Below are 127,383 nucleotides of genomic sequence, written 5' to 3' on the forward strand. Positions count from 1 at the left end.
TCTGAAACATAAACACTCAATCTAGAGAACAGCTGTACAGTAGTGAACACACATCAAGGACAGGCAAATATCTGAAACATAAACACTCAATCTAGAGAACAGCTGTACAGTAGTGAACACACATCAAGGACAGGCAAATATCTGAAACGTAAACACTTAATCTAGAACACAGCTGTACAGTAATGAACACACACCGAGGACAGGCAAATATCTGAAACGTAAACACTCAATCTAGAGAGCAGCTGTACAGAAGTGAACACACACCGAGGAAAGCTGTACTGTAGTGAACACACACCGAGGACAAGCAAATATCTGAAACTTAAACACTAAATCTAGAGAACAGCTGTACAGTAGCGAACACACACCGAGGACAAGCAAATATCTGAAACGAAAACACTAAATCTAGAGGACAGCTATACAGCAGTGAACACACACTAAGGACAGCTCTACAGAAGTGAACACACACCAAGGACGGGCAAACATCTGAAACGAAAACATTAAATCTAGAGAACAGTGTACAGTGGTGAACACACACCAAGAACAAGCAAATATCTGAATCATTTCATTAAATCTAGAGAAAAGCTGTACAGTAGTGAACACACATCAAGGACAGGCAAATATCTGAAACGTAAACACTCAATCTAGAGAAATGCTGTACAGTAGTGAACACACACCAAGGACAGGCAAATATCTGATACGTAAACACTTAATCTAGAGAACAGCAGTACAGTAGTGAACACACACCAAGGACAGGCAAATATCTGAAACGTAAACACTCAATCTAGAGAACAGCTGTACAGTAGTGAACACACACCAAGGACAGGCAAATATCTGAAACATAAACACTCAATCTAGAGAACAGCTGTACAGTAGTGAACACACACCGAGGACAAGCAAATATCTGAAACATAAACACTCAATCTAGAGAACAGCTGTACAGTAGTAAACACACACCAAGAGCAGGCAAATATCTGAAACATAAACACTCAATCTAGAGAACAGCTGTACAGTAGTGAACACACATCAAGGACAGGCAAATATCTGAAACGTAAACACTCAATCTAGAGTACAGCTGTACAGTAATGAACACACACCGAGGACAGGCACATATCTGAAACGTAAACACTCAATCTAGAGAACAGCTGTACAGTAGTGAACACACACAAAGGACAAGCAAATATCTGATACGTAAACACTTATATATATAATCTAGAGAACAGCTGTAAAGTAGTGAACACACACACCAAGGACAGGCAAATATCTGATTAGTAAATACTCAATCTAGAGAACAGCTGTACAGTAGTGAACACACACCAAGGACAGGCAAATATATGAAACGTAAACACTCAATCTAGAGTACAGCTATACAGTAATGAACAAACATCGAGGACAGGCAAATATCTGAAACGTAAACACTCAATCTAGAGTACAGCTGTACAGTAGTGAACACACATCAAGGACAGGCAAATATCTGAAACGTAAACACTCAATCTAGAGTACAGCTGTACAGTAGTGAACACACATCAAGGACAGGCAAATATCTGAAACGTAAACACTCAATCTAGAGTACAGCTATACAGTAATGAACACACACCGAGGACAGGCAAATATCTGAAACATAAACACTCAATCTAGAGAACAGCTGTACAGTAGTGAACACACATCAAGGACAGGCAAATATCTGAATAGTAAACACTCAATCTAGAGTACAGCTGTACAGTAATGAACACACACCGAGGACAGGCAAATATCTGAAACGTAAACACTCAATCTAGAGAACAGCTGTACAGTAATGAACACACATCAAGGACAGCCAAATATCTGAAACGTAAACACTCAATCTAGAGTACAGCTGTACAGTAATGAACACACACCGAGGACAGGCAAATATCTGAAACGTAAACACTCAATCTAGAGAACAGCTATACAGTAGTGAACACACATCAAGGACAGGCAAATATCTGATACGTAAACACTCAATCTAGAGAACAGCTGTACAGTAGTGAACACGCACCGAGGACAGGCAAATATCTGAAACATAAACACTCAATCTAGAGAACAGCTGTACAGTAGTGAACACACATCAAGGACAGGCAAATATCTGAAACGTAAACACTCAATCTAGAGAACAACTGTACAGTAGTGAACACGCACCGAGGACAGGCAAATATCTGAAACATAAACACTCAATCTAGAGAACAGCTGTACAGTAGTGAACACACACCGAGGACAGGCAAATATCTGAAACGTAAACACTCAATCTAGAGAACAGCTGTACAGTAGTGAACACACACCAAGGACAGGCAAATATCTGATACGTAAACACTCAATCTAGAGAACAGCTGTACAGTAATGAACACACACCGAGGACAGGCAAATATCTGAAACGAAAACAGTTAATCTAGAGAACAACTGTACAGTAGTGAACACACACCGAGGACAGGCAATATCTGAAACGTAAACACTCAATCTAGAGAACAGCTGTACAGTAGTGAACACACATCAAGGACAGGCAAATATCTGAAACGTAAACACTCAATCTAGAGTACAGCTGTACAGTAGTGAACACACATCAAGGACAGGCAAATATCTGAAACGTAAACACTCAATCTAGAGTACAGCTATACAGTAATGAACACACACCGAGGACAGGCAAATATCTGAAACATAAACACTCAATCTAGAGAACAGCTGTACAGTAGTGAACACACATCAAGGACAGGCAAATATCTGAATAGTAAACACTCAATCTAGAGTACAGCTGTACAGTAATGAACACACATCGAGGACAGGCAAATATCTGAAACGTAAACACTCAATCTAGAGAACAGCTGTACAGTAGTGAACACACATCAAGGACAGGCAAATATCTGAAACGTAAACACTCAATCTAGAGTACAGCTGTACAGTAATGAACACACACCGAGGACAGGCAAATATCTGAAACGTAAACACTCAATCTAGAGAACAGCTATACAGTAGTGAACACACACCAAGGACAGGCAAATATCTGAAACATAAACACTCAATCTAGAGAACAGCTGTACAGTAGTGAACACACATCAAGGACAGGCAAATATCTGAAACGTAAACACTCAATCTAGAGAACAGCTGTACAGTAATGAACACACACCGAGGACAGGCAAATATCTGAAACGTAAACACTCAATCTAGAGAACAGCTGTACAGTAGTGAACACACACCAAGGACAAGCAAATATCTGATACGTAAACACTTAATCTAGAGAACAGCTGTAAAGTAGTGAACACACACCAAGGACAGGCAAATATCTGAAACGTAAACACTCAATCTAGAGAACAGCTGTACAGTAATGAACACACACCGAGGACAGGCAAATATCTGAAACATAAACACTCAATCTAGAGAACAGCTGTACACTAGTGAACACACACCAAGGACAAGCAAATATCTGATACGTAAACACTTAATCTAGAGAACAGCTGTAAAGTAGTGAACACACTCCAAGGACAGGCAAATATCTGATACATAAAAACTCAATCTAGAGAACAGCTGTACAGTAGTGAACACACACCGAGGACAGGCAAATATCTGAAACGTAAACACCCAATCTAGAGAACAGCTGTACAGTAGTGAACACACACCAAGGACAGGCAAATATCTAAAACGTAAACACTCAATCTAGAGAACAGCTGTACAGTAATGAACACACACCGAGGACAGGCAAATATCTGAAACGAAAACAGTTAATCTAGAGAACAACTGTACAGTAGTGAACACACACCGAGGACAGGCAAATATCTGAAACGTAAACACTCAATCTAGAGAACAGCTGTACAGTAGTGAACACACACCAAGGACAAGCAAATATCTGATACGTAAACACTTAATCTAGAGAACAGCTGTAAAGTAGTGAACACACACCAAGGACAGGCAAATATCTGATACGTAAAAACTCAATCTAGAGAACAGCTGTACAGTAGTGAACACACACCAAGGACAGGCAAATATCTGAAACATAAACACTCAATCTAGAGAACAGCTGTACAGTAGTGAACACACATCAAGGACAGGCAAATATCTGAAACGTAAACACTCAATCTAGAGTACAGCTGTACAGTAGTGAACACACACCAAGGACAGGCAAATATCTGAAACATAAACACTCAATCTAGAGAACAGCTGTACAGTAGTGAACACACATCAAGGACAGGCAAATATCTGAAACTTAACACTTAATCTAGAAAACATCTGTACAGTAGTGAACACACACCGAGGACAGGCAAATATCTGAAACGTAAACACTCAATCTAGAGAACAGCTGTACAGTAGTGAACACACATCAAGGACAGGCAAATATCTGAAACGTAAACACTCAATCTAGAGAACAGCTGTACAGTAGTGAACACACACCAAGGACAGGCAAATATCTGAATCATTTCATTAAATCTAGAGAACAGTGTACAGTGGTGAACACACACCAAGAACAAGCAAATATCTGAATCATTTCATTAAATCTAGAGAAAAGCTGTACAGTAGTGAACACACATCAAGGACAGGCAAATATATGAAACGTAAACACTCAATCTAGAGAACAGCTGTACAGTAGTGAACACACACCAAGGACAGGCAAATATCTGATACGTAAACACTTAATCTAGAGAACAGCAGTACAGTAGTGAACACACACCAAGGACAGGCAAATATCTGAAACGTAAACACTCAATCTAGAGAACAGCTGTACAGTAGTGAACACACACCAAGGACAGGCAAATATCTGATACGTAAACACTCAATCTAGAGAACAGCTGTACAGTAGTGAACACACACCAAGGACAGGCAAATATCTGATACGTAAACAGTTAATCTAGAGAACAACTGTACAGTAGTGAACACACACCGAGGACAGGCAAATATCTGAAACGTAAACACTCAATCTAGAGAACAGCTGTACAGTAGTGAACACACACCAAGGACAAGCAAATATCTGATACGTAAACACTTAATCTAGAAAACAGCTGTAAAGTAGTGAACACACACAAAGAACAGGCAAATATCTGGTACGTAAAAACTCAATCTAGAGAACAGCTGTACAGTAGTGAACACACACCAAGGACAGGCAAATATCTGAAACATAAACACTCAATCTAGAGAACAGCTGTACAGTAGTGAACACACATCAAGGACAGGCAAATATCTGAAACGTAAACACTCAATCTAGAGTACAGCTGTACAGTAGTGAACACACACCAAGGACAGGCAAATATCTGAAACATAAACACTCAATCTAGAGAACAGCTGTACAGTAGTGAACACACATCAAGGACAGGCAAATATCTGAAACTTAACACTTAATCTAGAAAACATCTGTACAGTAGTGAACACACACCGAGGACAGGCAAATATCTGAAACGTAAACACTCAATCTAGAGTACAGCTGTACAGTAGTGAACACACATCAAGGACAGGCAAATATCTGAAACGTAAACACTCAATCTAGAGTACAGCTGTACAGTAGTGAACACACATCAAGGACAGGCAAATATCTGAAACGTAAACACTCAATCTAGAGAACAGCTATACAGTAATGAACACACACCGAGGACAGGCAAATATCTGAAACATAAACACTCAATCTAGAGAACAGCTGTACAGTAGTGAACACACACCGAGGACAAGCAAATATCTGATACGTAAAAACTCAATCTAGAGTACAGCTGTACAGAAGTGAACACACACCAAGGACAGGCAAATATCTGAAACGTAAACACTCAATCTAGAGAACAGCTGTACAGTAGTGAACACACACCAAGGACAGGCAAATATCTGAAACGTAAACACTCAATCTAGAGAACAGCTGTACAGTAGTGAACACACATCAAGGACAGGCAAATATCTGAATAGTAAACACTCAATCTAGAGTACAGCTGTACAGTAATGAACACACATCGAGGACAGGCAAATATCTGAAACGTAAACACTCAATCTAGAGAACAGCTGTACAGTAGTGAACACACATCAAGGACAGGCAAATATCTGAAACGTAAACACTCAATCTAGAGTACAGCTGTACAGTAATGAACACACACCGAGGACAGGCAAATATCTGAAACGTAAACACTCAATCTAGAGAACAGCTATACAGTAGTGAACACACACCAAGGACAGGCAAATATCTGAAACGTAAACACTCAATCTAGAGAACAGCTGTACAGAAGTGAATACACACCAAGGACAGGCAAATATCTGAAACATAAACACTCAATCTAGAGAACAGCTGTACAGTAGTGAACACACATCAAGGACAGGCAAATATCTGAAACGTAAACACTCAATCTAGAGAACAGCTGTACAGTAATGAACACACACCGAGGACAGGCAAATATCTGAAACGTAAACAATCAATCTAGAGAACAGCTGTACAGTAGTGAACACACATCAAGGACAGGCAAATATCTGAAACGTAAACACTCAATCTAGAGAACAGCTGTACAGTAATGAACACACACCGAGGACAGGCAAATATCTGAAACATAAACACTCAATCTAGAGAACAGCTGTACAGTAGTGAACACACATCAAGGACAGGCAAATATCTGAAACGTAAACACTCAATCTAGAGAACAGCTGTACAGTAATGAACACACACCGAGGACAGGCAAATATCTGAAACGTAAACACTCAATCTAGAGAACAGCTGTACAGTAGTGAACACACACCAAGGACAAGCAAATATCTGATACGTAAACACTTAATCTAGAGAACAGCTGTAAAGTAGTGAACACACACCAAGGACAGGCAAATATCTGAAACGTAAACACTCAATCTAGAGAACAGGTGTACAGTAATGAACACACATCGAGGACAGGCAAATATCTGAAACATAAACACTCAATCTAGAGAACAGCTGTACAGTAGTGAACACACATCAAGGACAGGCAAATATCTGAAACGTAAACACTCAATCTAGAGAACAGCTGTACAGTAATGAACACACACCGAGGACACGCAAATATCTGAAACGTAAACACTCAATCTAGAGAACAGCTGTACACTAGTGAACACACACCAAGGACAAGCAAATATCTGATACGTAAACACTTAATCTAGAGAACAGCTGTAAAGTAGTGAACACACTCCAAGGACAGGCAAATATCTGATACATAAAAACTCAATCTAGAGAACAGCTGTACAGTAGTGAACACACACCGAGGACAGGCAAATATCTGAAACGTAAACACCCAATCTAGAGAACAGCTGTACAGTAGTGAACACACACCAAGGACAGGCAAATATCTGAAACGTAAACACTCAATCTAGAGAACAGCTGTACAGTAATGAACACACACCGAGGACAGGCAAATATCTGAAACGAAAACAGTTAATCTAGAGAACAACTGTACAGTAGTGAACACACACCGAGGACAGGCAAATATCTGAAACGTAAACACTCAATCTAGAGAACAGCTGTACAGTAGTGAACACACACCAAGGACAAGCAAATATCTGATACGTAAACACTTAATCTAGAGAACAGCTGTAAAGTAGTGAACACACACCAAGGACAGGCAAATATCTGATACGTAAAAACTCAATCTAGAGAACAGCTGTACAGTAGTGAACACACACCAAGGACAGGCAAATATCTGAAACATAAACACTCAATCTAGAGAAAAGCTGTACAGTAGTGAACACACATCAAGGACAGGCAAATATCTGAAACGTAAACACTCAATCTAGAGTACAGCTGTACAGTAGTGAACACACACCAAGGACAGGCAAATATCTGAAACATAAACACTCAATCTAGAGAACAGCTGTACAGTAGTGAACACACATCAAGGACAGGCAAATATCTGAAACGTAAACACTCAATCTAGAGTACAGCTGTACAGTAGTGAACACACACCAAGGACAGGCAAATATCTGAAACATAAACACTCAATCTAGAGAACAGCTGTACAGTAGTGAACACACATCAAGGACAGGCAAATATCTGAAACTTAACACTTAATCTAGAAAACATCTGTACAGTAGTGAACACACACCGAGGACAAGCAAATATCTGAAACGTAAACACTCAATCTAGAGAACAGCTGTACAGTAGTGAACACACACCAAGGACAGGCAAATATCTGAATCATTTCATTAAATCTAGAGAACAGTGTACAGTGGTGAACACACACCAAGAACAAGCAAATATCTGAATCATTTCATTAAATCTAGAGAAAAGCTGTACAGTAGTGAACACACATCAAGGACAGGCAAATATCTGAAACGTAAACACTCAATCTAGAGAACAGCTGTACAGTAGTGAACACACACCAAGGACAGGCAAATATCTGATACGTAAACACTTAATCTAGAGAACAGCAGTACAGTAGTGAACACACACCAAGGACAGGCAAATATCTGAAACGTAAACACTCAATCTAGAGAACAGCTGTACAGTAGTGAACACACACCAAGGACAGGCAAATATCTGATACGTAAACACTTAATCTAGAGAACAGCAGTACAGTAGTGAACACACACCAAGGACAGGCAAATATCTGAAACGTAAACACTCAATCTAGAGAACAGCTGTACAGTAGTGAACACACACCAAGGACAGGCAAATATCTGATACGTAAACACTCAATCTAGAGAACAGCTGTACAGTAGTGAACACACACCAAGGACAGGCAAATATCTGATACGTAAACACTTAATCTAGAGAACAGCTGTACAGAAGTGAATACACACCAAGGACAGGCAAATATCTGAAACGTAAACCCTTAATCTAGAGAACAGCTGTACAGTAGTAAACACACACCATGAACAAGCAATCATCTGAAACGTAAACACTCAATCTAGAGAACAGCTGTACAGGAGTGAACATTCACCATGGACAAGCAATTATCTGAAACGTAAACACTCAATCTAGAGAACAGCTGTACAGGAGTGAACACACACCAAGGACACGCAAATATCTGAAACAAAAACACTCAATCTAAAGAACAGCTGTACAGTAGTGAACACACACCAAGGACAGGCAAATATCTGAAACATAAACACTTAATCTAAAGAACAGCTGTACAGAAGTGAACACACACCAAGGACAAGCAATTATCTGAAACGTAAACACTCAATCTAAAGAACAGCTGTACAGTAGTGAACACACACCAAGGACACGCAAATATCTGAAACATAAACACTCAATCTAGAGAACAGCTGTACAGTAGTGAACACACACCATTGACAAGCAATTATCTGAAACGTAATCACTTAATCTAGAGAACAGCTGTACAGTAGTGAACACACACTGAGGACAGGCAAATATCTGAATCGTAAACACTCAATCTAGAGAACAGCTGTACAGTAGTGAACACACACCAAGGACAGGCAAATATCTGAAACGTAAACACTCAATCTACAGAACAGCTGTACAGTAGTGAACACACACCAAGAGGAGAACAGCTGTTCAGTAGTGAACACACACCACGGACAGGCCAATATCTGAAACGTAAACACTAAATCTAGAGAACAGCTATACAGAAGTGAACACACACCAAGGACAGGCAAACATCTGAAACGAAAACAGTTAATCTAGAGAACAACTGTACAGTAGTGAACACGCACCGAGGACAGGCAAATATCTGAAACGTAAACACTCAATCTAGAGAACAGCTGTACAGTAGTGAACACACACCAAGGACAGGCAAATATCTGAAACATAAACACTCAATCTAGAGAACAGCTGTACAGTAGTGAACACACACCGAGGACAGGCAAACATCTGAAACGAAAACAGTTAATCTAGAGAACAACTGTACAGTAGTGAACACACACCGAGGACAGGCAAATATATGAAACGTAAACACTCAATCTAGAGAACAGCTGTACAGTAGTGAACACACACCAAGGACAGGCAAATATCTGAAACATAAACACTCAATCTAGAGAACAGCTGTACAGAAGTGAACACACACCAAGGACAGGCAAATATCTGAAACGTAAACACTCAATCTAGAGAACAGCTGTACAGTAGTGAACAAACATCAAGGACAGGCAAATATCTGAAACGTAAACACTCAATCTAGAGAACAGCTGTACAGTAGTGAACACACACCAAGGACAGGCAAATATCTGAAACATAAACACTCAATCTAGAGAACAGCTGTACAGTAGTGAACACACACCAAGGACAGGCAAATATCTGAAACATAAACACTCAATCTAGAGAACAGCTGTACAGTAGTGAACACACACCAAGGACAGGCAAATATCTGAAACATAAACACTCAATCTAGAGAACAGCTGTACAGTAGTGAACACACACCGAGGACAAGCAAATATCTGAAACATAAACACTCAATCTAGAGAACAGCTGTACAGTAGTGAACACACACCGAGGACAAGCAAATATCTGATACGTGAACACTCAATCTAGAGAACAGCTGTACAGTAGTGAACACACACCAAGGACAGGCAAATATCTGATACGTAAACACTTAATCTAGAGAACAGCTGTACAGAAGTGAATACACACCAAGGACAGGCAAATATCTGAAACGTAAACCCTTAATCTAGAGAACAGCTGTACAGTAGTAAACACACACCATGAACAAGCAATCATCTGAAACGTAAACACTCAATCTAGAGAACAGCTGTACAGGAGTGAACATTCACCATGGACAAGCAATTATCTGAAACGTAAACACTCAATCTAGAGAACAGCTGTACAGGAGTGAACACACACCAAGGACACGCAAATATCTGAAACAAAAACACTCAATCTAAAGAACAGCTGTACAGTAGTGAACACACACCAAGGACAGGCAAATATCTGAAACATAAACACTTAATCTAAAGAACAGCTGTACAGAAGTGAACACACACCAAGGACAAGCAATTATCTGAAACGTAAACACTCAATCTAAAGAACAGCTGTACAGTAGTGAACACACACCAAGGACACGCAAATATCTGAAACATAAACACTCAATCTAGAGAACAGCTGTACAGTAGTGAACACACACCATTGACAAGCAATTATCTGAAACGTAATCACTTAATCTAGAGAACAGCTGTACAGTAGTGAACACACACTGAGGACAGGCAAATATCTGAATCGTAAACACTCAATCTAGAGAACAGCTGTACAGTAGTGAACACACACCAAGGACAGGCAAATATCTGAAACGTAAACACTCAATCTACAGAACAGCTGTACAGTAGTGAACACACACCAAGAGGAGAACAGCTGTTCAGTAGTGAACACACACCACGGACAGGCCAATATCTGAAACGTAAACACTAAATCTAGAGAACAGCTATACAGAAGTGAACACACACCAAGGACAGGCAAACATCTGAAACGAAAACAGTTAATCTAGAGAACAACTGTACAGTAGTGAACACGCACCGAGGACAGGCAAATATCTGAAACGTACACACTCAATCTAGAGAACAGCTGTACAGTAGTGAACACACACCAAGGACAGGCAAATATCTGAAACATAAACACTCAATCTAGAGAACAGCTGTACAGTAGTGAACACACACCGAGGACAGGCAAACATCTGAAACGAAAACAGTTAATCTAGAGAACAACTGTACAGTAGTGAACACACACCGAGGACAGGCAAATATCTGAAACGTAAACACTCAATCTAGAGAACAGCTGTACAGTAGTGAACACACACCAAGGACAGGCAAATATCTGAAACATAAACACTCAATCTAGAGAACAGCTGTACAGAAGTGAACACACACCAAGGACAGGCAAATATCTGAAACGTAAACACTCAATCTAGAGAACAGCTGTACAGTAGTGAACAAACATCAAGGACAGGCAAATATCTGAAACGTAAACACTCAATCTAGAGAACAGCTGTACAGTAGTGAACACACACCAAGGACAGGCAAATATCTGAAACATAAACACTCAATCTAGAGAACAGCTGTACAGAAGTGAACACACACCAAGGACAGGCAAATATCTGAAACGTAAACACTCAATCTAGAGAACAGCTGTACAGTAGTGAACAAACATCAAGGACAGGCAAATATCTGAAACGTAAACACTCAATCTAGAGAACAGCTGTACAGTAGTGAACACACACCAAGGACAGGCAAATATCTGAAACATAAACACTTAATCTAAAGAACAGCTGTACAGAAGTGAACACACACCAAGGACAAGCAATTATCTGAAACGTAAACACTCAATCTAAAGAACAGCTGTACAGTAGTGAACACACACCAAGGACACGCAAATATCTGAAACATAAACACTCAATCTAGAGAACAGCTGTACAGTAGTGAACACACACCATTGACAAGCAATTATCTGAAACGTAATCACTTAATCTAGAGAACAGCTGTACAGTAGTGAACACACACTGAGGACAGGCAAATATCTGAATCGTAAACACTCAATCTAGAGAACAGCTGTACAGTAGTGAACACACACCAAGGACAGGCAAATATCTGAAACGTAAACACTCAATCTACAGAACAGCTGTACAGTAGTGAACACACACCAAGAGGAGAACAGCTGTTCAGTAGTGAACACACACCACGGACAGGCCAATATCTGAAACGTAAACACTAAATCTAGAGAACAGCTATACAGAAGTGAACACACACCAAGGACAGGCAAACATCTGAAACGAAAACAGTTAATCTAGAGAACAACTGTACAGTAGTGAACACGCACCGAGGACAGGCAAATATCTGAAACGTAAACACTCAATCTAGAGAACAGCTGTACAGTAGTGAACACACACCAAGGACAGGCAAACATCTGAAACGAAAACAGTTAATCTAGAGTACAGCTGTACAGTAGTAAACACACACCATGAACAAGCAATCATCTGAAACGTAAACACTCAATCTAGAGAACAGCTGTACAGGAGTGAACATTCACCATGGACAAGCAATTATCTGAAACGTAAACACTCAATCTAGAGAACAGCTGTACAGGAGTGAACACACACCAAGGACACGCAAATATCTGAAACAAAAACACTCAATCTAAAGAACAGCTGTACAGTAGTGAACACACACCAAGGACAGGCAAATATCTGAAACATAAACACTTAATCTAAAGAACAGCTGTACAGAAGTGAACACACACCAAGGACAAGCAATTATCTGAAACGTAAACACTCAATCTAAAGAACAGCTGTACAGTAGTGAACACACACCAAGGACACGCAAATATCTGAAACATAAACACTCAATCTAGAGAACAGCTGTACAGTAGTGAACACACACCATTGACAAGCAATTATCTGAAACGTAATCACTTAATCTAGAGAACAGCTGTACAGTAGTGAACACACACTGAGGACAGGCAAATATCTGAATCGTAAACACTCAATCTAGAGAACAGCTGTACAGTAGTGAACACACACCAAGGACAGGCAAATATCTGAAACGTAAACACTCAATCTACAGAACAGCTGTACAGTAGTGAACACACACCAAGAGGAGAACAGCTGTTCAGTAGTGAACACACACCACGGACAGGCCAATATCTGAAACGTAAACACTAAATCTAGAGAACAGCTATACAGAAGTGAACACACACCAAGGACAGGCAAACATCTGAAACGAAAACAGTTAATCTAGAGAACAACTGTACAGTAGTGAACACGCACCGAGGACAGGCAAATATCTGAAACGTAAACACTCAATCTAGAGAACAGCTGTACAGTAGTGAACACACACCAAGGACAGGCAAATATCTGAAACATAAACACTCAATCTAGAGAACAGCTGTACAGTAGTGAACACACACCGAGGACAGGCAAACATCTGAAACGAAAACAGTTAATCTAGAGAACAACTGTACAGTAGTGAACACACACCGAGGACAGGCAAATATCTGAAACGTAAACACTCAATCTAGAGAACAGCTGTACAGTAGTGAACACACACCAAGGACAGGCAAATATCTGAAACATAAACACTCAATCTAGAGAACAGCTGTACAGAAGTGAACACACACCAAGGACAGGCAAATATCTGAAACGTAAACACTCAATCTAGAGAACAGCTGTACAGTAGTGAACAAACATCAAGGACAGGCAAATATCTGAAACGTAAACACTCAATCTAGAGAACAGCTGTACAGTAGTGAACACACACCAAGGACAGGCAAATATCTGAAACATAAACACTCAATCTAGAGAACAGCTGTACAGTAGTGAACACACACCGAGGACAAGCAAATATCTGAAACATAAACACTCAATCTAGAGAACAGCTGTACAGTAGTAAACACACACCAAGAGCAGGCAAATATCTGAAACATAAACACTCAATCTAGAGAACAGCTGTACAGTAGTAAACACACATCAAGGACAGGCAAATATCTGAAACGTAAACACTCAATCTAGAGTACAGCTGTACAGTAATGAACACACACCGAGGACAGGCAAATATCTGAAACGTAAACACTCAATCTAGAGAACAGCTGTTCAGTAGTGAACACACACAAAGGACAAGCAAATATCTGATACGTAAACACTTAATCTAGAGAACAGCTGTAAAGTAGTGAACACACACACCAAGGACAGGCAAATATCTGATTAGTAAATACTCAATCTAGAGAACAGCTGTACAGTAGTGAACACACACCAAGGACAGGCAAATATATGAAACGTAAACACTCAATCTAGAGTACAGCTATACAGTAATGAACACACACCGAGGACAGGCAAATATCTGAAACGTAAACACTCAATCTAGAGTACAGCTGTACAGTAGTGAACACACATCAAGGACAGGCAAATATCTGAAACGTAAACACTCAATCTAGAGAACAGCTGTACAGTAGTGAACACACATCAAGGACAGGCAAATATCTGAAACGTAAACACTCAATCTAGAGTACAGCTGTACAGTAATGAACACACACCGAGGACAGGCAAATATCTGAAACGTAAACTCTCAATCTAGAGAACAGCTATACAGTAGTGAACACACACCAAGGACAGGCAAATATCTGAAACATAAACACTCAATCTAGAGAACAGCTGTACAGTAGTGAACACACACCAAGGACAAGCAAATATCTGATACGTAAACACTTAATCTACAGAACAGCTGTAAAGTAGTGAACACACACCAAGGACAGGCAAATATCTGAAACGTAAACACTCAATCTAGAGAACAGCTGTACAGTAATGAACACACACCGAGGACAGGCAAATATCTGAAACATAAACACTCAATCTAGAGAACAGCTGTACAGTAGTGAACACACATCAAGGACAGGCAAATATCTGAAACGTAAACACTCAATCTAGAGAACAGCTGTACAGTAATGAACACACACCGAGGACACGCAAATATCTGAAACGTAAACACTCAATCTAGAGAACAGCTGTACAGTAGTGAACACACACCAAGGACAAGCAAATATCTGATACGTAAACACTTAATCTAGAGAACAGCTGTAAAGTAGTGAACACACTCCAAGGACAGGCAAATATCTGATACATAAAAACTCAATCTAGAGAACAGCTGTTCAGTAGTGAACACACACCGAGGACAGGCAAATATCTGAAACATAAACACTCAATCTAGAGAACAGCTGTACAGTAGTGAACACACACCGAGGACAGGCAAATATCTGAAACGTAAACACTCAATCTAGAGAACAGCTGTACAGTAATGAACACACACCGAGGACAAGCAAATATCTGATACGTAAACACTTAATCTAGAGAACAGCTGTACAGTAGTGAACACACACTAAGGACAGGCAAATATCTGAAACGTAAACACTCAATCTAGAGAACAGCTGTACAGTAATGAACACACACCGAGGACAGGCAAATATCTGAAACGAAAACAGTTAATCTAGAGAACAACTGTACAGTAGTGAACACACACCGAGGACAGGCAAATATCTGAAACGTAAAACACTCAATCTAGAGAACAGCTGTACAGTAGTGAACACACACCAAGGACAAGCAAATATCTGATACGTAAACACTTAATCTAGAGAACAGCTGTAAAGTAGTGAACACACACCAAGGACAGGCAAATATCTGATACGTAAAAACTCAATCTAGAGAACAGCTGTACAGTAGTGAACACACACCAAGGACAGGCAAATATCTGAAACATAAACACTCAATCTAGAGAACAGCTGTACAGTAGTGAACACACACCGAGGACAAGCAAATATCTGAAACATAAACACTCAATCTAGAGAACAGCTGTACAGTAGTAAACACACACCAAGAGCAGGCAAATATCTGAAACATAAACACTCAATCTAGAGAACAGCTGTACAGTAGTGAACACACATCAAGGACAGGCAAATATCTGAAACATAAACACTTAATCTAGAGAACAGCTGTACAGAAGTGAACACACACCAAGGACAAGCAATTATCTGAAACGTAAACACTCAATCTAAAGAACAGCTGTACAGTAGTGAACACACACCAAGGACACGCAAATATCTGAAACATAAACACTCAATCTAGAGAACAGCTGTACAGTAGTGAACACACACCATTGACAAGCAATTATCTGAAACGTAATCACTTAATCTAGAGAACAGCTGTACAGTAGTGAACACACACTGAGGACAGGCAAATATCTGAATCGTAAACACTCAATCTAGAGAACAGCTGTACAGTAGTGAACACACACCAAGGACAGGCAAATATCTGAAACGTAAACACTCAATCTACAGAACAGCTGTACAGTAGTGAACACACACCAAGAGGAGAACAGCTGTTCAGTAGTGAACACACACCACGGACAGGCCAATATCTGAAACGTAAACACTAAATCTAGAGAACAGCTATACAGAAGTGAACACACACCAAGGACAGGCAAACATCTGAAACGAAAACAGTTAATCTAGAGAACAACTGTACAGTAGTGAACACGCACCGAGGACAGGCAAATATCTGAAACGTAAACACTCAATCTAGAGAACAGCTGTACAGTAGTGAACACACACCAAGGACAGGCAAATATCTGAAACATAAACACTCAATCTAGAGAACAGCTGTACAGTAGTGAACACACATCAAGGACAGGCAAATATCTGAAACATAAACACTCAATCTAGAGTACAGCTGTACAGTAGTGAACACACACCGAGGACAGGCAAACATCTGAAACGAAAACAGTTAATCTAGAGAACAACTGTACAGTAGTGAACACACACCGAGGACAGGCAAATATCTGAAACGTAAACACTCAATCTAGAGAACAGCTGTACAGTAGTGAACACACACCAAGGACAGGCAAATATCTGAAACATAAACACTCAATCTAGAGAACAGCTGTACAGAAGTGAACACACACCAAGGACAGGCAAATATCTGAAACGTAAACACTCAATCTAGAGAACAGCTGTACAGTAGTGAACAAACATCAAGGACAGGCAAATATCTGAAACGTAAACACTCAATCTAGAGAACAGCTGTACAGTAGTGAACACACACCAAGGACAGGCAAATATCTGAAACATAAACACTCAATCTAGAGAACAGCTGTACAGTAGTGAACACACACCAAGGACAGGCAAATATCTGAAACATAAACACTCAATCTAGAGAACAGCTGTACAGTAGTGAACACACACCAAGGACAGGCAAATATCTGAAACATAAACACTCAATCTAGAGAACAGCTGTACAGTAGTGAACACACACCGAGGACAAGCAAATATCTGATACATAAACACTCAATCTAGAGAACAGCTGTACAGTAGTGAACACACACCGAGGACAAGCAAATATCTGATACGTAAACACTCAATCTAGAGAACAGCTGTACAGTAGTGAACACACACCAAGGACAGGCAAATATCTGATACGTAAACACTTAATCTAGAGAACAGCTGTACAGAAGTGAATACACACCAAGGACAGGCAAATATCTGAAACGTAAACCCTTAATCTAGAGAACAGCTGTACAGTAGTAAACACACACCATGAACAAGCAATCATCTGAAACGTAAACACTCAATCTAGAGAACAGCTGTACAGGAGTGAACATTCACCATGGACAAGCAATTATCTGAAACGTAAACACTCAATCTAGAGAACAGCTGTACAGGAGTGAACACACACCAAGGACACGCAAATATCTGAAACAAAAACACTCAATCTAAAGAACAGCTGTACAGTAGTGAACACACACCAAGGACAGGCAAATATCTGAAACATAAACACTTAATCTAAAGAACAGCTGTACAGAAGTGAACACACACCAAGGACAAGCAATTATCTGAAACGTAAACACTCAATCTAAAGAACAGCTGTACAGTAGTGAACACACACCAAGGACACGCAAATATCTGAAACATAAACACTCAATCTAGAGAACAGCTGTACAGTAGTGAACACACACCATTGACAAGCAATTATCTGAAACGTAATCACTTAATCTAGAGAACAGCTGTACAGTAGTGAACACACACTGAGGACAGGCAAATATCTGAATCGTAAACACTCAATCTAGAGAACAGCTGTACAGTAGTGAACACACACCAAGGACAGGCAAATATCTGAAACGTAAACACTCAATCTACAGAACAGCTGTACAGTAGTGAACACACACCAAGAGGAGAACAGCTGTTCAGTAGTGAACACACACCACGGACAGGCCAATATCTGAAACGTAAACACTAAATCTAGAGAACAGCTATACAGAAGTGAACACACACCAAGGACAGGCAAACATCTGAAACGAAAACAGTTAATCTAGAGAACAACTGTACAGTAGTGAACACGCACCGAGGACAGGCAAATATCTGAAACGTAAACACTCAATCTAGAGAACAGCTGTACAGTAGTGAACACACACCAAGGACAGGCAAATATCTGAAACATAAACACTCAATCTAGAGAACAGCTGTACAGTAGTGAACACACACCGAGGACAGGCAAACATCTGAAACGAAAACAGTTAATCTAGAGAACAACTGTACAGTAGTGAACACACACCGAGGACAGGCAAATATCTGAAACGTAAACACTCAATCTAGAGAACAGCTGTACAGTAGTGAACACACACCAAGGACAGGCAAATATCTGAAACATAAACACTCAATCTAGAGAACAGCTGTACAGTAGTGAACACACACCAAGGACAAGCAAATATCTGATACGTAAACACTTAATCTAGAGAACAGCTGTACTGTAGTGAACACACACCAAGGACAGGCAAATATCTGAAACATAAACACTCAATCTAGAGAACAGCTGTACAGAAGTGAACACACACCAAGGACAGGCAAATATCTGAAACGTAAACACTCAATCTAGAGAACAGCTGTACAGTAGTGAACAAACATCAAGGACAGGCAAATATCTGAAACGTAAACACTCAATCTAGAGAACAGCTGTACAGTAGTGAACACACACCAAGGACAGGCAAATATCTGAAACATAAACACTCAATCTAGAGAACAGCTGTACAGTAGTGAACACACACCGAGGACAAGCAAATATCTGAAACATAAACACTCAATCTAGAGAACAGCTGTACAGTAGTGAACACACATCAAGGACAGGCAAATATCTGAAACGTAAACACTCAATCTAGAGTACAGCTGTACAGTAATGAACACACACCGAGGACAGGCAAATATCTGAAACGTAAACACTCAATCTAGAGAACAGCTGTTCAGTAGTGAACACACACAAAGGACAAGCAAATATCTGATACGTAAACACTTAATCTAGAGAACAGCTGTAAAGTAGTGAACACACACACCAAGGACAGGCAAATATCTGATTAGTAAATACTCAATCTAGAGAACAGCTGTACAGTAGTGAACACACACCAAGGACAGGCAAATATATGAAACGTAAACACTCAATCTAGAGTACAGCTATACAGTAATGAACACACACCGAGGACAGGCAAATATCTGAAACGTAAACACTCAATCTAGAGTACAGCTGTACAGTAGTGAACACACATCAAGGACAGGCAAATATCTGAAACGTAAACACTCAATCTAGAGTACAGCTGTACAGTAGTGAACACACATCAAGGACAGGCAAATATCTGAAACGTAAACAATCAATCTAGAGTACAGCTATACAGTAATGAACACACACCGAGGACAGACAAATATCTGAAACATAAACACTCAATCTAGAGAACAGCTGTACAGTAGTGAACACACATCAAGGACAGGCAAATATCTGAAACGTAAACACTCAATCTAGAGTACAGCTGTACAGTAATGAACACACACCGAGGACAGGCAAATATCTGAAACGTAAACACTCAATCTAGAGAACAGCTGTACAGTAGTGAACACACATCAAGGACAGGCAAATATCTGAAACGTAAACACTCAATCTAGAGTACAGCTGTACAGTAATGAACACACACCGAGGACAGGCAAATATCTGAAACGTAAACTCTCAATCTAGAGAACAGCTATACAGTAGTGAACACACACCAAGGACAGGCAAATATCTGAAACATAAACACTCAATCTAGAGAACAGCTGTACAGTAGTGAACACACATCAAGGACAGGCAAATATCTGAAACGTAAACACTCAATCTAGAGAACAGCTGTACAGTAATGAACACACACCGAGGACAGGCAAATATCTGAAACGTAAACACTCAATCTAGAGAACAGCTGTACAGTAGTGAACACACACCAAGGACAAGCAAATATCTGATACGTAAACACTTAATCTACAGAACAGCTGTAAAGTAGTGAACACACACCAAGGACAGGCAAATATCTGAAACGTAAACACTCAATCTAGAGAACAGCTGTACAGTAATGAACACACACCGAGGACAGGCAAACATCTGAAACGTAAACACTCAATCTAGAGAACAGCTGTACAGTAATGAACACACACCAAGGACAGGCAAATATCTGAAACGAAAACATTCAATCTAGAGAACAGCTGTACAGTAATGAACACACACCGAGGACAAGCAAATATCTGAAACGTAAACACTCAATCTAGAGAACAGCTGTACAGTAGTGAACACACACCAAGGACAAGCAAATATCTGATACGTAAACACTTAATCTACAGAACAGCTGTAAAGTAGTGAACACACTCCAAGGACAGGCAAATATCTGATACATAAAAACTCAATCTAGAGAACAGCTGTTCAGTAGTGAACACACACCGAGGACAGGCAAATATCTGAAACATAAACACTCAATCTAGAGAACAGCTGTACAGTAGTGAACACACACCGAGGACAGGCAAATATCTGAAACGTAAACACTCAATCTAGAGAACAGCTGTACAGTAATGAACACACACCGAGGACAAGCAAATATCTGATACGTAAACACTTAATCTAGAGAACAGCTGTACAGTAGTGAACACACACTAAGGACAGGCAAATATCTGAAACGTAAACACTCAATCTAGAGAACAGCTGTACAGTAATGAACACACACCGAGGACAGGCAAATATCTGAAACGAAAACAGTTAATCTAGAGAACAACTGTACAGTAGTGAACACACACCGAGGACAGGCAAATATCTGAAACGTAAAACACTCAATCTAGAGAACAGCTGTACAGTAGTGAACACACACCAAGGACAAGCAAATATCTGATACGTAAACACTTAATCTAGAGAACAGCTGTAAAGTAGTGAACACACACCAAGGACAGGCAAATATCTGATACGTAAAAACTCAATCTAGAGAACAGCTGTACAGTAGTGAACACACACCAAGGACAGGCAAATATCTGAAACATAAACACTCAATCTAGAGAACAGCTATACAGTAGTAAACACACATCAAGGACAGGCAAATATCTGATACGTAAACACTTAATCTAGAGAACAGCTGTAAAGTAGTGAACACACACCAAGGACAGGCAAATATCTGAAACGTAAACACTCAATCTAGAGAACAGCTGTAAAGTAGTGAACACACACCAAGGACAGGCAAATATCTGAAACATAAACACTCAATCTAGAGAACAGCTGTACAGTAGTGAACACACACCGAGGACAAGCAAATATCTGAAACATAAACACTCAATCTAGAGAACAGCTGTACAGTAGTGAACACACACCGAGGACAGGCAAATATCTGAAACATAAACACTCAATCTAGAGAACAGCTGTACAGTAGTGAACACACACCGAGGACAAGCAAATATCTGATACATAAACACTCAATCTAGAGAACAGCTGTACAGTAGTGAACACACACCAAGGACAGGCAAATATCTGAAACGTAAACACTCAATCTAGAGTACAGCTGTACAGTAATGAACACACACCGAGGACAGGCAAATATCTGAAACGTAAACACTCAATCTAGAGAACAGCTGTACAGTAGTGAACACACACAAAGGACAAGCAAATATCTGATACGTAAACACTTAATCTAGAGAACAACTGTACAGTAGTGAACACACACCGAGGACAGGCAAACATCTGATACGTAAACACTTAATCTAGAGAACAGCTGTAAAGTAGTGAACACACACACCAAGGACAGGCAAATATCTGATTAGTAAATACTCAATCTAGAGAACAGCTGTACAGTAATGAACACACACCGAGGACAGGCAAATATCTGAAACGTAAACACTCAATCTAGAGAACAGCTGTACAGTAGTGAACACACACCAAGGACAGGCAAATATCTGAAACGTAAACACTCAATCTAGAGAACAGCTGTACAGTAGTGAACACACACCAAGGACAGGCAAATATCTGAAACATAAACACTCAATCTAGAGAACAGCTGTACAGAAGTGAACACACACCAAGGACAGGCAAATATCTGAAACGTAAACACTCAATCTAGAGAACAGCTGTACAGTAGTGAACACACACCAAGGACAGGCAAATATCTGAAACATAAACACTCAATCTAGAGAACAGCTGTACAGTAGTGAACACACATCAAGGACAGGCAAATATCTGATACGTAAAAACTCAATCTAGAGAACAGCTGTACAGTAATGAACACACACCGAGGACAGGCAAATATCTGAAACGTAAACACTCAATCTAGAGTACAGCTGTACAGTAGTGAACACACACCAAGGACAGGCAAATATCTGAAACGTAAACACTCAATCTAGAGAACAGCTGTACAGTAGTGAACACACACCAAGGACAGGCAAATATCTGAAAAGTAAACACTCAATCTAAAGAACAGCTGTACAGTAGTACACTATATCAACAGTTGTACCATCATGGTATTTAAATTATGGCAAGTCAAACAAATGTATACCCAATATTATGTCCTTTAGAATTTGTGACCAGACACATTCATTCTGACTCTAAACGGTACACCACCTGCAGTTTCTCTCAAATCGATGATCCAGTTGGATGCTGGACCCACAATGTTATAACCAACAGTATGCTGTAAAAGTTATAAGGGGGCCACCAATGATTGGCAATCCACACGTTTTATTTTCATTGCTCTATAGAAAATGTGGACCAATCTGACTTCTCTTTGGTTTTGTTTTCATTCATTCTGAACCAATGTAACAACTAACAACTAATAAGTACCTTTCAAACAACATTTCTGCATTGCTTTGTTTCATATAACATTATTAACTAGTAAACTTTAACAAAATATCATGGTCTATTAGTCCTTAATCTACCATTTTTAATTTGTAGTTAGTACCAAAAGAAGGCAGAAGGACCTGCTAAACAACACATTTGTCACGTCTAGCTTGTTGGACCAATCTTGTCTCTATTAGATTTTCATCAGACCATTATACAGTTACAAAACATGTTTAGTACAATCTAAAACATTTCTGCATGGGTTCATTTTAATTCACTAAAGCTGCTTTTGAAATTACTAAAAATCTGATTTCCCAAAAAATCATGTGTCAATTTTGTTCCAATTGACTCACTGGTTCTTTAGAAGTTTTTCTTTGTACTTAACACTTGGAAACCATAAAAACTTAACATTTTCGAAATTCCAATGAAACATGAAAATGAGATCAAGGTCAGATGAAACCTGCCAGTTCGACATGAACACCTCACAATCTTTCCATACACCTAATATGGTATCTGTATAGTTGGTATGAAGCACTCAGATCTTATTCCTGCGGAAATATAAATCTTTACACAAACAGCTGCAGGATTGCAATCCCTGTCTCACATTTTGCAACAATTGTCACAGGCGAGAACAAAAATGACAAATATACTTGAATGAATTGCTAGGATATAACCCAATTTTTCAGTTTATACAGTTCTTATCTGTATATATACAGAAGACATGAATGAGAATGATTGGAAACTATATTGTAGATCAAACAGCTACTCTGCTTATTTCATGATTGGTTGGCCATTAATTCAGGAAAGAATTGGTACAATAGATCATGTTGATTTAAATGGCATAAATTCAAGATAATGGAAATAAAACAACTGTCAGTAACTAAAATTTATTTGTGGACGGTTTAAAAATTTATAAATCACAGATCATTAAAAATAAATAAAATATTTGTTTAATATATACAACAATATCACAAGAGAAATTTGTATAACAACAAGGAATGTTTAACATACCAGAAAGATGGCAAATATTTTCATTTGTCCCTCTCTGAGATGACAAAACTCACACTTAAAGCTAACTTGTATTAAAAATTTAAGCCTTAAAGTGACCTAAATGGTATTTTTTTGATTTAATGAGTATATTTTTATCAAATATCTTGTTTGGGTTGGTGGATATGGTTATCATCTGAAGCACCCACACCAGTAACAATCGTTTTACTCAAAGGGGATGTATGTACCTAATGCAGTCATATTTGCTTCGCATGTTCTTGTGAAAAACATTTAGCATTACTACTGATCAAAAATTAATTAAATGTCAAATAAGAGTACAATTCTAGTCATTTTTTCACAATTTTACTGAGATTTTTTCACCTTCATATCTACAGGAAAAACAATTTGATAGCAAATTATTAATTTCAAATTAATTTAAATATCTAACATTGACTTATACCAGAAGATAACCTCTTCCCAGCAGTATCTAAAAGCCCATCAACTTGACAGATCCTTTTATAATTTTCGCCAATTTTATGACTTATTTATTGGCTCATTTTTTTATTTTTTTTTTAATCATATAATCAATCTGCTTAAATTAGGATTATCTTCCCTTGCCCTGTAGTATCATATGATATCATAGTTATCTCCCTTTAAGCTGGTTTTAAACTACTTCACATGTAGTACCTATTTAGAAATACTGTTAACTACTAAACAAGACTAAATTTCCTTAATGTTGTTTAACAATAATATACAAGATTCAGATCACAGATTTGTTCAAGTAACACACTATAATAAACATAATATAAGAGCGAGACTCTTTTTTCTTAAAATGATATTCCATTTAGCATTCAAAGAAATATTGGAATTCATGTTTAATCAAATATAGAACATAAGGTTCATGATCAATTTCTACATTATCAGTTTATTACAATGTTGAGTCTAAATTGTGGAAATAAGAATTCTGAAATGCTGTAACAGAAATGCTATACATCTTTTCTTGAACAAAAGTTTGAAATTACAATAAAATATCCTAATATGGCTGTTTCCCCATTTCCATTCTCAATTTTATTTAATTATCTTCAATGGTGTATTTTATTTATGAGACATTGTCAACTAAATTCAATCCTGAATAAAAGTAGTTATGGGTATACACTTGTTTCTACTTTGTCAGAATATAGTTTGCATCTTGCTATTTTAAAAAATATAATAAAAGTTGTTAGGCTACCCATTGCATTCAAGCTGCAGATTTTGCAAAATTGAGACATTTTGTAAAGATTGTGAAAGTAAAATGCATTATCATGTGAATAAAAGGAAAACTAAGATGACAACTTTTTGAAATAAACTATGAGAAGCTACCTCATACAAAATGCTTACAAAAAAATAGCTGGACAATTAAAATGCCCATGTATGCATGAAAAAAGTCCAACAAACATTAGATTAAGAAACCAGTGATGTTAAAATACAACTTGAAATGGTTGTGTATGTACATCAGGGCAAAAGTTAGATTTATTTTGTGATGTGGGACAATCCTTTGTTGTAGTTGTTGTTTATTTTATACTGGTATAAATGACATGGATTCAACATCCTATTCTTTATGAAAAATTGAAAGAAATACAAAATCCTGACAAACTGCACACACACTTAGTGTATGTACTTAAGACCCTGCATATCAAAAAAATTAAAGCTTGAAAATTGTAGAAGTAAATCAGACAAACCATGTAACCTGCATCCATAATTTCCTGAACACATAACAATCTTTAAACATCCTGTCATTTGTAGAAAAGTAAAAATTCTGACAATACACACATCTTTAGTATATATATAGATATTTGAAGTTTAATATCTGGAAAATTGGTGAAAGGAAAGAGAGAAGAGCACATTATAAATGATCAGTGAAAGTGAGTATTAGTTGTACAGCTTGTTCAACACTAATATCAGTATCATTGGAAAGTACATTACATTTTATAAAATAACTTCAATCACAAACAAAGGTGAGTCTGTAGTACGGTAGAGTCCATAAAGTGGATTTATAAAATAACATACAATATGTAAGAAGGAATAGTTATAAAAACATTTTTTTTTTAATTTGAAAAAGGGAAATCATGCACATACATAAAATTATGCAATTGAAATATTTGTTTACATATGAACTGAGTCTGATAGATTTGGACAGTATGTAAGTGTAAGTATACAGGTACATAAATAAGACTTTGATACAGGTACATGAATAAGTATACAGGTACATGAATAAGACTTTGATACAGGTACATGAATAAGTATACAGGTACATGAATAAGACTTTGATACAGGTACATGAACAAGTATACAGGTACATAAATAAGACTTTGATACAGGTACATGAATAAGACTTTGATACAGGTACATGAATAAGACTTTGATACAGGTACATGAATAAGACTTTGATACAGGTACATGAATAAGTATACAGGTACATGAATAAGACTTTGATACAGGTACATGAACAAGTATACAGGTACATAAATAAGACTTTGATACAGGTACATGAATAAGACTTTGATACAGGTACATGAATAAGACTTTGATACAGGTACATGAATAAGACTTTGATACAGGTACATGAATAAGACTTTGATACAGGTACATGAATAAGTATACAGGTACATGAATAAGACTTTGATACAGGTACATGAACAAGTATACAGGTACATAAATAAGACTTTGATACAGGTACATGAATAAGACTTTGATACAGGTACATGAATAAGACTTTGATACAGGTACATGAATAAGTATACAGGTACATGAATAAGACTTTGATACAGGTACATGAATAAGTATACAGGTACATGAATAAGTATACAGGTACATGAATAAGACTTTGATTGAGTTTTTTAGATATTCATTTACATAAGGTCTATTTCTATCTGACACAGATTAAGAACATATCCAGCTAAATTTGGAAAAACAGAAAAATCATTTTCCATTTTTTTATGAAGGAAATGCTGAATTTCTTAATTTCAACTAAAGAACAGACTGATTTCTTAAAAATACCATTAATTTGTAATTTCTATGGAATTTCATTATCATTATCATCTAAAATATCTAATTAAATCAGTATCTTCTTTCCCGGTCTCTGAACTGTAAACGTATTGATGTGTCACCATAAGAACTTGTATTGTTGATATGGTAATCTAGTCTGTTGTTTCTAGGTCTTTCATCAAAACTGAAATAATACAATGCAAACTTCAGAAAATGTACAGATAAATACTAAATATTGGTAAATCTTGTTGTTTTTTGTTTTTGAAATACATATGTACAATCTGAATAATTTCCTTTTTTAATCATATGTGATCACACAGCAAAGGTGATGGTTTTTTTTCATTTCATTATGATCTAAAAAAATTATTATTTATACTTTATTTATTTTGATACTTTAAATTAGATTCAGTTGTTTCCCTTTGATATAATTTTCAGTTTTGAAATAGTAATATCTCTTTTTTTTAACTTAAAAAAAGCAAATAAAAAACTGAAAGCATCAGTTTTTCTTTACAAAATTACAGCACTGAAAATTTCTGCAAAATAAAATAAAAATACTGACGACAGTTATCTGCAATAAGGAACCTGAATATTTATGTGATTTTCTGTGCAAGTTAGATTTCTCAAAACATGATGAAAACAGATTTAAAACATGCAGTGAATAGATTTAACAAAATAAATTGATAAGTGCTCTCATGCAATCTCTTTAGTTTTCATTATACCTTGTATGACCAATATGGTAAGCATACAATAGTATTAAATAAAGACTATTTAAGGGAGATAACTTTCTTTATTTAAGGGAGATAACTTTCTTTGTTTAAGGGAGATAACTATTTTTATAAGAAATATTTTTTTAAAAGCATTAAGAATTCTATTGAATCTGCCTTAGTTTTATAATCATTTCTTTCAAAGCAAGAACATTCAAAATTTTTGTCATCAAATTTCTTAAAACTGAATTATCAATAAATTGATTGAATAATGAAGCCAGGAAACTTTTCCTCAAATTATGTAAAAAAAAAAAAAGATAATTCAAACCTAGATTAATCCAGATGAATAGCAAATATAAAATTCTAACTTTTAAAATTATAAAATAGTTGTTGGTTGTTTTAACAAACTGCAAACATTTTTTTTACATTTCTTTTATTTTTTTCTTCTAAATTTAAAACTAAGGCATTGATTGTTACGTTTACAGTTCTACAGAGGGAGGGAGAAGTGCTTTGAGTGACATGTTGATTCCATTTACAGTTCTACAGAGGGAGGGAGAAGTGCTTTGAGTGACAGTCTTACCAATTCTTATTTCATCACCTGTACCTGAAGTAAATACAATTAAAATGAGGAAAACAGAAAAAGAATTTATGTAGACTATAATGTCTACAGATACCTTGATACAATCTCAAGATTTCTGCCAAAACACTTAAATCAAAATGTGTCATGTTTCTAATGAGCACAAATGTCTGTCAATCAATTCCTCTAATATATGTAGCATATCTCCTTTTGAATGGATCACACCTACTATGAGATTTATTCAACATAAATAAAAGTGGGTATAGGTATATAGGGTATATGAGACAGAAATCCAATGACAAAAATAAACCAAAATATAACTAAAGGGCAACTCAGTTTTCAACAAAATACAGGTGTATTAAATTATTAACCATGTTTACAACATGTCAAACTATAAAGGGCACACTACCTAATACAAGTTGTGTATACAAATTTAACAGAAACAATCAAAGATCTGCCATTACCTCAAAATTCTAAGACAAGACTAGAACTGGGATATTTCATTCTTAAAAGAGACCTAATTTATCGTTAAAACAGTTTATTCTCTATTAAAAAATGTTAAGTGGTTAAAATGGTGAGAGAAAGTATTCAAGGAAGAAAAACCAAAATGCTTCAATTTAGAAGATCTGAATATCAGTAAGCGCAGCAAGCTAATAAAGAAAACTGTTGAGAAAATTACTGAAAACATGCTGGTAGATAATGTTTATTCAAAGTAAAATTTTTCAAAGATTCTTCTATTTCAGATTTAAAAATATTTAAAATTTACGGAATATACCAAAAGTGCAAGTCAGAAAAAGACATACCATACTATTGCCAAAAGAAAAAAAGACATACAAAACAGACAGAAAGACAAAGGAACAGATGCACAGACCAAAAAACATAATGCCCCTAGGTATTTGAACTCTATATACTTTTTAGTGTCATCAACATTCCTGAAAAGTTCACCATAACAAGAAGGATTATTGAAACCTGCAAGATCTTATACCTAATGGAAAATAGAGCAATAATAAAGGACTGTACAATGTGAAAAATCTCACTGTTTGATGTCCCCATCACCGAAACATACACCATAGGAGTGTGAAATTTCTTGAAAGTGAGAAAAATTCCCATTATGAAAGAGAGAATAAGTCATATGGCTACCAATGCCAAAGACAAGCTAGTAGATATGTAGATGAAAACCTTCACCCTGTATTTACCTCTTGATAGCTATATCTTAATGATGAAGACCTGTGACTGTTCACATAATGTTTACTATAGAAAATATAATATATGTATAATGCATTTTGTTGACCTAAAAATTGTTGACAAATAGTTATGTTAAACACTACACACCATTTGGTTATACTTTTAATTTAGATAAGTTAATTTAAATAAATGTAATTAATATTGAATATTTGTTTGGTCAGCTTTTTTCCCAGGTAAGACATTGATACCATAAATAATTAATATATATAGATGATATATATATGTATATATATATATTCTTTTAAGACTACGTATATAAAAACAGCTGACTCACATCATTTGTCCTGTCAATAATTAGTAAAAGAACATTTATGCCTATCCTTATCATTTTTATATTAGAATAGACCTTGCCTTTCTGATAGAGTAAGAAAATCAAATACTTATTGGGCTTTTCAAAAACTAGTTAATTAAGCTTTGCTATAAGTATAAGCACATATTTTCAATCATCAAATTTAAGTGCTATAGTTGTTTTAAATTATTTTATTTTTTTTATTACTGCTTTGGCAACATCACAATTTAGAGAAAATTGTAAATGTATTGCATTTTAAATATCAGCTCCTTAACATTATGAGAACAAACAAGTTTATGTTTTAGTTAACATGTATTTGTACATACTCTGATGGAGGATCTGTATTAGCTCGTTCTCTGTCTCTGATGTTATATCTTCCTGGTTTCGGTACTATACTACTACTAGGCTTAGCACTTATCAGTCCTGTCATTTTGTAATAATCTAAAAAGGTCCTTGCTAAATTTCTACCTAATTTCATATCTAAGAGAAAAAGTTAAAGAAAATATGACCAAAACTATTAAATGTCTTTTGAATGAGATAAGCCATTTCAATTGATATTTTATAGTGTCTCTTTCTACGTTATGATGTGGAAAGGTTGAAGGTTGGTACCTATTAAAACGTTTAAACCAGTTTTATTTTTTTGTCTTAAGTCAGAACCTGATGTTCATTGGTTGTGGTTTGTTAATATGGTTCATAAGTGTTCTTGTTACCCCTTTTTTTTTATATAGATTGGACTGTTTGTTAACTAGTAATTTTTGGGGCCCTTTATAGCTTGCTGTTTAGTGTGAGCCAAGGCTCCATGTTTAAGACATACTTTGACCGATAATGGTTTACTTGGATGGAGTGTTGTCTCATTTGCACTCATACCATATCTCCGTATACATTTTTGTATCTGTAAACATCAGTTGAAGTGTTTATTGTTTTGGTTTTTTTTAAATCTGAAAATGAAATATCTTTCTTGAATTGATATAAGTTCAATCTACAAGACAATTGAAAATGTAATTCTTACTTTTAACATAACCTTAAAATAAATATTAATCTAACTGTGAATATAAAGGGACTGTAATTCTGTTGTTGTTTGTTGTTGTATATCATGCTTGTTTTTATTAATTGCCAATTGGTAAAAGTCGTTTTAAATATCTAAATCCAGTAAGTTTTATTGTTTTACACTTGCTGGGAGAACTAATTAAGGGGAATTAACTATCATGAGGACTTGTTATGTGTTAAACATTATAATGATCTTTCACTTGTTGTCATTCGTATGTAGCTGTCAAGTTTACTGTATCTTAAAAGATTGAATAAATTTTTAAACAAAATAATGTTATTATAAAAGGATACATCCTTCTTCTGTATATGGCATTGCAGTACTTGATGAACTAGTCTGGTAACTAAAGAACGATACTTCTAATGTATAACAATGGGAACTGTCATCTAGACAGCCTCCTAAAGTTCTGAAGAAAATAACATCAACATCACAATAAATATATTGTCTGGTAACTAAAGAACGATACTTCTAATGTATAACAATGGGAATTGTCATCTAGACAGTCTCCTAAAGTTCTAAAGAAAATAACATCAACATCACAATAAATATATTGTCTGGTAACTAAAGAACGATACTTCTAATGTATAACAATGGGAATTGTCATCTAGACAGCCTCCTAAAGTTCTGAAGAAAATAACATCAACATCACAAATATATTGTCTAGTAACTAAAGAACAATACTTCTAATGTATAACAATGGGAATTGTCATCTAGACAGCCTCCTAAAGTTCTGTAGAAAATAACATCAACATCACAAATATATTGTCTAGTAACTAAAGAACGATACTTCTAATGTATAACAATGGGAACTATCATCTAGACAGCCTCCTAAAGTTCTAAAGAAAATAACATCAACATCACAATAAATATATTGTCTGGTAACTAAAGAACGATACTTCTAATGTATAACAATGGGAACTATCATCTAGACAGCCTCCTAAAGTTCTGAAGAAAATAACATCAACATCACAATAAATATATTGTCTGGTAACTAAAGAACGATACTTCTAATGTATAACAATGGGAACTATCATCTAGACAGCCTCCTAAAGTTCTAAAGAAAATAACATCAACATCACAATAAATATATTGTCTAGTAACTAAAGAACGATACTTCTAATGTATAACAATGGGAACTATCATCTAGACAGCCTCCTAAAGTTCTGAAGAAAATAACATCAACATCACAATAAATATATTGTCTAGTAACTAAAGAACAATACTTCTAATGTATAACAATGGGAACTATCATCTAGACAGCCTCCTAAAGTTCTGAAGAAAATAACATCAACATCACAAATATATTGTCTAGTAACTAAAGAACGATACTTCTAATGTATAACAATGGGAACTATCATCTAGACAGCCTCCTAAAGTTCTGAAGAAAATAACATCAACATCACAATAAATATATTGTCTAGTAACTAAAGAATGATACTTCTAATGTATAACAATGGGAATTGTCATCTAGACAGCCTCCTAAAGTTCTGAAGAAAATAACATCAACATCACAATAAATATATTGTCTGGTAACTAAAGAACGATACTTCTAATGTATAACAATGGGAATCGTCATCTAGACAGCCTCCTAAAGTTCTGAAGAAAATAACATCAACATCACAATAAATATATTGTCTGGTAACTAAAGAACGATACTTCTAATGTATAACAATGGGAATTGTCATCTAGACAGCCTCCTAAAGTTCTGAAGAAAATAACATCAACATCACAATAAATATATTGTCTGGTAACTAAAGAACGATACTTCTAATGTATAACAATGGGAACTGTCATCTAGACAGCCTCCTAAAGTTCTGAAGAAAATAACATCAACATCACAATAAATATATTGTCTGGTAACTAAAGAACGATACTTCTAATGTATAACAATGGGAACTATCATCTAGACAGCCTCCTAAAGTTCTAAAGAAAATAACATCAACATCACAATAAATATATTGTCTAGTAACTAAAGAACGATACTTCTAATGTATAACAATGGGAATCGTCATCTAGACAGCCTCCTAAAGTTCTGAAGAAAATAACATCAACATCACAATAAATATATTGTCTAGTAACTAAAGAACGATACTTCTAATGTATAACAATGGGAACTATCATCTAGACAGCCTCCTAAAGTTCTGAAGAAAATAACATCAACATCACAATAAATATATTGTCTGGTAACTAAAGAAAGATACTTCTAATGTATAACAATGGGAACTATCATCTAGACAGCCTCCTAAAGTTCTGTAGAAAATAACATCAACATCACAATAAATATATTGTCTAGTAACTAAAGAACAATACTTCTAATGTATAACAATGGGAACTATCATCTAGACAGCCTCCTAAAGTTCTGAAGAAAATAACATCAACATCACAAATATATTGTCTGGTAACTAAAGAACGATACTTCTAATGTATAACAATGGGAACTATCATCTAGACAGCCTCCTAAAGTTCTGTAGAAAATAACATCAACATCACAAATATATTGTCTGGTAACTAAAGAACGATACTTCTAATGTATAACAATGGGAATTGTCATCTAGACAGCCTCCTAAAGTTCTGAAGAAAATAACATCAACATCACAAATATATTGTCTAGTAACTACAGAACAATACTTCTAATGTATAACAATGGGAACTATCATCTAGACAGCCTCCTAAAGTTCTGAAGAAAATAACATCAACATCACAATAAATATATTGTCTAGTAACTAAAGAACAATACTTCTAATGTATAACAATGGGAATTGTCATCTAGACAGCCTCCTAAAGTTCTGAAGAAAATAACATCAACATCACAATAAATATATTGTCTGGTAACTAAAGAACGATACTTCTAATGTATAACAATGGGAACTATCATCTAGACAGCCTCCTAAAGTTCTGAAGAAAATAACATCAACATCACAATAAATATATTGTCTAGTAACTAAAGAACGATACTTCTAATGTATAACAATGGGAATTGTCATCTAGACAGCCTCCTAAAGTTCTGAAGAAAATAACATCAACATCACAATAAATATATTGTCTGGTAACTAAAGAACGATACTTCTAATGTATAACAATGGGAATCGTCATCTAGACAGCCTCCTAAAGTTCTGAAGAAAATAACATCAACATCACAATAAATATATTGTCTGGTAACTAAAGAACGATACTTCTAATGTATAACAATGGGAATTGTCATCTAGACAGCCTCCTAAAGTTCTGAAGAAAATAACATCAACATCACAATAAATATATTGTCTAGTAACTAAAGAACGATACTTCTAATGTATAACAATGGGAACTATCATCTAGACAGCCTCCTAAAGTTCTAAAGAAAATAACATCAACATCACAAATATATTGTCTAGTAACTACAGAATAATACTTCTAATGTATAACAATGGGAACTATCATCTAGACAGCCTCCTAAAGTTCTGAAGAAAATAACATCAACATCACAATAAATATATTGTCTAGTAACTAAAGAACGATACTTCTAATGTATAACAATGGGAACTATCATCTAGACAGCCTCCTAAAGTTCTGAAGAAAATAACATCAACATCACAATAAATATATTAATTGGATAGAAATATTTTTGTTTATATTAGATCAAACTTTTTTAATAATCTGAAAACTACCCAACAAATGGTTGTCAACTGACGAGCATATCTTTGATTTTTGTCGAGCCTTTGACTTGAGTCGAAAAAGCGAGACTAAGCGATCCTACATTCCATCGTCGTTGGTGTCGGTGTCCACAAATATTCACTCTGTGGTTAATGTTTTTAAACTTTTATTAACCGTCTTAAACTATCCTGGATTTCTACCAAAGCTTTTTTATCATCATAAGATAGTATCCATAAGTAAATTTTGTAAAAAAAAAAATCCATTTTCCCGTATTTTACTTTTAAATGGACTTAGTTTTTCTGCCAGGAAATATTACATTCACTCTGTGGTTAAAGTTTTTAAAATTTTAATATTTTTTTTAAACTATCCTGGGTTGGTACCAAACTTGGACAGAAGCTTGTTTATGATCATAAGAGTATTCAGAAGAAAACTTAGATTTTCTGCCAGGAAACAACACATTCACTCTGTGGTTAAACTTTTTAAAATTTTAATAACTATCTTTTACTAATTTGGATTTGTACCAAACTTGGACAGAATAAAATTGAGAAAGTAAATGGGGAATGTGTCAAAGCAACAACAACCTGACCATAGAGCAGACAACAGCCGAAGGTCACCAATGGGTCTTCAATGTAGCGAGAAACTCCCGCACCTGGAGGCGTCCTACAGCTTGCCCCTTAAAAAATAGGTATACTAGTACAGTGATAATGGACGTCATACTAAACTCTGAATTATACACAAGAAACTAAAATTAATCAAAGAGCAGATTGCTCTGAGGGATACGATTGCCGTTGTTTCATTGACACATGTATACATGTAGCTGGATAATATTATTTTCAAAACTAATTCAACTGCATATTTAAAATAGTTACAAAATAGCCAATCACGGATAAAAGTGTATGAACAATGTAATCAGACCTATGTTTTATTTTTGTACTATCAATTCCAAGTTTACTTTCCACAGCAGTCACTGAGACTCAGACTGAGAGAAGGTATTTCACTTCGCATCTTATCACCTATATTCCGACGTTAATTCTAGGAGGAACCCCATTCCTAACTCTTTAAATATTTAATTTCCTTTGAGTCAGTGATCATGACTCCTTTCCGTACACATTTATCGATTTAAAATGCGATTGTTTTTAATATAATACGACGTTTATCATGTTTATTGACAGAACAAGCTTATACTAGACGTGTTGTTTTGATTCAGAATTCACGGAAGTTACTTCAGAAACTATAATATGGAAGACTCCATTTCGCCTGAAGGGGTGTTCTACGATACAACAACAATAACCTTCAATAGCAAACATACATAGAAAAGATCCCATGAGTTATAAATTAATAAATTTAGTGGAGAATCCAGAGCAACCATTCAATCTAAAACCCCTTGAAGTCAAGAAAACTATACGCATGCGCATAATTTCCAAAACAAACCCTGGAGCAAGAACGTATATTAAATGTTTATTAAACGACCTAGATGGTTCTCTATTTCTTTATGGAAGTACAATCTCAATTATCAGTTTCATAACGGTAACATATAAGAAAAACTCCACTTCAGTTCTTAAATGACAGAAATAGATTTATCGCAATTCAGAGAACTCTTGCATTTTATCAAAACTGGGAATTCCCTCTGACGCGTTTCTAAATTTATAAAAATACTAAATATAAATACTGCTCAATTTTGATTTTCCGTGTTGTTTAAACATGCATATAAGTCAAGGGAATTATCAAACATGAAGATTATGAAAAGAACATTAAAGGAAAGTTGTTTAAGTTCAATCCCTTTGTTTGATTTTACCTTTTAAAGCAAGACAATCATAAGAATCTGAGATGTTCCTTAATGTTTAGAATAAAATGATTGACATGAGGGCAATGCTCTGAGCCACTGGTATAAGTCTACAGATTGCTTGAAAGCAATCGTATCCCAAAAACCATACAAGACTAACAAAGGCCAGAGGCTCCTGACTTGGGACAGGCGCAAAATTGCGGCGGTGTTAAACATGTTTATGAGATCTCAACCCTCCCCCTATACCTCTAGCCAAAGTATTCAGTTTAAGAGAAGTCCGAGTCCGATGTCAGAAGATGTAACAAAAGAAAATAATCATATGAATATCAGGCACAATCCCTCCCATTAGCGGTTTAGTATCATACTATCATAAAATATATGAGAAAAACATAACCCGTGTCATGCTTGTTATGATCAAAAGCTAGTATTTAGAAGGAAATTTTTTTCTCTTCCAGTTAACTTTACTTTCACTCTGCAGTTAAAGTTTTAAACATTTATTAGATTCATAAACTATCCTGGATTTTTACCAAACTTGGACAGAAACTTCTTACAATCAAAAGATAGTATCAACAGGAATATTTTATTGATTTATTTCCTCATTTTTGTTGAGCCTGCGATTAACAGAAAGAGAAGGCAAGACACTGGGTTCCGCAGAACCCTTACGATTTTTTTTTTACATTGGATGGAATTGATCTTCATTGATTTATTTGTTTGGGAGAAATCAAATTTAAATACAGTATGAAATACAAATTATTAGTTACTTTGAGAGAAGTTAATGATGAATTAACAAAATACCCTGGAAATAATGAATCTTTCTCCAACTACAAAAACAGGTACAAATATAAAATTCAGTAGTAAATGAGGAAAATACAAACCTTCTACCTGTACCAGCCTTTACAGCATCCCTATTGAAGTTTGTATTGTTAAGTGAGAAATCCTCAGCATTAGCACACAATAACTTAGGGAAGACTGATTGTCTCTCATAGCGTTCCATATCTTCATACGTGTTACCATACATAAATCCGTTCATTAGCGTAGAATGTGCATGAATATCAATGAAAAAGTCAAGGACACATTTCTGAAAATATTTTAACCATTAAATTATGTATATTGAGGTCAATTCATCAAATATGACATACAAGAAAATTCTAAAAAAAAGTTCACACTCATTAAATTGATTTCAAGTCATGTGAAACGAGTGACTGGTGAAAAATAATGTTTGTCCAATTCTTGAACCAATGCATGTATATATCATAAACTAAGCCTTCTGTGCACGATCATATTTACGCAAATATATCGTATAAGGGTCATTATAAAACAAGAGTACACACGCTGAAATGTCTCGCCTTCTATACTAATCATTGATATTATGTTGATAGTCCTAAGTATAAAGCTAAGCTTTAATACAACTGTCACATAAACTTAACATTAACCAAGATAACTAAACAAAGACCAAGGAACCTTGAAAATGAGGTCAAGGTCAGATGAACCATGCCAGGCAGACATGTACAGCTAACAATGCTTCTATACAACATATATAGTTGACTTACTACTTATGATTTAAGAAAAATAGACCAAAACACAAAAACTTAACACTGTGCAATGAACCGTGAAAATGAGGTCACGGTCAAATAAAACTTGCGCGACTGACCTAAAGGTCATAAAATATTTCCATACACCAAATATAGATGACCTATGGCATATAGTATTAGATAAAAAGACCAAAACTCAAAAACTTAACTTTGACCACTGAACCATGAAAATGAGGTCAAGGTCAGATGACATCTGCCCGCTAGATAGGTACACCTTACAATCATTCCATACAACAAATATAGTAGACCTATTGCATATAGTATGAGAAAAACAGACCAAAACACAAAAATTTAACTATAACCACTGAACCATAAAAATGAGGTCAAGGTCAGATGACACCTGCCAGTTGGACATGTACACCTTACAGTCCTTCCATACACCGAATATACTAGCCCTATAGCTTGTAGTATCTGAGATATGGACTTGACCACCAAAACTTAACCTTGTTCACTGATCCATGAAATGTGGTCGAGGTCAAGTGAAAACTGTCTGACAGACATGAGGACCTTTCAAGGTACGCACATATCAAATATAGTTATCCTATTACTTATAATAAGAGAGAATTCAACATTACAAAAAATCTGAACTTTTTTTTCAAGTGGTCACTGAACCATGAAAATGAGGTCAAGGACATTGGACATGTGACTGACGGAAACTTCGTAACATGAGGCATCTATATACAAAGTATGAAGCATCCAGGTCTTCCACCTTCTAAAATATAAAGCTTTTAAGAAGTTAGCTAACACCGCCGCCGTAGCCGCCGCCGGATCACTATCCCTATGTCGAGCTTTCTGCAACAAAAGTTGCAGGCTCGACAAAAAACATGTAAAACTATGTTATTGGGTCTTTTTAAGTCACAGACATGAAAATTTTCACCAAAAGGAAATGTAACATTTTTGAAGTCAACGGTGTAACCAAAGGACAAATTAGTAGGACAAAAGTTATCTTTCGCAAGATTTGGGCATTTACAAGTTTCTCCCTTAGCAATGTTACCTGTAAGCATGTTATGCAAAAGAAAACAAACAATTATGTTGAAAATTTAGTGAAAAAATCGTAAAAGTAAGTAAAAACTATATCATAAATGAAAATAGTGTCCATGGTGTACCCTTGTAAAAATCATTTTTTGAAAACATTTCCTTAATTTGAGTTATGAAATATATTGATTATAGAAACATGCACCAGTAACAACATATAGAATAGGGGAATGGACTCAATGGAGCACTTATTTCGTAACTGAATCTTAAAATACACCTTAAATCATTGATGTTACTGTCAATGGTGATACCATTTTGATAAAATAACACCATTGACCAGTTTAGTAACACCACTGAATATATCATGACAATCAGCATTGTTTTGTGTTTAACAAGCGAAACATCATATTATTTATGAAAAACAATACTTATTTAACAATGTTTTAACAATATCATGTATTACTGTACATATACAAAGTTTTCACAAACTGATGTATGCTGGTAACACCAATGACACTATTTAGTAGCACTATTGACATTTTTAGTAATGGATGTTATGTTATACAATTTGAGATTTTTTAGCCTAAGAAGTATTTTTTCATCTTTTTCTTTTGCTCTGTGTTCTTGGCTTCGTGTTCAGTACTTAATAAAAGTAAAATTTGAAATGTGATGTCAATAGTGATACTTTTGTGTCATTGGAGTTATTGAAGGGTCAGTGGTGTTACTATACAGAAATGTGACATTTAAATTTTTTTTTATTCATAAATGAAAGTGTTTTAGGTTGTATACGAAGGATTAGGTATATCATTATCATTTAATCTTATACCTTTTACATATATTCAGTTTAAGTGTATTTTTTAGTATTTACAACGGTCATAATTAGGACAGCCAACTTTTTTACGACAATGTATTCTGAAATTTATGTTTGAATAGAATGCACAGCTATATGAATAACGTCAATAAGTCGTAATTTAAACCTAAACAACAAATTGGAACAGTTGTTTGATGTTTAAAAATAATATTTAGTACCTAAATGTATGTTTTAAATTGGTAACACCATTGACATGATTATAACAAAGGATGACCTAAAATTGTTAAAATTGAAGGAACTCTTCATTTTCCCCATTGCATACTTCTGAATATCGTTGCTACCATACTATAGAATAGAGGGCCACATTCAAATATTTTAAACAATGACATCATTTTTCAAAATATTACCTCGTCGAAATTTGCACTTTTTTTTATATAATGACCCATAATCGTCAATATTTTTCTCTCTGACTGTTATGATTTAACAAATATGGCAGCTCATTAAATGCCGTGTTTTGACTCCAAAGTTTACCAATTGTCACCTTATAGTAAACAATCAACGAAAAGCATGCATATTGAGCACATGTTTTACATGTACAATCAGATAATAGTTAATTTCAGTGACAGATCTATGCGTATTGCGACCATCAGATTTTTACGAAAAGGTTCATGCTAAGGTCACTTTCTGCATACGGAAACTATGTCGGCGAATTGCAAGCAATTAAAAAAGGTATAAACTTCTTCTAAATGTGGACAAATTATAGAATTTTCTTCAGAAAAAAGTGTATGTACATAAGTTTAATAATGAAAAGTATCCATTTTGTTATAAAAAAAAAAACATATGCATCTTTTTTTTTTAATTTGAGGTTTCATATGACTTTAACATACTATTAAAACAAGAATGTGTCCATAGTACACATTGCCCCACTCGCACTATCATTTTCTATGTTCAGTGGACCGTGAAAATTGGGGTTAAACCTTTAATTTGGAATTAAAATTAGAAAAATCATATCATAGGGAACATGTGTATTAAGTTTCAAGTTGATGTAACTTTAACTTCATCAAAAACTACCTTGACCAAAAACTTTACCCTGAACTTCGCACTATCATTTTCTATGTTCAGTGGACCACGAAATTGGGGTCAAAACTATAATTTGGCATTAAAATTAGAAAGACCATATCATGGGGAACATGTGTACTAAGTTTCAAGTTGATTGGACTTCAACTTCTTCAAAAACTACCTTGACCAAAAACTTTAACCTGAAGCGAACGGACGAACGAACGAACAGAGGCACAGACCAGAAAACATAATGCCCCTCTACTATCGTAGGTGGGTAGGTGGGGCATAAATTTTTTTTTTTTTTTTTAAATATGGCGAGAAAGTAGTTATTGGATAATATTACTAAAGAATATCTAATAATCAAATTTCTCCAGGAAAAAGGAAACAGTAAAGAATGACAAAGCTTCAAAAATATCAAATGTTTTTAGTTGGCAAGAGGTCATAATTGTTATTTTTTTTTAATTCATTCAAATGCAGGAAATTATTTCAATGTGACTGTCTTTAAATAGAAAACTAAAAATTGGACAGTGGTTATGTAATAAGCATTTGTGCCGAATATATTTACATCACTACGATCTAATTCCATCAGATTATTTTTTGTAGCATACAAAGTAGGATGTGCCCATGGTGATGGTTCTAACCAATGTCTGTTGAGATCAAAACCCATCAATGAACATCTGCAATCATAGAAATTAGAGTCAGTAAATAACAGTGCCATTACATTAATGTGAAACACAATACATTTCAGCAAAATATCAAATTCTAAACATATCATATCTAGGTTTTTTTATGTGTGAAATGTTGAGACTTTTAAATGTCATATTTTACTTGTAAACTTTAAAATCATGGCAATGATACATTCATGTATAATAAGAATTCTACTTCCAGAGTCCAACAAAGGAGACACAGGCCACTAATACTTTTAGTACATTGTATATTAAATTTAGCAAATTTGATTATATCTACTTGAACATCAGATGTGGAACAATATTGCCTTATGCACATCTGGCTGTGTAAAGTTTAATTAATGCCCATCCACCCAGTAATGGGGAGTGTCCTTTACTAGGCACAAGGGCAATCAGACAGATTGATGGGTGGACAGGTCATTCCTATATACCTTTAAATATGTAAAACAAACTTCTTTGGAGGGGGTATAAAAGTTAAAAGCTCGGTTTTTACTGTAAAAAGTAAATGCCTCTTTACTTCCTATGTACCATTATAATAAGTTATCACATGCAATACTAAGTTGAAGCTAGATATTGATTCTACAATATAAAGTATTAGAAAATAAAATTATGTTTATTGAAACCAATAGATTCTATATGAAACATTTATTCAATTTGTAAATACATTACAGTGGCTTATAGAACATACTGTCTCTTACCTATAGTTTCCTAAATAAACACCATCAGGATTTAACATTGGGACTATTTTAAATACTATGTGTTCCCTGAGTACTTTTGCTATAGGATGATTGCTGATTAAAAAGTCTATCACTCCTGAAAAGATAAAATGAACATTTTCCTTAATATTATTGATATACTGCTAAAAGCAGTTTACAAATGTGAATACATGTATAACACAATTACCACTAAATAAAAGCATAAGCTAATACAAAACCTTATAGACAACAAATAAACTGAAGGACAGAGAAATCCTTGATTCTGCAGTATTTCTAAACAAGAATGTGTCCCAAGTACACGAATGCCCCACTCGCACTATCATTTTCTATGTTCAGTGGACCGTGAAATTAGGGTCAAAACTTTAATTTGGAATTAAAATTAGAAAAATCATATCATAGGGAACATGTGTACCAAGTTTCAAGTTGATTAGACTTCAACTTCTTCAAAAACTACCTCGACCAAAAACTTCAACCTGAAGCGAACCGACGGACGCACAGACCAGAAAACATAATGCCCCTCTACTATCGTAGGTGGGGCATAAAAACTAAACATATCATATAAACTTTATTATACCATAAGCTAAAATCTTGTTTGTGTTAATAAGGAGAAGATTTTTCATGTTTCAATGACTTATCTCTCTTGGGTCTCATCCATAAAAACTATATTAACATATAAAATAGTAATGGTTACCTTTGATGTTGTATTTACTGAACCAGTAATTTGTAGAAGTGATTCTTATTATAATATTTACATACCCTGACATACATAAGATGCAGGCGTTTCTCCAGGGTGAACCCTGGCTGTTAAATACACAACTCTCTTCGTTTCTTCAGGATCTAAATTATCTGGATTTGTGATTGTGATCATATCTAATCTTCTCTGTTGCTGCAATACAATATTTTTTAACATCTTAATTTTCAAATCCAAACCATTTGCTAGTTTTTCTCTAAATTTTACCTTTTATGGAACCTCAACATTTATTATATGTGTATCACTCATGAATATAGCATATTAAAATTGACAAACTGTTCATATTGGTCCAGAAAAAATCTTTCTGGCAGTATGATTTACCAAAGTGTTAACAAAGGAAAGGAGGACCAACCATAGTCAAGTATTTGTAGATATGCAAATCATATAAGGAATATAATGCTATTTTTTCAAATTTTATACTGACATAATCCTATATTGAATGCTATTCTATTTTAACTGTTATTCCCTAATGATGCTGTCATGATGACTTGTTTCGATTGATCAGAAAAGAAGATAATCAAATCAAATATCGTAAAGAACCTTTTTTTAAGAGAAACACAACTATTGGCTACATCAAATTATATACATATTTCTTCTGCTCTATAGTTCAAATGACTATAAATGGTTTAATTGCTTGAGTCATTTATTTCTATCACATGATGCATAAGCAATATTTTTCTTTTCATGTGAATAAAATCTATGAACTGTGCAATGCATTCAAATTATATAGTCGCTTAATAAGTCATGCAGGATAGCAAAAATAAATGAAATCATCAATTAAAAATTATACATGGCAGGTTTAAATAAAAAGTGTCTTGAGACACGACCACTTCTTTGCAAAAAGTGATAACAACATTTTGACATTTACATTGCTTTTGTGCCCTCTTTATCCTTTATCCATACACACTCTGACAATTAAAATTATACAAACCACTGTTAGGCATAATAATTCTCTAGAGAAAAAATCCATATTCTTTTTTTCTAAATTGTCCAGATAATTTTGTAGTCGAGTATAAGAGTAGGGATAGCAATAAGCAAACTGGTAAATATCATCTTCTTTGTCAAAACAAAATGAAAATGACATGACATAATTCTTTCTGTGGTCTGGACATCTGTAGTAATAGACATGCTTGGCAGGTATCCTCACCCTGGAAATAATACAAGATCTCATTTACAGAAAATCACTTATAGTGCACAGAAATCTATGTTTCATATAATTTCTACCCATGCAAAATAAAATCAAGAGAAAAGCGTATTAATATGTCTTTTCGCCAGTCCGTAACTAAGAGTGGTGCCTTCTCAAATTAAGTTTCAACAGTTAAAGATGAATCATCTCTTCTGAAGTTTGCAATATGGAGGGTTGTTTATTTAGTTTAAGTGACAAGTTATGTATTCTTCATTAAATGTCTCATTTCAAATAAAAAAAATGCATCTAATATAGAGATGTGGCTTTACTCAATCATTTTTCAGATTGATGGACCAAGCAGAAGCACTTTTTTGACTTAAACATTTCAGTGTTCTAGAAAAAAAACTTGGAAAAGGTGCAGCCCCTGTCATTCTTGGTGAGGCCTGTGCCTTTTTAGTGCTGTTTTTTGGGTGCCCTGCCATTTTTATTGATAAATTTGCTTTTTCTCAGCACTTTTTTTCCTTTGAAATAACAACAAATTTTTCATTCTTCCATGAACAGGAAGTTGAGCTAGCTGTGTAAATTGTCTAATAAAGTGACCAATTAAATGCATGGCTTCACTTGACAGCTTTGGTGTCAAACACACTGTTACCTTAGCTTAAGGTTATAATTTAATTTGTGTATTCTATAAAATGTTTGGGAAAAAAAAAATGAGTTACTTCCCCTTTTTTATCACTTTTTACAATATACTCCTTTTAATTTATGTTCTTTTTTGTAAAAAGATTAAATCTAATTCAAATTGAATGCAAATGCATATTTTTTTAATCTCTTTACAAACTTTTTATAGTGTTTATAGTGTATAAATATTCTCAGTTGATACGTGTGTTCTTCTAAATTATGTAGAGACATGGTAGTCTTTTACTTTTTCTTTGTATTTATCTGAACTCACCATTTTGGTCTACTTGTAGACTTGACTAGTGGTGACATACCTTCTCTGTATAAAGATTTTGTTTTGCTGAAGTTAACAATATTAAATATTGCTCTCTGAAAATAGAAAACTTTTTTTTTTATGGAATTGGGTTATCTCCCTTATCACAATTTGTATTCAATAAGTTCAAAACAATAGTTTGTATCACATTTTTGTAATGGAATTTTCCCTTAAATGAATCATGTTTGATTTCTCTCTCTCATTAAAAGCAAATTTTATATCTATAAAGAATGATGATGTACATATTCACATAGATCACTCTATAATGCCCTTATATTTATGATTTTTTTTTTCCCCAATTGACCGTCACCCTTAGCAAAGATGTTGGGAAACCTAATCCAACAATTTAGAACAGAACTAGTTTAAATGCACTAGGAATAAGAAAAACATGAATAAACCCTACAATATCCATATCTGCTCAAATTCATAGAGCAGGGCTGCGTTCAATATCGTAGCAGCTACGTAGTGCTACGTAGATTTTGACTATTGAACGTGTAGTTAAGACTAATTGTAACATAAATATTGTTAGCAGCTACGTAGCTGCTACGATATTGAACTCGACCCAGCACTTTTAGAGAAAATGAAAACATATTAATATTACCAACTGTTAATATCCTGTTTCCATAACATTTAATCCTGGGAAATAATTAAAAAAGAAATACATATCCATATATAATGAATTTATCAATTATACATAAAATCTGATAACCGGACCACTAGTGGAGCAGGATCTAGTTATCCTTACAGAACACATGAGATCACCACAAGATTTTGGTGGGGTTCAGGTTTCTGTTTATTGTTATGTACACTTGTTTTTTTACATTTTGTGTTTTGCCATGGCATTGTCAATTTCCTGACTTGTGAGTTTGGAATGTCCCTTTTGTATCTTCTTGCTCATTTTTAACTGTTTGTCAAACTGAAAAAGCACATTCAAAATAAATATATACAAAAATTTTAAACAGTTCATAATTTACCTGATCTGCTTTGACATTCTCCACTGTGAAATTAAACCAGACTCTAAATCTTGGGTTACAAGTATCTGGTCTAATAAACAAATCATACTCATACTCTGTGATGTAATCTACTCTTCCTAAGTTACCTGCAAATTTAAGAATTGATTGTGTATGAAAATGAGCAAGTTGAACTATGAGCTTTTTGAAAAATTTTAGAATTTTATGAATGATGCTTCAAGAATTTGGTACACTTAAATTTGATGAGTTGTGGATGAGAAAATGCAACACTCAGTATACCAAATATCCCAGAGGTAAGAAAAAAATTCAGAAATGATAATGTCACCATGGCAAATTGTGCCAGGATTTTCAAAGATTGAACAATATGTGTGCCACTAGTAAATTAACATATTTAAACCTTAAAAGCACACATGTTGAACATTGGTCATCATTTATTCTTTAACATTCATTGCCACTTAATATTACAGCTAATATATAATCAATGCATCGGATCAGCAGTGATGGTGATACAAGACTGAAAAAACATTCTGTATATACATGCATTACATTTACTTCATCTAAATAACAGCCAAACAATGTTAGATCTGTATATTTAACTTAGGAATCAATTGTTGTTCCCTGGACGGGATTTGAACATATAAATTGTAAAATGTAAGCACTACTTAACCAAATTCAAGTCATTATATAACATGACAGTAAATCACAAAACTCCCTCTTCACATCTGAACTGTAATCTTACCACATTCAAAACAGGCATCAAATATCATATGCCCTTTCTTTGGCCGACCATTATAACCAGGTGGGACAACGGCAAACTTGTTAACATTTCCAACCACTGGTTCTTCTGTACTGTCAGATTCACTTCCTGCAACAAAAAAGTTCTGGTTAAAATAATCATCCCCTTTACTTAAAAATAATTCAAATCTGTGTATTAACCTAAAATAATATATTGGTTTTTTTCTGTTTACAATTTTTTCTTCTTTAGTTTTTCATTAAAAAAAAAGGTTAAAAAAATGTCATTAAGGGCAATCACTGCAATTCACAATTCTTTTTGCCTTGATTACCCAATAGTTTAATTTAAGTATTTATCCATTTTGATACAAACGGTTAATGTCATTTCCGTTAAATGAGGGGGGATAGGAGGGGTCCTGATCCCGAAATCCCGGGCTTAAAAACACGAAATCCCGAGGTCCCGAATTTAAATAAAGTAAATCCCGACGTCCCGAAATCAGAAAAAAAGAATTCCCGGATCCCGAAAGGGTCAATCCCGAAATCCCGAGCTTAAAAGCACGCGATCCCGGAGTCCCGATAAAGGTCCTATCCCCCCTCTTAAATGATGGATAAAACCTAATCAACATTCCAGGGTCAATATAGAAAGACAACTCAATGTTTACGAGACCCGGGTTCGCATATTTATTTTTTTCAATTAGGTTACTGATCTATTTCCAGTGTTATTTAATATTTATCAAGATCATTAATGTTTTGACTTAAATACATATGGTTTACTTGTTTATCATTGGTTTCTTTTACATAAAATTAAACTTCTTTCAAAGTTTTGAAAACAAATATATATTTTTTTTATGAATTGAACTTTGTCAAGTATAATTTTTAACTTGTCCGCGTGCAACCCAGGCATAAAAAGTTACTTGTCCGGGTGATCAAATGTAAGAGTCAGACGAGACGGGCATAGCATTTCCACACCCCTGGTGCCTGGAGAGAACCACCAACCTTTAGTAGGAAAATTGACAATTCTAAACAATTAAGGTTGGAGTCAAGTGCACCTGCCCTGAATGGGATTCAAACTCACAACCTCAGAGTTGATAGGCTCGTGATACAGTAGTTTGACTACTTATACCACTCTATGTACCACTCAGCGACAAAGTCACCCTTGTTTTAGTGTCTGTTGAAATTAGTGCAACTGAGGGTAATGCATTTAGTCTGTGTACAACTTGGCAAAACATGATAATTGTTGGCCATGGCCATTGGATATAAAAAAAAGAAGATGTGATATGATTGCCAGTGAGACAGCTCTCCACAAGAGACCAAAATGACACAGAAATTAACAACTATAGGTTACCGTACGGCCTTCAACAAGGAGCAAAGCCCATACCGAATAGACAACCATTGAATCACAGGCTCCCGACTTTGGACAGGCCCATACATACAGAATGTGGCAGGGTTAAATATTTAAGGCGGGATCCCAACTCTCTCCCTAATCTTGGACAATACACCTTATCGCTATTTGTCCGCCATTACTGGATATCACACAGGTTCCCGTAAAATTTTGACGTCATAAAGAAAAATATCTGACGCCACAATGGAAAAGTGATTGTTGTTGACGTCAAAAGTTCAAGCGGCCGGGTCAGCCGTGAATAGCGATAAGGTATAAAATTGTGTATGGTATCAACATAGACCTTACTCTACCACTGACTTGACCTCACTGCCCTAGATTAAATTTTAATGTGAGAAGGAATTTTGACTGCTATCAGTCCTATGTTCTTCATTGTAAAGTCATTTGGACTTATATAAAAATAGTTATTTAATTTCTCAAACTCAGTTAAAGTTGATACACTCTACAGATAATTTTAAACCCTCCCCCTTTTCAACATTTTAACGCATTTATCTTATATCTGCAAGTTTTATTAAACGTTACTATGCAATGTTATGTGCAAACATTTTACTTTCGTTTTATTCAGTTGAACATTGAAATAAAGTATATAAGCATTAATCAAGTTTTAAATGGGTTAAAACTGCTTCTAAGCAACTGTAAACAAACCAGAATCGCACTTCTTGTCGGCCATACTTATTACCCACAGTTCACAGGTGCGCTACAGCGTGACGAGGTCAAAAGTCATTCGTCGTCATAATTTTTTTTTTGGTAATGCATGTTCCTCGAGAAATTGTGAGTGGATTTTGGTTTGTAGATACGATTCATCGACCAATCTTACAATTCACGAAGCTAAATGACGGAAAAGCTTTCTTAATAACCCTTTAATTAACATTTTGTAAACCTTCCCGCCACACATGTGTCTGCAGTGGAGAATGTTTGCTCATATCAATAATCTTACGCAAGTCAAAATAATCCACGAATCTCAGTAGTTTTACTTCTTTCCTTAATTATAAAAATCAATAGATTTGTTGAAATAGTTAATGTTAATTAATCCTACGGCTACACTTAAAGACTTATTGAATATGTTGATGGGGTTCTGACGTATTTCATACATTACTGATGCTGAGTGTATCCTTGCATTTGTTTTCATTCCGCTGATGGTTGAAGGTTAGGTTCCGTAGTGGTCTGCATTTTTCTTAGTTCATGGTTTAATTTGTTACATAAGTGGTCTCTTCAAATTGACTAGTAATTTTTATTAAGTGGATATACTGAATTAGTCCGATTTTTAAATATTCAGTTTACAAGAACCTCATTTGGATTTTATTTTGAACACTGAATTTATCTCTGTTCATTCGAATTCGTCTGCAGTTGAAAGTATTGAGCATTGGAATTAAGAAATAGTTTTATTTGACAGGTAAGCAAAGCAACAACAAAAAACTGCTTCTTATTAAGTTACTTTATACTTGCCGCTATTGATAGTCGTGGTGATGACGACTGAAATATATACATCACGGTCATTGAATCTACATTGCATGTCAAATTTTTTATCAAGACTCAGTTCCATCAAGGAATTCTATACAATTCCTTGGTTCCACTCAGTTCAGCAATTTCGCAGGTGAGTACGAGTAGGTTGTCACAAATGGTATAAATTCCAAGTTTTATTCAAGAGTCGGTATTGAATTCAATAAACTACATAACGTTAAACACAAGTTCTAGTGAGCTTTTCAAATCGACTTGGAGTAAAGCAATCGCTCGTGTTGAGTTTGATCTGGTTTTATAGTAGTGATACACAACCTTAGATTTTATTTATTTTACTACCGATAAATTATGACATCATGAAATGCCATTTAGTTCTTAGTTGTGAGCAAACATTAGTATAACCTCCCAGATCCTTTCAAGCTAAACAAGTCAGGCATCATCACTTTAGTAAGCACACACTCGTCAAAAGGATGTGATTGTCTCAGTCAATAAATATGTTCCCTATATAATATATCACAGTCAGAAATTCAGTTCCTTTTATAGTAATTTCATAAGTTTGGATTGTATCATATGCGCTTCTGGTCATATTATGTGTTACCCGAATATAACCAAGAAAACAGTCAGTTTGCCACTCTTATGTCCGGCCCATCATCGGTCAATCATCAACGCAAGAATCAATTCTGGAATTGCGCGGATTTCGGGGGAAATATGCATGTGGATTAGTTTCACATTTGTATATTTCCGATTTCAGATCTCATATGCTTAACCGTTACAGTTAAAGTTGGTTGTTCAAAAACGTCATTTACACCGATTCATTAGAGCTTAATATAAATGTTGTGTCATTACATTAACCTGTATACCATGCCGACTCTAAATAAATTAAAAGCTTATTATCTTTTATATTCATTGTACTAAATTCTGGTCTTGAATTTAAGAGAGAAAGGCTATTTTTTTCTGTGACCGGCCTGCCTACGACTACATTTGTACGTCACTAGTCATTTGCTAGTCAAACAGCGAAGTAGTATATAAAAATGTAAAATTGCAAGTATTATTTTTCATTTTCCCAAGGATTTGACCTCTGTAATTCCTGTAATTTTATGTAATTAAATAAAAACCCGCACATTAAGCGTATGACACATGCAAGTAGTTACGTATGTTACGTTAGAGCTTATATTTCCGAGCGCGCGACGCGTGTTTTCACAATCGCCGGCCACGATGTATTTCAGATATATCCCGTAATAAATTACGCTCACGTTAGCGCTTTTACGAAGAGATGTATTTATGGCACACTGTTACAGGAGCCCTTAAAGTCGAATACACCGCAATCATTGACTTTTTAAAGTTAGAATATTCTTTCCTAAATCGAAACATCGGCACTTTAGATACGTCTCGCTGTTTTCTCAATCTCGTTATTAGACATTAAAATTATGGCCGATGGGGTGATACGTTATACTTCTTTGGGGTGGAGAGTATCCGCGTAGCGAAAACTATACTGACAGCTGACTTTCAGATTCGGGTTGTTCTCCTAGGATATACGCGCATATAAATAAAAAAAAATCCTATGAATGATTTCTAATTGTTTAAGAATTTGTTGAAATTATTTTTCACTACCATCCCGGGTTGGGATATTCGTTGTAGCATTAACTGATATCAGTTACACTAGTGGCTTGCATGGACGACTTACCGATATATTTTATCATCCTGATATTGTCACCTTTAAAAAAAAAAGACAATTCAATATACGTTTCAAAATGGGTCTGAACCTCGGTCGAGACAGATCAATTTTTTAACATTACATTTTACAACAAATACTTATATCAGTAAAGGCAAGGTTCATTCATACTTAGAGTATATTTTAGTCTGAAATGAAAGAGTTTACAAAAATTTTAAAAAATACAGGACTGTCCCATCTATTCAAGGTACAGTTTGATACCATTATTTAACAACTTTTGTTATCTGAATATGAAGAATACGAATATGTATGATATATCCTGTTCTGACATATATATGTATGATAGACTTTTTGTGCCGTGAACTTGTCAACGTATATTTGTTCCGAATAAGATTTGTTCCTGAGGGAAACAATATTATAATAATATTTGTTCTGCGGAAATTATGTCATGGAATACTTTTTCCATATGTATTATATTTGTTCCACTAATATTAGGAACTTATCTTATATGTTGATGAGTATAACAAATGTTCCAATTATGCCGAAGTTTAGTTTACACCTGATTGATTATTATATAAATAAAAACAGTTTTTAAATGCTGATTATATTCTAAATCAAAACAGGTTTAAAATGCTAATTATTTGATTTTTATGTAAAATGAAAAGTGTTAATGAGTTAGATATGTAATTCACCTGAATGTATACTGAAACATGTAATTCACCTGAATGTATACTGAAACATGGAAGCTGATGAGTATACGAGAAAATGTAGAAATGATTTTTTTCATGTCTACAACATTGGGAACAATTATTTCCCATATTCACGATACCTGCATGTTCTTATAATAAATATAAATACCAATTTACCATTCCGGCATTAGTTATGGATAGAATATAGTAAAAATATTTTGGGTTGGAAATGATAATATATAATATTTTTTCCAATCGGAATAGATATTACATAATACTTTTTCCAATCGGAATAATTATTACATAAGATTTTTCCCATTTTTTTCATTTTAATGAATGATATTTCAAAATGATAAAAGTCAAAATGTTATACCAGTCATAAGATAAAATTTCCACCATAATATCTGTTTTATTCCAAAGATAATTTATTATGTAATAAAACTTCCTGTTGGATTTTATTTTATGTGATAAAAATTCTGAGGCATCAGTCCTTTTATTATGCTGATGGAATAAATATCACATAACAATAATTCCAATTGGAACTTTTGTTACATAATAAATTATCTTTGGAATAAATATTATGACGGAACTTACATTCTGTGATCACGTGGGACAATCAACTTAGTCTCTAGTAGTTGGCAGCTTTTTACAGATCTGGAGTAGTCGGATATTTTTAAAACTGAAAACTTGTGCGCTCAGTGGTTATCCTTTTGCCATACTTTTTTTGGTCTTGTGATTTCTTCCGGCATACATGCAGTTCCCTACTTTACTCGTTCTGTATATTTATTGTCCGCAACTATTGTATTCTTTTGTTTATCATGTGAATTCTTCAACATATTTACTATATGCTAAAATTTATAGGCATTTCTGACGCATTTTCTAATCTTGTCTGTTGAAATAACTTTTTGAATTCTACGGATATGGACAGAATTAGAAAATGTTTATTGGGAAATCGATAAGTTGAAAAACTGAATACAGTAAAACATTAGCTAATTCGTAAGTTAGCCCAATGCATGGAAAAGTAGATGATATGGAAATTATACTTCAAGCGTCACCGTTATATATCGGACGTTTTAGAATATCAACGCCGATTAAATGTTTTTCAGAAGTTATTTATCTTTATGAGTACAAACAAGATCGAACTTTTTTCTTTGTGCATCATGGAAACTACATTATCGGTCGTCCCACTGTCTATATATCGCACTACTCAGCTCTTAATACAATTTCATATAACGGCTATGTCTGTATCTGTATCTGTATCTGTATGGTTACGTCGTAGCTACCAATTCTGGCTTTAATACAACGGGCGCGGATCCAGAGGGAGGGGGGGTTCCGGGGGTTGGAACCCCCCCTTTTTTTTTGGACGATCAATGCATTTGAATGGGGACATGTAATTGGACCCCCCCCCCCCCCCCCCTTTGTCCTGGGTTAGGAACCCTAGGAACCCACCCTTTTTAAAATGGCTGGATCCGCCCCTGTATGTGACGTCAAATACGTTGACCACGAAAATTAAATGATTGTTAGCCTCCTGCATCATGTCATCAACGGTCGCCCAGTCGCCAATGGCGACCAGAAATTGACCTGGGCGATCTTTTTACTCAGTTGTGGTAGCCCAGGTGGCGAATTGAAAACAAGTTCTTGAATAGTATCGGGTCACTGCAAGATGCCTATGCTTACATTAACCATTTATTCATGTTTCGGTATCCACCAAGAGACCTAAGTTCGCGGGAACGTAAACATCTATCGGTCACTGTACAGTCTATACCAATGAAACAACTGTCCCCCAAAAGACATAAGTTCGATAAAGTAAACATCTATAGTACTAAGGTCACCGTACGAACTTTACCAATGAAACAACTATCCATCAAAAGGCCTATGTACTAGAACGTAAACGTCTAACCATAGGCAGCTATAAAAGACCCCGATATGACAAATGTTAATCATTAAATTAAAGTCATATGAAACGAGTGAGTGGTGAAAAATAATGTTTATCCAATTCTTGAACCAATGCATGTATATATCATAAACTTAGTCCTCTGTGCACGATTTTATCATTATTTTCGCAAATATATCCTATAATCGTCAATTTTTTTTCTCTGTTTGTTATGATTTAAAAAATATGGCTGCTCATTAAATGCCGTGCTTTGAAGCCGAGTTTTAACGATTGTCACCTTATAGTAAACAAATCACAAAAAGCATGGGTATTGAGCACGTGTTTAACATGTATTTATAGATTATCGTTGATCATCTCAACGAGATTGATTTTCTCGCTTGAGCTGGAACAGCGAAAGTGAGAAAAGCAATCGAGTTGAGATGACCGATGATAATCTGTTTATCGCTATTTTACCTATGACGACGTTGTCAATTTCATGTCAATTTCGTTAGCAACGCCACGTGTCCTCCTTAGTTTCTAGCGATAATTTTTCCATCTCAAGCGAGAAGCATGATATGAAAATTATCACAAAAAAACATCAAAAGAAAAATGCACAAAATAGCGATAAACTCAGATATTTGTTTATTTCAATACAGATCCATGCGTATTGCGATTACCGGATTTTTACGAGGAGGGTTACGCTCGGGTCACTATGCATACGGAAAATATGTCGGCGAATTGCTTCCTGGAAGCAAGCAATTAAAAATAAGTAAACTTCTTCTAAATGTGGACAAAGTAAAGAATTTTCCTCAGAAAAAGGTATATGTACATAAGTTGTATAATGAAAACTATCCATTTAGTTATAAAAAACATATGCATTTTTTTTTTAATTTGAGGTTTCTTATGACTTTAGTTAACAATTCAAACAAGAAAACTAACAGCCTAATTGATGTACAAAAAAAAAATGAACGAAAAACAAATGTGTAACACACGCGGCAACAAACAACAACCACTTAATTACAGTCTCCTGACTTGGAACACCTGGAACGTACATACAGAATATGGCGGGGTCTTGAATTATACTATTGTTCTCTGCTGTCTATTCATGTTTTATATTATGTAATATATGTTGTTAATTTTGCCATAGCATGTCTATGCTTCTGCAATAAAGATTCATTCATTCATTCATACATGTAGGCGGTCCCTTAACCTGGGACAGTGGTGTAACAGAAAAGCATAAGAAATTAAAAGAACGGTCTATAAAAATCAGTTGAAAACGGCACATGATGCAGATGGATAACAATTGAAACACAACTTACGAAAACACAGCGGATTGGACGTGGCCAGGTATTTGTACATCCCAACAACAAAAATACACTAAGTACAGATCTGAAACTCGCAGTTACTGACAGCAAGTTCGAAGCCAATTTCAACTAATAAATAAACCATTTGTTCCCAGACTATGATATATATAGCAATAGCAGCATGCAAACATTTAAATGATTAAGTTTTAATCCGTCAACCTCCCTAAACAGCCCGTCAGTCTGAGAAAAGCCTGGCCTTATGCAAAGCCAAAATATAAGCATTAACAGAATGTATAGGCTTTGTGGATCTTGAGACAGTTCAGTGACAATTAGTATTTTGCATGCATGTATATATGTTGTGTACAAGTTATCATTTTGTACAAATTATAATTTGTATTTTGACTTTGTACAAATTGTAATTTGTACGAAAAGTGCTTGTACAAATTACAATTTGTACAAAAACGGGCAAAAAATCACTTATAACTTGTACAATAATTTATCATATGGATTTGTGTGAAAAAAGCATTGATACACATTATTGAATTGCTATTTAATGACCCCACAGTACATCTAAGTTACAAAATTCAAAGTAGTTCTTTATCATTCGTTTAAGCAGGTGATGTAGTGATTTATGGAATCGGGTATTGCACAACATTTTTTGACTCTCAAATCGATGACGACCTGTTTTACAGGCAAAATTTAACTGCTTCACATAGCAAGCGTTGAAGCTCATGAACCGTTGCTGTGAAAAAAAATGTGTATTTCACTGCCTCAGTTAGGCAGTAAGACAAATAACTATTCTAGAAAGAAAGCGGGATTAAATCCAAGATTTGGTTAGGAATATGACTTTGCTAAAGTCAGGAACATGTCAGTTGTTTTTCTGTCTTTTTTATCAATGGGTTTTTTTTCAACAAGGATCTTTCTTTTATAAATAAATATGACTGTGCATAAAACTTACCGGAAATCAGTTGAGGCAATACAAACTTTTAAAAACAAAATACAACTTATGCAGAACAGACAGACAGACTTTTATTTTTATAAGAAAACTTGTTGGTATAGTATTATAAAATCATCAGACCCAAATGACATTGAACCATGATTTATCTTTTCACAAACAAAATTGAAGTGGAATAAGTCATGTAAATCCAATCTTTTATTGTACCAATTACAAATATAAATCATCACTTGTTTAAAGAAATCGTTGATTGTTTCCTTGGATTTTTTGAAATAACGAATAAGTGGCAACAAATCTTTCGAGATCCTTTTCACGATCTTTCACGATCCATAATATCAAATTTTACAAATAGACTCGTTTTTGCAAAGTTTCTGAATTTAAAAAAAAAATCCAAATAGCAACAAAAACTTATTATGCAGTACTATTGAATGATACTTTTTTTCTAAAGGAAAAGTGGTTTATGTATTAAAAATTTGAAAAAATCGTATTTGTTTACTTTTTTTCTCTCAAAAATTTCAAAAATCAATCTGCCTTTTGTAGTTGTGTGAAAACGATGTATTTTGTTAATAAGGTTTAATGTGTGGTCAGTAAATTACAATTATATACTGTGAATCAATGATTTTTCACCAAAATTCATATTTTTTTTTTTAAATTGATACTTGTTTATTCCAAATATTTCCTGTTTACAATTTCCTCAGTTGCCCAGGATGCAAACTGTGGATTCCCGTTTACATTTAATCCAACTGTCCGGGAAGCAGGAGGCTGAAAAAGTGCACTGTATTATCAGAAAAAAATAGTATACATGTAATAACACTTATATTCTTTTATATGACAATGAGTGAAAAAAGAAACATCTTTCTAGAATGTAATACTAGCTATATAGTGATAAATAATATAACATTATAACATAAAGGAGTAGTGCATCTATAAACCAGATTCACATAACATTATAACATAATCGAGTGCATTTTCATATTTAAATCTGTTGTACAAGTTATAAGTGAATTTTGGTCAAATTTTGTACAAATTGTAATTTGTACAGGCACTTTTTGTACAAATTATAATTTGTACAAAGGCAAAATACAAATTATAATTTGTACAATATTTTTGTACAAATTATAATTTGTACAAAATGATAACTTGTACACAACATATATATATATGAGATCGTATAACAATACACTATACCAGTTTGAATTATCAAATACAACAATTAATATTCAAAGATTGTAATTTCAATAACTTTTGAAAATCAGTTTGCACCAAAATCTTTTCCAATTACTAGTCCGTAGACTAATCATGCTAATTCTGATTCCGACAATCTCTTATCATATGTTTCTTAACAAAATTTTGCAACAACTTACTAATCCGAATAAAATATGACTTGACTGTGGCATCAGACTAGCGGCTTACAATGCAGACTGGAAAATATATGTATTCAAATGATCAATATATGTTGACCTGTAAACTTCTGAAACGATCTGAATTATACGAAATTATTAAAAGTATTTTAACTGCTCAGACCTTTTTACATAAGAGTGGCAAATATATAAGTTTATCTTTAAGAAAATTTACCTGCCACCGGATATTACCAACTGCGATGTAAAGTTCCCATGTAATGTTTGCTTTCCACGAAAAATGTGAATTTGCGTAGTCTTGCACACCTTCCAGCCTTCCTTGGACTAAGAATTCGAAAATAAGGTCTTGTGAACAATTGTTAATAATTACATTAGATGTATGTTTCATTATAATATTTTATTCTGATTGGCTAACTGCACATCACGTGTTATTCCGTAAGCAGTTGCATTGCTCAATACAACTTTTCACTCATGATAACACGTGCTCCAACAATAAAGTGCACAGGTGAATTAAATAATAAAATATATAAAATTCGTGTTTTCATGATCATAGCTAAAAAATGTAATTATAAGTATTGAATGCTTCTTTTTGTAACTTTATGGGGTTGTAAAAGCGTTGACTGTGCGTACATTTTTAGAATGAAGCGCTTCCGCGCTTCATACAAAATGTACTTCGGTCAACGCTTTTACACCCCAATAAATTTACAAAAAGAAGCATTCAATTCTTAAGGGGAGTTAGAATATCCTTGGGAATGTAAATGATATTGTTGTGGGCATAAATGATACGGTTCTGATCAGATTTCAATAAAACTTATTACGAAGAATCCTTTTTTTTTTTAAACACGCTTTTGTCGTGCGCTGACATTTTTAAAATTATAAAGATGTAAATAAAATAAAACCAGATGTGAATCCAGGGTTTTAAAGGATTTTTTTAAAAGAGGTACATGAATCTGACAGCAACAAGACAACGTTAATGTCAGAGTTAAGATTTTAAAAAGTATATACCATAAATTAACATATATGTATAGCTCCATAAGGGCAGCTGTCTTGTCTTGTCTTGTCTTGTTCACGTACATGCATACATAAATCATAATTTTGTCTTGACCATGATGTAATACACGGTAGTCTGTTCCTTAAGTTTGCGTAACTATTTGAGTACTGCAGAAAATGCGTTACCCAAAATTTCAGCAAATGTTTTAGGATAGACATGACACTGCCATGATTTCGGGAAAGTAAGGAGGTTTATAACTCAACTATATATGTTTTCCTAACAAAATAAGAAGATATGGTAGGAGTTAAAACCCGACATCAAACCAAGACAACTTACTTTCAAAATGTGAAACCATCATCTTTTGCAAAAATAATGTTTTTCGTTTCAGTTTAGAAATCATAATATTTACCATTAAAAATAATAATAAAATAAAAAAACAATATATGTATCTGATGTAAAAAAAAAAAAAAAAATCTTTAAAATAAATTGGTATTGCAGAAAAAAATCGACTTCGAAAATGACGGGACGCTTAACCGTTTTTGATAAAATTAAAGCGTTAAAACTCCAATACGAACGATTTGAGTCGAGACAAGATAATTAAATACATGTCGAGTTATAAAACATGAAAAAAAAAGTAAAAAATATCGCTCAAACTATCTATAATTATTGTTTTACATTGTCATATCGGGGCCTTTTATAGCTGACTATGCAGTATGAGCTTTGCTCATTGTTGAAGGCCGTAGGGTGACCTTTCGTTGTTAATGTCTGTGTCATTTTGGTATCTTGTGGACAGTTGTCTCATGGGCAATCATACCACATATTCTTTTTTATATAATGTCCACTTTGTGTGAGGTTTTTGATATCTCATATAGTTGCTTAAACAGGGACAGAAGGAGAATAGACAAACATGTCTATGATCAGTCCACTTGTCCACTTGGCCGGATTAAGTTACACTTGAGTTTGTGTTTAAGTAACCATTTTTTTTTCGGGCAGCTGAAAATGAATAACAACTAAATGCCACTGCTGGGTGATTGACAACGGAAAATACATTCGAGTCCATCATGCAGAGCGTGCATCGACTATGTTCAAGAATTGTATTTTATTGAATATTATATATTTTGTACAGAATTATTTATTTTTCTTTAACTTGTCAAAATGATAGCTTATTAAGAATAAAGATGTATATCATGAGAATGTTTCTCTTTTACCGACCACGAAAATTGAACTCAAAATATATTAATTATAATAATGCAATTTTGAAGAAGAAGAAAACATTCTGTTTGCCCATTTTGGAATACGAAATTTATTTTCTCATTTTGCAATATAAATGTTAAAATAATTCTTTAAGGTACACATCAAGTCTGAAAAGGGTACAACCAAAATCATATTGTATATATACATGGATATTGTTATATTTTTTTATACGATCGATTAAGTCTGGTTCAGTGTACCCTAAGAGCTCAGAGCAAACAGCAAAATGATAGTTTAGGAACGTAGACATACATCAATTATGTGTCTCAGTAGGGCGACAATTATATCGTAATCAAGGAACACAGAATACTTGCAACTTTAAGACAACCAACGAGGTTATATTAGAGACAACGAAATAAAGGGTATTTCTAAAATTTTGAAACTCTAAACAGGTATCGTCATTTCGTCGGTGATTGTATATTTATGGGCATACACCATTTCACTTGTGTCTACCAATTCTCTCGTAGTTTCCAAATTATAATATTTCTTAACATCTGAAACTGAATCTGACAGCGTATAATATTATTTAAGCCAGTATAATATATATGTCGACCAAGAAGCACTTAAATAACGGACATAACCAAATTTTACGAAGAATCTCCTAGGCCAGTGGGGTGAACTCATGAATTTCTTCACATTTAATCAGCTTCAAATGTATAAATGACAATGGTTTCAAAGATAAGTCAGAATGTTACTCCCATAGACTCAATGTAAAAAAAAAAAACATAAAATAATAAAAAAAATCCCTACCTACCCTAACTTTTTTTCAGATGTAACTGGAACCACACATACTTTTTTATTTGGCCTTATTGCAACTATTAAAGGATGCAGCTCTTAAACAAGGTCTTATAAATTCACAGGCAGCTCAGTGAGCTTGGTTAAAATTGGATGAATTCTAAAAATGAGGACTAATATTTCATTTACACCACTGGCACTGCTAGACTTGCCAACTACACGTAGTTAAAAATATGTGAACCCTTCTGTCGGTTGTGTGGCTTCATTTTGAAGTATACTTCTGTAAGAAAATATCATGGGGACGTAGTCTAATTTCCCCTATCCCTAGAATTCTTTGCATATATGTAGTTTTTCTAGCAAATTGAAACATTGAAGGAAGTTATGCCAAATATGCAGTTTCGTATCGCTGCGCATGAAAGCAATTTATATAAGTTGCAATCGAATCCTTTCTAAACCATGCATGAAACTTATAAACATGTAATATTGCTATAAAAAAGTTGGACAGTTTATTCGTTGTTAAATATTTTAGTTGATTTGTCCGTTACCTCAATTGCATCATCAAAACACATTCCTTTTCTGTCTTTTGCAACTGTGTCAGCCCTAGGACTAATACTTTTATCTATTAGGACTAATTCGGCTCTTTGTCGGGTTTTAGTTTTGACTTTTCATTATTTGACTATTATCTGAGGTACTTACTAAGAATTGTGTGTAAATATACCAATAGACAAAAGAATAACATCTGTTCTTTTTTTACAAAATCGAAAATTCTTTTGTGACTCGTGTCGATCTGTTATTAGGTAAACAAATTAAACATTTCTCGCTGAATCCAGTAACGAACATATTTAATGTAAGAAATTGAATAAATATCGACAATTTAGCAACGAACATCGATTTTTCTACTCTTATGAGAATAAATAATGCAAGTTCTATTTTCTTTGGCTACTGAATGAACTGTAATGAAGCGGCACGTGCCATTGTAGTTACGATTGCTCTGATTGGTTAGAATATGACAGCTGGAGGTGGCGATAATTTGATGCAAATATTTACTCGGGGGTCACAATCTGTTGTTCTACCGTTACACGGAGCTCAAACGTTGGAATATAACAGCTTTGTGTGTAGCGGTTTACGTTTTTCTTTTGTTTGTTTCAGTTTTAAGTTTATTTTTTACTTGTTTGTGACAGTTTTTATCTCAAATGCAGGTAAGCATCAAATGATATTATTTATAGTAGAATATTTCTAGTAATTATTGATCGTATTTTTAGTTTTCTCAATTAAATTATTCGCATTGCATATTGATTTTTTCCTTCCATTTTAAGATTCTGAAACTAGAAGAACCATCAACGACAAGAACAAAGACAACCAATATGATTTCCTTCAATATGATGACCCTGCAGCAGCAACAGAAAATTGTAAGTAATCTAACATACCGATATGTGTATTTTTATAAATTTACAATAAATGTACTCAATGAACTGATTTATTATCATAAGTTATTAATTATTATTTAAATAGTTAGGGAGGTTAGAGGCGTATGTATATGTCCCTGGTGAGGTTACAAAATTTTAAGTTAATAAGAAAATCATGAAGGCAAGAGTTTCATATTATTTAATGTCAAATTGTTCATCAATGAGATGTATCAAATCAATTGATCCATTTAGGACATACTTTAAGAATTTTGGTGGTCACCACCAGGTCAATTATTAATTATTTAAATGATTTTTGATTAGCACCAATCCGTTATTACATCTGGTCATTATTGTAAGCAGGTATAGACTAGGACATATGTCCTACCAGACTTAATTACTATTTTATGTGTGATCTACAAGAGAAATACATATGTTCCTACATTTTATGTCAGTTATAATTGCTATTCTTCATCATCAACACATTGAGTAATTCAGTTTGTGTATTATGATGGTTTATGACCAAGTTCATTTTAGTGATGAGAATGGGGTAATTGGAATTTCTCAGTAATTAGTTCATGCATTTGGATAATTATGAGTCATGTTTGAATAATAATTTAGTTTTTGTTATGTACTAGATCATAAGAAATTAGAGACATATTAACTCTTTGGTCATGTTGTTTTTTATGCGGAAAAAAAGGACATTTATTTTTTACTATTTTAATCCATCTTTTTTAAGCATGAGAATAACAAAAGCTCACATTAAATGAATTTGCTATATTTGGATAATATAAGGTTTACTCCTCAAAAGAAACCTGTATATATTGTCAGATATTTTAATAAAAATTTACATTATTAAAGTTGAGTACACATTTGTTTTTTTGTTGCTCCCTTTTTCACATGGTGATGCATATCTTTGTTATTCCTTTTGGGATTAGAAATTTAGAGCTGTTTTTCTCATTAGGTTATTTAGCTTTTAAAAAACCCTATAAACTAGTCTAGGAATCAAAATAGGGATTAACATGGGTTAAATGTCCAGTGTAGGACAGTCGGGCCAGCCGAAGGCTGGCCCGAAAAAATTTTTTTGGGCCAGTAAAAAAATTCCTTCACAGGCCCAAAATACATATTGGTAGCCCAATTATTTTGCTAAAAAAAATTTCAGAGTTGAGGGAAAAAAAAGCAAAAAAAGCAATATCAATAGATTTTTTTATTCTTCTATCAAACCCTCCCGACACATAACCCTATAAACCCTCCCCTCATTCCCATAGTCCATTATCGCTAAACTGGTCATCATGGTCACTATCTGCTCCATTCTCATCATCTTGGACCAAGTCTTCTTTGTCTGCTGCAGCCCCCACTGATAAATAATCTTCTTCTTCATCCACATGGTGGGATGCAGTTTCTGTTGCTATTCTTTCATTAATATCAGAATTGTCCGAAGTTGGGGTCGTTATTTATAGTAGTAAAATACGATTTTTGAGTGTAAAAATGTACTCGCCCAATGATTTATTTTTGGGCCACTAACTATACATCTTTTGACAATTTCTAGTCGTCCAATCAAGGTTTTACTCACATTTGGCGACCAGGCGACTGGCTATGTCCTACGCTGAATGTCCTCTTAATTCAGACATATGTCTAGTGTACTGTTACCTTTCTGTTGTAATATTTTCCTCTGTGTAACTGTCTTTCATATTGCAGTGTCCTCTGGTTTAAGTGTCTTCATATTCATATTTCATGAATGCACATTTTACAGAGAACACAGAATTATATGTACTTTGAAACATAAGCGAAATGATTTGGAGAGGCAAGAAATAGGTAGTTTGAAGGTAGAAATAGATATAACGCGTTTGGGTGCGGGAATTTCTCGCTGCATTGAAGACCTGTAAGTGAACTTCTGCTGTTGTCTGTTCAATGGTCGAGTTGTTGTCTCTTTGATACATTCCCCATTTCCATTCTCAATTTTATAAATGTGTAATCTCCTACTTTCTGTACCTTGCATGGATGAGCCATTCATTACAAAAAATTTTAATTGATAAAATTTAAAAAATGAATGTGATTGATGGTTATGTGCTTTAACGATATTTTACTGGTGATTTCACAATCCATGTTGAATAAAATTACATACTGATATTTGATTGCATTTGAAACAAGGGGGAATCAGAATATATTAACACATTGTCAGCATAGTGCACATTTATATGCATTCCTTGATAACAACGGTTATAAGTGTGAGATATTAGAAAATCAAGGGAAAGAATGTTTTCAAACATGAAATAAACATCTGCCAAATCATATCATGCTGATCGGATGCTAGAATTCTCTATCTCTATAGAAACATAATATCATTTCCACATTTCCTTGATTTTTAGGGAAGATATTTTTGAAAATAGATAGATATGAATTAATGTTATCTTGTATAAACTTAAAGGTTTTAGGTGGGGCTTTCCAATTACTGCTTTATTATATTGATCTACCAAGGTGCCAATAGATTTTTTGAAGATTTGAAAGATTAATTTTATACATCAATACAGACACATATTTGGAAATTTCAATGCAGACACATCATTTCTTCATGTTTAGAGAAAAGTTTTACTATACCCAATAGTATTTTTAAATAAAAATTCCCTTGACCTTGTGATGATGATTGTGATATTAGACATTCTCATTCTTTAAACCTCTCTTATGTTAAATAAAACATAGCAGGAGAACTTGGTAAAGCTGAGCTACAAGACTCATTCAAATCTCTAGGGATTTTCCAAATCTTAACTGATTATCTGATCATTTTGAAAATATTTTGGAGACTCTATTGGCAGCTGGTCCAGTTCTTTTTTTTTTTGTTTGTTCAGAAGGCTTCAGCTGTAAGGCTTTTGTTGAACTGCTAATATGTTGTACCTTAGAAGAGCCAAAGACAAGAGTTTCATATAGTAATTACACTCTGACATTGATCTTAATTAGGGTTTAATTTCCACTCTTTTTATATATAGTTTGTATAAATAGGTTCAGAAATAAAACTGTTTTACCTCTTACTTACTATTATTTTAAAGTAAATATTACCCTAATTAGACACATTTCCCCTGTTTTATAATATGATTATTTTTGTTATTATGATGTTACATGCTAGTGCTATATATATTTCTTAATACTCCATGATAGAAAATCTTAGAGCATTTTTATAACATAACCAGAATTTAGAAATATAATCACTAAAACATGCTATATACATTCCTTTTTACTCCATGGATAGTGTAACAGAATCTAGAAATATAATCACTTTTCAGTGGTTCTTTCATGTTTTACATTAACAATCTCCAGGGCAATGAAAGGACTATGTTGTTGGTAACAAAATGTACATAAGGTGAAATAAGGGGAGATAATCTCATTCATTAGAAATGATCTCCATTCAAATTTAATTTTTAACTTAAATTAGTTTATAGGTCTTTTATAAATTAAAGGCTTATTTATAAGAAACAAGATATTTTTGAAGGTACCTAAATTCACTATGTTTGCCATGTGGAATCCTTCTGTCTAACAGTCTTGGTTGTTATGACCCTAGTTAACTCTGATAATTGGCTGTACTAGATGCAGTAGCTTATTATATTTTTGCTCTGTGATTTGAAAAAGATACAGACATAATGAGATACAAAGTTTTTGCCAAATACTGAAATAAGTTAGACTATCATTACAGACATGCCAAAGATTGTTTGTAAGAACTGTTTTGACCCAATCAAACCCCTTATCTAAATATGATACTAATGTTTTGGTATAATCAGTCATCACTTGTTGACCATCTGTATATATATTTGTTACACAGTTGATAAGTGTTATCATTACTGTAGAATATAGCTGATAATCATCTGATACCACACTGTCTGTGATAATGTGTAATGATGAGGAGGCCTCAAGTGTAGGAATCTATACTATAATTTCATCTTCAAAAAATTTACAAGAAAATCTTGGTTAATTTGTAAAGCATGGTTGTGTAATTACAGAATAGTTGGGCATACTTTACTTTTTTTCCTTAGAAACATGGTATTCTGTGCATTATTTAAGATGCAAGGGATAATTACAAATTGCCAGAATAATGCATTTAAATATTTACTCTCAGACACAACTTTAAGTTAATTAGTAATAGTGTAAACAGGAATCTATAAAACTAAAAGACATTTGAAGGCGTAAAAAATAACTGTTGATTAATACTGGAAAATTTTGGTACCATCTTATTTTCTCTAAAGTTGTAATATTAAATCTCAGATCTTGTAGTTTATAATTTGTGTTTTCATATAGGTTTATTCACAATTTAAAAAAGGTGTTTATTTTGAAAAATGAATTTTAAAAACAGAAATAAAAACTTCTTGAACAAAATTTAACTAATAGTCCCATTAACAGTATTTTTAGGGAATGTGTTTTTGTGAGATGGAAGTTTTTATTTTTCTTGTTTACTAGTTTTAATTCATCAGTCTGGATATTTCATTTCCAACCTCACTCTACCCAAAACCAATTTTTCACATCTTATAAAGTGCATATATACACTACATATAATTACACAAAGTCTACTGAAGAATTAATTAATTGACCGATGGATGATTTTTATGTCTAACAGTCAGCAATGATGTGAAGTAGCAATGAATGAAAGGCAATGGCTGATGGGCATTACGGTTTTAGCACCTCTTATAATGGTGTGAAAGTGATAATGGTACAAACATGTCAGTTAAGTGCTTTATGGTGTTACAGATAACAGGATTATCTTCCATCTTATTGCTCTCCAACAGACTTTATCTCCCATTATTTGAAGAATGCATGTATTATGTAATGACTTGTCTGTCTGTCAATACACATTCATTTTCATATGATACACAATCTGTAATTTCTATTATATCAGGTAACAAATAAATTTGCTAAAATTTTTCCCAACATAAATTGCTTGTTCACTTTAATATATAAAAAAAAAGCCAAGGTTTACTTTTGTTTACACTCACTATAAACGACAGTTTCAGAGTAAAACAGGAATTAACATCTACAACTCTCCGGTAAAACAGGAATTATAATTTACAACTCGCCTAAAAGGCAAAGCCAGCATTTCAATGAAACTTTGTGGGTTTCAGAGAATCTTTTTTACCTTACAGCATTGTACACCTGTCATAAATTTTATTCTGATGATATTTTGGAGTTTACGACAGCAACTTGGATTTTGACATCAACATAAAGGGGGTTGGGTTGTTAGTTACTCATGTGTTCTGTCTTTCTTTACTCTTGGTATTGTACATATTGTCTGTATGGTTGAATGTTTCCTTCCCGTCTTTCTTTGCTCTTGGTATTGTACATATTGTCTGTATGGTTGAATGTTTTCTTCCCGTCTTTCTTTGCTCTTGGTATTGTACATATTGTCTTTATGGTTGAATGTTTCCTTCCCCTTTTGTAAGAACCTAGTTCAAGTCATCACATTTTTAAATCTATAAGAGTAGTGTAATTATGCAATATATTTTTCCAGATGGAACATGCTATTCCTCTTGTGCAGCCACCTCAGACACAAAATGGCACCACATCACCAGCCTCTATTGAATCACAGGGGGATGAGAACTGTAGCAAGACCAACCTCATAGTCAATTACTTACCACAAACCATGACTCAAGAGGAGATCAGGGCATTGTTCTCTAGTATAGGAGAGGTGGAGAGTTGTAAACTTATCCGTGACAAACCAACTGGTAAATTAATTATAATTTATCTCTTTTATTACCTGCCAATGTAAAGCATTTAACTTCTAACAGTCAATCAACACTATTTTTACTACAGAGAAGCAGCTAAATTTATATTTGTTATTACACACACTTTAGTGTTTAAACGTTTCTTTCAAGTTTTCCGACTTTTATATTTTATTTTGAAAGCATTCTGTTTTTACTTATTATCTGATTCGTTGTTGATAGATAATAAGTATTCATATAAAACCTTTTTTATTTTTTAAACCTACACTGGACAGCCCTAGGATTCATTGGAAAACTAAGAAAGTAACAAATTGTGGCATATTTTTACAAAAAATGAAGTTGATATTGTCATACTTACTTCTCAAACCTTTTTAGTAGTATTCAAAAGAACATTTACTGTCTTTAAACTGCTTCATGTGTAATGAACTTTTGCTATTTTCAATTATTGATAATAAAAAAAAAATATATTTGAATTGTTATTTTTTACAGAAAGAAACCTTTTGGAATCTCCGAGTACATTTGCATGTAAGGATTGCCTTTAAACATCCTTTGAAATATCCATTTTGTTTATATGCACATTTTTGGTATACAGTACCTCCAAATTATATGTATTTTGGGATTAATTCTACTTGAACTTCAAAACTATATGTGACATGCATAATCATTAATTAGGAAAAATGTTATTTAAGTACAAGTTTTATCATTATTTTCAAATTGAAAAAATAAATAAATCAAAAACCGATTATAATCAATTTGTTTTTGTTTAGCTGATTCCCTACATTCCTATCAATTGTAGTCCCCATACATTTTATGTTTTTACTGACTGGTCAAAATTTAAATCTTACTTTCATTTCTTAAATATATTTTTTGTCTGTAATTATATGCGGTATGGTGCAGCAGTTAATTTCGGCCCTTTTGACTTTATGATTTGATGTTATTTCCATAACAGTTTTAATGATTATATTAGGTTTAGGAAACTATTTGGGTACAAGGCAAATTTAAAAAGTCATGCTTTAATATATTAATTGATAGATTGTTCACAACATCTATAACTGCACATGCTCTCTGTGACAATGTTACAACAATGTTTAGTACTATTTAAATCAAAACAAACCAAAGGAAATTATTAAATTGGTAAATTTTAGCTTTTAGCATTAATAGGTAACTTTAAAACTTTCTCCTGGTTTTACAGATTGGTGATAGCATACTTCTGCACAAACATGCTAAAGGTGCTTTTGTCAACACCATTAAAACTACAAAAAGAGTTTTAGTATTAAGTCTTCAAATGCATCTTATGAAATAAGTTTAAAGAGCAGTAAATGTTCATTATGAGCAACAAAAATAAAGTGACAAAAAACAAGTAATTACAAACTATGCCATAAAACAGATTGTTATTTTCTTTTATCCTCCTCCTCCTTGTTTTGTTTTACTTTTCTTATGTATACTGACTTTATTGTTCTACAATTTCAGGGGACGTTAAATCTTTGATTTCAGGTCAAAGTCTGGGATATGGATTTGTAAATTACAAGTTAGCTAGGGATGCAGAGAAGGCTATTCACACACTCAATGGTCTCAGACTTCAGAATAAAACCATTAAGGTAGGGGGACAATGGTTTCAATGATAACCTGCTAACACCTTAGGCATACTCAGGTTTTTTTCAAAGTTATATTAAAGATTTACTTTTATCTTTATTTCTTCATTTTATGCAGAGGTAGACTTAGTAAATGACTGCTTTAGATCACATTTTTTAAAAGTTTTCATAGAACATAAGCTATCATTCTGTATTTGTCTGCCTTCAGAATTGGGGTTGTAGCCTGAACTCTTATAGCTTTTTGCATATATAGTAAAACCTTGATTTGGTATTTGGAACTTCATTCAGCAACCTGACCATAGAAACAAGATTGAGCAAAGCTTTATTTCAATGATAAACTTTTTTTTTTTTTAATTTTCATGAAATCCTGTAAAAATTTGATACAGTTATGACTCAGAACACTTAACTCGCCTTGAATCATTGAATTGCATTATTTTTTGTTCAGTCACTAAGTTATATTACATCTCTCAATCGCTACTGAAATATGTTACAAGATATTTCATCACATTAATAAGAAAAATAACAAAGTAATGTATACCATATGTTACACAAGAAAGACAGCAAATCTATAGTCCTGAATTTCCCATACATTTTTTTTTGTGCTGTTAGGGTGACAGATGTGTCAAAAACAATGGGACATAGAAAAATCAATCACATGTTAGATTCACCATTACTTATTGTTAAATTTAATCAAATTCAGCAAGTATCCATCTTTTGAATTAAACTTAACATTGAAGTTTATGTATTGATAAATATTTATAGTATGGAAAATTGTAACCCCTACGTAATTGATTAAATTTAGCTTTTAGGGGAAATGGTTCTTTTATTAAAGATGTATGTTTGTCTTATACTAAAGAAAATAATGAGAATAATAAAAGAGAATGGAAAGTAATTTATATGCTATCTTTATGAGACTAAACTTAATCTTGAAGGCTATAAGAAAATGTAATCAAATAATGGAAATCTCCCCCATTACTGTATCAATTGGAAGATATTATACTTAGCTCAGTCTTGTTTCTTGTTTCCATGGAGATGAATATTAATATTTTTTTGTCTGTCGTTTTGTACAATTCTCGAGAGGTTCTCTAAATTATTATTTGTGTAGCATATAGATTGATCTGTAACTAATGACAGATGTGGTTTAATATGTAATTAACTTGCTATTGTCTGACAGTTTTCCTCCACAATCATAATTTGTCTAATATTGTCTTTACTTTTTATTGAATAGAAATTTGGTGTGCTATTTTCTTCTTATTATTACATGTATAGTTTTTATATCCAGAAATAGATTTATATATGTTTTGAAGATGGAAAAAACACCATATGGTTCCAAATAACCCACAAGAAATCTTTGAACTGTCAGCATTTTTTATGAAATTTTCTATATCAAAGATCAAATATGTGAGATCAAACAAGGAGCAAACTTATATTATTTAACTGCATGTTAATGATATGACTGGTGTATGCATTAAATCAGTATTTACTAATGAACTGCAGCCTGAATATGATATAGCTACGTTTCTCTAATTAGTGGTATATAGTCCAATTCCTGCATTAAATTGTGTGCAAATTGGCTTGATGCATAATGACTTAATAGTATGATGTAACATGATGGTAATATCACGGTGGAATAACAGAGTGCACCCCAGACAAGACTCACATCTGATTAATTTTGGTTCTGGCTTTATTTTCATTTCTTTAGTTACATTTTTATTTTGGTTTATGATTTTCATTTATAGCTTATTTTATTATTGTGATATATTATAAATGGTTTGGGCAGTATTAAAACAGACATTCTTACATGTCTTAGAACAGCTATTATACAACTGAATTAATTTCTAGAAACCTGATTTTCTCACTGATTTGCACCTTTTTTCTGTTTGTGATACAATCTGTTGATCAAGCAAACCAAGACTTAGACATTAATTGAAGTTATTATTTATACAAAATTTAAAAATATATAATTTGTTGTCTATCAAGGTGCTAATTAATGCAAAAGTGAATCTTTTCCAATAGTAAATTCTTTTATTCAAAATGGAAGAATTACACTAGTGATTAAATTCTATGACACATTTTTACCTAAAGTATCATTTCCGACTAGTGTGCGGAAGAAAAACAAGTGCACCTTATGTACAGGATTTTCTAAAATCTGAAACTATGCTTACATAAAATTACTTCTCCCTGTCAATCAAGGCTTATGTAGCAGTACAGACAAAAAATTTGAATATATAAGAAGACAACTGATTAATACAGGGAAAATATTCATTCTAGATAACTGTATTTTCCTTTGGGAATATGTTCTCATCAAAATCTTTTGTATTCACAGAATTTTTATTGGAGTATCTGATGATATTTAGAAATACTAGTTTGAAAATGCAAATCATGTAAAATAACAAAATCTAAGTATTTACTTGAAAAACATGACAGAAAATGTAATAAGTGATTTTTCATATCTAAAAAAGGCACTAAGATAAAAATTATCAGTCATTTGATTATTTCATTGCGCTGTTAAAGCTATAACTTTAGATCAACATTTTTGTTGAACAGCTGTGAGAAATATTGCTTTGTTTGTATAGAATTAAAGTCTCAAAAGAGACTGATAGGTTCAGTTTTAAATCCTTGATAAAAATTACATCTAACCAGCTGTCATATGGTCAATTGAAGTCAGACTGTTAGCTGTTATTTTGGCTTGAATATGTAACCTTTTGAGAAGCTACAAAGCTGAGGTCATTTGGAACTAAATACAATAAAAAAAAAAATATTCATTGCTTCCATTTGAAAGTGTTATAAATAATAGAAAAAAATGTAGGGTGCACAGGAAAAAGGGTCCAAAGAGTTTTAGAGGGAGGGATGTCATTAATAATTTTTTTAGGGGGCTGACAGAGGGGGAACAAAGAAGGCAAAAGCGGTAAATAAATCTCTGTTATGTTTTACAATATGTCTCATAATTGACAGCGCTACTTGAATGATGCAGAAAGGTATAAAAGGCTGAAATCTTCTTCATAAATAGCACTTACATGTAATGGCTTTAAATTATGTACTTTGTTCATACTACAATAAAGAGGGACTTTTTATCTGTTTTTAAAGTTCAGTTTCCAAATACAATAGCACTGTTTTTTTGTAATTTAAGAATTGTATATAACCTTATACTTTGTATGAGTTTGTAAGTCTATGAAGATACTAGTAAAATAAAACCAAGGAGACAAGTCGATGGCTTTTCCTTTAAATACATAAAGCAAACTGTAATGATTTAGCAGTAAAACTGTAACGGATAATTGATTTTGGCTACAAGTGGAAGTCAGAATGACGTCTTTGAATCATGACTTGCATTGAATAGCAATGTCTTTATTTCAATTAAAGCCTGCTAGATGAATTGCACCAATTAAGTGCAATGGTTATCAGAATCAGACTGAAACAATGTCTTGAAATGTTATCAGTGGATGACATGAAAACACTAAATGCAAAAGATTTATTTTCACTTGTGCAGAAGTTTTACAAATGACCTTTCATCCTTCTTAAATCCATGATTTTTGATTTGACCATATAGTAAGATTAAAATTCATGTTGTCCAGTGTTCCTACTTCTGTATTAGGTTTGTTTTTATTTGTTTGCTTATTTTTCTTTTTGTTTAGGGGGGTCTGGATGCTGCAGATGTTAAGCTGTACATATTACTAATCCAGTTGTGCTGTCTTTTTTTGTGGACTTAGTAATTAAGGTTGTCGTTATGTGTCATATTAACAGATAACATCAAATTTTACCAAGTGGGGATGCAAAGTTTTACTCTTGCCGTGGGCATATAATTTTTTACAGGTATGGGCAGTCTTGACAAATTGATGCATTTGGCTATTACATGTATTATAAATCTTTGGAGTCATAGGCAGTACACTTTGATAGTATGTTTTCAGTGAATTCTTGTAGTTTTGTAATACATTCTCTTGGTGTTAAGTTTGAATGGACAGGTTTTGTAAATCATTCATGAGTAGGTTTTATAATACAATCTAAAGCGTGGTAGAGTTTGTAATAGCATTCCGGGGTAAAGAATATGCTGGTATCGATTATACAGAAAAGGAAGAAAAAGCAGATCTGATGATCTTAATTAACTGTGCTGTTGTCTCGGGAGACAGGATCTCATCTATTGATCCATCCTTGTCCAACAACTTAGTGGTGGGCACCAGCTTCAATATTTATTGGATTTTGCCTTGTTTATCCTCTAATTGTATTTAGTTCTATGTTTGCCTTGTTTTACATCAGTATTTTCAATTCTTTTTTCTTTTTCAGTTGCTGTTTTTTCCACGTTCATGTTTTGTTTATTATTTTCAGGTTTCTGTAGCCCGACCCAGCTGTGAAAGTATTAAAGGGGCTAACCTGTATATATCAGGCCTACCCAAGTCCTTGACACAGTTGGACTTGGAGCAAATGTTCTCCGATTGTGGTGAAATCATTACGTCAAGAATACTATATGACCAAAATACAGGTACAGAAAAAATGAGGGTTGCACAGAAAAAAGGGTCCCCAAAGAGTTTCATAGGGAGGGAATTTAGTCTACTAGGTTTAATTTGTATGATTTTAATTTTATTTTGATTTTTATTCATTCTTCGTCCTGTTTTTACCTTAGGTTTCCCTCGCACGACCAAGTAGCGAGAGTATTAAGGGTGCTAACCTTTATATTTGCAACCTGCCAAAGAATATGACCCAGAATGAATTGGAACTGTATTTTTCCCAGTGTGGGAGAATCATAACTTCTCGAATTCTTTACGATAATACAACAGGTCAGACTCGTGTCACGTTTTGGCAATGTTGTTATTTGATGCTTGCATGTAAACGTTTATTGTGACAAATTGCGAGGGCTGTTTATTTTTCTTATTACTATTTATTCAATTATTATGATTCTCTTTTAATGTTACTTTTAATTGTTGAATTTAAATTGTTATTTTATCTATATTTATGTTTTTTATTTCCCTTTCTTGAGAGTTTTAGTTGATTAACAATATTGTTTGGCTTACAAGTTTGCCTCATATCATCTCAACTTTTTATACTATATCCATTAGCATGCTACCGTTCCATCATATTTACATGTGATTCACTAATCAAAAATCTTTTCAGACATTTTCCACTTATAAGTTTTATTATTATCAGGTTTTGAGGATAAATAAAATTGAAATTGTTTGATGTGTATTTGAACATAAAACATTTCTGTTAAATGTTCAATCTGTTTCTTTAAATTTTACATCATAAACAGAAGCCAAACATTTCAAAGAAAAAGATTGAACATTTAACAGAATTATTTTACACTTCTGTTTATGATGTAAAATTTAGAGAAAGAAAGAAAAATAAATTAGGAACCAAGTATTAAATCAAACTTTGAAACAGTTCTTTGCAAAAAGTATAAAACATTCACAAACAGAAAAATCATAAAATACAGATTAATGAAAACAGTCCATACATGACTGAAATGAAATATTTCTATTTGCTTCCATATGTGAATTGCTAGAAAATTCCAATTTCCAATATTTGCTTTCTCCATCCCATTTTATCTGTCTTGTCTTGAAATATGTTTTTATTCAAACACTTTGTCTTTTAGAGCATGCAATAAAATCAATGCTTTTATATTTACAACAAAGAAAGAGATTAACAGGCATACGTTCAGTGCAGTTTTAATGATTTAATCATTGAAATACAGACAAGCTAAAACCACAAAAGTTTTTTTTATAATTTTGTTCATATCTAAAGCAAGCTGAAAGGCCATAAAATTTATCAATATCATCATGAACCATGCACAAATTTCTTAGCTGTAACCCAGGTTTTGAATCAATACTCCTAACCCACTATAACCGCCACACAAATCAATTTTTCATTGATTTTTGTCTTTGAGTAACTAATGATATTATTTGCTTTAAATGTAATGCACGGCAGACTGATCAAGTTATTCAAATTCTCTTCTCTTTATTATAGACTATTGATAAGACCAAACAAGCTTTTATCTTTGTATTTCATTAAATAGATTTTCATTTAAAATTGATATTCCCTGGTAATGACGTTTGTTTTGTAATTTGCAAATAAGCTATCAATATTTGTTTTGGATGGTTGGATACAATTGAATACGTCTATGTAATAGGATATCATTATCAAATTGAGATTAAATTTTTTTCACTAGTGTCATCCCATTGCTACCATCTAACTTAAAATAATACCGTAATGTAGCAGTAATTGAAAATTAATGAAAAATATGATATATTCAGTTCACAGAAATTGTATTGTGTTTTGTATCAAGGTTCTTAAATGTTTATACATGTATATATATATATTCTTGGTTAACTAAATAAACCTCGGGAGTCGATCAATTAATTTACATGAAAAAAGATTTTCATTATAACTCACCCAAGGTCTTAAATGTAAAGCATGCAATGATTTCAATATTGAAGGTAAAAATGTGGTTACTTTTTATATAGATAGAACGATGGCGTAGAAATACAGTTTCACATCAATCTGCTTGAAATCCAGGTTTTGTGTTCACCCTTCGCTTACAAGGATCTGACAATGCTCTGTTCTACTTTAAGTTTGAAAAACCAATCAGGATCTTCTGTTTTTAATACACCGTTTTACGGAATACATTATGGCATTACTTCCATTGGTTATCAACAACACTAAACTATTTTCATTAAACTTTGGTGACTTGTTTATATCAATTGAAGAAAGCTTCTTTTCAATTCTATAAATTTTAAATTTTAGGTTTCCAAGTTGTTGGAGTTTGCATATATAAAAAGGATGAATTTCCAGTTTTTTCGACAATACTTAAATTTTCATTAAAATTCAGTAAGTTGTATATAGCTAGTGATTTTCCAGTTTTTCGACACTGGTTTATGTCCATTTATTAAGCTCCCATTAGTTTTTTTTTTATAAATTTCTGATGTAACATAAAAAGTCACATTGAGGGGTTTCAGAACTTTATTCGTTGAAAAAGTGGTGTGTGTCATGTGCTCTTTGGGCAGCTCTTTATTTCATAATGATACACACCTTCAAAAATTAAATTAATTTTAAAGGCTTAAATTTCATAGGTTGATGTAATATTTTTCATAACAAACAAGTAAGCAGGAGTGAAGTCAGATCCACATGAACGCACAGTCTGTATTTTAATCAGATTGTGTTATTCTTTTACACATTTACACACATCTTGTGTGTAATACGAAAATCTTTGTTCCCATACTTACAAAAACATTACATAATTTTTCTGGTTTTAGTGTAAACTTTTTTGATATATGGTAAAAAGATAGCTGTTTTGAAACACATATTTGCACAAGCATGGTTGTTGAATCTAATAAAAGCAATTAAATTTTTCATGGCTTAATAAATAATTTGAATCGTGCATTAATGAATCATTAACATTCCAGAGTAAGTTAAAATCTCTTTAACTTCATCTAACAAATGTACTTTGTTAATAGGTTTGTCAAAAGGAGTAGGATTTATACGATTTGACCAGAGGATAGAGGCAGAGAGAGCTATCCAGAAATTAAATGGAACCATTCCTGAAGCAGCAACAGAACCCATTACTGTCAAGTTTGCCAATTCCCCAAGCTCCAATAAGAATGCTGTGTTAGCTCCACTGACTTTAGCTCCTTACCTCCCTCAGACTAGAAGACTTCTTGGTCCCATTCACCATCCATCAAGCAGATTTAGGTAAGGATTCTATTTTGAATATCTACGGTAAAAGACATTAAAGTTCTGATTTAGACTGGGATTAAAAAGGTTACTGTAGCCAATGGTTCCAACATTTAGGCTTCAGGACTATATTGACACTTGTTTAAAACTGATGACAATATGGAGGTCAATCTCAACATTGACTGTTTTCACATTCTCAGTTCAGTTGTTATGGTCCTTGATTGATCGATTGCATTTTAAGTTTGATATTGACAATTTTAATTTCTGCAATTCATGAGTTATAGCCCTTCTTTGCTTAAACAATGACACTTATGAATGTATGCTGTCATATTGATAGCTTCCAGTGGCGTAGCTAGGTCATTTTTACGTGTACGCCTGAACCTCGACGAGGAGTCTTAGGACCTGCCGGTAGTGGGTCCAAGTGAGGGGACAAGGCCCAGAAAGCTATATGTAGTATCGAGAAAGAGATACCATTCCTGTCATTAAAAAATCATCGATATTATTATACTGTGCATGGAATCTAATTGATTTGTTTTATGTTTGATTGTATTCATTGTGTTAATTTGAAATCCTAACGGTCATTGGTTTTAGAGAAATAATCTAAACCAATTACCACCAAGTATGAGTAAAAGGAGCTGTGGGACAAAGCATTCTATCAACCAAAAAATCGTTAATGAACTTGAAATAATTAATTTTCAGAAATGTTCAGGTGCAATATTAAATTTTGCTTTTTTAGGGTTATGAAGAACCCTGGTTGTCACCTGTGATTTCTTTCAGCAAAAAATGAATCCATTTATCAGTCCTTTATAGCTGTTAAAAAGATCAATCATTATTTAAAGATATTTTTTTATAAATGTGTAATATTGACGTCTGCACAAGTTTTATTACCATCTATGCAGGTTTCAAAGTTAAGGAAGCTACCATTTGAATTATAGGCAGGACAGAAGTATTGAGTAAACAGTAGAAAGGATGTCAATTTATGTTAAATAAAAAGGCCGGATATACTAATAAAAAAGGCAGAACCGAATAAAATGAAAAATACAAAGGCAGGACAGAGATTACAACTAAAAAAAAAAACAGGACAAAATTTTTCATCCTAGCCCCTCTTTTCCCCCTAACAATCAAAGAGTAGCTCCCTTATAATGTGAAACAAAATCCGAGACTGTTTGTTAATTGCATGTCAATTCAGTACTGAAATATGTACGAATTTTTGAAACAGTTTCTGTGCAGCTTCCATAAAAATTCATAAGTTTTGACAAACATACTGAACCTAAACTGCCACCGCCGACGAAATTTAGGGTCACTAATGTCCTTTTTTTGCAACATAAACCATAGGCTGGACAAAAATGTAATTTAAGCAAACCACATAAATTATTGAATCTAATCAGGGTTAGATTCGATGTTGTAGCAGCTACACAAGGCTACGTAATTTTTTTTTACTTTTGAACATGTAGCTAGCATAGCTGCTATCTAGATTTAAAATCTATGTAGCCCTATGCAGATTTATCAAGCTGCAACGATATTGAATGCAATTCAGATCATGCATTTGTTCAAAGAAAAGTACACAGAACTCTTATTAGATTCAGACTTTTAGTATTACAGAAAATGAACAAATATATATAGATACCAATTTAAATTGCTTAATTTTTTGAGGGATGTATAAGTACCTAGCCACGTTCTTCTAGTTATACTTAGTAAAAAAATATTATTACATTTTTACGGCCGTTTGTTCACGATGTTTAAATATTCAGACTCTGTTGTAACTACTTTACTCTCAATTTCAAATATTTAGATTGTTCAGTGCTGTCTATTTGGTAATTTTACAGACGTTATCATGCGTATACATGTTATACCATCATAATTGTCGTTCCCGATACAGTTTTAGAATTGTGCTAGTTCAAATCGCACATTATTATTTGTATTTAAAGCATATATATGAGCTCTCTGTTGTAATAAACCATATAACCTATGTCATGTTAACATTTTTTTAGAATGGTGCAAGCGTCTTTACTGATGTTCGGTTTGACTTTTTTTATTGTATATAATTCAAGATTTAGTAAAAGTTTAATCTAACGAGACTCAAAGATGATTCATTTCACATCAGAATCTGACTGACGAAGGATATCTGTTATCAGAAATATTTATAAATAATTACATTTATAGTTACCTTTTTTTGTATTTGGAGTTGTTGTGTACACTTTTTTAGGCGTTTATATATACAATGTATATATATTTATGATACGATATCATTTGGATAAAAAACGTATATTTCGTCCTTTTATTCGCATACAATATTACAAGCCATTGAAGAAAGAAGTACACGGCTGATGTACATTTAACTAGTTCTTTGTATTCTATTAAGATTTAAATATTTTTTTATCAAACTCAAGTGTACGCACCGGTCATTTTGACGTAAACGTAGCTACGCGCCTGGCTTCCTGGGTTTTTTTTTTAGAATAGCTATCCTTTTCTGTTTGCTTTTAATTCAGCATTACTGCTTGACAGATGCAGCAAAATTCTCAATCAAAAATTTATGATTTATCAATTGGTTGAAAAATATTCATATCATATACCCAGTAGGTACTTTTACTCCATAAAATAATGATATGAGAACTTTTAACAGAAAATGTGAATTGTTCATTAAAGAAATCTGATTAACAATACTTGTTTATTTCAGATTTTCCCCTATGGACACAGGATCTATTTTAGGAGCCAATACAATCATTCCCACAGCAGCCACAGCCACGACTGGTAACACTATAAATGGAGCAGGATGGTGTTTGTTTGTATACAACTTGGCACCAGAAACTGAAGACAGCACATTATGGCAGTTGTTTGGTCCTTTTGGAGCAGTACAGAATGTTAAAGTGATTCGCGACTTCCAAACACAGAAATGTAAAGGATTTGGATTTGTTACCATGACAAACTATGATGAAGCATTAGTAGCTATCCAGAGTTTAAATGGCTTTGCTTTGGGAAATCGTGTTCTTCAGGTGTCGTTCAAAACCAACAAATGTAAAATGTAAAGATGATGGAACAAAATAGTGCTATACTCAGTCATTCCGGACAGGATTAGATTGAGGAGTTTGATCTAGTCATATTTATATTCTCCACAAAATAGTGCATAAATATTATTAACAATCATGAGAAATTTTCCAGTTCACTTCTGAAGTTGCCAAACAATTTTTTTTTGCTCCTGGTATTAAGACTAGGACTAAGTGTTGCCATTACTTTAAATCCATCGTTCCATGATATCCTTTTTAGTAATTTAATTATTATTTGAATGAATTAAATTCACAGTTGGAATGAAATCTTAAGAATTTTCTTTATTAGGAAATTATTTTACGATGTTATCCAGTAATTGGTGAGTGATAGTGTAACAACTAGATCACATAGCCCTTGTATCAAAAATACTTTTTTCTTTTATTTTTGACATTTATTGATTTGAATCTCGTGAGAAGTATACTCATTTAACATTTTAATTTTACATGGATCAGTGAAATCCAGCATTGAACATTTTTATCCTGGTTTTATGTTTTACCTTCAGTGAGAAGGCTTTAATTTTGAGTAGCATAGATATTTTTACATGGGAAAAAAATAATTAAATGTGTAAATTTTTAATTCTTGAAATAAATTTGAAATATTATGATTTTATTGTAATGAATAGTATTTTCTTTTTTTTTAATCCAATATTATTAAGTACCGTTCAATTTTTAGTTATGTGTGATTCATTCTTAGATTTTGAAATTCCTGAATTTAGCTAGATTTATCTTATTGAAAATTGTGAGAATAATGATACTATTAAAAGGCAACTGTGTAATTTTATATCTTTTAAGATAATGCTACTTTTAAAACCAATTTTCAACCATTTTAGATGATTTGTTTATACATTATTCATAAGGATTTTTATCCAGTTATATTTAACTCAATGAATCTCAGAATGTTGTTATTTTTCAAATGCACATGGAGAGCTCAGAGAACAAATGAATGCCTCGAGACATGATATAATCCAAGTATATTATTATTTATTTATTGACAAAACCATGGATGTTGATATTATTTAATACTTATTAAGTTATGTAATTGATTATTAAGATTTCATTTTTGTTGTTATCCCATAAATTGGTGTTCTGTGGTGAAGTAATTTTTTCAGATATTATTTATTGTTTGTCGGTTGTTTTCATTAGGTATAGAATTGGGCCCTAGGTCCATTGTTTATTACAGTAATTTAGAATTATACGAATAGAAATATAAGATGAAAACTTTTATATTACATTTATAGAAACTGTTTTCAGCCATTGATGAAATGAGAGAAATCAATTTAGTCAGTTATGAGAGATATAAAACAATATGTGTGTTCATTATTTTTATTTATTTATGGTACAAAAGATTAAACTAATTTTTAAAATCAAGTTTATAACAGGAGAAAACAGTTTCTATATGTAAAATGAATATATCTGTGTCAAGCCTGAAATAATTGGTGAATTTGTCTGTTGCATGAATATTTGCTTTAGTTTTCTCAATTATTGTTTTGCTCTTTGTTATAAACACTGCTGCACACGAATGCTGTCTTAAATTTTCCACAAAAAAACGTTTGGTTTAGTATATATGTATTTTGGTTTATTTTTATTTTTCACCAAACACACATTGGTTAGAATCAGAATTAAATAAAAATCATAGTATTTAATTGAAAATTAGTTTTGATTGATAGATAAAAGAAAAATGTTAACTTTCAATGATGTGTATTTGGTGAATGGTTTTTGTTATTTAATTCAAGCAGTCATGACTTTTGATTTTGCATTTATTTATTTTGGGAGTGATGTTTTATCATTTCAATGAATATGTTTGCCAGAATTTTCAGTTCACTAGCACCTTAAACTGGGACTCGTCTCAGAATATGTTGGCACAAAATTTTTCTTTTTCTTCGTCTTAGTTCTTTTTTTCTTGATTTCTGTGAACCCTTTATTTCCAATTTACCAAAGTTTCAGGATGAGACATTGTTAGAAATCATTCAAAATCTGCTGACTTTTTTTCCATGGTTGAAATAGAGATTTGATAAAACCATGTATTGCATCAGATGCCAAATTGATCTTCCAGTGTTGAAAAGGTATAAATTTTTTGAACATTTTTAAATGTTGTGTTTAGGGTTCCATGTTTTACAATATCTGTATATGTTTGAAAGTTTTTAAAACAAGAAATACCTGACATTTTTACATGTTTGATTTCTTTAATAAAAAGATTAACTTTTTATACAATCCATCTTATTTGATGTCTTTAGGGGCACTCATTTTAAATGCTCATATTTTTGCAAATCATTAAAACATTCCTCAGGAAATCTTTCACAAAAAGTGTGTTTTTATTGTTATAACTCTTTGTGAAAGGTTCCTTTATATTGCCCCTTTTGATGTAAATATTCCTGTCACAGTCGGGGCACTTTTCACAAAGAATTTTTAATATTTATGGTATAAATTTTGAATGGATTTATGGGAACAATTTACATCTCATCAATGTTTTAATCAAACATTACAGACATTGCCTAATTTAAGCATGAAAGGGACCCTGTGAGGGTTTTCCATGTTCTTTGAATTATTTCAGTTTTGATTGAAGTATATTTTTGCCATTCTGGCAATTTTACAAACTTCCACTCCTTAATTTATTCTTCATCAAGCAAAGATGAAATAAATATTTTATACTTAAGATATATATGCAATTTTTACCCATACAGTTCTGTATTTGTGAAAACTTATATGGCAATTTTACATTTTTATGTGATGTCGAAATTCATATGAACTTGTTTAGAATCGCTTATTGTTAATGATAATTGTTAATGATAAAAGCAATATTTACATTTTTTACATATTCATTGACCAATGATTTTTTTAGAACGATAACTATGGGATGTTAGGTCAGGTGTGCCAAGCACTAGCGTTAATGAGTTACATGTGGTCAGTAAGATCATCGTGGTTGGGTAAACGTATTTGTGCCTACTGCCAAATAAATGTCTACACAGAATGGGAGAAATCAATTGACAAAAGTTATGATTGTTTGAAAGCAATTAACAAAACCCACCTATTATGTATTACACATGATGTGTGCACACAACAGTAGAAAATATTCAGTTTCATTACATATTTCTTTTCAGATTGTTATTAGCAGTCTAATGTTAGAGTTTTTCAAACTTTTGTGAAATTGAACTTTTTTTGACTTTTTTCATTACTTGTTCCATTGTTTGTTGTTTTGTTTCATGTTGTAGCTGCTCTTTTGAAGGGCTTAACTTTATTTTTTGAAGTACAAATTTGCAAGGTAAGATGTTTTTCCCTTTTGATACAGGTATTATTTCAATCCATGTTATACCGTAAATAAGATATAATTTGTTAATTTTAACACATACTTTTATCTAACATAAAAACAGTTACACGTAGTCAGTTCTAGTATAAAACAAAATTTAATTCCAAATTAAGATTTATTAGTCCTAAAAGAAAATATCAGAAAACAATTTCCTGAATTCAAGCGTTAGCTGATGAAAGAATGTTGCAGTGGTTAGTATTTAGTATAATTTGAAAGTGATTCACATATGCCTTCAAAAGAGCACCTTCATTTTTTTTCATTTTTTTCATATATCTTTAATTAGTGTTGTACATTGTGTGTGTTGTCAGGTTGTTTCTAGTCCAGACATTATTATCTTTATCCTACCTCATACACCGTTACATACACAACTGTCCTCAATTGGGATTCTAGAAAAATAGTTGACCAGCCAAAATCAGTGAATTATTACAATCATTTCCATTTGAATACTGGTTAATTAAGCAGTCTTTCAGTAAATCAGTTGAAGAATATTTAGCTTGATTGTCTTTTCATTTGTCAGGCTGACAGCTTATACCAGTCTATTGTCTAACAATTGTGAGAAAGAAAGAGGTCTATTATTAGGGATCACTTTGGAGACAGTTCTCAGTAAGAGTAAGCCGGAAAGGTCTTTCACATGTTTTCTTTTACTGGTCACATGTATCTAAGCTGAAAATATAACAACCATAATAAAAACTTGCTGTATGTTGGAGGACAACTTCTGTTCTGTGGTCAATTGTATCATCTCAATTTGAAGGAAAAGGGGTTCTTATACATTATATATTCTCAGAAAATACATATCTGTGAATAATCTTCATAAATACTTATACACAATATAATGTAGATAACCATTTTATGAAACCTATATTATGTCAAAACCTGAGTGTCTTTTATCTGTGATATCATGTTCCCTACCAAACCATATTTATGTTTACCAAAACCAGCAAGTCCCATGACAGTTTTATTGATCTCATTTATGTCCATGCTCAAAACCATGTCTCTAATTGCAGTAGTGAGATTTGGCTTTTAGAGAGCTTTCAAAAGGAAGTAGTAAAGTGCATTAACACTTACAATTTTAATTTGCAATACGAAAGAAGCCTTGAGATTTACACAATTTAGAAAGAGAGACAACATGGAAAATTTAATGAATTGTTATCCTTGTAGAAAAGCCAAAACTCACTACTCCCTTTGTAAAGAATTTATGTATATGTTCAAATATGTTATTTACATAACTTGGTCCAAAGATGTTAACCATGAAAATATAAAATTCCTCGTTACAAGGATCCTTTGTCTCAATGAATACTACTCAATATGTTTCTCTAGTCAGTATAATTTAAAGTGCAATAATATATACATTTTTATCATAATACAGACTTTGATGTTATAACAATCATTATTGTAATTTGGTTTTCTATGGTTTAAAATCCGAGTGATAGTGTGATGACTGCCTACCTTAACCCATGACATGTGACTGACAACACATACATGTATGTACAGTTTAATTTCTGTTGATTGGCTTTTTGTGTGCTTTTGACATTGCTTTGCATTTGTTTAGTCCCTGTGTTCAATTTGGAATAAACATAGTCAAAGATCAGGTGTTTATCTATAACATTTTATATATGGATAGCCTGATCAATAATGTTGGTTGCCCAGCGTCATGGCTATATTGCAGGCGCTGGCTTGTTGGTTGTAAACGTTATTATGTAGTTGGTTGTAATGCAATATTTGTACTTTTATTACATGTGATGATTATAAATAAAATTTTAAATAAATTTGTTTGATGTAACTATTGGACTTTTTTATGTGTATTCAAAGAAATATCCTAAGTTTGAATTGCTGCAGATGCTGATTGGAAGAAGAAAAACAGTTTACAGTAGGTAAGAAACCCCCATCAGTTTCATCTACATTATTGTATTGGTAAATTATCTGTCTGTCATAAACAAATAATATCAGGATGGTAATTTGAGGTAATCTTGATAAATTGGAAATGACCTTTAACAGATAGAATATAAAGAGAACTGGGACCAAGCTTATTGATTTTGGGTTTAATAGGTACATTTTGTACTACCCCTACGGTTACTTTTTGCCTACTTCAGAATTCACTTTTCACCGCAATAGTATGTTTTTATACTGGTTACAGTCAAAAGTTATCTGGGAACCAGCATGCCAATCAATGAATATTATATAGCACCCAAAAAAGACATGTGGTTTGAGAAACAGCTGTACAAAGTGCAACCTATAGGAGGTCCCTTACCATGAAGTCATTTTAGGTTTGCAGTCCAGCAAATCAGTTTTCCACACTTTTCTTTATGCTTGTAGTTATTGATTTGGTATAAATTTTAATCATGACAAGTTATAGATCAAGTTTGACTTATTTTCAAGTATCATGAGCTTGTCCAGAGTTGTGGTCCTTGGACTTAAAAAAATCACTCAAATATTCAGCTTTATGCAGGTTTTTTTTATCATGCATGAAGATATTGATTGAATAATTGGAACAGAGTTTTATCTTGACAAGTTACAGATGTAGTTTAAATTTTGTTCTGGTTAGAATGGTTTTGTGCAGAGTTATGGTCCTGGGACTTGGAAAATTCACTCAATAATTTTTCCACATTTTTTGTCTTCATGCACGAAGATATAGATTTTATCATTGTTATATAGTTTTATCTTGACTTGTTACAGATCTACTTTGAATTTTGTTCTGGTCTGATGATTTTTTGCAGAGTTATTATGGTCCTTGGATTAAGAAATTCACTCAAATAAACATTCCCCCTTTTTTTTTAGTCATGTTCCTGTCTGTTGATTTTGTGCAGAGTTATGGACCTTGGTTTAAGAAAAAAAATACTTGAATAATATATTTTTCGCCTTGTTTTTATACAACCCCAAAAAAAATTTGGGATCGTATATTGGTATGATGTCGTCGTCGTCCGAAGACACATTGGTTTCCGGATAATAACTTTAGTTTAAGTGAATAGATCTTCATGAAATTTTTTCAGAAGGTTCAATACCACAAAAGGAAGGTTGGGATTGATTTTGGGGATGATGGTCGTAACCGATTAGGAATTAGGGGCCCAAATCAAGCATTTTTCTAGTTTCAGGATAATAACTTGTGTAGAAGTATTTTAATTGCTCTAAAATCATACCGCAATGTTTAAAACCACAAGTAGAAGGTTTGGATTCATTTTAGGGGTTATGGAGCCAAAGTTTAGGAATTAAGGGCCAAAAAGGGGTCAAAACAAGCTTTTTTCTAGTTTCAAGACAATAACTTATGTGTAATTGTATGGATCTCTCTGAAATTGTACCATAATGTACCATATAACAAAGGGGAGGCTGGGATTAAGTTTTGGGTTAATTGCCCAAAATATGTAGGAATTAGGGGCCAAAAAGAAGCATGATTCTAGTTTCCAAACAATTATGACAATAACTTGTGTTTAAGTGTATGGATCTCTCTGAAATTGTACTGCAAGGTTCAATACTGCAATGGAAAGCATGGGATTGAGTTTAAGGGTTATTGCTCCAAGGGGGGTTCAAAAAGTTGGGGGTGATTTTTTGTTTACCATTTTTTGAAGGGCTTCCTTTTTTTCAAAGAAGTTTCAAGAAGAAATCTTCAATTGCACAGTATTGTGCAATAGATTTGTTAGATCTTTGACCACATTAGTTTTGTGACAAAAACCTATATTATGTCAAAAATTTGATCACAATTCAAATTCAGACAGAATCAAGCTTGAATATTGGGAACAAATTTGCCCCAACTATTCAGAGTTCAACCACTGGGGTCATATAAAGCTGCGCCCTGTGGAGCACCTGGTTTGGTCATGCTTGAAGAAATAGATTTAATCATTGGTACAAAGTTTATGATGACAAGTTACAGATCTGGTTTGAATTTTGTTCTGGTACCATGATTTTTTGCAGAGTTATGGACCTTGGATTAAGAAATTCATTCAAATAATGATTTTTTTCTCCTTGTTTTTATGTCATGAATATAAATATAGATTTTATCTTTGTTATATAGTTTAATGTTAAATCTGCGACTTTTGTCACAGAAAGCTAGACATAGGAATAGTGCTTCCGGGCTGTTGTTAGCTAACCTCTTAAAAGCTTTTAAAATATTTTAGAAGGTAGAAAATCTGGATCCACCTTACTTTGTATATAGGTGCTTTATGTTAATAAGTTTCCGTCTGTCATGTGTCCATTGTCCTTGACCTCATTTTAATAGTTCAGTGACTACTTAAAAGATTTTTTTTTAACCATTCTAAATTTCTCTCTTATTATGAGTAATAGGATAACTATTTTTGGTATGTGCATACCTTGCAAGGTCCTCGTGTCTGTCAGACAGTCTTCCTTTGACCCTTACCTCATTTCATGGATCAGTGAACAAGGTTAAGTTTTTGTGGTTAAGTCAATATCTCAGATACTATAATCAATATGTCTCCTTTATTTGGTGTATGGAATGATTGTAAGGTGTACATGTCCAACTGGCAGGTGTCATCTGACCTTCACCTCATTTTTATGATTCAGTGGTTAAAGTTATTTTTTTTGGTTTTTGGTCTGTTTTTCTTATACTGTTTGCAATAGGTCTACTATATGTGGTTTATGGAATGATTAATTGTAAGGTGTACATGTCCATCTGGCAGGTGTCATCTGACCTTGGCTCATTTTCATGGTTCATGGGTTATAGTTAAGGATTAGTGTTTTGGTCTGTTGTTTTAATACTGTATGCAATAGGTCAACTATAGTTGTGTATGCAAGTATTTTACAATTTACATATCAGTCTGGTGTTTTATTTGACCGTGACCTCATTTTTATGGTTCATTGCTAAATATTTTTTTGGGTTTTTTTTTTGTCTGTTTTTCGCAAATAATTTTAGCAAAAGGTCAACTGTATTTGGTGAATGTAATAATTGTGAGGTGTATATGTCTGTCTGTCAATTATCATCTGACCATGACCTCATTTTCATGGTTCATTGGTCAATCTTAAGTTTTCCTGATTAAGATTGTTTCTTAGATACTATATGCAAAAGGTCAACTATATTTAAAACGTAATGATTGTATGGTGTACATGTTTGTCTGACAGCGTTCATCTGACCATGGCCTCATTTTCATGGTTCATTGATCAATGTTAAGTTTTCCTGGTTTTGTTTCTTTGATGTGCAATATGTCATATATATTATACTAGCAGTGTAATAGTCCCAGGATTCAGGCGGTACCAACTTGTACTTATCTTTTAATTGTTTAGAACATTATAAAGATAGTCTGTTGACAATTAATGTCAAATAGAAATAGAAGTAAGAATTTAGAAATACATATGCACAGAATAAGTAATTTATCAGGTCCAAGTGTCAGTGGATTAAAAAAGGTTCAAAATCTACTGTTTTTTGTAAAGAGAGCAGAAAATACATACAGACATAGAATTTTAGTTGCAGAAGAAGACGAAATGTAAATCCTTTGAGATATTCTTTTAAAAACCCACTTAAGAAATGTGGATTTTTTTCGATGGAAACTGTCTTGATATACTAGTACTAATACCAAAATTACTAAAACGGTGTTGCCGACATTGACTACCCATCATGCCGGGTCGGTATACCAAGATTGGGCGATGATGAAAGACATTTAAGAAGGGTAAAATGATTCGATTCTCTTATTCTTATTCTACACTGAGCCCCGAAAAGAATGCAAAACAACACCCTTCCATGCTACAATGGTTTCAACTTCAATTTATTGTTTTGATATTCATCGGTAAATTAGTTTTAATATTTTTGCAAACTTTGTCGAATGGTGTTTTCCAACAGTTATATTACATTATCTGCAGATGACTATTGAGTGCTTTTTGTGATACCAACACACATTTTGAATTTCAAGAATACGTCCAAAACAAGCAATATGGGTTTAAACTGTTCAAATAAGACAAACTCTAATCATCTCTTCCTTAGTTTCGTACAACTGAATTAACCATTTTATCTTAAAAAAATCTTATGCCAGTGTTAGGAGAAATTGTTGCCTTTGCATCAACGGGGAACATTTACTGAAATCAAAATTGTATCGTCTGTTTAAAAGAGAAATTTATATAAAATCGCAAAAAAAACCCAAAACAAACCAAACAGACACGAGCAAGCTGCATCACAAATGTATCTGGCTGCATTAATTAATAACTATATGTTACAAAAAAAAAATGTGAAATAACTTATATTAATTATCAGAGTTGGGAGTTGTCTTTGTACACAAGTACATACATCTGTATTCTCAACTGTTAATGTCCTTTAATGACGCTTAACGCTCGCCAAATTACAAACTTCTGTGATGTAACCATGTCGAATCAATCTTCATATTTCCCCCCTTAAATTGACAAAACATACAAACAAAACACCTTCAGAGATGTAGTTTGTATCAATAAACAAACGTCATGAATTCTAGAAGAATTAGTATGGTTGGTTCTTACAACTATAATGGCTTTCCCATTTGAAACAATTTTCATTTCCAGTATTCGTGCCAAATACTCATAAAGCTGAGATGAGATAAAAGCAAACGAGATGCATCCACTTAAAAGCCGTGATCTTGTTGTGTCAAGTTTCCACAACCTTATATAACTATCTGCAATTAAATATAGTAGGTTTTTAACAGCTGCATATTTAATTAAACTCTTGTGTGGTTTACACTCTGCTTGATTTTGTGTTATTAAAAAAAATGATTTGTCTAATAAATCATTAGTATCTTAAGGGTCAATCTTCAAAAACCAAGCAAAGTTTAAATCATTCTCTAGATTAAACTTAAATATTGGACTGGACAGACTGGCATGCATTATAAACTAAGTATATAAAAAAAGATTTGTCTTTCAATCGAAAAGAACACGGCAAAAGCAATGTTAAGAAAACTTCAATTTTGATAAATTAACATATTTTTCTATTAAAATCGCTTTGAGGCATTATAAGATGTCAATTCATTTGAATACGTTACGGACAGCATCATATATCTATCCGAGGTGACTTGGGCTTATGAAGGATATCTTATATCTGTTCAATTTGAAGTCATGCGAATGAAAATATTGATAGTCTCCAGTCAGCTCTTCCGTTGATGTAATAGTACCTCTTCTTTGTAAAGTTAGTTGCTTATAAAACGCTTTAAAAATTGACATTGGTTGCTAAAACTTTCATTGTCGAAATTTCTGTCAATGTTTTAAAGTGTTGTAACTTTTAGATAGACAAGATGTCAAGAATTTGCAATTAATTTGTTTACTATTCGAAACAAATGCTTTTATTTCACTTCATATAGTATCATTTATTATTTAATCTGTTGATGAACGGTGCCAAAATTAGAACCTATAACTCCAAACCCCCTTTCTTAATAATAGTAGACATGTACAATTATTTCAAAGTTTTGTAACATTTATGGCCGACTATTTTACAATTCAATATCAAAATGGATATTAAAATGTTTATTATTTCGATTTAAGTGGTAGGATATTGCAGTTGTAATTATTTTAAGCTTCCGTTGAGTCTAATGAAACCCAACAGAAATATGACCAGAAAAAAAGATTCGCTCCCATGATACTTTATTAATTCCTATGTTGTACCACGCACTAATGGCTTTCGTAAAAAGATTGCATTCTAAAGTCGATAAAATGGCGACAAAGTTAAGAAAATTGCACCGATTGAACGGACAGTGACGTTTTCAACTTCACGGTGCGAAATTTACATAATAGGAATTAAGATCTTGGGGAAATAATGAATTTTATTTGCCGATCCCGATGTATGATTGATGAATATAGATTTCTACACTGGAAAATCATATGTCAAACGTGTAGGTCCTGAATGTCCTTAATCATGACTGGTAGTGTACATAAAATACAATTTATTCAATAACTGTCTGATGCTGCATATTGACCCCCCTTTTTTCTTTCTTTTTTATTTATGTTCATGATAGGTTTTGTTTACTGGAAATCCACCAGATTTCGCCAGCATAAAGCGCTGTAAGATTACCAATTCACATGACGCTTGTTATGACAGTTATGAACTAAAACGAAACAAGTGTTTTAAGAATTGCTTCTTTTATATATATATTCTAAAAAAAATGGGGGGGGGGGAGAGGGTGTTAGTTGTACAAGCGTTGTCCGAAAGTACATGTTGTATGACTCATGTATTTTAATTCCAAACCAAATATTTGTATATATGAGGGATTTTAAAGAGGCTTTTAGTGTTTTCGCAATTTGTAGTAGCGAAATCGCTGATGTAAAATTACTATGTCCTGATAGATATCGGCTGCTCACGGTAAAGCAGTTCCAAATTTGTCTGATAGATAGAACCTTTCTTATTGTCAACTTTACTTTCCTTGACTGTAACATTACATTATACATAATTTCTCGCATTTATTGTAGAATGTCGGTGACTGTCTTTATCTTTATATCTTTATTCTCACAAACCAAATTACAAAGGTATAGAGATAATTATACATATTTCAAAATTACATAAATAAATAATGTACGAAAGTAGATAGAGGCATTCACAATTGTTCACCCAGAAAAATTCAATTTGTTATTGATCTCCTTAATAAGTTTACATAGTTCGTTCAGTTCTGAACATTTTTTTGAATTCATTAAGTCATAAAACTTCAATGTATTTGGACTATTTCTATAGTAAAATGCAATACATTGTTTTCTACAGTTATCAAAAGCTGAACAATTAAAAATGTAATGGTATTCATCACCAATGGCATCTGAATTACATAATACACATTTTCTGTTTTCTCTTTCTATTTTTTGCCATCTTCCAGTTTCTATTGGAAATTTCATGTTCAAAGTTCGAAATTTAAAAAATAAGGATATTTGCCTATCATCCAAAATATTAAAATATTTTTCAAACTCCAAAGTATCTTTAAATAAACGATAATTTAATGCTTTTGGTGATTCCTGTAGGCTTGCTAGCCATTTTTGTTTGAATTGATCTATTAAATTCTGTTTGATGGTTACATGTAGCCATGTTTTATTTACAAAAAAGATATTGTCCCATACATATGACAAGCCACACGTGTCTAAAATTGACTTGACTTGTTTTAACCATAAAATATTTGTACCATATTTGGCATTTGCTAAGTTATACAAAATAAAAGGTAATTTGTCAGGTTTTCCGGTTACCAACTTGAACCAATAATTTATCATTCGTAACTTAATTGAAATATCAAATGGATATCTTCCCAATTCACCATAAATCATAAAATCAGGAGTAGACTTTTTTACTCGAAGTAATATTTTACAAAATTTAATATGAACCCTCTCGATTATTGAATTATTTCCAAAACCCCAAACTTCGCACCCATACAGAAGTATTGGTTTAACAATTTTATCAAATAGATCAAGTTGGCATTCAATTGACAGATTATGTATTCTACCTTTTCGAATAATATCGTACATAGCATGTGTTGCTTTTTCACATTGCTTTTTTTTAGCTCTTGAAAAATTTCCTGATCTAGACAGTAATACACCAAGATAAGTAAATTCACTCACAATATCTAGTATTATATTATTATACTTAAAAACAATATTTTGCGGTAGTCTACCTTGTGAAAAAATTACAATCTTACTTTTTTCCACATTTACTCTTAGTTTCCATAACTCACAATATTCATATAAGGAGTCCAGTTGTCTTTGTAAATCTATCTGAGATTCTGCCATTAAGACAGTATCGTCAGCATATAAAATGACAAACAATTTTAAATAAACATTTAACTCTATTTCTAACTCATCAGAGATAGTACACAAACCTTCTATATTATTATTCTGTAAAAACAATTCCAGATCGTTAAGATAAATGGAAAAAAGCAAAGGAGAGAGATTCTCTCCCTGTCTAACACCAATGGAACAAGGGAAAAATTCAGAAAAATCTGATCCAAAATGAATACGTGATTTGATATTATTGTACATGTTGACAATAACGTTATACATTTTTCCGTTAATCGAATGTTTAATAAGTTTTGACCAAAGACCAGACCGCCAAACAGTATCGAAAGCTTTCGCAAAGTCAACGAAAGCACAATATAGTTTCTTCTTTTTCCTCTTTAGCAACTCAAATAAGATGTGAATAACAAATATATTGTCTACTGTGGAATAACCTTTTCTGAAGCCAGCCTGGTTTTCATTTAATAATAAATAATCCTCTAAGAAAGAACTCAATCTAAGATTTAAAACAGATGTGAAAAGTTTTCCCAGGCAGCTGAGTATAGTAATTGGTCTATAATTTTGGGGATCAGATTGGTCACCCTTGTTTTTATAAAAAGGTATAATATTTCCCATAAGCCATATTTCAGGCAAAGTACCAGAATCAAAAATCATATTAAAAAGTTTCACATAAACGGGTATAAAAATGTGTGATGTGCTTTTAATAAATTCGTTGATTATTAAATCATCGCCACTAGCCTTTCCGTTTTTCAAGTCTCGTATACACTTAATAATCTCATCTGCGGTAATTTCTGAATTCAAAACTTCATTTACACCTTGAATGTCATTCGGCTCAGTTGTGACGTCATTTGTAATCTCGGCGTTATTTAAATTTTTGAAAAAATCAAACAATACATCTAATGCTATATTAGGTTTTTTTCTTTTCCCTCCCCTATTTAAAATTTTCCAATATTCCTTCGGATTTTTTGTCCTCAGGTTTTTCATATGTTTTTGAAATTTTTTTCTATATTCCCTCATCGATTTATCCATCTGGCGTTTATATTCCCGTTCTTTCTTTTTCATTTCTTCCCTTTTTACTTCTGATCTATTACTGTTATAATTTCTCTTTGCTCCCCTGTAAATCTTTCTCTTATTCCAACATTGCTTATCAAACCATGGTTTGTTCCCCCTTTTTTTCCCTGTACGATTTCCTAAGCTAGCATTATATGTACCTAGAACATTTTCTGCAGCATCCAATAATATGCTGTTAATTTTTTCGACTACTTCGTTAATTTTGCCTTGAGATAAATGGTTAATGTCAACTGATTCTAATTCGGCAACAAAATCTGAAATTTTATCCTTGTCGATAAATTCTACGAAATCTTTCTTTTTCTCAACATCCCATTTTTGTACCCGTTTAACTTCTCTTGCATTTTCCACGCTGTTCTCAGCAATATGCACATCTTCCTCAATACCATCTTCAAAATTTAAAGATAATATTAACGGAGAGTGGACATCTGAGAAAAGCTTGGAAAAGTCTTGAACATACATATTTACAACGAAACATAGAAAATCATGAGTACAAATAAAATAATCAACAACACTGGCCTGACGGCAAGTAAATTTGCCTTCTTTGTCACCATTTACTCTACCATTAAGTATAATTATATTATTGTTTTTACACATTTCTAACAACATGTTACCATAAGAGTTTTTACTTGTATCCATACTACATCTAACTTTAGACATATCATATAATTCTAGATTGTTTAAAATATCTACATTATCAGTATCAACAATATCATGCTGACTATGAACAATTTCAATATATTCTACATCTCGACTAGTTCTACTATTAAAATCACCATTTAAAAGTATATACTTGTACTCTACAGAAAATTTCAAAAATTCTTGTTCTAATTCATTAAAAGCATCAGATACCTTGTATACAGAATTTTCTGGAGGGATATAAATATTTCCTATCATGACGTCTTGGTCAGTTTTAAGTAAATCGGAAGAAATTTTCCACCAGTATACTAAACTACTGAAATTTTCAACTGGCTTTACAAAATTTTCCAAGTGTGACTTATAGCCGAAAGCTATTCCTCCCGATTTAACCCTTGCTATATTTTTTCTATTTTTCAGATGAAAAGTAAATCCTGGAATATCTATCTTATCTAGATCATCTGTTTTAGTTTCAACAAGAGAAATAAAATCAAATTTCTGAACCATATCTATAAATTCTGGATAATGCATACGTTTAATAACACCACAACAATTTAAAGTTAACATATTAATTTTACAGTTACTCGTTCTAGTTAAACATTGTTCACTGTCGGGTAAATTTGTCATACCATTACACTTGTTCTTTTCTGGGGGTCCCTATGAGTGATCTGTTGAATTTCGCGATTCCCTTCGTCGTCTCTTACGTGACTGATAGTCTTCAGGGGTATTTAATAATTCTCTCCGGTTGTTAGGCGATGGAGAATTTATAGTCTGATGGTTGTAAATTACTCCGTCTACATAAAGTATGTCTCTAACAAGTCTCACACGATGTCCATCTGCTTTCATCTCTTTCATAACAGGATAAAGACTTTTTCTGGCTTGCTCGATGGCTTCTGGAAACTGTTTATTCACACCGTATTGTTTTCCCTTTAGTCTATATGTGTTTGACATAACCATTGCCAGATCGTTGTGGTAAATAAACCTTGCGACGATAGGTCTAGGTCGTCCGCGTTTTCCAGGTTGGGCTCCGCTACTGTCGATAGTTGTTTTATCAGCGACCTTTCCTCAACTCCTGTTTTTGAATACCTTTACAGCAGAGATTAGATATTGTTTTACTAAATCTTATCCCAAATGTAACGTTAGAGTATTATCATTTGGAATCATATGTATTAAAATGTTTTTCGCTTCCATTCTAATGTATTTTAAATCTTAATCTAACAATCCTAGGAGTCGTCCTTTTTATCTTTTTATTTGGCTTTATAGGTAGGCTGCGTCAGTTTTTTTGGGAATGAACATCAATTAATTGATTTATTATTTTAAACAACACTTAAATGGCTGTTGTTTCTATTGTGTTTTTTCTGCATTTAACGTTTGTTGCACAAGATCTATCCGGTCTTTTTACCGTTGCCAAGTTTTCAATAATGGCATATTTTTAGTTCTGTTTTCGATCACGACTTTACGGACGTTTTTTGTCATGAAAAAAAAACCACCCGCAAATACAATTTGTTAAAACATTCATCAGATATTTCATGATATTGATAACCTGAAAATATATTAGCTCCTCGATGATAAACGTAGCCTTAAATTGTTCGCTACGCTCACTCGACAAAAAGCTTCACATTGTCGGATATGCAACTGCATATTTGACAGCATCGGTATGCGATAAACCTGATAAACATTATACAATTTAAGTATACTTTAAGGTTAATTTCTTTCTGTAACTGTGATACTGTAGAGTTATTGTTTATTATTTTTTGTTCTTATTGTGCTTTTATTATCTATTATAATCATATTTCGAGTGCTTTTCCTGTACCGAGTTATTACATGTTCGTAAATGATATAAAAAATATGGTGACGTTAAAAAATACCTCAATTATATATTACCCATGTAGTAAACCCATATTTCAAACGGGATAAAAAAAACTTTTTTTCAAACGGTATATCACATCTAAGTGTTTGTACATGTAGAAAACTTATTCCAGGTAGCACGGTAGTATTTCCTGGCCCATAATGATAATGATAAGTTTCTTTTAGAAATTTTACCAATTTCTAACACTGCCTGCATTCTGCATACTCAGTTAGCATATAAACTGAAGCACTTTCATTATAATATTCAGAAATTTTTTTGAATATGTATGATGATCGGGGTTTTTTTGCTATCTTTATAAACATAAGGCTTCTAGTGCTTTTATGTCTTTTCATACAAATGATAAAAAAAAATCTGAAGAAAAAAAATCCTCACAGTCGGGCAATATTGTGAGGCTACACTGGTAAAAATGCCACACATGTGAACATGCGTGACACATGCGTTTCACATGTGTGTCGCACGCATGTGAAAGAGACGTTTCATGCCACGCATGTGACACATGTGTGAAAAACGAATGTGATACGCATGATATACACATGTGATCATGCGTTTTACATGTGAATCACATGTGTAAGGAAAAACACCTGTGATACATGCGTGATTTATGCATACAAAAGGCATGGTGCCTGTATTAAAAATTTTTGCAAAATATGTGATACGCATGATATACACATGTGATCATGTGTTTCACATGTGAATCACATGTGTAAGACATGTGAATCACATGTGTAAGGAAATACACCTGTGATACATGCGTGATTTCTGCATGTAAAAGGCATGGTGCCTGTATTAAATATTTTTCAAAATGTATTCGTATTTGTCCAATTACCATGATCGTTGACATGTATTGAAGTTCTAATGTGAATTAAATGGGTTATACATGGGTTTTCCATATATGTACACAGGCAAATTTTGTTAAGGTAAATTTCATGTGAGATTCACCTGAAACAAGCTTATACATGAAACTCGCGTTCAATTAATGTGAATTGAGCTCAGCTAACATGAAATTCATGTTAAATTTTTCATGTGAAGCTAACCTGAATCAAGCATTCATATTAATTTTTTTTAAATAAAATGAAGGTGAATTGAGCACCAATCACACAAATTCACAGTATTTGAGCATATTTTAGATAAGTCAATGCTGATCTATATATCTAGTGCACATTCTATTTTGATATAAATAAATATTCTTCTTGGTCTTGACTATGTGTTCATACTTCAATTGTATTTTACTTTCTTGATCCTTATCAATACAAATCCAAACTCACAATATCTCCAATGCAAGAGATAAGATGTAATAAAACAAAGAAGGCAAGCAAATATCCAGGTTACCTTAAGTTCACTCCTAGAATTTTGTTGGTTACGTTTAAGTCGCAATATTTTTTTAAAAAGTGATGTAAGGATTGGTAATTCAATTAAAGCATATGTATGCACTGATGAATATTTCATTTTTAATATGTATATATATAAGTCATTTTGTGGTTATCAGTCATGAGACAATCCAATCCCATTGTGGAAATTGTCTTACTTGCAAAAGATGCCAATGCTTCTTTAAAAATTTTGAAGAAAAAAAGTAGTTTACCCTGCCACATATTCGTGTGCCTGTTTTAAGCCAGGGTTTCAGTGGTTGTCTTAAGTCTCATCCTAATAAAAAGCATATCTAAAAAAATTGTGTTAATAGCAGCTCTTTGATTGGTATAAACTCTGGTTAATTAAGTAGATCATGACATTGTTTAGACAACTGTTTATTGTTGAGGACTGTATGTTAGCACCTTAATGCCTTTCATATGTTTTTGTTGTTGTGTAGCTGTCTGATTGATTTATACCTCATTTCGCATTATATTAATAAATTGAAATAGAAAGGTTCTGTTAAATGTATTTGATATGCCATATTGAATGCCTTACAGTTATTTACAACTGTTTCCTTCTTATTTCAAAACATATTTTGACAAACAACAAACATATCTGGCGTATACACTAAATTAAGTCCTGGTATCTATGATGAGTTTTTTTATACCATTAGAAAATTTCAAAGTTTGGCTTCACAATAATATAAAAGTTCTTGTTCTTTCAAATATTTATATAAAATTCAGTTTAAAACATGCATTATTCATTTTTAGACTATAAACAATAATTTGAATTTGAATTGTCATGATTGTATTATATTCTGAAAGTACTTGTGTTTGAAAAAATATACACAATATTTAATTCCATGTGTTTGAGATTTCTTGAATACATCACTCCCATATCATGTCTTTGTTTAAGAGTTCTCTCCTGCATGTATCTGCTGTAATTGCTATTTGTACCCACGGCTTCCTTCATACATTTGCACTTATCCTTCTAAGATGTTGCTTGAATGATAAAATCCTGTAATACATTATCAGCCATCAGACTCTTGGAATACAGTTGCTGTAATTAAAAAAAAAAAATAACCATAAAATATTGGCTTACCAATCAAGCAAAAATGATAACATAAATTTGATAAATAATGATTTACCAAACTTACATATATATATATACATAAATATGGTGTGAACAACTGGAGTGGAGAAATAATAGTTGTTGTTTTTGCAACATGTATTTATCTTGGTTGTTTTTTCGCTTTTATGTAAATCAGGCCCTTAATTTTCTCTTTGGAATTGTTTTACATCTGTCATTCCAGGACATAGCTTGCTTGATGCTGTATTGGTTTTGCTCATTGTTGAAAGTTGTACATACATGTAAAGTGATCTTTAGTGCTAACATTCAGTCATTTTGACCTGATGAATAGTTGTCTCATTGGCAATGATACTACATATTTTCCTTTTTTTTTAAATAATGAAAACTAACTCTATTCATGCATGTGTACTACACATTACCTGTGTATATAATATGTATGGCATGTGACCAATTTAACCAGATACTTCGCAGGGTGCAGCTTTATACGACTGCAGAGGTCGAACCCTGAAGGTTGAGGCAAGTATGGACACAACATTCAAGCTGAATACAGCTCTGAATTTGGATTGTGATTAAATAGTTGACACATCATAGGTTTCTGACACAGAATAAATGTGGTCTAATGAACTTAATTTTTTTGCTTTTGAGCAATTTACTATGCTGTTGAATATTAATCCTCTCAAAAAAAAAATATTTGAAGAAATTTTCTTTTTAAATTCTGAAATCTAAAATGAGAAAAAAAAATTGACCCCCACCCCAATTTTATTTCCACGTCCCCCTTTCTCTTATTCCAAAAATGATCTCAATTCAAAATTCTAATGGAGTTTGCAACAATAACTACTCATTTAAATACATCATAAAATATTAAAATATAAAATGTCATACAGTCATGGTTTAATAGAATTAATAGTAACTTCTAAAAAAATAAATGGGGAATGTGTCCAAAAGGACACAGATGATGCCCCTGCTAGCATATAACGTTATAAAGGGACATAACTCAAGAACTGTAAAAGTGAAGATGCCAAAAATTGAACTTAAACTGAGTTTAGAGGTAATAAGCATTATATACACATTTCATTAAATTTAGTTGAGACAAACTTAAGTTAAGAGAACAGAAACTAAAAAATTCTTCAATTTTTCCACTTGTAAAGGGGCATAACCCTAGAATGGTAATCAGAGTGCTTGTAATCACTGAATGGTGAAGATTGCTTTAATTTATCATGTGGTAGTGAATATTGCATTGTATATTGTACATTTTATATAGCCTACAACGTGATACCAATATAAGAACGCAAACATTTTGCGGTCGTATAAAAACGGGGACCAAATTAAAAAAAACTTAATACAGGGTTTGATTCAGCATATTAAAGAACCCCAAGAATTCAAGAATAAAACCCCATTGAAATTGGTCTAGAAATAAGCAACTTATACAAAGTATTAGAGAAGTATTGTTTTTGGCCCCTAATTCATAAACAGTTTGTGCCATAACCATTGATAACCCCCAAAATCAATCCCAACCTTTTTTTTTTGGTATGGAACCTTCAAGTCCTTGTGGTACAATTTCAGAAAGATCCATACACTTATACACAAGTAATTGTCTGGAACCTAGGAAAATACTTATTTTGACCCCTTTTGGGCTCCTTGTTCCTTGTATTTAAATTTCATAGAGATAGATATCCATTTACTTAAACTAAAGTTATTGTACGGAAACTATGTCCAGTGGCAAATATTTTATGTATTCAAAACAAGAACAACTTGTCAATTTATAATATACATTGTATAGGCCAGTCTGACTAGGTAGGTTTGTAATATTATAAATGCTGATTATTTGAACTTCTGAGTGTGTGTGTATGGAGCAGGAGGGGATCAGGGTAAGGATGCCTTGAAGCATACTTGACATTGGAAAGAGAGAAAAATAAGCAAGTGTACATGTACAATTATACTTGAGAACAGAGTGCATCAAATTATTTATATTTACTGAAATTCTGCAGATGAACATACTTTGATATGAGTTCTTTTTGCAGGACATTCACACCTACATGTACAGTACATGTTCACCAGTGGTTTTAATACTGTACTTTCCATTCTTTTGGTATCAAGCTAAAATTGTATAAAATCTAAATTATTTAATCAAGAAGTCCATGAAGTCCAGACAAAAACTAGATGTAGTATGAACATATTGAACTAATGCTCACTAATTTTCACCTTTACAGAACTATATGTACTTTTACTTTTGAGTGAATGCAAAGAACATGTAAGCAAACAACAGAAAGAAGATCAACAGCTTAGCTAATAAATATATGTACAGTATGAACTTTCTGGTTTTAATTTATCTATTCTGCTGTATACAGTTAAAAAATCATTCTAGGCATTAATTATTGTCAGATGTTTATTAGATCTTGTTTTGCTGAACATTAGAGCTGGTAGAAGTTTCTACAATTTTGATATTATTTGTCTCACTGGTAGTACACTACACTGTAAAAATCTTTTTGAGAAAGAGCAGGTGCGACTTTTTTAATTTGAATTTAATGCACTACGGAAGAACTGTATTCTCGGGCCTGTTGTCATTTGTGTTATAATCCGTACTTCAGGCAATTAACAAAAGAACAACTTTTCAATGTACATGTATCTTGCCAATGTGTGAATAAATTTACTGACAAAAAACACGTCTTGTGTGTGTTTTTGTTAGATGCATTTCTTTTTTGTTTATTGTATAGATCCGGTGAGTTAAGCCCTTTTCACATCAATATACATGTACCAGGTTAGGTGGGTTTGGCACCACAAACTGCTAGCTATATAGTCTAGCCCCCATCACATCCTTCAATTAGTATGTGCCTGTCCCATGTCAGAAGCCTGTAATTCAGTTTGAATTGTTTTACAAATTTTTCGTTTTCATTTAGGGTCTTTTTATATACCGGACTACTGTAAATTCAGAAATTATTGTGAGGTTGTTATTAGCATGATTATTGCTAAAAATGGGACAGAGTTTAGTTGTAAACGCAATAATTTAAACTCGCATTTTGAAATATTTTTTATGAATTTAACAGGATTTTTCTCAAAATCCTAAAAATTAAACTTGCATTTAAGTCTTAAATGATAAAATCAGAGGCAGATTTAGGTGGGGGCCAGGGCCCCCCATTTCTGGGAAAAATTTGGTTGATTATATAGGGAATCACTGAATCATGACCAGAGCGGGCCCCCTCTTAGGCAGTCAGTGGGCCCTCACTTATGAAAATTTCTGGATCTGCCACTGAAAATGGCAATGGTGGCAATAATAAATGCACACAATATTTCAGAATTTACAGTATATATGGTATAATGTATGGGCTTTGCTCATTGTTAAAGGATGTATGTTGACCTATAGTTGTTAACTTTGATGTCATTTGATCTCTGATGGAGAGTTGTCTTTTCTCATTAGTGTAAACAATTTTTTTTTTAAATAATTAGGTAATTTAAACATTACAATATAAGACACTTTTATTAGTATTAGGATTGGAAAACAAGTGAATTTTCACTTTTACAAATTCCTCTCTTTTCTTATTTGCAATCATACTACATTTTCTTATTTTTATATTTACATTACCTTTCATCTTCTTGAGCGGTCCACTTCCTCAGTACAACAAGAGGGTCCTAAAAGCATGATTTTGAGTTGGCTAAAAAACCTATAAGATATATTATGATACAATTAACAGGTTTCTTTGCAATTATCTGGCAAATCACTAAAAAAATTAAGCATATATAAGAGTAGTTAAATAAATGTATTCTCCAATAAATCTTAGGTCCGAGACCACAATCATTTCGTAGTGCATTTCTTTTAGAACATAAATGAAAATAAAAAAAATCCCACCTGCGCTTTCTCAAAGAAACTTTTCCAGTGTGTTGTACTACTTTTGGGACAAATTATATCAAAATTATAGAAAACTTCATCGGCTCTAACTCAAAATATGGACAATTTTATGTTTAGAGCGTCTTGAAATCTTTTGACAGCTTCCGAACTTGAAGTGCTAATTTTCAACCTTTTTCACCTGGACCAAATCACTACTTTCCTTTAAAATTCTGGACCCAAATTTTTTTACAGTGTAATTTTACCCCCCTACTTGCAATTTGAGGCATTAAACATGGAGAAATAAATTTGGAAGGGGTATAAAAATTAATGGCAAGTAACCCACTGTCAACACTAGGGACTTTATTCGTGAACAACGAAAATCAAGGGACGACAATTGTGGTCTCGGACCTAATACATTTCCCCTGTTGACAAGGCAAAACTAAGGAGGGAGCCGGAATATTGAATTGATTGGATCAACAAAGGTTCGATTTACTACAATGTTGTCATTAATAGAACAACACCATCTCCAATTCACTGTTTTACAGTGATTTTATCCAAATTTGAATCGAAGAGGCAACTTATTAACCTCCAATTTGTAAGTTTTCATTTGTATGAAGTCATATTTAGCCATGACGTCTTTGCGCGAAAATCATTCATAAAGTTTCACAGATTTTTTTTGTATGTCAATTTATACATTTTTTCAAACTCCATCGTATTATATCTTTTTGTTATGAATTAGAATCGGAATACCAGTACTGTAGTTGAAGAGTTGTCACCGTCAATTGTGGATTTGACGGTTGCAAATGCAGTTTTACTGGTGACAGTCACATTTTTTTTTAAATCTGGGTAGATAAGTTTTCATTTTTTAAAGTAGGGCAAGCTGGCAGACCTTTATAACATATATATAAAATTTTTAAAATCCCACCTGCGCTTTCTCAATGAAATTTTTACAGTGTGCTGTACTACTTTTGGGACAAATTATATCAAAATTATAGAAAACTTCATCGGCTCTAACTCAAAATATGGACAATTTTACATATAGGGCGTATTGAAATCTTTTGACAGCTTCGAATTCCGAGGTGCTAATTTTTAACCTTTTTCAGCTGGACCAAACTCTACTTTTCTAAAAAAAATTAGGGACCAAAATTTTTTTACACTGTTTTTTACCCCCTTTCTTGCAATTTGAGGCATTAAACATGGAGAAATAAATTTGGAATGGGTATAAAAATTAATGGCCAGTAACCCACTGTCAACACTAGGGACTATATTCGTGAATAACGAAAATCAAGGGACGACAATTGCGGTCTCGGACCTTATGCATCTTTATTGACAACATATACCATGTATACAGTAAAAAAAAGAATATGAACTCGTGATACACACAGAAACGTAAAGAAAAGAAATGAGCAGTGCCTTTTCCTATCATAAAAAAGTGCCTTGCCCTCCACTGGCACCCTGCCCCTTTTGATTTCTAGCTGGAGCACTGTATATTGATGTTGTATTCATTTAGATTTTTCCCAAGTAAGGTGAGTTGCCACTGTCATGACTGTTGGCAGGAGTATAATTAGGGATTGAAGTAAAATGTATGAGCATAAAAGCATAAAAGATTTATTTAAAGTCAGTTATACATATAACAATACATCATAATTAAGCTTTGTAGAGCTTTTATCCGACATGTAAGCTGAGCTGTCGGATAAAAGCTGAAGTTCAAATTATGGCATTGTAGCCCACATCTTATATTTTTTACACAATTTATATAGTTCTATGAAAGAAAAGCAGAAGTTTTAGAAGCCCACTCCAAATTTTAGGGGCAAATGGGCCCCTGCTAATTTCAAACCTGGATATTTAACTGGATTTGATCCAAAGTTGCATATAAAGTGGGGTGAGTTGGTAAGGTAGTTCCCACTTGGATTTTCAAGGGTTTAGGGGGGGGGGGGCTATGATGAAAATGTTATCCTGCATTGTCGTTACTTTTTTTTTGGGGGGGTCCTGGCTTTTAGATTTTTACTCAAAACTTGTCCTTGATATTTCACTTTCATCCAACCCCCAACCACCCTATTTTCTTCCATACAATTCAAATGGTAGATGAATGAGACTGAGCTCCCTTAAAAAGAGTGGAGCAATTTAAAAAAACAGGCCGTGTTGTTAAAAAAAGTGGGGCGTTTGGCGTTTTACCAGTGGGGCGAACTGACTTGCTTCCGTTTTTGTCAATTTTTGACTGATTTTCGGGGTTAACATGCATGACGTGGATAAAGTGACTATATATTTTTTCATGAAAGTATAAAACTAGTCTAACATCGTCCTAAAAATGTGCATGATTATATTTACCTTTCATTGGACAAGTACAAAAAAGTTATCCGGATACACTTTTGTTGCGATGACTTTTTAAAATGTATGTTTCGTTCCCCGGTTTCTTCCAGTTAATCGGTAGTGTAACCCATTTCAGTATATCTGTTTACAATAGCTTTTTGAACCATCTGTTTGAAAAACCAAAGTTCTTTGTATCAACTGTCTGACCATTTCAAACATCAGCAGACGAGCGTCCTTTCGCGTCATATTATACAAAAACGACCACGGTGAAAAGATTTCCGGTTTTCCGTATTCGAGGATCCAAGCTTTCGTACATTTACGTATAATATCATATCATTTATGTAAGAGTTAACTTAGTCTGGAATCGAGAATGGGGAATTAAATAAGGACAAAAAAAAAAAAAAAAAGTTAGTTAAAAAGCAAAAATATAGAATAAAGGATCATTATTCTCAGAGCATATATGTCTCTGGAAGAATCATGAGAATAAAGAAAAACTAAATAAAGGATATTCAATCAATTATCTATTATTTATAACTCATTCACATTTTGTTCCATTCATAATTAAATAATTGTGCTGAGGGGGGCATGATGGTGAAGTTTGGAAAATTGACAAACGAGAATTACTCTAAATCAGAGAATAATTAAATGTAACTGTTAGACAGTTAGAGTGTCATAAATAAAATATCATGTACATATATTTTACAAAATGAGGTCACAGAAAACACAGATTTTTGTTATTACTAATAAGAGTCTGCAATTTGAGTATAACTGTCAGTGGCGGTTCCAGAGGGTGGGGGAAAAAGGGGGGGGGCGTAGAGGGGCATACGCCCCCTTTGCTTGGACATTTTTTTTTGTAAACTGATTAATCAGACAAGACTTCAAGACAAGACTTCGAGAACTTTGCCATTTCCCGTGTATTTTTTTTCATGCGACAATTCTTTACATTAAATGATGTTTTTTGTTGGTATTTACTGATTATGTTAAAGTCGTGTGATTCGCTATAGTGGAGTTGACCAGTTCGCCGTAAAAACGTCACTCAGTCATTTTGAAATCCAAATTACAGTAACACATGGATAGACTGAGGATGACAATCATGACATCTTCAAAGCGACACAGGATTGATAAGTCTAAAATGACAAAGAGTTTATGAATGACGATCGACAAATGGAGACATAAAGGCCACAACCCGGCCACTGAGCAGGATTGAGTAAGAATGTATTGACTTCTATTTCACAATTCCACGAGACAGAAACGGTTATACTCTATTACACTTTCATAAAAAAAAAAAAAGCAATATTATTTACCTACGAAAACATGTGTTACCCAAAACGCCTCGGCCTATTTTAACTAGAAATAACATAGCTGAATGATGATCCTCAGTCAACATAAGCTCTAGATACGAACCATTTGTTTGAGAAGGCAGTCTGAGATATTTGAAAGAAAAAATCTGACTCTGGTTTTTGCCTTTTAAAAACAAAAATTATGGCCGTATCTGGATTGAAAACAATAATCTTGTCCACTTTTTTGCTTTAAGAAACGAAAATTTCGAACAGAATCATTTAGCATTAAATAAACATGATGAATAAAAAAACCGGGCATATTTTTTTGGGGCGGGGTTTTGCATGTGTGACTGGAATGTCAACTTGTTTCGCCGAACTGATATATTTAATACCTTTTTTCAAGACCATACTGCAAGCAGCTGCTCAGTGGCCGGGTTGTGGCCTTTATGTCTCCATTTGTCGATCGTCATTCATAAACTCGTTGTCATTTTAGACTTATTCGTAGCCTTTGGTTAATTTGGAACCCCTCACTTCCCTTAATTTTGTTGGTTGAAACATTTGGATAAAAATTGCTTGTTTGTCTTTCTTAAATCGTGTCGGTCTTGTTGTAAATTTCATCGAAAAGCCCGGCGTATATCTGGTTTACAACAAGAAATCTGTACGTTATTCTAACTTAACATACAACAAACGAGAGTTTTCCATGTCTATTTTTTACTGACAATTCCCACATGTAATTATATATCAGTACATAGCTTTGGTTCCATACTATCATTTTATGAAAGACAATTAATAGGGAGAATACAGCATAAAAATTTAAAATGTCCAACCCTTACACTTTACACCAACTTTAAAATATACATGCCCAAATAGGGAACCATTAAAAATATGCATTTTACACTTATTTTATGTTTTTTAGCCCCAAAAAGTCCCATTTTTCTTCAAAAAATCTTTAAAAAACTTCGCTCCACCCCCTCTCTAAAATATTGGATCCGCCCCTGCCTGTGACCGTGTCCAACAGTTGTCAGTGAATTAGAAATTTTACTATAAATCTGACACAAGTTCAGTTAAGAATCTGTGACAATTTGGATTTTCCTTGTAATATTCTTAGGAAATGTCCTATAAATATAAAAAAAGAAGATGTGGTATGATTGCTAATGAGACAACTATCCACAAGAGACCAAAATGACACAGAAATTAACAACTATAGGTCACCGTACGGCTTTCAACAATGAGCAAAGCCCATACCGCATAGACAGCTAGAAGTTTCAAATTCCTACTGCCTCATTCGCCTCCTTCATTTAAAATTACATCATAGGCGGATCCAAAAGGGGGGAGGGGGCTAAATGTTGGACTTGATCTGTTTGTCCAAGGTTAAACAATATATTTTGTTTTATAATTCTCAACTCATGAACTATGCAAACATTTTTAACACTACTTCTCATTATATTCAACAAAAAGCTCACCAGTTCTTATCTTCACATGTTTGTCAAAATGACCAATCAAATCAGAATTTTACTTACTAAATTTGCCGTGAAATATTCTAAAACATAAGTTGCCAAATATTGAAGTTCCTAACTGTTTATAATTCACAGTACCTGAATTCACTCATGTATCCCCCCCCTTTTTTTTTGAAAAAAATTGATTGATCATATAAGGAATCACTGAAGTATTACTGGAGCGGCCCCCTCTTAGGCAGCCAATGGGCCCCCACTTATGAAAATTTCTAGATCAGCCACTGCTTATGAAAATTGCTGGATCCGTCACTGGCACAATTTTTAGTTTTATGTCATCGTAAGTCCAACGGGTTACTGTTGTTTTTATCCTTCATTCTTTTGACTTTTCTCAATTTATTGGATTTATGGCTGTAATTAACTACTACTTTAATTGGTATCCAGTATCGTACGGAACGAAGTATGTAGACTAAGTGTTTGTCGTGATTTAAACACGATAGTAGTGTTTCTTTCCCCTAAACATTATGAGCCGCATTGAACAGGATAGATAACCTCAGACCTCAAACAGTTACACTCTGAAACATTTTCAAGTACTTTCTATATGCTCATGTGTATTTTCTTGTTAGCATAGTTTTGTACTTGGACAGGTAATCAGAATGATCAACAATCATGTATTGGCAATGTTAATTGGTCACGTTTGTTTGACTGAACAACCAAACCAGGTAATTTGTAATTTTGATGGCCTCACATGTCATGCATGTACAATGTTAATGTATACATTCAGTCATTTTTATAACACAAGGGTTACAAATAAGAAAATCCTAAATAAGATATGCAAATCTATAATCAAGTGCCATAACTTACTGTATGAAGCACCTGTTTGTTCTGAGACTACTATAACACATACATATATGTGTGTGTAACTGTTATAGTATTCTCAGATTTGATTTAAGAATTATAAGGATTAAAGACATTTTTCAAACTCACAAACATTACCAACGGACTTTATTCAGTTAGAGAGTTAATCGCCCTGGTTTATACATCACTAACCTCTAGAAAAAATGTTAAATCCTAAAATCATTGAGATATTTAATACTGATAAAGCTATATTACTATATAAGTCCTTCAAATTAATCTAGGTATCTGAAATTTGAAATCAAAGATGTATACACACATATATATTTACAAATTCCACCCTTATGACTCTACAAGAGATAAATATAAAACTTTTTGTAGTTGCATCTAATCCACTATCAAGGGAGATAATTTATGCCAAATAAAAAGATTAGTAATAAAATCTTTTGATGATTATATGTGCCCCTTTATGGAAAATCTTCAGACAAAGGTTAACAGCTTTAATGACATACCGAATGAGACTTTAATAAATATATAACGTCCCTTTGCATTCTTTATTGTTCCTTTTTATAATTCGGAAAAGCGTTTTAGTATGTTATGAGAATTAAGGCCAATAGGTAATCAAGATTTTAACAGCTCATGCCACTTGAAGTACTCTGGCCTGGTATGCATACAACAGAAGTTGAACTACAGTTAAGATTTGTTCTACGTACCCTAAGATAAATTAGTAGATTGGATATCTTAATTTGATATAGGAAGATGTGGCAATGAGACAACACTCCATCCAAGTAACAATTTATAAAAGTTAACCATTAAAGGTTAAGGTACGGCCTTCAACACGGAGATTTGGCTCACAACGGACAGCAAGCTATTTATAAGGGCCCCAAAAAATTACTAGTGTAAAACCATTTAAACGGGAAACCCATCGATATAATCTATATAAAAATAAAAAACGAGAAACACTTATGAACCACATAAACAGACGACAACCACTGAACTGAATATCAGCCCATGATTTTTTTTATGTAAATTATCATACCAAAATATGAAAAAAAATGAGGTGGCAAAAGAATAATCACAAGTCTTACTCAGGTAATAAAACAACACTACATCTGGCTAAAAAATGTTCTTACCAGTCGCTACAAATTTGAGCAAATTAATACGAAATTGTATGAAAGAGTTGAAATTGATACTTTTATGCAATTTTTTTTAAATGCGTCTGAAAGATTAATGTCATTAAATCTATCTTGAGAGTATATGGAAAGAGTTGCTTAAAAGCTTTTATAAAAACAAGACATTTTCTCTACATTTACTGCAGACAAATGCCTTGTAAAAGTTCGGAATAACACAAGACTGTTGTAGAAATCTATTAAATATTTGCATAAAATAATTTATTTGATGGTTTACTGTCGGTTATGACATGCTAACACAGGACTATGAAGACAGATCGGTGCCATTTGCAGTCGTTTTCCAAACAATTCAATCCATATAATTGAAAGCAATTTAATTTCTACCGAGTTTGATGTATCGTGCTATCAAGACTTCTATGACATTCCTGTAAAGAACTACGAATTATCTTGGAAAGCTTTGATCAACCAATATCAGTCATTAGAACAGTTTAAGGAAATATTCTCAAAAGATCTCAATAAAAGATCTCAAAAAAGTCAATAACGAATGATTCTTTCTGGCTTAAAATTGAAAAAAGTAGTCCCTTTTTGTCTGTAATAAACGTGGTCGTAATTGTTACCAAAATTCCACACTTGACTCTTTCTTAAAAATTAATTAAAATTGATTTAGATCGCAACCCTTTTACGAAATGCGATAAAATATCAAACGAACCTCCCACTCACTCTTGCTAGAAAAAAGCAAAAACAGCAAAAAAAAAAAAACCAACTTGCAAGCTAAAAAAAAAAACCAACTTGCAAGCTGATAAAATCGTTTTCAAGTTGAAATTAGAACACAATTTAAAGCTCAATATCTTCACATTTAAAATTTCGATTCCATTCATCAATGTGCAAAAAACTAATAAATATACAAAAACAAAATGGTTGTTTGATCTTTTCCAGTTTAAGATAGAACGAGGTTAGAACGGATATCGTAAAATAACATATATCAAATAATGCTGTTGAAACATTAGGCAACTTTAAGATTGTATTGAATTTACTTTTTGAACACGAAAAATGTTTTAACGTCGTCAAGATAAACATATTTGGGATCAATTCTAAAGGTCTTTTTTTCAAAGAATACAATGCTCCTTTTGGGAAAGCTGATGGTAGTGGTTTAAATGCGATGAACAATCAAATATCATTTTTTGACATTTTTTTAAATGTTAAAACTTCTGTGAATATTGGTTTATCTTTTTAGGAATAAATATTGGAGTCTTCATGGAATAAACGTCCACACGTGTATCCTCTACTGAACCCTTTACCAATATTATTGGTTAATGATTTTCTTAATTAAGCATTTTAAATAAGGCTATTCTTCTCAGAGGAATGGAGTCCTTTTATATTTAACTACTTTGAAAATTAGCCTTCTTTTATGTTCATGCATAATCAATATGATTAATCAATGTAGCAAAAATTTATTAAATCTCAGAGTAGCTTGATCGATTATAAAAAACAAAGATTGGGTTTGAGTTTCATCATTTCACTTCCGGACGGATATGACATGCAGAAAATATCAATAAAATTAAGAATATTGCCGCCTTGAGTTCAGTTAAAAAAAATCCTAGAAATGAGCAATCGTCAAGGATACATCTATAGTATAAGGTGAAAGTTATACCGCTTCCCTTAAAATGTTTAAATAGTTGAGGTCATTTAGGATTCTTTCTAAACACAATCTGATATTTTCACATGTATATATTTTTTTGGGGAAGATGTATTTTTAGTATTGTTTTGTTACTTTTAGTTCACATTTGGTCAATTTCGATTTCTTTTATACAGGATATTCATCTTCTCTCATCTATTTGTCCACATTTTGCCTGGTCTTTTCTTTTATAGACTTGCTAACACAGTTAGTAGCAAATATTAATACAGACATTTGTTGGAGTATAGGAATGTATTACTAATTGTTGGATTCTTAATGTAAAACAATAATATGATCAGTATTCATTTTCATTTTTACAACAATCACAATGTTATCGATTAAAGCCGTCGATGTTCGTCTCCGGACAATGATAAATCATCGATATCAGACATAGACTTTCATCTCTGCAATAATAGACGAGAAAAAGAACGTTTTCTGTAATGTCAAAATTGACATAGCCACCATTTCTAATCTGAACGTTTTAATAAGTTTTGCATTTTTGCAAGTACATTGGATAGACTCTGACATAAAAATCTACAGAATAGTTGTATACGTCACATGAAATCAAATTTATACCGATTATAAATGTCTCGGCATCGATGAAAATGATTGTTTTCATTACGCCTGGGTAACTACAATTTAGTAAATTCGTCGAGATTTTTTAATCGATAGGGAAGTGTCAGAATATGAGAAATGTTCTATCTTATTAATTCAGTACCATTCTTTGTTATATTTTAGGTTGAAATTTGTGATATTGATTTGCGGCTGTCTGCCAGAAATATTGCTGATGTAGCGTCAAAATGATGAAAAGCCAAAACGTTTGATGAGAAATTGGCATGTTGATCCGTCTTCGGAGTGGTAAAAACAAAATTCTACCACTTTCTGAAGAAAATTTATAACGGTTAATTTGCTAGAAAGCTTTGTTTTCCCTACATATATAAAACTGTAAAGAACTTGAGTTAGTACGTAGACACTTCTTGAAGCATAAAAAACGTTATTTTTGTATGCATAATTTATTATATGATTTTTTTACAGAAAAAAAACAATAATCATGTACAAGAATTATGGACATTTCAAGGCGAGATAACTCGTGTTAATTTTCTATTCTGGTTCCCAATTTGTTCTCATCATCTGGTGACCAGTAGATAAGAAAAGATAACTCCCCTAAACAAACACCCCACCAATAGATGTCGATTTGCCGTTAGGCATATTGCGTAATTAATGATATTAGCAATTACACGATAATTCCAGAAGCAATAGATTTTAGAAGGGATCCCCACTACGACTTTAAAAACTCTAGGTCAGCCAAATAAAGGTTAATGATCCTTGATTTTAGAAGAAATATCCGAAGCAGATATCAATAATAAATTATCTGTTGATTTTGTAAATATGAACAAAGAGGTTATATGATACAGACCATTCTCTTAAATTGTATTTGAAAAGTAACGGTGTAAAACAAAGTTGTGGAATAGAGAATTTGAAGCTGTAAAGTCTGATTTTGTTATTGAAATTTATAAAATCATTTGCTTAACTATGTATTTATTGTTAATTCTATATATCATATATATACTTTATTTAAGACAAATGTATCAAAAAGTTTTGATTCGTTTATTCTACATTTGCCAGAGGTACAATTAATGTATAGCGAGAGGGTTGAGTTCTCACAAAACATGTTTCACCCTGCCGCATTTTTACGCCTGTCCCAAGTCGGGAGCTCCTTGTCTGTCTTTTTTTATTCTTGTGGGTTGTTTTTAATTTTAGTTCATTCAAGGATTTGTATAGTTCATTTATGTGTTTAATTTTTTGGAGTTTAGTATGACGTCGATTTTCATTAATTCTTTCACAAACATTCGAAACTCAACTAGACCCAACTCGAATAATTCAGTGCCCTCTATCTACTACTTTTCTCGTGAGTGTGATCGAAGTGATCATAATATAACGACTGGATTATTCGGGTTAAACTAGACCTTACTAATTCAACAGTGATAAACACAGAGTAGGAATTTTTCTTTGTTCGCAAGTTTAATAGAGAGAATCCCAGTGGCGGATCCAGGAATTTTCATACGTGGGGGCCCACTGACTGACCTAAGAGGGGGCCAGCTCCAGTCACCTTTCAGTGATTCCCTATATAAGCAACCAAATTGTTTTCCCAAAAAGGGGGGCCCGGGCACCCTGCCCCCCCTAGATCCGCCTCTGAATCCATAGACATATTATAACCAAATATACACGGAACAGAAATATAATACATTTTATGAACGGAGAACCAGTAATGACCGCAAATAAACAGAAATCCTGACACAAAATTGTTGTGATTTAGGAAAGATTGTAACCCTCCTGTGGGTTTATTGGTCAAGTATTTCCAACAACCGCTGTCAGTAAGCAAATACACGGAAATAATTCAAAACAGAAACAAAATATCTAATAGCGCAAAACATTTGTCAATGAGGAATGTCATGACACCCGAAAGTCAGGTGCTCGTTTAGTTCACTTTTTTTGAAAATATTAGTTCATATTTCAACGTTTCTAAATTTATTTTCACTTAATAAAATACGTTTTTTTATGTATAACCCTCTGTATATTCTTATGTGTAGAAATAAGAATGACCTTATACAAAAGAATAGAGAATAACAAATATAAATAAGTATGGTTATATCGCCAGAATAAGAGTTATACAAGAAAGAAAGAAAATGAAATCTGAAAAGAATATTTTCAAATAAAACTTTACACCAAAATAAAATGAAAAAAAAGGGGGGCACTCAATAAGAGCCTGTGTGTGAAATACTTTATTTTCAATATAATACTTCCATGATAAGATAAAATAGCAACATATGGTATTAATTGGGGATACAGCACTGGAAAGGATTTGTCGTGGCCCCATGGGACGTTTATATACTATGTAAATATTGACACATTTGTGTTTTTATGGCAGTTAAGATCATGGAAGTACAAAATGTATTATATAATACTTCCATATTTAGATCGATTATTATGGAGCTTTTCTTAAAAACGATTTTCGATGTATTTTGTCATTTTCATTCATTGTTTATGTTTTGAATAACATTAATATGCCACGTTGGCATCTATATTCTATTTCAATAAAAATTTTCAGATTACGTAACCATTTTTTTTTTCATCAATACAATCATTGTGTATTCAATTAATTGATAACAAATTAATGCTATTGTGACTTGAAACTGTATAAGTTTATTTAGACAAAGCCTTTTTTAGAAAAAAAAATTCCCTTTTCTGTACTTTTCTCAAAGATGTCGACAGAACCACACTACTTAACTTTGATGTACTTTAAAGACATCTTTGGTATAACAGAAATTAATGTATTGCTTAAAACCTAACTAGATATTTTAAATAATGGATGTAAAAAAAAAAAGGAAATTCACATCATAAAATGGAGAATTCAAATTATAACACCAACCACAATTCGTCTTTGAATACGGTCAATCCTAGTTGTCTGAATATACGTTGTATAACAAAAAAATATGAAGTTCCACTTTTAAAAGCATAGGGACACCAGTAAACATTATTTTAAAATGATGATTTTTATACCATTTGATAGGAAAACTTTTTGCCGATATTGTATAACGTATTAATTTAATTTACAATAAAAAATGAATTAAATATGATTTTTTTAGTAGACATATATACCTCGTATTTGCTATATATTCAACCAAAAGATGACCCAACGTTCAACACGATGAGGACACCAGTAAATTTCAAGATAAAGTGAATTTTATTACACCATTTTAAAGCTAGAAAAATGGTGCAATCTTTATAATTTGTTAATTTTATATGATATCTATAGTATAGGCATAGTATTTCTTTATCTAACTAGTGGTCATAATTCCCCGTAGACAATAACGTTAAAAAAAATTCAATGATAACTGCTCTCTGTGGGATAGTTGATAAGGCCATCCAGCTGAGCTGTCCGCAATTCTTGTGTATGTAAGGCGGAAAAAAAAAGGAAAAAAAGTTAATCAACAGAGATTCAACATATATAGCATGCAAGAAAATAACGGTTTCTTCACTTTGCATAATTTATACGTTTAATTTTAAGATGAATCATCTGAATTCAAAATAAAACAATAATGTGAGTCACATTCCTTCAGATGAAAGAGAATTAATGCAATCGATTGCATGTCAAGCACACGTCAATGAAATCTCATAATGACAAGATGAGTCACGGCTCGGCTTCACACGAAATCTTGATTCAAATGATTAGAGAACTGGATCGGAAATCATAGAAAACCAGAATGATATCACAAACATACAAGTACAATGTCGAACAAATATATGTTTTTCTTTTATAAAAATCTGGTGAAAAAAAAATTGTTTTAAAAATTAGTGGATTTTTTTTTTTTTTTAATGGAAATTAGGAAATGTGTTCCGCTTGCTCAAATCCACAAACTTCTGATAGTTTTGTCAAAAAGTTCAGCACTTCCATTAAAAAGTACAAAACCATGATATACGGGAAGACAAACATATGAAATTAAGCCAAACTTACTGAAATATGCAATTTGGCAACACTTACAATGTTTTTATGTCAATACCTTCGTATGCAAATGCTATATTTCATTTGTGCATTATATCTCTAAAACATCAACAGTATTTGTCTATAATGTGTAGCTTGCGTAGATTTAAAATGATTCCAACACAAATTAATTTCGACGGAATATTGTTATCTTTTCCTCTGTTTGAAAACAAGTAAGATGAAAAAACTCCAGATGTTTTACAACTTTGTAAACGCTTTTGTGCCTAATAGTCTTTAATGAGAAGCGCGTGCAATGATCTCGTCTGCCGAAGATGAATATCGTCTGCCTCTATCAATTCTGTACTTTGAGAGGGCATATAGCTTATAAAGTATAACATAACGGTATCGAATCGTGCTATTACAAGTTTCATGTAAATTTTGTGTTTTAAAATAAAGCATAGAATAATGTCAAACGGCTACCACCCTCGACAACAAATAATACTTACACACACACACTTTGAAAAAATATCCTTGTGAATTTGTTTGGCCACTGTGGAACTTTTCTTACATTACAACCGTGACATATTATAAGTTATCTACGTTCATATCCGTAGATATGGATATTTTAACACCCTGAAGTACCCCAGTACACCATGTGGCGTAGCCGAAGGGTGTACAGGGTACTGAAGGGTGTTAAAATATCCATATCTACGGATATGAACGTAGATAACGAATTTATCCCCGGTCTTAGTCCGAATCGGGCGAGTTTTATGAAAAATCGGGTACAAAGTGTAACGTGAAAACAACGTTTTTTTCATTATCTAAATTTTTTTTATTGAAATTTGGAAATTTTACACATTTTTTACGGGGTGTAGGGTACTACCTTTGGTAGAACCCTACAGGTAGTCAAATATAAGACGTTTTTAATACGGAGACAGAGAAACTGGATTGAGTCAAATTTGGCGCTCAATGTTGTCAGAGTTACGCCATAGATGATGTGACGTCAACGTGGGTAATTTGCATAGCTAGGTCAGTAGTCCCATTCCTTGAAAATGTGGCAGTCAAGTGATGCATTTAATGAAATGAGTGTAAATGATCGCCATAATAGGACAAAATCGTTAATGAATTAAATATTTAATTACAAACATCATGGATACTCTTCAGAATTCAATATTTCACAAGGAGCGATCATGGAACTAAGGAAAACTTGCGTGAAGTTCCCCGGGATAATGGTTAGCAACGTCCGGGGATATGGGTTAGCAACACCCAGGGGCTATGGGTTTTGTAACGACGTGCGTTAACCAATCAAAATCCTAGATATATACTAAGCCGGGGATAATACTTCATATATGAAAAACAGCACGTCACAAAGGTACAGAGAACATTAAACACAATGGTATATATATGAGAAAGAGGACATCATTTACAGTACAAGAACAGATTTAATGTAGTGCTACTATTCAATTACAGTAGGATTGGGGGAACATTATTTCATATTAAAATAGGGTTTTCTTCTTCTACATATGTGCTTCAATAAGTGAAAAACGAAATTGTGTGCTACAAAAAAGTTACTTATCATCAAAATAAAATATGATTTTCACACCCAGGGTAGTAGAAACAATAAAAAAAAATAAAGTACTTAATTTGGAAATATAATTTTTATATAAAACAAAAATGTCTTAAATTCGTCAGTGCATACATACTGCACATATCAGATCTTTATACTACCGGACGGATATCATAGCGCTTCGACTTATACTAAATGCATCTATAAAGTCAGTGGTGGGAAAGAAATTCTCCCTCGTTTCAATAAATCAAGTACAGATGACAATGTTGATTATAAAAAATTACAACATAACTTTAATTTTCTCGCAATTTTGTTACTTTTCATAATGTATTCATTCATTTCAACTGAAAGCCATCATTAATACTCGAAGCTTCAACCATATCGACCAAATCTACAACTTGATCTTTGATTAACCTTACTAGAGCCTCGTAGAATTTTTGACATTTACCCAATAAAGTCGTATCGATTCATGTTTCCATATTACGGTATTTTGTCGAATTCTTGCAGTGTTTTATTGAACCCACCCTGGACGACTGTATAGCAAATGGGACAGAATATAAATGTTAATTGGATTATTGATTACATTGTAAAATAAGGCTCATCTTCCGATGATAAAACCGATTTCCTTTGAGACTCACTTGTCTGGGTATCAATTTAACGTTGTTCCTATGCGCATAGAATCAACATTACGTTATATATTGTCCCAATAAAACAAATTAATGGACATTTTCCTAAACGTATTTTGAAAATAGATATTTCTTTTCTATGTAAAAGTTGAATCGTACATATATTTTTCTTGTCATTCTAAATACATATACAATAATTCTAAATCTAAGATCTTTGGGATCATAACAGTTTCACTTAAGATTTATGTAAGTTAATGTAGATGCATGGTATACGCAAATGAGACGATAGCCCTAAAACGATAAAACTAAAAAACACATCTGGAGGACGACAAAAGTATTATCATCTTATAAAAGGGAAAGTCACAATGTACTTCGAGATTATTGACATCTGCCCTTCAAAATACGAAGCATCCGATCGCGTATTCTTCATATTTTTTGGGAAAATTAACACACAAGGTTTATTAAATGCAATATTTTTCCTTTTTATCTATTTTTTTTAGAAGTTTTTTTTTCTGACGGAACACATTTTGATGTCGGACATTGTGAAACTCGCCTATTATTATGTTTACAGCGGATTCCATTGAGTGTGTAGCCAACAGTAGTATCTTTGGTTGGCTTGCTTGTTAGCTGAACCGTGAAGTCATTGCTAGGTTAGGTAAACTTCCCTACTTTAAGAATAGAGAGACTAGTCGGATAGAAAAACCAACCTGTCTGTTGGACTATGTTACTTCTAAAGGAGGGTAGTATACCTGACCTAATAAAGACTTCATGGTTCAGCTAACAAACAAGCTAACCAAAGATATTCCCTTTGGCTACACACTCAATGGAATCCGCTGTAAGATGATTGTAAAATTTAAACATAAAGAAAGATAACTCAATTCGCTATCTAGCTGTTAGTCAATGGAAATTCAAACAATTTTCCAAAATGAAACTAGCTGTTATGCAAAGGAGATAAAAAAAAACCCTTCTTGGTACATATTTAAAAAGAAATGAGGACAGAAAGGTGTCTAGCTATTAGTCAACAGAGATCCAAACAAACCAGTTGGTTGTTTAGCTGTTTGTCAAATGGGATTCAAACACACCAGTTGGTTGTGTAGCTGTTTGTCAAATGGGATTCAAACACACCAGTTGGTTGTGTAGCTGTTTGTCAAATGGGATTCAAACACACCAGTTGGTTGTGTAGCTGTTTGTCAAATGGGATTCAAACACACCAGTTGGTTGTGTAGCTGTTTGTCAAATGGGATTCAAACATACCTGTTGGTTGTGTAGCTGTTTGTCAAATGGCATTCAAACACACCAGCTTGTTGTGTAACTGTTTGTCAAATGGGATTCATACACACCAGTTGGTTCTGTAGCTGTTTGTCAAATGGGATTTAAACACACCAGTTGGTTGTGTAGCTGTTTGTCAAATGGGATTCAAACACACCAGTTGGTTGTGTAACTGTTTGTCAAATGGGATTCAAACACAACAGTTGGTTGTGTAACTGTTTGCCAAATGGGATTCAAACACACCAGTTGGTTGTGTAGCTGTTTGTCAAATGGGATTCAAACACACCAGTTGGTTGTGAGGCTGTTTGCCAAATGGGATTCACACAACAGTTGGTTGTGTAACTGTTTGCCAAATGAGATTCAAATACATCTGTTGGTTGTGTAACTGTTTGTCAAATGGGATTCAAATAATCCTGTTTGCTACATACTTTAACTATACGAGGACAAATGGTTATCTAACAGTAAGTAAAATGATATTCAAATATACCAGATGGTTGTCTAGTTTTTATTATATCCCATTCTCAACATTAAGACATATATAACAAGTCCAACCAAGTTTAATAAAAAAAAAAAAATGGCGAATGTATATATACAGATATTTTGTTTTAGGTAGGTTAATCATGGATCATCATAATTTGTATAGATCAGTCCGATTGGAACGAAACAAATTATGAAAGTTACATCATCAATATATTTGATGTTTTGAATAACAACATATTTGTAATGTTTGGAGGAGGTGTTTTTCAACAAACAATTGGCATTCTTATGTGTACCAATTGTATCCCTCTTCTTATTGACTTGTTCATTTATTCATATAGTACAGACTTCATACAGGAAATTCTCAGAAACGATGAAAAGAAGCTTGCATTAACTTTCAACTTCATGTTCCATTATACAGACGGCAGACTCTCGTTAACTAATTTTAAAAATGGTTGATGAATATGTTGAGCGCATCTATCAGATCGAACTTCAAATAAAGGCTTCCACATAGACAGTTATATCATTTTCATGCCATGACTTGACCTACAATGAAGGTAGGTTGCAAACAAAATGTGTGGACAAAAAAGATTCTTTAAGCTTCTGAATTGTTAACTTTCATGCCATGCTCCTCTTTAATACCGATAACGTTTTGGTGTGGTTCGTTTTGCTCACTCTTTATTTTTCGTCGTTTTTCGTTTTTTTGCTATAATGTTGTCAGTATGTTCTTGACTTATGGGATTATGAATATCTCCTTGGTACGCTTGCTATACAAATCTTACCAAAATGAGGACAGAAAGTTGTCTATAGGTGTTAGTCTAATGATATTTCAACACACCAGATGTTTGTCGAGCTGTTTGTCAAAGGAGATTCAAGTAAACCAGATGTTTGCATATAGCTGTTAGTCAAAGAAGTTTCAAATAATCAAATGTTTTGTAGCTGTTACTCAAGGGAGGTTCAAACAAACAAAATGTTTGCTCTTTTGGACAAATGTGATTCAAACAAACAAGATGGTTGTCTATAGCTGTTATAGTAAAAAAAATATTCAAATTACCAGATGTTTGACTAGCTTATAGACAAGAGAGATTCGAACAAACTAGATGGTTGTCTATAGCTGTTGTAGTCAAATAATATTCAAATAATCAGATGTTCGACTAGCTTATAGACAAGAGAGATTCGAACAAACTAGATGGTTGTCTAATGCTGTTATAGTCAAATAATATTCAAATAATCAGATGTGTGTGTAGCTTATAGACGAGATAGATTCGAACAAACTAGATGATTGTCTTATGCTGTTATATTCAAATAGTATTCAAATAATCAGATGTGTGTCTAGCTTATAGACAAGAGAGATTCGACGAAACTAGATGGTTGTCTAATGCTGTTATAGTCAAATAATATTCAAATAATCAGATGTGTGTCTAGCTTATAGACAAGAGAGATTCGACGAAACTAGATGGTTGTCTAATGCTGTTATAGTCAAATAATATTCAAATAATCAGATGTGTGTGTAGCTTATAGACAAGAGCGATTCGAACAAACTAGATGGTTGTCTAATGCTGTTATAGTCAAATAATATTCAAATAATCAGATGTTCGACTAGCTTATAGACAAGAGAGAGATTCGAACAAACTAGATGGTTGTCTAATGCTGTTATAGACAAATAATATTCAAATAATCAGATGTGTGTCTAGCTTATAGACAAGAGAGATTCGAACAAACTAGACGGTTGTTTAATGCTGTTATAGTAAACTAATATTCAAATAATCATATGTGTGTGTAGCTTATAGACAAGAGTGATTCGAACAAACTAGATGGTTGTATATAGCTGTTGTAGTCAAATAATATTCAAATAATCTGATGTTTGACTAACTTATGGACAAGGGAGATTCGAACAAACTCGATGGTTGTCTATAGCTGTCATAGTCAAAGAATATTCAAATTATCAGATTTTTTATATAACTTATAGACAAGGGAGATTCGAACAAATAAATACCTTATCAATACGAGTACAGATAGTTGTCTAGCTGATACTCAGTGGATATTAAATTACCAGATGGCCGAGCTATTGGCTAAAGCAGTTCTATCAAACCAGATGATTGTCTAGCTGTTAGTTATGAGAGATTCCAACAGACGTGCTTGCTACAAACTTTAGTAATGTAAGATTCAAATAAATATGCTTGATTTAAACATTACCTAAATGAGGACAGTTCTAAAATTTGGAGTAGGTCCGGTAAGGACCGATTTTGGCCTCAAATTTCAGGTTCATCTGACGAAAGATTTTGACCACTTTTTAAACACTTAAGTGTCTATTTTATTTGATTCTATTAGTTTATGTTAAAGATTTTAACTGATTTTGTCATTAAAAACGATCCGATTCAAGCTCAAATATGAAAAATCTACAAAATATGCCGAAAAATGTCACTTTTCAGATGGTTTTTGTAAAAAAATGAAAGTGGCCGCATCCGTGTTCATCCTCAACCTTTATATATGTTATGTATTATCATCAAAAACAACTAACATTTTAATAATAAGGATGAACACGAATGCGGCCACTTTTGTTTTACACTAAAACCGTCTAAAATTTAACTAAAATGCTAGAATTGTGAAGATTTCAGTGATTTAGCATGACTTAATGGTGCAAGTACCCGATATATGTGCACTATATTGTCAAAAACAGCCCATATTTATGTAGCAGAAGCATTCTACTGTCCAATAAATAACTAAAAGTTTACTGTTTAACAATTTTGTAAAACTGCTATATTTTGAGGCCAAAAAGGGGTCTTACCGGTCCGGACCTACTCCAAATTTAGACAAATTGAAAAAAAAGCAAGGGAATCGACACGAAATATAAATGGTTGGCTGAAATGGTTCCTGGTAAGTATAAATCTAGACAAGCACTTCGTGTATAGCCTTTGCAACTGACATACAAGTGAGAGGTTTAGCTAGATATAAAACCAAGTTTAATCTACCACTTTATACATAAGAAAATGACTGTAACCATATGACAGTTGTTATTTATTCGTTTGATGCGTGTTAGCTTTGAATTTTGCCATTTGATAAGGGACTTTCTGTTTTGAATTTTCCTCAGAGTTCGGTATTTTTGTGATTTGACTTTTTGCAGGATTTGATAACAATTAACTTTTATTATGTCACTTCTGTAAAGTTAAAAATGGAAACGGCGAATGTGTCAAAGAGACAATAACCCGATCAAAGAGCACAAAAAGAACACAAGGTCACGAACACAGCTAGAAAATTCCACACCACCAGGAGGCGGGATTCAATTGGCCCCTGAACAATATTGATACTAGTTCAACAAAAAGTTTATTATCATTATTATCATTATACGATTTATCGTGTTAAATAATTTTATCTTATTGAAAATATCATTGTTATTATTTATATATACTTTTCATCTGCTTGGGAGATAAAGAAACACATATTTTATTAATACCTTGAGAAATGAGTCTCAGTTTGCATGTTTATGATAAGATTGTGGTTGTAACAATTAAAAATTATAGCATGACATTTATTTCAAGGCTATATGGAAACCATTTGTTTATTTAACATTTATGGGAGTTTTTCAATAAAAGCGTGACTTTCAGACCTAAAAAAATGGAAAATCAACTTGTCTAAAATTTAATTTCAAGAGTTATCTTGAATACCTCTTTTATAGATCTGTTTGTAAACAAAAAGTGCAATCTTAAATACTCTTTAAAATGATATTATTTTCATATTTGTGTACTGTTTCGTAGGGGACGTTTTTCCCTACGAAACTGCTTCTAAACACACATATTTTTGCAATTTTAAATGTTTCCTATAGACATTCCAGTTTGTTTACTTTATATACTAGAAAAATCTCATTTTTTTCTGAATTGGAGAACCATTTTTTATCGATAAAGATTAGACAGTACTTTACATATGAAGGTACAAATCATGTTACGTAGTAGACATTTTGATGCGTTTCGTAGTTGACAAAACCGTTTCGTAGTGGACAAAAAGTTTCGTAGTTGACATCAACCCTATTCTATGTTAATAAAAGAGGGACGAAAGATACCAAAGGGAAAGTCAAACTCATAAATCTAAAACAAACTGACAACGCCACGGCCAAAAATGAAAAAGACAAACAGAAAAACAATAGAACACACGACACAACATAGAAAACTAAAGAATAAACAACACGAACTCCACTAAAAACTAGGGGTGATCTCAGGTGCTCCGGAAGGGTAAGCAGATCCTGCTCCACATGTGGCACCCGTTGTGTTGCTTATGTGATTACAAATCCGGTAAATAGTCTAATTCGGTAGGTCACATTCATGAAAGGGAAGGGGATTGTAGTTACGACGTAAGGAAAATATCCGATATCATTTGTGAAACGGTTATTCCATAACGGTCAACCAACTCGTGATGGCGTCCGTAAAAGTTACGAAGGGATGATTTCAACTTCACCATTTGGAACTCTTGGTTTAATAGCTTCCTTATGAGCAGTAACCCTCTATCAAGAAAATCATGATAGGAAATGCAAGCACGGGAACATCGTATCAATTGGGAGATATATACCCCGTATGCAGGTGCTGCTGGAATGTTGCTACTTAGAAATGGAAAGTTCACAATTGGAAAGCTGAAATCATCTCTTTTGTCGTAAATTTTTGTTTTCAACCGACCCTCATTGTCAATTTCTAGATGTAAGTCAAGATATGAAGCCGACTTAACTGTATCTGTAGTATCCTTTATCTCCAATTCGATGGGATAGATGCGTTCCACATAGTCATCAAATTTTGAATTGTTTAGTGAAAGAACGTCATCTATATAGCGGAAAGTAGAGTTAAAGGATATTGCTAACTTCTTATCTTTCTTCCTAAGAAGTTTCTGCATGAAGTCAGCCTCGTAATAATAAAGAAACAAAGTATGATTTATCCCTCCATAAGACAAGATGCTTGTATCTACGTTGGCCATTCTTTTTTATGAAGCAAAGTAATACCAACTCTTTCAATTTGTCTTTTAGTTTGGAATGTGGAATACTTGTGTAAAGAGTAGAAAAGTCAAATGTTTTAATACTGTTACAAGATGAAAGAGAGTTAGATTGTATGTACTCTAAAAGATCTTTGGAATTTTTAAGTATCCACATCTGATTCACGCCACCTCTAGAATAGGCAGTTTCACAATAACTTTGAAGCCCGTCTTTGATTGCTGATAAAATAGATGTTAATAATTTAGAAAGAGGTTTCGTGGAGCACTTGGAAGACCCAGCAATATACCGTTGTTTGTAAGGACACTTATGTAGTTTAGGTATCCAATACAGTGATGGAAGATCCAGTTCTTCATCTTTGGTTGAAATACCAAAGGAACAAAGAACAGACCTATGATTATCCAGGATTTCCTCTTTGGTAAGTGTCGTGGGGGTATATGTTGAGTTTCCAAGTGAATTGTCTATACCTAATTCGTTTATCAAGCAATTAATGTAGTGACTTTATCACCAGTCCAGTAGCCAGTAGTTCGGTACTGGCATGAAAATACGGATTTTTTTGTGTTATTAAAATTTGCTGTTACAAATTATTAGAAATTATTATAAATTAAGGAATGTATTTCCCTCATGCAAAGCTCTGATTCCTTTCACGGATTTGACTATACTTTTTGGACCTTTTGGATTATAGCTCTTCATCTTTTATATAAGCTTTGGATTTCAAATATTTTGGCCACGAGCATCACTGAAAAGATATGTATTGTCGAAATGCGCATCTGGTGCAAGAAAATTGGTACCGTTAATTTTAATAAAAACAAAAACGATGTTATTTGGGGCTTTGTTTGCGGGGACAACAACATATTTATCATGGAGGTCGGATAAGTGTTTAGCAACATTTGGGTCTTTAAAGATTGACGTAGCATGGGCATTGATGGACCCATTCAGTTTCTTAATTCTGATTTGTATTAACGACCTCACTGCCTTAATCAATTCGGATAGAGTGTCTACGTCTTCCTTTTCACGTTTAGCCCATTGCCTGGCATAATCCTCGACTGAGTCCATCAAAATTTTAAAGTTGTATTGCCAATTGATGGATTTAGGCTCACGATATTTCGGACCTTTCGATAACACATTTCGTAGAGAAGTGTTATTAACAATGTTAAGGTCACCGGTAATAACGTGGCCAGCAGGATTATATGTGAATTGGGAACTAGCCCAAGTGCAATCAGGAGGTTTAGACTTGAAGTCGTCAATATCGAGATTCTGCAAAACGCGTTTGTAATTGAAAATTTTAGTTGCAATAGGTTTGGTATAGGTATAAGAAATTATTGGTACAGACTGGTCTTTGAAATAAGGAGGTATTTTCGATTGAACTAATTTATGATGAAGGATATTGCCTAGGTTGACGCCATCGAGACCTTTGTTGGCAAAGGAAAGATTTAGAAAAGATCTTTTCTCTTTTTCATCTTTTCCAATGCGAACTGGCTTGAAAAGTCTGTGACTTGCAATATCCGAAATTATAGCTTGAAGTTTGTATTGGTTTGAATGAGGGTTTGTAACAGTGGATTTCAAACATAAATTGAACAGAGAATGAAGTTTTGAAAGGGGTAATGAATAAAGTTTCGTGCGAATGTGATGAATACCTAACGGCTTTTGTATGAATGACAGCAAGTCATTAATAGAGACATCATGCAGAGAAGGTGATGTATTATGACGATGACCATGACTGCGTCTACGTCGAGGAGTCGAGTTGAAAATATTCATCACATTCACCGAGTTACACGAAGGACTAGATAGAATACCTATACCATCAATTTTGTCATTGCAGCCATACGGTGTTGCAGTTCCCAATTGTCTAATCCAGTAGTCTTTTTTTGGTCTACGGAGAGTCGTTGAAAGATTAGGATTGTTAGAGCTATGGTATATCTTTTCGATAATGCGAACTGTCATAGAAACGATGGAATGATCGGGCTGATTGAAATGCTGGTATAGAATGTCGTTAGCATTGAGGTTAATGTCTGATCTATGACCGCACATACGTTTGTTTAGCCTTCCTTTCGTTTCACCGACGTATACCAATCTGCAAAGGTTGCACTCTAATCCGTAGACGACATTTACCGATTTACAATTCAGATCATCGTAACTTCTGGTAAAATATGACTTCTTGGTCAAATTGCTAGTGAATTCAGCATCTGTAATTAAAATAGCACAAGTTTTGCAGCCTTTGGTCTCACATTTTGAAATGCG

At 33.2% G+C, this 127,383-nt stretch overlaps 2 protein-coding genes and 1 long non-coding RNA gene across 22 annotated transcripts; 1 reads left to right on the plus strand and 2 right to left on the minus strand.

Annotated features, from left to right (window-relative positions):
• Positions 1 to 24,362: 24,362 nt before the first annotated feature.
• On the minus strand, positions 24,363 to 49,480 carry LOC139499491 (cytosolic carboxypeptidase 6-like). Of its 7 annotated transcripts, XM_071288199.1 has the most exons (14): positions 49,225 to 49,358; positions 47,188 to 47,313; positions 46,452 to 46,576; positions 45,439 to 45,533; positions 44,295 to 44,511; positions 43,369 to 43,498; positions 42,595 to 42,709; positions 41,776 to 41,887; positions 37,649 to 37,851; positions 31,654 to 31,766; positions 30,642 to 30,795; positions 29,978 to 30,032; positions 28,785 to 28,808; positions 24,363 to 27,684 (listed from the first exon to the last, which is right to left on the minus strand). In XM_071288199.1, the coding sequence occupies exons 1-13, from the start codon at positions 49,247 to 49,249 to the stop codon at positions 28,791 to 28,793; spliced, it is 1,488 nt and encodes a 495-aa protein (XP_071144300.1). In that variant the 5' UTR covers positions 49,250 to 49,358; the 3' UTR covers positions 24,363 to 27,684; positions 28,785 to 28,790. The 7 variants fall into 7 exon arrangements, with proteins under 7 accessions (XP_071144300.1, XP_071144308.1, XP_071144323.1 ...); XM_071288207.1 differs by lacking the exon at positions 28,785 to 28,808; XM_071288216.1 differs by lacking the exon at positions 29,978 to 30,032 and having other exon boundaries at positions 27,564 to 27,684.
• Positions 49,315 to 85,343, plus strand: LOC139499530 (ELAV-like protein 1). 14 transcript variants are annotated; one of them, XM_071288251.1, is made up of 8 exons: positions 49,315 to 49,350; positions 62,182 to 62,274; positions 67,757 to 67,970; positions 68,457 to 68,492; positions 69,438 to 69,565; positions 73,880 to 74,033; positions 76,999 to 77,233; positions 79,893 to 85,343. In XM_071288251.1, exons 1-8 carry the CDS (start codon positions 49,330 to 49,332, stop codon positions 80,239 to 80,241), a joined length of 1,230 nt encoding a protein of 409 aa, XP_071144352.1. In that variant the 5' UTR covers positions 49,315 to 49,329; the 3' UTR covers positions 80,242 to 85,343. The 14 variants fall into 14 exon arrangements, with proteins under 14 accessions (XP_071144352.1, XP_071144360.1, XP_071144375.1 ...); XM_071288259.1 differs by lacking the exon at positions 73,880 to 74,033 and adding an exon at positions 74,175 to 74,328; XM_071288337.1 differs by lacking the exon at positions 49,315 to 49,350 and adding an exon at positions 49,691 to 49,972.
• Positions 85,344 to 98,847: 13,504 nt separating this feature from the next.
• LOC139499607 (uncharacterized) lies at positions 98,848 to 105,624 on the minus strand. The gene is made up of 4 exons (XR_011658226.1): positions 105,379 to 105,624; positions 102,808 to 102,886; positions 101,226 to 101,324; positions 98,848 to 99,197 (listed from the first exon to the last, which is right to left on the minus strand). It is a non-coding gene; the product is annotated as an uncharacterized lncRNA (long non-coding RNA).
• Between the last annotated feature and the right edge of the window lie 21,759 nt (positions 105,625 to 127,383).

This window comes from Mytilus edulis, chromosome 1, assembly GCF_963676685.1.
Source record: "Mytilus edulis chromosome 1, xbMytEdul2.2, whole genome shotgun sequence".
NCBI lineage: Eukaryota > Metazoa > Mollusca > Bivalvia > Mytilida > Mytilidae > Mytilus > Mytilus edulis.

What these genes read in the sequence shown, in the direction of transcription:
- LOC139499491 (XM_071288191.1), bottom strand. Translation starts at nt 49,249, where the DNA reads ATGGCCGACAAGAAGTGCGATTCTG. An exon ending in TGCATCTTATGTATGTCAGG is followed by an intron (nt 42,710 to 43,368) that starts GTATGTAAATAT and finishes TTATCTTTTCAG; the next exon opens with GAGTGATAGACTTTTTAATC. An exon ending in TGGAATTAGATCGTAGTGAT is followed by an intron (nt 37,852 to 41,775) that starts GTAAATATATTC and finishes AAATATTTTCAG; the next exon opens with AAATGTGTCCTTGACTTTTT.
- LOC139499530 (XM_071288251.1), top strand. Translation starts at nt 49,330, where the DNA reads ATGCATGTTCCTCGAGAAATT. An exon ending in TGCAGCAGCAACAGAAAATT is followed by an intron (nt 62,275 to 67,756) that starts GTAAGTAATCTA and finishes ATATTTTTCCAG; the next exon opens with ATGGAACATGCTATTCCTCT. An exon ending in ACTATATGACCAAAATACAG is followed by an intron (nt 74,034 to 76,998) that starts GTACAGAAAAAA and finishes CTTTGTTAATAG; the next exon opens with GTTTGTCAAAAGGAGTAGGA.